This window comes from Gopherus flavomarginatus, chromosome 20 (assembly GCF_025201925.1).
Source record: "Gopherus flavomarginatus isolate rGopFla2 chromosome 20, rGopFla2.mat.asm, whole genome shotgun sequence".
Classification (NCBI taxonomy): domain Eukaryota; kingdom Metazoa; phylum Chordata; order Testudines; family Testudinidae; genus Gopherus; species Gopherus flavomarginatus.
This window is the reverse complement of record NC_066636.1, coordinates 21,842,768-21,984,331: the sequence shown is the minus strand read 5'-3', so window position 1 is coordinate 21,984,331 and position 141,564 is coordinate 21,842,768. Positions and strand designations below refer to the sequence as shown.

At 50.4% G+C, this 141,564-nt stretch overlaps 4 protein-coding genes across 8 annotated transcripts in view; 2 read left to right on the top strand and 2 right to left on the bottom strand.

Annotated features, from left to right (window-relative positions):
- NES (nestin) overlaps window positions 1–6,266 on the bottom strand; it is a 10,358-nt gene extending 4,092 nt beyond the window's left edge. The window contains exon 1 of the mRNA XM_050931001.1: window positions 5,111–6,266. Within this exon, the coding sequence (XP_050786958.1) occupies window positions 5,111–5,914 (804 nt within the window). The 5' untranslated portion in view covers window positions 5,915–6,266. The remainder of the gene's footprint in view (window positions 1–5,110) is intronic.
- Window positions 6,267–27,577: 21,311 nt separating this feature from the next.
- BCAN (brevican) lies at window positions 27,578–86,464 on the top strand. Of its 4 annotated transcripts, none has more exons than XM_050930490.1 (15): window positions 27,578–27,594; window positions 28,353–28,493; window positions 49,650–49,736; window positions 53,911–54,306; window positions 56,508–56,682; window positions 57,635–57,762; window positions 58,571–58,864; window positions 64,512–64,934; window positions 66,336–67,646; window positions 73,942–74,049; window positions 76,783–76,941; window positions 81,237–81,319; window positions 82,810–82,954; window positions 84,595–84,777; window positions 86,233–86,464. In XM_050930490.1, the coding sequence occupies exons 2-15, from the start codon at window positions 28,457–28,459 to the stop codon at window positions 86,247–86,249; spliced, it is 3,546 nt and encodes a 1,181-aa protein (XP_050786447.1). In that variant the 5' UTR covers window positions 27,578–27,594; window positions 28,353–28,456; the 3' UTR covers window positions 86,250–86,464. The 4 variants fall into 4 exon arrangements, with proteins under 4 accessions (XP_050786447.1, XP_050786446.1, XP_050786448.1 ...); XM_050930489.1 differs by lacking the exon at window positions 27,578–27,594 and adding an exon at window positions 27,805–27,909; XM_050930491.1 differs by lacking the exon at window positions 27,578–27,594 and having other exon boundaries at window positions 28,195–28,493; window positions 53,914–54,306.
- A 5,777-nt stretch (window positions 86,465–92,241) lies between these two features.
- Window positions 92,242–102,314, bottom strand: HAPLN2 (hyaluronan and proteoglycan link protein 2). 2 transcript variants are annotated; one of them, XM_050930531.1, is made up of 7 exons: window positions 101,852–102,314; window positions 98,843–98,887; window positions 97,563–97,676; window positions 96,089–96,442; window positions 94,785–94,901; window positions 93,678–93,863; window positions 92,242–93,325 (listed from the first exon to the last, which is right to left on the bottom strand). In XM_050930531.1, exons 3-7 carry the CDS (start codon window positions 97,648–97,650, stop codon window positions 93,042–93,044), a joined length of 1,029 nt encoding a protein of 342 aa, XP_050786488.1. In that variant the 5' UTR covers window positions 97,651–97,676; window positions 98,843–98,887; window positions 101,852–102,314; the 3' UTR covers window positions 92,242–93,041. The 2 variants fall into 2 exon arrangements, with proteins under 2 accessions (XP_050786488.1, XP_050786490.1); XM_050930533.1 differs by having other exon boundaries at window positions 98,843–98,889; window positions 101,877–102,314.
- Window positions 102,315–112,978: 10,664 nt separating this feature from the next.
- Window positions 112,979–133,189, top strand: RHBG (Rh family B glycoprotein). Its single transcript, XM_050930528.1, has 10 exons — window positions 112,979–113,211; window positions 122,047–122,233; window positions 123,344–123,494; window positions 124,047–124,194; window positions 125,383–125,549; window positions 127,406–127,543; window positions 128,685–128,818; window positions 130,825–130,946; window positions 131,543–131,616; window positions 132,395–133,189. The coding sequence occupies exons 1-10, from the start codon at window positions 113,022–113,024 to the stop codon at window positions 132,467–132,469; spliced, it is 1,386 nt and encodes a 461-aa protein (XP_050786485.1). The 5' UTR covers window positions 112,979–113,021; the 3' UTR covers window positions 132,470–133,189.
- Window positions 133,190–141,564: the final 8,375 nt, after the last annotated feature.

Genomic DNA, 141,564 nt, shown 5'->3' with positions numbered 1-141,564 from the left:
AACAAGCTTCTAAGAGGATAAATGTAACGTTAGGAAGCTGCAGTCTTTTGCAAAAGGACTTTGAGGGTGAGAAAACTGCTCTAGCCAGAGGTTGGATCTTGATTTGACAGAAAAGCAGCAGATTTTTCATGAATCACTCGCCTCTGCCTGGAGTGTTCCTCAGGGAAACGGATAACTGCAAATCTTTTTCCTTCTCCTTTGCTTTCCCCCAAACTCATCGTTTTGACCGAGAGACAAGACAATTCCAATGTCGGTTTAGCCTCCAATGTCTTCCCATGCTGATTTCACATCCCTTCCCCCCATGGAGCCTGGCTTTTCCTGTTGACTTACATGCAAATGGTGTTTGATTTGTGTTGGTTTCCCAATGCTTAATCTAGAGTAGAGTCAAGCCCATGCTCCAGGTGTCTCTACACCTCCAACTAGCAGAAGCTGGATCTGGATGACAGGGGATGGATCACTCAAAATTACCCTGTTCTATTCACTTCCTCTGAAGCACCTGGCATTGGCTACTGTCAGAAGACAGGATGCTGGGCTGGATGGACCATTGGTCTGACACAGCATGGCCATTCTGATGTTCTTATGAGAGAACGATCTTCCCTCTTGTCTGGAAAAAAAAAACCCCTCTTTTTCTCCGTGTTTGGCAACAGACTTCAAAGCATAATATCAGTGAGTATTCATAAGTCCTCATACAGCATTAATACCTACATTTCACAAGGATATTCGTGACCAGTGTGTCACCGGCTTTCACTGGATACCTTACAAGACACTTTCTGGATAAACGCTGTGACAGCAATATACTGGGCCTCTGTGTCCCACCAGATCTCCTGGGTCCCAGTCCAATGCACCATCCCCCAGGCCCCGCATTTCAGTGGGACCTAATCTGCTTAGACACATCTGCAAATCTCACAAGGCACCTAAATACCTTAGAACACCCAACCCACTGAGGCGAAGTGACTTACCCCCGGTCACACTCGAAAACTATAGCAGAGCAGGGAGCTGAAACCAGCTTTCCCCAATGGCAGGTTAGGACACCAGCTACTGCACCATCATTTCACCCTGTGCTGGGCTCTCTTCCTTCGATCTGGAGGTTTTCACACTTGGGCTTTCAGGCCTTTCTCTTCCCTGCTATCCGAGGCCTGACTCCCAGTCAGAACAACTGAGGCAGCTGTCCTTATAAAACAAGCCCGTACCTTAGGAAGGTGGAGCTGCTGCTAAGCCAGAGTTTGCAGCAATGCAATATATGCTGGTATCAAGCATGGGGGAGGCTGTGCTGGCAGATTGCAAAGGAGGCTGGTGTCATTATCCCCATCTGTCAGATGGGGAAACTGAGGCACAGAAGGAGGGAGTGACTTGACTGAGGTCAGGTTGGTTAGTGGTAGATCTGGGAATACAGCCCAGGAGTCCTCGCACCCAGTCCTCTGCTGGGATGGGTCCTTTGGAGTACATGATCCTACCACTCCCCTCCCCCTAGTCCATTGACAAGTCACAGGGTCTTACTGGAAAAATGTGTTGGGAGAAGGAATAAATTTTTTTCCATTTTGAAGCCTGCAAAATGGAAACAACTTGAAAGTTTGGACTGGCTCTGGGTTATACACACGGTGTGAGAAACAGTCCCTGCCCCAAAGAGCTCTCAGTGGTCATAGACAAGGGGTGGGGAAACTGAGGCACAGAGCAGTGCAATGATGTAGCAGGCCAGTGACAGTACTGGGTGTAGAATCCAGGTGTCTTGGTGCCAACTGTAGCTGGCTGTCTAGGCCCCAGGGCCCGTAGCTGCCCGAGCCAGCTGCTGTATAGCTCCCATGTAGAATGAGCAGATGTCTCGATTTTATAGGTACAGTCCCAATATTTGGGGCTTTTTCTTACATGGGTGCCTATTTCCATCCCCCCGCGATTTTTCACACTTGCTATCTGGTCACCTACTCCCACGCCCTGAAACGCTGCCAGCGAGCCCTCTCCCCAGCTCGGATCATAGCTCCTCTGTCTCGAATGACACTTTCCCATGTGCCTCTTCGCTTGCTCAGGACCCATCTGTGCAATCTCGGATGTGGTTTGCATGCACGCCGCTGGTCCCCAGCCAAGTTCTCCTATCAGATTTCTCACCGCCCTTTCTCCATTCAGGAAATCATCACTCACTCTTCCTTCCCGAGGGATAAGAATGAGGAGGGATAAGAATGAGGGGATCGTAAGTCATCACTAATGATCTCTTCCTCCCCAATCCAATGGGGTGAGGGAGGGAGGGGAAGAGACATGCTGCCTGGCCTAGTCACGTTCTGCCCAAAATGTGAAACCGACAAGGCTGCTGGAACCCCTGATCCAGTGACACCAACATCTTGCTGAGAGTGATAGCTTCCCCCGTGGACACAGGGCCTGTGGTTTCTGCTCAGAGGCATTAGAAAATACTACGGCAGTAGATTTAGAAGCATCTAAAATAAATTCTTCCATGCATGGATTAGGGTCAGAAGGAAGAGCAGAGAAGAATGAATGAGAAAAAAGCAGAAGAGAAGAATGAGAAAGAAAAAAAGGAAGAGGGGGATGAAGGAGAAAGAGAAAAGAAAGATCCTAAAAAAGAAAAAGGCAGAACATAGAAGAGGAAGTTGAGTGAGAGTGAAAAACCAGGAAGAAAAATGAGAGGCAGAAGAGAAGAGTGAGAAAAGAAAGAACTGGACTGGAGTGCTAGGTTGCTGATGAAGCCAGGCTATGGGGGTTCAGGCGTGTTTTTAGGGAGCCAGCGATCCCAGAGGGGAGGGGAGAGTGAGTAGGGTAGAAATCTGCTACTACAAACCCACCAGAAGGAAGGCTAAAAAAACCAAAACCCTGCACTGTTCTAACCCCATTCCTCAGTCATGAAACAGCCTCCCACCCTGGAGCCTTTTTTTATTCCTCTAACACACCAGGCTGAGGGCTGCGAGGTGGGGGAAATTCCTGGCTGTTCATATCAGCGGCCCTTAGTAAAATTTAGCCCTGAACTTTCACAGCATTCCTTGACCCTCTTCCATGCTGATAAAAACCCAGCAACATCCCTTCTCCATGGAATTATTTTTGCAGCTGTTCCGCTGCACAAAGCCAGGCGAGATTTCTTCCCCTCCTTCGTCCCATTTTCTGACCACAGTTACCTGAACCAAACAGCTGCTATGACAACTGGGACTAGAAGATGATGGGGGCATATGGAGGCCACGGGCAACTCGATCTCTTTTCCAAATGAGGCCTGGTCTCTTTCGACAGGGGTTCATTTTGAAGCATTCTCCATGGCGTTGCAGGAGAGATCAGAGAATCAAAGAGCCGGGTCTGTGAGACTGGCCCAGTCAGCAATTTGTGAGCCAGATTGCGATCTCATGAATCTGGAGGAACTCCATTAAAGTCAATAGGGTTACCCTGGATTTACACCAGTGTATTTGAGATGAAAATCTGACCCTAGTCCCGTTAGTTACTAGTTACTCCAGATTTACTTGGATGTGACCAATATCAGAATCTGGCCCTAACGCCATTAAAGTTAGTAAAATTCCTGCAGATTTAGACAAGTGTATTTGAGATCAGAATTTGGCCCTTGGACTTCCAAACCAGAAATGAATCCACATGAAATCCTTGTGGACCAATCACACCTCTGAATGCTGAGGGTGTTTGGAATCGGCCCCAAGATCTGAATTTTAGAAACAGCCCCAGGAGCTCAGCCAACCTCTTGGACCCCAAACCTGATGTGCTGGGCCCGCTTCTGACCCTAGTTACACTGGTATAAAGGCAATGGCATTACTCCTGCTTTCCAAGCAGCCAGATTCTGGGTTTCCGCTCAAAATTCCCATAAACCTAAGATGCTCACTGCAGCCTGCAGCTGCCTTTGTCCCACAGAGATTTTGTGGTAGGAGGATTTTTTTTTTCTAGATAGCAATTGAAGCATCTCTCATTTCAGAATGCTTGGAAAAACTCTTCCCCCAGAGCTGGCATGCCAGGTCCCTGCTGTTTGTATCCTCTCTCTCGTTCTGAAAGGGGTGAGCTCACTAACTGGGGCAATGGTGGATCCAGAGTGTGAGAACCTAACTTGCATACTGTGGTGATGAGGATGGACGAACTGATCATCTACGACTGTGAACAAAGCAGAAGCTGTGTCCATAAACTCATCAGTTACGCTGATTTGTACAGGAGTTCTAAGGGACTCATTTATGGCCCAGCTCCCTGTGAATGCAGGTGATCCAAGATTTTAAAGCAGGATGCACCTGCTAGTTTAGTAGTTAAGGTGAACACCCACATGTGCTCCATACCCGGAGATTGGCAAAACCAAGGGCTAGGCCGGGGGCTTGCCACACGCTTTTGTTTCTGATTCCAGGAGTTGCTGGGAGTTTCCCCTCATCCCCACACCAGACAGTCCCACGTTCACACACTAAGAAAGCCCCGATTCCAGGCTGCATTAGTTGCTTGTTGTTGATCGCAGAGCTCGACCGAGGTCCAGTTCACGGACTGCGTCCCATTCCCAGCCCCAACAGTGCCGCTCTGTGAACGTTAATTGGACTCTCATGGACCGAGGGAGGTAAGTGTCATCGTCCCACTGTTAGGGAGGGAGAAGCGGAAGCACAGAGAGGCAGTGACCCAGAGGTAGAGCCAGGTGAAGAACCCGGCAGTCTGGGCCTCCAGGCCTGTACCTTAGCCACTGACCCACACACAAGCTGGTGCAAAGCTCTGATCCACAGGGGCCGGTTTTACTGCTGAGGCTCCCAGAGGTGGGGCTAGAACCCAGGAGTCCTGCCTCCCACTTCCTCCTGATGTAGCCATTAAATCACACTCCCTGGCACAGAACCCAGGAGTCCTGGCTCCCAGTCCCTCTCAGGCTGTAACCACTACAGCATATCCCCTTTCCCTACCAGGGATAGGAATAGAACCCAGGAGTCCTGCCTCCCACTGTCCCTGGATCTAACCATTGGAGAACATTCCCACCCAGAGATGGGGATGGGACCCAGGAGTCCTGACCCACAGGCTCCCTGATTCTAACCACTCCAGATCACGCCAGGGGACCTGTGCACAGCAAGCTGTCTGTAGGGAGCGAATGGCTCTGTAAGTGCATGGTGTTCGCTCTCCCTTTTCCCACCCCCCTCGCCCGCCTGCAAGGAGAACCCTGACCCACCTGGAACTTCTCAGCCTCCCCTCTCTGGTCCTGCCACTGCCTGGAAAGACTCTCCTCCAGCATCCCCTTCCGTGCCTTGAGCCCAGCCAGCTCCTTCTCCAGTTGCTGCAGATGCAGCTGGTTCTGCCGGTTGTCTTCCACCGCCTTCCAGAGATTCTCCTTGGCCTGGCAGAAGGAGCTCTCCAGCTGGGAGACCTCACTTTTGTAGGTCTCCACCGCTCCCCTCCAGATCTCGGAGAGCCTCTTGGAATAGTCCTCCACCTCCACGGGTTGGAAAGCCACCGGCACGGCACGGAAGTTCTCCAGGCTCTGGGAGAAGCTCATCATCTCCTGCTCCAGCCCGGCTTTCTCCTCCTCGTGAACTTCCACCAGCACCTCCACTTCCTTCTCCAGCTGGGTGGCTCTTTCCCTCAGCCAGATCTGCGCCCGTCTCTCCTCCTCCAGCTCCTTCTTGCTCATGGCCAGTTGCTTCTTGGCTTCTTCCTGGGCCGCCCGCTCCTTCTGGCAGCGGCTTTTCACATGCTGGATCTCCTCGGAGAGGTTGTCTCTGGTCAGCTCCGCCGCGTGCTTCTCCCTGAAGGCATCATCCAAGGTCGCCCTCAAGGCGCTCAGCTCCTCCTCGTATTTGCACTGCCAGGAGCTCTCCGCCGGTCTGTCCTTCGCATTCTGGATCTCGGCTCTCAGCAGCTCATTCTCCTCTTCCAGGAACTTGACCCGGGCCAAGTAGGCTTCCAGACGCTTGTTGAGGTCCCACATCTGGAGGGATTCCTCCCCTAGGGCTCGGGCTGCCAGGAAGCCCTCCATGCTCTGGTCCACTCCCGGCGCTGCTTGCCAAGAACGTGGTCTGCTGGACGGAGAGGAAACAGAAGGGAGCAAGTGGCTGGGAAAGGAACAGAGCTGAGCTATTCATACTCCCGTGCTGCGGAGTGGGAGGCCCCTGAAAGTCAGTGAGAGCATGAAGTGGGCTTTAACCCTTTGCTGCCTGGGATGGCTTCAGCCCAGGCACATTTCTGAGAAGCAAGTCGGCCAGTGCTGGCTGGGGAGGGTGCAACATCCCTTCAGTGCCCCAGATGCATGACCCCGCTTTGGAGCGAGACACTTTAACCACTGATGGAGAGGCTGAAGCATGCCCCAAGCAGGGGCTCAGCTTAAACTGCCAGGGTGTCCCAGGCAGGAGACACGGCTTGGGAAAGCCGGGGAGGGGTTTAGAAATCAATAGGAAAAGAGGCAGTGCACAAGGCAACGGGCTGGGAATCAGGACGCCTGGGCTCAGCTACCTTCCGCCTGTGTACCTATGTGCAAGTCCCCTCCCCACCCGTTAATTAGAGCAGGGCAAAGCAAGGTGGGAGGAAATTCTAAGACGTTTTCCAAGTTGTTCTCTTTTTTAAAAAAATAATGTTTCAATTAATTCCTAGACGGTGACATATTTTTGAAATTAAAAAAAGATAATTTGCCAAGGGAAAACTTCATCAATGATTTTCCTGATTTTTTTTCCAATTTCTGTCTCATATTTCAACCAGCCCACCCATTAATCCATTCATCTCTCCAGTTCAGCTACTTATCTGGCCCTTGTTGCCATTATGCTTAAGGTGTTTATCCGCACAACATCGCTCTGAGGCAGGGCACTGCTGTTATCCCCATTGCATAGATGGGGAAACTGAGGTGCAGAAAGACTAAATGCCTTGCCCAAGCTCATCCAGGGAGTGCACTAGATCCTAGGGATCTAAGCACAGGATCATCCTTGTTAATTTGGTTCCAATCAATACTCTTAAGGAGTCAGTGCTGCTTAGTGGATAGAGCACTGTTCTGGTTTCAATTCCTGGTTTTGCTACTCGTTTACTGGCCTTTCTGTGCCTCAGTTTCCCCCTCTGTAAAAGGAGGACAGTATATGATGCTAGAAAAGTTCGAGCACATTTGCAAAGCTCTTTGGGAACACAAATCCCTAAGTAGCCTAATTACTTTGCACATTATTTTCCTCCCCAAACTCAGAAAAATCCTTTTAACCAAAAAAAAAAAAAAAAAAAAAAATGTGCCCGGCTTGCAAACCACCCAGGGAATTCATCTCTTAAGTCTGTGAAGCTGGATCCCTTGATACTGTTCTTTAGCACCCTTCCCCTTTGAACTTTGAGTCAGCCCGAGGATCCTCAGCTCTGCACTTCCACATCTCTTCGAGCCACGCCAGTTAGGAACTGCTCCTCTGAGCCTTTCAACCTCTACCCCGCTTGCAGCATTGCCTGCGCGCTCTGAGGCCTCTGGAGTGGACAGCCCCTCCCCTCGTCAGCCCCCCACTTCCCAAGGTGACAGGGGCCTCTTACAACAGGGAATGGGGGCAGATTTCTGAGCCGTCAGGATCCTAGAGGCTTTGCCTGTCTCTGGGCACAAGCAGATCAAAAAGAGTTGCTTGGAAACCGCCCCTGAGAGTGGCAGGGGGAGTTATGGGGGGCCGGGGGGAAGAAAGAAAGGAGAGAGAGAGAAAGTTTCCCCAACAATTGCTGCAGAATCCCCACTCTGCTGTTTGGGGCCAGGCAGGATTAAGGCCGTTCCCAGATTACACCCTGGGCTTACAGAGCCTTCACGCCACGCTCTCCCTCCCAGCTGCCGCCTGCTTCTTCGAACCCTTTCTCCTTGGGTTCCCCCGGGGAAGCAGAGAGTCGTCAAAGCCCCGAGGCTGGGCCTGTGCCATAAAGCCTGGCAGGCTGATCCTGGGAGCACTGGACATTGGCACCAATAGTGCCCAGGCGGATGCTCCAACGGCCCCATGAACTGGGGCGGCCGACCGGACGGCGTTTCCTAGGGAAGGGAGGTGGATGCCACTGGGAAAGCTGCAGGGGGTGGGAGGCATAGATCGGTGCTCTTCATTGCAAGGCCCACAAGCCAGCGGCGGCTCCCATTGGCCCCAAGTGCAGCTCAAGTTCCCTTCCGTGCAGCAGCTATGAAGAGCCTCAGAACAGGGACCTGGAGAGGAGAGAGGTGGGGGTGGGTGGGACCTGGGGAAGGGGAGCAAGTTGGGGTTTGCAGGGCTGCTGTGGGCCTCTCCCCCAACCCTGGAGCCCCCGGGCTGCCTGCCAGCAGGGGGGAGAAAGACACCTCTTTCCCTGGAGCTAGGTGCTGCCAGCAGGGAGTGCTCTGGCCCCAGCCCGGGGGGAGTCCTGCATGCACCCCAAAGCTCTCAGCCCCGGCCCCACCCCAGAGCCCACACCCCAGCCAGAGCCCTCACCCCCACCGCATCCCAACCCTCTGCCTCAGCCTTGAGCCCCCTCATGCACTCCAAACCCCTCATCCACAGCTCCATCCCAGAGCCCTCAGCCCCCCGCACCCCAAACCCCTCATCCCCAGATCTACCCCACAGCCCTCACCCCCAGCCAGAGCCCTCACCCCCCTCAGCATCCCAACCCTCTGCCCCAGCCCTGAGGCCCTCTCATGCACCCCAAACTCCTCATCCCCAGCCAGAGCCCTCACGCCCCCACACTCCAACCCCCTATCCCACCCCTGACCCCCCCCTCACTCCAACCCCCTCCTCCTCAGCTTGCACCCCAGACCCTCACCCCCAGCTGGAGCCCACACCCCTGCACCCCACCTTACCTTGGGACACCTTCCACTCTCTGAACCCCACGGCCCCACCCCGTGTGGCTCTCACATTGAAGGTTTTTTTGCCAAAGTGGCCCCCACTTCAAAAATAGTGAAGAGCCAAGCTGGAGAGCCAAGAGAGCCCCAGGGCAATGGAAAGGGTCAGTGCAAGCCAGGACCCGCAGCGATGTGGCCACCTTCAATCCGCAGCTCTGGTCCATTGTGCAGCTGCGATCAAAATAGTCCCTTGTGTCTTGGACTTGCAACCACTGCAAGCGACTTGTGGGGAGGTCTCTGGGCAGGAAAGAGGAGGGAATCTTGGACCCACACTGTATCATGCAAACCAGGCATGACCAGGGGCCTCCCAGCCAGTGGCCAGCATGGCTCTAGGTTGCAAACGTTGGGTGCCCCTGCAGCAAAAGAGAGAGAGGGCGCATTCCTAGGAAAAGCCTGCCCGCCCCCCCTACTGTGCATCCCAGCAACATCCAGCTGCAAAGTCCTCTCCTTCCAGATGTTCCAATGCTGGTAGCACCAAGACAGAGACTACCAGAGCTGGTCAGGAAATTAAAATGAGTCTATACATCTTTTTGGGTTTCCACTGAAAACCTGGAAGAAATCTTGGTTTTGGGCAGCCTCAAATTGAAAAAAAGTCAGCCTCAAACATTTAGTTTTACTCCAAATTTTCTCAAAATATTTCATTTGCCAAAAACCGAAAGCATTTTTGGTTTTTCAAACGGTTCATTTTGGGAGGGAAATGTCATTTTTTGTTTGCTGAAAACAGAAAAATGTTTAGTGTTGACAACAAAACCTGGAAGATTTCGTTCCAATTTCTCACAGACATTTCCACATGAACCAAACAACCAAAATCCGCTCCCAGATCTAACAGGGCCCATTGAAAATTTCACACCAGTGTATGGCTTTCAGGAGGGGGATTATGTGACCAAAACACTTTGGGAGGTGCATCTCCTACAGTCAGGTGCACCCTGAAACTGCTAATCCCTCAAAGCGACAATCCAAGAACAGAAATTCGCCCATGGAAACAGAAGCTAACTGGGCATTGAATGGCTGCTTTCCCATAGGTAATCAACACTGCCCTCTGCTGGGAATGATAAGGCAGAGCACCGTACAGGAAACCTGGAGGTACCCACCCATCAATTAAAACCCTGTTCCCCTCCCTTAATTACATTTTGTCCCCCTGGACATTGTGTCTCATCAAGGTTGTAGAGGGTTTGCCCCAGCAAAATTAGAGAAAGAAGAGGAAAAACAACAACTCTTGTTTGATCAAGGAGCCCTAGCCCAAGCCCACCCCTTGCCTCCTGGGCTGTTCAAACATCTGGATTTGCGCCATGGGGTCCGATTAGGTCACATCTATAGTCCAGTATTTATTTATGTGCATTACAATTCAACTAGAGGCTGCAGCCGCAATCAGGGCCCCCTTATGCCACATACACATACTGAGAGACAGTCCCTGACCCAAACAGCTAACAGCCTGCGTAGACACAGGGTGGGAGGGGGAACCGAGGCACGGGGAGGGGAAGCAGCAAGCAGAATCAGTGATTTCTTACAGCGTATTGTCCAGTCCAATTTTTAAATGGTCTAAACCCAGGACCCTTTGCCACTCCCCTTGGGAGTTGATAGCTGATACTAAGAGCTAAGGGTGCCTAATGTGAAAAATTCATTCAAAGATCATGAAGCACTGTGAGATCTACTGATGAGCAGTGCCATATAAGAGCGAGGGATTATTAACAACGTTTAGTCATTGGTTAATTTCACCCAACGCTTCTCGTTCTATCCATCCTGTGTCAATCTACCAACCTGGCTCCCTCCTTGGTTTTTGCATCCCGCAGATTCCTGGGGGCTGGCCTCATCCCTCTCTGGTTCCTCCAGCTTTTCTTTTTTTTTTTTTTTTGGTCCTGCTCCTCTGTCCTGTTCCCCCCGCAACTTCACAACAGCCTTCTGTCAAGTTCTCCGAAGACATCGGCCTGGGAAGAGAACGGAAATTCAGGAAACCAGAGAAAAGTTTAACTTTTCCTCCTGGCTTGAAGAGAAGGATGACGTACAGGCATTTAGTGGTATTTCCCAAAAGACTTGTGGTGGGGGGAGAAATAGCAGTCCCATGAGGGACACTGTCCCTTCATGTATGTCAGTCCACTGGGCTTGATTTATTTTCTAGTCTGACCTCCTATATAACAGGCCAGAGAGTGTCCCCGAATTCATTCCTTTTTGAGCCAATGCAGACCTTCCAGAAAAGGCGTCTAATCTTGATTTTAAAATTGCCGGTGAGGGAGAATCCACCGTAGCCCCTTAACCATCTCTGTGTTACACTGAGCAGACGGCGCTCCTTGAGTCTGTCATGGTCAGGCCAAGCTTTTAATCATTCGCGGGGCTCTTCTCTGAGCCCCCTCCCATTTACCTACATCCTTGTCCTGGTTATCGGACGGTGACGTCCCTTTAGGCTGATCAAGGGGCCTTAAAGTGGTTGAAACAATCCCCCCGAGAGTCCCCCCCCCATGCAGGGGTCCTCACTGGCTGGTGCAGAGCCCTGCACCCACCCAGTCCCCAGCGTAGGGGAGATGGGGGTGGGACTGGAATGCACTGCGTTGGGGCTACGCTCTTCCTAGAAGCCATGTCTGAAATGTACGGAGCCAGCCCATGGGGGATTGGGCTCCCTCTTCCCTGGCTCTGGGCCTGCTTGGACAGTGCTGCCTAAAGATTCTCTGCTTTAAATGCAGCCAAGGCTGCTCCCCCCAACCCTCCCTCCACCTCTTTCTTCACTCGATAAGGAGGCTTCTCTGGGCACCCCCTCCTCCCTCACCGTGCTCCTTCCAGCAGCTTGAATTTCCACCAAATCTCCGCCAGACATCCTGTCTGGCTGCCCGGCTCCCCCAGTCTCTGGTTTATTTCAGTGAGTCAGTATTGAAATGCCATTAAGTGATACGGATGGTGCTGAACGGCCCAAAGGGCTTGTAATCCTTCTCCGGCGCTCCAGACGTCGAGAGATGGGTCTGTGCAGAGGAGGAGAAGGCTATCGCTGGGGAAGACGTGGCTGAGGAATTGGGGTCGATAGAGGCAGAAGTGGGGGATGGGACTGTGGAAGCAAAATGAAAGAAGCTAGCATGAACTAAGAGATGAGTTGGTCCAGGTGACGTGCAACCAGGGACTATACCTTTTGCTGCTGGCTCGAGTCCAGCCTGAAACAATCACCACAGTCCCCAGCTCTTCTCCTCCACAGATTTCAAAGCACTTTTCAAAGAAGGGCAAGTTCCATCATCCCCATTTTACAGATGGGCAAACTGAGGCACCAAGTGGGGGCCTGACTCACCTCAAGTCACCCAGCAGCAGAGTTGGAAAGAGAACCCAGATTTCCCAGCTCCCACACCAGTGCGCTATCCCCAGGGCCCAGGGAGTGCACGCTGTGCCGAAAACATGAGACAACAGGTGGATAAATTCAGCATCTCAATGACACCTAGGGGTCATCCCCAGCTAAGGGACAGGGCAGATGAAGTGCCTTGTCCAAGGTCATGCTAGGAGTCTCTTGTGGAATCGGGATTTGAACCTGGCTTTCCTGAGTCCCAGTGGTAGAAGGGGGCGAATAATCCTTCCTTCATCTGTCCTGTCTATTCAGGTGGTAACCTCCTCGGGGCAGGGACGGTCTCTCATGTGGTGTCAGTGACACTGGGACCCTGGCATTAGTCAGGGCTTCCGGGTGCTAGTGTCGTGCAAGTAACAACAGTGCTGGGCCCAACGTCGATCAGAACGGAGTGGCTCCTGTTTACATGAGCTGAGGCTCCAGCTTGCCTTGTTTGGGAGCAGGCAGCGAGCGAGTGTAGAGAAAAAGTCTCGTTTGCTTTATGAAGTATTCAGCAAGGAATGTAACCCAGAGGCCAGCGGCCTCTGCCCCGTCTGGGGCCGACATCATGTGGGTTTATTGGAAAGGCGAGCAAAGCTTTGGATGCTGATCCCGAGGACAGGGGCAAACACAGCCAGGCCTTCTGAGGCAACTGCAGCAATTTATGCAGACAGCTGAAAGAGAGGAGCTGATCGCTGTGGAAACTATGGGCCAGATTGTCCAAGGTATTTAGGCACGTAGCTCCCAGGGGAGTTAGGCATCCAAACACGTTTGAGGATCCAGGCCTAAGCGCCTCGTTTCATATGAGTGATGTCAATAGGGTGATCAGTGTCTCTTAGTAAGACAGGGTCTTACCAAAACCAGGGCCCCATTTTGCTAGCACGCACATTGAAACACAGCAACTCGGCCCTAAAAAGCGTACAGTCTAAGCCAACAAGAAGGGGAAACTGAGTCAAGGAAGGCCAGCAGGGCAGTGGCAGAGCCAAAATGGGAGCCCAGGTCTCAGGCCAGTAAGTGCTCTATCCACACTACTTGTCCCTCCTAGTCAATTAATGACTCAGATGCAAACTCCTGCTGTCAGTTGGAGCTCTGGGGTTTGGAGTCCCCCTGCCCTGCAGCTTGTGCGGTCAGTTACCCATGTGCTAAGCCACTCCCGACCCGGGTCGTGGAAGCCGAGGTGCCTGGCAGGGCCCCAGTTCACAGATGCTGCTGACGTGCCCTTGAGGTTGCTGCCAGAGATGCAATAGGGATGGTGGACTCAGACACACCCTGTCTACCAGACCTCATGCAGAAACTCCAAAGCACTGGTGCTCCGTGATTCCGTTCCCATAGGCGGGGACTTTAGCCATCTTTGCCCTCCCTATATTCTTGGCTGTGCAGGGGCCCTGCCTTGTGAAGGGACTCTGGACCATGTGCTACCAGAGTAGTAGGTTGTTATCCTCCATGGGCCAGCAATGGGGGACCCAGCAGGCTTTGTGAGCATGCTACACGTGTGAGTATTAATCCCGTGCTACTCTTTGCCTCTCTCTAGCAGCAGGGCCGCGTAAGAGGTTCACGAATCTCACCGTATTTTAGTTCTTCAGTGCAAGTGGTACAAGCTTGTGCTCTCCTTGCAGAAGGGCCCGGGGTTCAAATCCTGCAGTGGATCCAAATGCAGGCAGTTCACAAGCAGTTCCCAGAAGGGGCAACGCTTTATATTTAAAGCTGGGATTTGGATGGGGGCAATTTTGGTTTTGACACGAACCAGGCTTGGTGGCTCAGAGACACGCTGCCAGCTCCAGCGGTGTGAGGGGCAGAGTTAAGGTTGCATTGCGAGGATGGGGATACTAAAAACTTGGTTTTCAGAGATTTAAGCAGGTGTTACCTTAATTTTTCATTTCCTGGCTTTCAGCGGGTTCCATATAGACACTTTCCACATTCCAGAAGTTTTGGGGGCAGTTAATTTTTATTGGGGCAGCGTTATTTCTATATACATCTCTACCTCAATATAACACTGTCCTTGGGAGCCAAAATATCTTACCGCATTATTGGTGAAACCATGTTATATTGAACTTGTTTTAATCTGCCAGAGTGTGCAGCCCTGCCCCCCTGGAGCGCTGCTTTACCGCGTTATATCCAAATTCATGTTATATCGGGTGGCGTTATATCGAGGTAGCGGTGTATTTTTTCACATGAATTGGGATAATCAATTCTCCCAGCCCTGGCCAGCTCTGTCTTTACCCAAGTACTTTTCAATTAACCCCCCACCCAACAAATCCCATCTTCCGTCTCTCTAGAAATGATAGCGCCACTCCAGGTGGTGCTTTCAGTTAGCTCACGCCTTGGCAGAGGCTGTACAGAAGCCTGCAGGTGGGCATCTTGGTTAGTATGGAGAAACCAGAGACTAATGATACTACTGAACTGAGTGGAGACTGGCAACACATTTCTCAGCGGCTGTCACAGGGTTGGCCCAGAGGGACATCTGGGCAGAAAGGCCCAGAGCCTCAAAGGTTTTTAGGAGCCTAAATACCTTTGAGGATCCAGAGTCACTAGCAATTGGCCTGTGTGTGTTGTGTTGAGATTGCTCGGGAATGACTGTGCACGTACACACACACACACACACCCCTGATTCAGCGGAGCTTGACACCCTCACATTGAGCTGGCGTAAATCACAGCGCAGGGCAGAAGGCGATGGCGAAATCGGGCCTTAAATATTCCTCTCTGCCACCAGGAGGCCCTAGACTCTCACAGCTGAGTTAGCCGAGCCGCAGCAGGGCTGGCTCCAGCAGGACTGGCTCCAACTTTTTTGCCACCCCGAGCGGCGAAGAAGAAGAAAAGAAAAGAAAAGAAAAGAAAAGAAAAGACAAACCGCCGAAGAGGAAGCGAGGGATTGAAGGACTTGCCGCCGAATTGTCGCTGAAGACTGAAGTGGTGCGATTGAGTTGCCGCCGAACAGGACCAGAGGGACTGAAAGATCCGCCGCCGAATTGCCGCTGCAGACCCAGACGTGCCGCCCTTTTCTATTGGCCGCCCCAGGCACCTGCTTCCTTCGCTGGTGCCTGGAGCTGGCCCTGGTATCCATCTCTGCCTAGGGGCTGGATCACGTCTTTCCAGCCTCTCCCACTCTCCTCCTTCTTTGCCGCTTTCCTAGGTCCTTGCTTCTTGTTTCTCTCGACTTCGCTTTCTGCGATTCCCCTGCGGGAGAACAACCCAGGATCCTGGCGGCTGGAGAGTGAAACTGAGGTTCCAGTCCCCATTTGGGACAGAGGGCAGGAGAGACCAGCTGATTCCAAAATCCTGCCGGTGAAGGAAGACTAACAAATGCCCCACCAGCTGAAAAGGCCCCTGGGCTTTCCCCGCCTGGAGGGTACGTGGGGTCACAGGCTGGGTATGGCAGGGAAGCTGAGAGCAAGGGATACTTCATGGGAGGCCAGGAGCCTGTCTGGTGCCTGATACAGATGCACTGGGGAGAGGACATGCACTTAGATGCTGTGCTTATCATAGAAACCCAGGGCAAGCTCCAGCTCCTGGCACCGGTGGACAATGCCCCAGCTTACCCCTGGGACTGGTTCTCCATCAGCCTGCACCTTGCTTACACCAGTGCAAGGTGGGTGTAATGCTTTTTATACCCACTGTGGGAGCTGGCTTGATTCTCTTACATGCTGCTCTGCAGCATAAAGGGGCCTTAAAGGGGGCCATTTCCACTCACAAGAATCCCCTCCATGCAGAGGGTTTCCCTGGTGGATGAGGAGCTGCCGAAGGGCCCTGTTCCCAGCCCCTGGCGTGAGGCAGATCGGGGGTATGGCTGGAACGCACGGCCCTATGGGTAGTCACTGCTTCTCAAGGGCCAGAAAGAGAAGCACAGCGTGAATCAGAGCAGCCCTGAGGTTTCTTTATCACCACCAACCCAGGAAGGGCCCCATGGAGCTGCAGAATACAGGAGGCCTGGTTCTCAGTTACATCAAGTCTCCTTTACAGGGGTTAATGCCCCAAGTGGGGTAAAAGGATCAGTCCCTTTACATGGCCAGAATGGAGAAACAGGGCATTAGCATACCTGGGGCTCAGGCCCAGGGAGTGCTCAGACGGCTTAAAGCTCCAGTCACTCTCCCCCCGCCCCCCCCGCCCATTCCCATCCCAAGGGCAGGAACAGAGACGCATGACACCCAGCCCAAGATGCAGGGAGAGGGTGACTCAGGCCCCCAGTTCCACCTACCAAGGATTTGATGAGAGGCCGGGAGTCTGGGTTGATCCAGGCTGGGGCTGGGATCTATTTCATCCCAGCCCCCCAGAGCATACTGGGAGCGTGTTCTGCTCTGGGGCTGGGAGGTCTGATTTGCCTCCCCCTCCTGCCCTGCCCCTAAATCAAGCAGACACCTCAGCCGGCAGCAAAGTTAATCAGCCTGCCCGTGTTCCCATCAGACACAGAGCTGCCTCCAGCCCCCTTTGACCACGGCTGTGCACTGATCCAGGCTGCTTATCCTCCTTGGTGAGGCTGGCAGGGCACAGCTCTGCCTTGGGCTCGCTACCCGAACCTGCCCCAGGTAGAAGCTAGTCCACCTCTCTCTCAACTAGCACTTCAGGCTCTTACCTGCCCCCTGGATCAAAGCACCTCGCAGTCATTGCTGAGCTGAGCCAGTGAGGTGGGTCAGAATCCTTACTTCCCCTTTTTCTATGTGGGGAAACTGAGGCACAAAGGCTTCCTGAGCTCACCTAAGGAGCCTGTGGCCAAGCCAGGCATCTGAATCCAGACATTCACTGGCATGAGATCCCCAGCTGGTGCAAATCAACAGTGCTCCTTTGGATTCAATGGGCCAGATCCCCAGGTGGCACAAATTAGCGTTACTGGATGGGCGCCCATGTACCAGATCCCCAGCTGGGGCGAGGGAGTGCCGCACCATTGTGTAGCCAATACAGCTGCTCTGAGTGATGCCAGCTGAGGATCTGACCTAGAGTTTCCAGCAGTGGCGCTTGGCATGGGCGCTGGAAGTGGGTGCTGCCTACGTGGGGCTTAGCAAGGGCCGAATGAACAATGAGGAAGGGCTCCTGAGCCAGGGATGTTGGCGCAGTGGAATGGGGGTGGAGGGCTTTCAGCTGCTCTGTGAAAGCTCCAATTCAGCCAAGAGGGCATGGGACAGACCCTGCCCATCTGCTGCCTTGGCTGGGAAGAGAACAGCTCTGGGGCAGCCCTGGGCAGGGGGATGTGGTTACCAGAAGGGGCTTCTGGTGGCACCGTGTTTCTGCAGTGCCTTTCCCCGCCCCAGGGGCTCTGTACAGCCGAGTCCTGGCCAGGATTGCAGCGGGGTCTGGAGTCACATAGGCCAATGCAGCAGGAGATGTTTGCTTCTCAGAGGAAGCCTCACTGCACAGGGTCAGCTGGGCAGGGCGCCGGGGGCACAGACATGGTGGGAAGCCCAGCAGCTTGGTATCGGGGAGGGAGTGGGTGGGAACAGAGGCAGCTTCCCTGCAACATCTGCTTCAGGACTCCCCTGATGTGAGGCCTCGTCAATATCAAAATGTCTTTGTCCATCTCGGGCACTTCCCAATTCAGGTCTCCAAGCCCTCTGCTGACAAACACACAGCACCTGAGAGAGGGAAACTGAGGCACAGTGTGCATAGAATTACTTTAAAAATAGTCCAAACCCAAGTTACTGCAGAGCTCACACAATTCTCCTCCAGGGGAGAGAAAGCTACAACTGAGGAAGGAAAGTCCCCTGGGGAGAGGAGGGGCAAGAGTATACAGAGGGACTGAACTCAGTGCCGGTGTTATAACTCCACTGGGATTTGAACCTCCTGATTGCAGGGTCAGCAGTGTAAAGCCACAGCCCTCACTGCAGTGGATTCACACCAACACAGAATCACAGAACTGGAAGGGGCCTCGAGAGGTATCGAGTCCAGCCCCCTGCACTCATGGCAGGACTAAGTATCTAGACCATCCCTGACAGGGGTTTGTCTAACTAGGTCTTAAAAATCTCCAATGATGGAGATTCCACAACCTCCCTATGCAATTTATCCCAGTGTTTAACCACCCTGACAGTTAGGGAGTTTTTCCTAATGTACAACCTAAACCTCCCTTGCTGCAACTCAAGCCCATTGCTTCTTGTCTTATCCTCAGAGATTAAGGAGAACAATTTACCTCCCTCCTCCTACGACCTTTTATTACTTGAAAACTGTTACCGTGTTCCCTCTCCATCTTCCCTTCTCCAGACTAAACAAACCCCAGTTTTTTCTCCCGCTGACATAGCGCTGTGTGCACAGCGGGTTAAGATCGGTGTAACTCTGTTGCTCAGGGGGGTGGATTTTTCACAACTTGCGAGCGACACAGTTATACTGACATAGGCCTGCGCTGCAGACCTGGCCTCAGTTGCACTGATCAGCTGCCCTCAGTGGATCATACACGCAGCCCAGGTACACCCCCCACCCCTCAGCTGTGTATCACACCCAGCCCTGAGGTGTTCCCGCCTTGCAAACAGGAGACTGGGGCTGGATTCCCTGATGGGGGCCTGCATTCACCTGGGGGCCTGGTGGATTCTCCATCACTTGCAATGTTTAAATCAAGACTGGACAAATGTTGTTCTAAAAGATCTGCTGTAGGGAGCATTCCCGGGCAGTTCCCTGCCCTGTGCTATCCAAGCGGTTGGACTAGATGGCAAAGCCCTGGCTGGGATGGTTTAGTGGGGTTGGTCCTGCTTTGAGCAGGGGGTTAGACTAGGTGACCTTCTGAGGTCCCTTCCAACCCTGATATTCTAGGATTCTATGATAGGCACAGACATTTATTTTTCCCCAGGGGTGCTCTGCCTCCACCCCGCCCTGAGGCCCCACCCCACTCCACCCCTTCTCCCAAGGCCACACCCTCACCCCACTTTTTCCAGCCCTGCTCCCCCTCCTCCCTGAGGCTCCTGGCCACTCCATCTGCACTCTCCCTCCAGCCACCAAACAGCTGATTGGCAGCTCCTATGCTAGATAATCACAGGGGTTCCTTCTGGACTGGGAATCGCTGAGTCTGTCACCCACAGAGCCAGGCTGACACAGCCGGATACAGGCAGGGCATGACTGAGAGGGAGCTGGAGCAGCGAGAAGTCCAAAGGTGTGAGAGAGACAAAGGACGCAGAGGGACAGAGACGGATGTAACTGATGGCCTGCAAGGTGGAGCCTTCCATCATTGTTTTCCCTCCAGGTCCAATGCTGTCCAGATTCACGGCAGTCCCACAAAGGGGGCTTAAGCCCACCTCCCCTGCGCAGTTCTCGCCCTAAGCACAGAATCAAGAGGAACTGACAATCAGGTCAAAGGGGCCCAGGGCTCTACCGACCCTATGTTAAAAGCCGGGTGAATTCTGTCGACCCAGAACCTCGTGGGCCTTCTCATCGGAGAGGCAGCTGACCATCCTAATGCAGGAGGCCGGGATTTCTCCCCCTGCTTCAGGGCAAGGATCAATAATACCAGGGTCACGAGCTTCCGAGCCTGAGTGGCATAAGATGGGCCCGGATTTCAGAGGCCCGGGAGCTCAGCCTCGGGTCCCTCATTCTGCTCCCACCCCACCGCCACCTCTCTTCAGCTCGATGCATTGATTTCAGCAGTGATGCTTTGGAGCCATGCGCTGCCAGCAGAGAATCGGGCCCGTTGGGCAGCCGGATGGGGCTCCCTCCGCTGGACAGTCTGGCCCTGGTGGAGGCGCTGGATTTGTGCCAGAGGGGGGAGCCCTATCAATCGTGCCAGGGAAGGGGGAGCTGGAGGGCCTTGTAAAGGAGAAACAAAAGAACGAGGCAGGCAGAGCGGGCATGGAGGGGGAGAGACATCTAATAGAACAAGCTAATCGGAAACAGCAGGATGAGATGATCCCGTGATGAGACAGAGGGACGAGCGCCGCAGCCAGGCGGCCGGGATAGAAAGGATGGAGAATTGGATGGGAAAGATGTTAAAGGGCAGAGGAAGATAGAAACAAACAGTCGGGATACAGTGCCAAATCCTGAGCTCCCTACACAGGTTGTGGCTGAGCAAGAGCATCAGGGTTTGGTCTGTGGAAAGGAAGGGGGACAATGGGGCTCAGCAGGGCCTAGTTCCCAGTTACTTCATTCTCCTGCCCAGCGTTATAAGCCCCCTTTGTACTCCTTGGGTTCCAGAGCCGTGCAGGAGCATGGCTGACCACTAGTGTCAGTTAGAGCAGCCTCAGGGCTGCTCTAACTTTACACTCTGCTCCTTATAGGCCCTGGGGAACCAGAAATAGTCACAGCACAACGTGCTTCTAGAACCACACCCCTGATCCACTCACCTGCACCAGGGCCTGGGAGCAGAGCCCTTACTCCAGCTTCACACTAGCCAGGGAGAAAGGGGAATTCTCAAGGGGGCATTGCCACCCACTTTGCTTGACCTTTGAGCTGCTCTTGGCACAGGGGTGAATTTCACCCCTGGAGGAACAGAAAAGCCAGGAGGCAGAGAGCGGCGCACAGGCCAGGCAGGGAACATTTGCTACCAATTATGGTTTAATGTCTCTTGCTGAACATGCAGTTCAGGTTTCCCCTCTTTGAATGTTTTGCCACAAATGTACCGACTCAGGATGTGATCTCATGAGCTGAACAGAAACTGGCTGGGTCAGGGCTTGGATGGGAGACCTGCCGATCATTGCTGATTCAGGAGATGGCAGAGAATTGGTGCAGAATGAATGGGCCATTGTGGAGTTTGAGAGGGGCGGGGAGGCCCTGGATGTCAGGAAAGATGCAAGCCCAAGTCTCTGCCCACTTGTGGTCATGGCACTTGTTGGCATAATGGGACTGTGAGATGTGGAGTCCTGGCTCTGTTGCATTAGAAGAATCACATTCTGCAAACACCCTGTCTGGTTTCAACTGGACACAGTGTTTTCCTCCCTCACTTCCTGTCCTAAAATTTTGTGCACTGTTGCTGTGGGATGTTAAACAGCTACCACTCTCCACTCCAGAGGTGGCTGCGTATCAGTGCTTTTGGAGTGATCCCTGTGCGGTGCTGTGAAACAGCTGCCACATCCCTACACAGGGAGGAGAGAAGTGACCCCCTGTATAGATATATCCCTTTCCTACCTGTCTGGGGTGTTTAATGCTTGTCAAGTGCTTTGAGGTCAGCAGATTCTGCAGGATGCAGGGTACAATTATCATCAGATGAAAATGAAGGCCAACAATTAAGTTATATGGTAGGAAAACCTTTCCAACTCTGGGGGAAAAAGCAGAGCTGCCAAAGGAGCCTGTAGAATTGCTGGCCTAGCAAATATTCCAGGCCGGAATAGACATCCGTCTATTTCAGATGGTTTAGGAAAAAATTAAGTCGCTTTTGCTGTGACTCAGGGCGGGGACGGGATTAGGTTTAAAATGTGCTGGTTTAGCTAGGCTCACACACTGAGCACCCCAACCCCAAAAGAGAGGGGCTGCAGGAGGAAGGGGCTCATTTGTGTCGGGCAAGGAAAGATGGCAGCATCTTCCAGTCCCCAACCACTCCAGGACATAATATTTTCCAGGGCCTCCCCTGCTTGGTACAGGAGAAAAGGTACAGCCACACCGGACATTTCTGAGTGATACAAATCGGGCTCACTGAAGTTTTTGGGGCTGAAATTGTTTTTGGCCTAAAGTACAGATTTGACGACAGAAAAATGATGTTGCAAGTTTGTGTCAGTTTTGCTGAATTGTTCCGGTTAAAAAGAGCCCCCCCATCCATTGGAAAAAATCTAAATGTTTTGTTTGGACATTTTCTGTCCAAAATGTTTCAATTTTTTGGCTCAAAGCAACTTCTTGTTTCAACATTTCCTTTCATCTTATTTTTAAAACCCAAATAAAATAGTTGAAATCAAAACAAGACATTTCATTTGACCTGAAACAGGGTCATGTTGGTTTTTTTTTACTTTTTGAGTAATAAACATTTTTGAAAAAATTTGTTTTCTGTTTGACCTGAAACAATTTTTTTCTGGAATTTGCCAGAGAAGCAAAAAATCCATTATTTGCACAGATCTAGATGCAAACCCTCATGCTTCAGGGCAAAATCCTGGCAGAGGTCAGGAAGATACATCCCCTATGGGCTAACTATTGTCCAGTATGGCAGGTTTTCAGCTTTGCCTCAAAGAAGATTGCACTGGCTACCATTGGAGACAGGACTCCAGACAAGACAGACTATTGGTCTGATCCAATAGATGGAATCCTTGGCCCTTATGCTGCTATTTACTTTGGTCCAAGACACATGTTTGCTGGAAATTGGGCTTCCGTGCAGCTCTGGATGCAAATCACACTCCTGGGCTTCTTTTTAGGGCTGGTTAAAAATGGAATTTCCATCCCATGGGAAATTCCAAGATTTCAAAATCTGTTTGAGCCCCAAATCGGGTTGAAATCTCAGAATTTTTCGCAAAGTGAAATATGCCAAAAATGTGTGTATATGCTACATATAACATCAATGTAAATTCATAATATAGTCCAACATATAATATAAATATGGCAGAAGATGGTGATCTTAAATGTGAGATCCAGCCAAATTGGGGAGCGCTGGAAGAGAGCAGGATAACATCTCCAGGGTCGCGTATGAAAAGTGCACGCTCCTCAGACTAAAAAGCCCAACTATATAGGACAATGGGCCCCCACAACGCTGTACGGCACAGAAACACGGGCGACAGAGAAAGCGAGTTCAACGCCAGCCCGTGTTTGAGAGGAGATGTCTTCACAGCATATGACAAGATACACACAGGAACAGATTTCAAAACGGGAGTATGAGGATGCAAATCAGAGTCCGTGATGTGGCTGACGAAATCCAGCAAGCAGAGCTGGGCCCGTTTGGGGGCCTGGGGAGGATGAATGCAGGGGAGCTGGCGAAGATGGCCTGGTAGTAGAGGGTGGGAGGAGAGAGCGCGAGGAAGACCAAGGAAGCAGTGGCTGGACTGCATCAAAGGTGGTCAGCAGGCAGACCGTAGCGCTGCCTGGGACAGACAAAGGTGCCGGATGCTTGCACAAGGCCCCGGCCCCAGTTGACAGGAAAAGGGGAAGAAGAAAACAACCTATAATATAACCAGAAAGTCCAAACAACAAAGTCAAAACCCAGCGAGTCCTGGAAGGAAGAGATTTTCATTGTTTCCTGCAGAAATGTCAGTGAAATCGACATGTTCCCATGCAGAATTCTGATTTTGTTGAATCAGCATTGTCCAACAGAAAACTTCATAGACTCATAGACTCTAGGACTGGAAGGGACCTCGAGAGGTCATCGAGTCCAGTCCCCTGCCCTCATGGCAGGACCAAATACTGTCTAGACCATTCCTGATAGACATTTATCTAACCTACTCTTAAATATCTCCAGAGATGGAGATTCCACAACTTTCCTAGGCAATTTATTCCAGTGTTTAACTACCCTGACAGTTAGGAACTTTTTCCTAATGTCCAACCTAAATCTCCCTTGCTGCGGTTTAAGCCCATTGCTTCTTGTTCTATCATTGGAGGCTAAGGTGAACAAGTTTTCTCCCTCCTCCTGATGACACCCTTTTAGTTACCTGAAAACTGCTATCATGTCCCCTCTCAGTCTTCTCTTTTCCAAACTAAACAAACCCAATTCCTTCAGCCTTCCTTCATAGGTCATGTTCTCAAGACCTTTAATCATTCTTGTTGCTCTTCTCTGGACCCTCTCCAATTTCTCCACATCTTTCTTGAAATGCGGTGCCCAGAACTGGACACAATACTCCAGTTGAGGCCTAACCAGCGCAGAGTAAAGCGGAAGAATGACTTCTCGTGTCTTGTTTACAACACACCTGTTAATGCATCCCAGAATCACGTTTGCTTTTTTTGCAACAGTATCACACTGTTGACTCATATTAAGCTTGTGGTCCACTATGACCCCTAGATCTCTTTCTGCCGTACTCCTTCCTAGACAGTCTCTTCCCATTCTGTATGTGTGAAACTGATTGTTCCTTCCTAAGTGGAGCACTTTGCATTTATCTTTATTGAACTTCATCCTGTTTACCTCAGACCATTTCTCCAACTTGTCCAGATCATTTTGAATTTTGACCCTGTCCTCCAAAGCAGTTGCAATCCCTCCCAGTTTGGTATCATCCGCAAACTTAATAAGCGTACTTTCTATGCCAACATCTAAATCGTTGATGAAGATATTGAACAGAACCGGTCCCAAAACAGACCCCTGCAGAACCCCACTTGTTATACCTTTCCAGCAGGATTGGGAGCCATTAACAACTACTCTCTGAGTACGGTTATCCAGCCAGTTATGCACCCACCTTATAGTAGCTTCCAACCACCTTAGCTTATTTTACTCTAAGGTTTTTGAACCCAGGCCTCTGATCATGACAGCCGCTGCTGGAACGCTGCTTTGAGTCCAGAGCTGGCTTCTCTGTGCGTTTACACCCTCACACAAGACTTGCTAGCAGACTCTTTCACCTTGGTACCCACAAATCTTTCCAGTGGTGAAGACAAGTCCCTTTGCCTCTCCCCCACCCCACATCCAAGGAAGCAATAGCACCAGGCATTTCATTAAATAAGGTGCCCCAGCCTGTAAATGGGAAAACAAACGAATGAAATTCCAGCATCGGTCAATGACAGCCCAGTTACCTCTTTGGAAATACACCGCTACCTCGATATAATGCCACTCAGTACAACAGGAATTTGGATACAATGCGGAAAAGCAGTGCTTCAGGGGGGCGGGGCTGCACACTCCGGTGGATCAAAACAAGTTCAATATAACACGGATTCACCTATAATGCGGTAAGATTTTTTGGCTCCCAAGGACAGCGTTATATCAAGGTAGAGATGTGTAATATCTAGCTCTTATACACTGAGATCTACGGGGGCAAAAATACCCCAAAGTTCTTTACAAAGAAGATCGGTATCATTATTTCCATTTTACAGACAGGCAAACTGAGGCACAAAGGGATGAAGGACTTGCCTGAGGTCACCAAGCCGGCAGTGCTGATAATAGAATCCAAATCTCCCTAGTCCCAGTGCAGTGTCCTACCCACTAGGTCACACTGCCTCCTGATAGCATTGCCAGGCCTGGGATGGGCATTAGGACATTCTCTCGACTCTGCTAGCGGAACCCAGTATTTTTATTGGTGAAGCAGATTTTTCTTTCTTGTTTATTTTTTACTCTGTAGGGAAATCTCCATCTCCCCTCTCTTTTAGCCTTAAAGCCCGGGCTGCCCTGTTGGGCTGGAGTCTCTCTTCTCCTGTCCGTTTGCAGGCAGTCTCAGCACAGATGGCTTTTTCACAGTCACAGGAGCATCGACAGCCAGCTCTGCTCTCTCTGGAGGGTAATGTTGATTCATGCCCTTTGTGTTTGGATTGGACTCCAGCAAATCACAGGTCCTCCATCAAGTCAAGCTATGGCTGCTTAATGTCCCATCCCGCCTGCTACCCTTCTTAAAACAAGGTCACTTCTCTCCAGGCTCTGTATGCTTCTACCTAGCCAAAGAGTGGTCTGGTGGTTAGCCTGTGGGCTCAGACCCTGCTCCCTACTTCCTTGGTGACCTCGGGCAAGACACTTAGTCTCTTTGCCTCAGTTTCCCCATCTGTAAAATGGTGATGGTGGCACCGTGCTACCTTTCAGAAATCAATCCAAGGTACTGATATGGCCTGCACAGGGGTCACTCACCCAGCACTGAAATGCTGCCACTCTGGGCCAGGATACAACCGCTATTTGACAGAGCACAGCAACACTGCACAGAGATCATTCACCCAGCACCAAAATGCCACCACTTCTGGGATGGAACCTGACAGCTGTTTCACAGTGTTCAGACAGCACCACTAACTAGATCTTAATTCTAGGGATAAGTGATAAATGATTAATTCCAGTCAAGTGCTGCTGCTCTCTATAAATTCAATGGAGCAATTATTCTAGAGGCCCCTCTCCTGCTGCCCTCTGGTAAGGGATATTTGCGAGAGATCTAGTTAGAAAATACAAAGTTCTACTCTGGATCCTACTTGCAGGATATAAGACCTTTCAGAGTAACTTTCATCCTCCAAAGAGAGCCCAAAGCCTTCACAAACTAAGCGCAAGTTTATGTCTGTAGTTACTTCCATGAAATCCAATTAATTTCTAAAGGCGGGGTGGTCCAGTGACTAGGACACTAAATCGGGACAGCTCGGTTCTGTTCCTGGCTCTGCCATTGACCTGCATGTGCACGTACAGCCCCTAGCAAAATGGGTCTTGAGCCCAGCTGGGGCCTGTAGGTGCTACCGTAATCATAGAAGAAGATGCCTTTGTATAAGCAATGGCAGAATTTGGCTCTACCATTGCTGACACGCAGCCAGCTCTGGGGTGGAAGGCTGCAGCCAGTTGGCACAGAGCACCAACATTGTGGCTTAGGAGAGATTCCCGCCAAGCATAATGAAGGCAAAACTCCACACGCCCTGAAATGCTTAATGCCCATGTAGGGCAGACAGACAGGACCTTGATTTTTAAAGTGCTCATTCCGTCAGTGTCCAGCAAACAATTTGTCTGAAATAGATTGATTACTCTGCCTTGCCAGGATTTGAACCTGTGGATACTGGGAGGACAGAGTCTTTGCTCACCAGCGCAACCAAACCACACAGAGTCTAATGGAGCAGCTCCTGATTTACCCTGGAGTCAGTTGAGAATCAGGCTCCACTCAACTGAGCAGATAAACTGACAATGTAGTGCCAATACTTAGCCCCTGCATGGCCTTATCGAGCACTTAAACAGGACCCCTTTGTGATTTGATTAGGCCCTTATTCTCCTCCTCCTTTTCCAGATGGGTAAACTGAGGCACAGAGGGTTCCACTCAAGGCCTGGAAGGAAGCAGGTTCTCATGGGAGGAAAAGACTACTTAGTCTCCTCTGCAACTGAAGACATCCAGGTGACCTCATGGAACGTACTGCACTTGGGAACGGTCAGGCTGACAGATGTTGTTTCATTGTGCTTCCCTGTCGGGCTCGCTGTGCCCATTGGTTTTCTCTTATGCTTCCGGCACATCTACATTTGAGCCGCCAGCTGTGATTCCCAGCTCGTGTGGACGTACCTGCGCTAGCTCTGCTTGCGTATCCACAACAGGATAGGCAGTCCAGGTGTCCAGGTTTTATAGGGACGGTCCCGATCTTTGGGTCTTTTCCTTATATAGGTTCCTATTACCCCCCTCCTCTCCCATCCCAGTTTTTCACATTTGCTGTCTGGTCATCCTCAGGCAGTTGCTCAGACTAGCTGCCCCAAATCCAATCCTGCCTGACCCAGTGGTCCACTGGCCTGAGCCACTATAGAGACATATGGACAGATACATTTATCGGCGCTGGGAATTACAGATGTGCGCTTAGATTGGAACCTCTTTGGGGGAGGGACTGTCTTTCTGTTCTGTGTCTGTACAGCACCGAGCACCCTGGGGTCCTCGGCCATGACTGGGACTCCCAGGCAGTACGGTAACAAGGAGAATAAAGTGAACAGGATTTCCTTCCCCACCCTGCGTGGCTGATGCCAAGTGCCCATCGAAGCTGCCACCTGCTATTAAAGCAGCGGCGTTCAGGAAAAAACAACATCCCAGGTTCTCGATTGTCACTAACTTTGCTGGTGCGAACTTCAGCCAAACGCTCCGCAGTGTCGCTGGAGCCGTGTGGGACCCAGGATATTGGAGAGACGGGGCGGGTGAGGTCATATCTTTTATTGGACCAACTTCTGTTGGGGAGAGAGAGAGAGATGAGTTTTCGAGCCACTCGGATCCATCCGGGCTCCCCCAACGCTCACAAAGACTCCGGGTAATTTACATTACAAAGCAGCAGCCCTCCATCCTGCCCCTTTGTGCCTTCTGCCAAAGGCTGAAAATAACTCAGTCCGGGGTCCAAACTGCGTCCCCACCCCCTAAAAATAGGGCTAGGGCAGGGCTGGTTTGTGCATTTCTGCTTGCAATCTGAAATGATGCATAAAGGTATCGACTAACATCCATGCTGCTAGCTACGGCAGGTAGCCACGCGTGTGTCTATTCAAACCACTGTGTGTGCAATGAGGAGATGATCAGGATAAGAGGACTAGACAGGGAAAAAGAAAACCTGCATTTCTCCAGAGCAGAAGCAGATGCAACTCAGGGGCAGTTTTGGTGCATTGGATTAAAAATCTGCCCTGCTTCAGTTTCCCCCTCTCTTCTTGGGATATTCTGCTGGGCTTTGCCAGTTGCAAAGGGGGAGGGTGGGAGTTTGCCAGCACAGCATTGAATTAGAAATACGTTTGTCAAGCTGTGTAATTTCTTGGCACTCTTTTTTTAAAGGGGGGGGAATAAAAGGAGGAGGGGGGAAGGTTTTGTGTGTGTATCTGTGCATCAGGGAGCTTGTTTCAAACTGGGTCCTGCCTCGCCTTCTGTCTGAGCTCCTGGCTGTAGATGTGAGCTGTGCTCTTTGGAATAACTGCAGTTCACCTCTGCATTGGCCCACTGCAAGATCCAACCCAGCTCCGGAGGAGAAGTTCTCACTCTCCGTCTCCCTTCACAAGATCAGCACCTGCACGTCTCGAGTGAATGTCCACCCCGCCAGCCGGCTGCCTTCTCAGAAGAGGTGAGTGAAGGACTTTGATTTAGCTGCTTCCTTCTTGGGAACAGGGGAGACAGAAAATTTCTGCACTTGGATCAAGGTTGGGCTGTTTGGATTCTTTTGGGGCTGGGTTGTGAATCCTTTCCTAGCATCACCGAGCCGCAGGCAGCTATTCCCATGAGTTTTCCCCTTGATGTAATGGGGCGACAGGGCTCACCCATGTTAATAAAGAACTCACGATTTGGTCCTCGGGTTTGTTTTTCCAAGTGCGAATAGATTTATTGTTCAGTCTCTCTCTTTTTTTGAATGACAGAAAGTCAGAGGAAAGCTGAGACAGGGAATGAGATCTCAGTCTATTGCAGAGTTTGACATGCAGAGCCATTTCCCAGTGCAAACAATTTTTTGTTAAGGGGGGGGTGAGTGTGTTGCAATTGATGCGTGAGAGGACATGCTGTAAATATGCCCCTTGCAACATTCAGCTGTGCGCAGCAGGCAGGGAATCAAGGAAGGACTCTCGTCACTTCAGCCTTGGTCCCTCACGTGGCTACTTCAGGGATTTGTCCTTGGATCTGCGATGTTCCAGGATTTCTCTCTCCGCACTGAACAATTTTATTTGTGGGCGAGCAAGCCTTTCAATAGCCTGCCTCCTCTTTCGCGTTACGTGTGCAAACTCTCTTGTCCTCTCACTCCTTGCCGGCTCCAGCCCTGGAAACGAGTGGAGGAGTTTGAATTCTTTTTATTTTCTTTTTTTTCAAAGTGGCATGTAAGAGAGAATTTACCACTGGCTCGTGCTCCGTCCTGCATTAACAGGCCTGGAGCCTGGCGCTTGCTGTTTGTACCTAGAGGACAAGCACAAGGCATTGGCAGGGCAAGCCTGTGCTAAATTTCTGCTAATGCTCCTCTGAGCTCTGCCCTGGCCAGACTGTCTATAATGGAGCAGGTTCAACGCAACTCGCTCCATGGGCTTTCTGCTGAGATCGCCAATAATTGAGGGGGGAGATGTGCTAAGGGCAGGTGGCTTTCCTAAGAAGGATGGGCTAGTGGCTCCGGCACTGACTTGGGATCCAGGAGACCTGGGTTCTTGCTGTGTGTGACCTTGGACAATCCACTTCAGCCACCTTGTGCCTCAGTTTCCCCCCTATAAAATGGGGGATGGGGCTGCTCTCTTCCCCAGGGATGTGGTGAGGCTAAGTGCATCCATGCTGGAGAGGTGATCGTCTACTGCAGTGAAGAGGCCAGCTAAGCAGCTGGAGAGCTTGCTTGAAATCAGCTCTCAGGTGTTGGGTTTGATGCAGAGGTTCATCTCCCTGAATTATGCATCAGGAGGGAGCATAGCGGCCTGGAAATCTACAAGACATCCTTTGCAGTCCCTCTGTGGTAGAAGCCTAGTACGTTTCCTGGAGGAAGGTTTTGCAGGGAAATGCAGGGGGTGGGGTGGGGGTTACTCAGTTTCATGAGTTTGCAATGATCCAGCACTGCAGATTCCCTAGTGGGTTCCACGGAGAAGCACGGAAGGCCAGCTGCAGCCAACCCCATGTATCTGATCAATTGCAATGACCCCCCAGAAACTCCACCTGCTAGGTCACAACTAACCTGCCCCATGCAAAGCAACTGCACGTTTATTGTCTGTGATACGACGAGCCAGAACCAGTCTGCAAATACACCCTATGCCCTGCGGGCCACATCGCGCAGCCCGTGTGGAGCTAACGCACCCAGCCCCAGGGTGGGTGTGATTTAAATCAAGTTGATTTAAATTATGATTTAAATCACTAGTCAGGAAGACTTGATTTAATTGTGGATTTCTACATAAATGTACATTCTGGAGTACGCTGCTCAAACAGTTTCACTTTTGTTTCTGCTGCCTGTCCCTCCCCTCTCACATTTATCTCCAGACTCAAACTCCTTGTCCAGATCTATTCCACCCCCAGCAATCTTCTATTTAATGAACTTTCTGAAACTTTGTACTTTTAGAGAGAGAGGTAAGGGATTGACTTTGTGAGTACAAATTTGCAGAGGGACAATAGGGTTGAGGTCTGTTATTTCTCACCTCTATATATTTATTTAAAACATTTTTGCTGTTAACAAGCATGTTATCTCTGGAGACACAAATCCACAGTTTGAGAACTGCAAACCTAAGCATCTCTGATGGTATCTTCTAGACTGAGCACTGAGTCCCATTGAGTGATAGAAAGATTAACCTAAATAATCGATACAGAAGCCCCTGGAACCCCATAAGATTGGGTCCCTTGTTTGTGAACTATTGGAACTCATTTACAAAACTTTTCTTAAAATATGACATGAATATATTGTCTCATACTATAGAATTAGAATTTATAATCCTTATTCCATGAGGAGGTATCTTTGGGCTATAATGTATCTATCTTTAGATTTTCCTCAAAAATCCGATTTAAGTGAAAAATGATTTAAAAAAAATATTTTTTTAAACCACCATTGATTTTTATCCACCTTGTCCCGACCCTCAGCCCGTGGAAATCAATGGCAGCTTTTCCAGGGAGCACGGCAGAATCAGGCTCTTTGCTCCAACACCTCAGTATTAGGGTGACCTGTCTCCACTTAAACAGCTGCCCTGCTTCAGTGTAGATGCTCATGCTACCTCCGCCGATGGGAGCGGTTCTCCCGTCAGAGTAGGAAATCTACCTCCTCGAGAGGTGGCAGCCAGAGGGGATAGAAGAATTCTTCTGCCCATCTAACACTATCTGCAGCAGGGGTGCATACCGCTGGAAGTTCCCAGTGGAGACCAGCCCTCAGGTTCCAGACTGGCGAGGGAATTAATTTAGCATTATTATGGTAAGGGCTAGAGGGTCCAACCTAAATCAGCGGGCAAGTGTGCTAGACACACTGGGCCAAATCCTCAAGGGGATTTAGGCACCTAACTCCCACTGGAGCGAAAGGCCTAAATACATGGAGATCTTGGCTACGGTGCTTAAAGTGAGGGCAGTAATTTAAAGTGGAGGGAGGAGGTCAACACCCCCACCTTCCCCGGTCAAAATCTAAACATTGAGTTGGGTCGTGCAATTTAAGCCCTCGTTCTAAAGCTGCTGCTCCCAGTTTAGGATCGAATCCCTCATTTTGTTCAGACCACTTTAAGCACAGCAGCCCCACAGTAAGAGACAGCCCCTGTCGTGCAGTGCTGACAGTCTAAATAGGTGAGGGGAAACTGAGGCACACTGCGACATGACTTGCCCCAGGTCAGCTGCAAAGCCGGGACTAGGACCCACGTGTTCCAACTCCAATCCCGATGACCTAGCCACTAACCACCACTGCCTGGCCTGCTGCAAGGACAATTTGCCCTTCAGGGGAGGCCCACAAGGGAGAGCCTATTTGGATCAGAACTTTCCCCCAGTGTGGGTGGTCCTGGGATCTGGGCTTTGGGTTCTTGTACCGCGCCTGTCACGGCAGTATCAGAGCTCCTTCCAGAATGAATAGCATTAAGTGTAGCCCACGAAAGCTTATGCTCAAATAAATGTGTTAGTCTCTAAGGCCAGGTCCACACTACAGCGTTAAATCGATTTAAACAGCGTTAAATCGATTTAACGCTGTACCTGTCCACACTACAAGGCACTTAAAATCGATTTTAAGGGGTCTTAAAATCGATTTCTGTACTCCAGCTAAACGAAAGGAGTAACCCTAAAATCGATATTACTAAATCGATTTAGGGTTAGTGTGGACGGAAATCGAAGTTATTGGTCCCATTCTTTTACTGAGCTACCCAGAGTGCACCGCTCCGGAAATCGATGGTAGCCTGGGACCATGGACGCACACCATCGAAGTAATGTGCCCTAGTGTGGACGCGTAAAATCAATTTTATAAAATCTGTTTTATAAAATCGATTTTATTAATTTCGATTTTACTCTGTAGTGTGGACGTGGTCTTAGGTGCTACAAGTACTCCTGTTCTTTCAGCTATCCCAGGGGGTTGGATTCGTCTCCCAGCCACCTGCCTAAGAGGATGAGAAGATTGCATCACAACCCTAGATCTTTGACCCTCCGCAACACTTCCCACTGTAAGGACAAGGGGAAAAGCAGTTTTCTAGCCAAGATCTGAATGGAGGTGGCAAGGCTGAGAAACAGACACACACTGGGATGCAGTGGAGAAAGCTCTTGCATCTTCAACGTGCAAGGGGAGGAGGAGGCCACGGCTAGGCAATAGGAGGGGAATACACTGGTGCTGTTAAGGGAAGCTAGACAAAGGGGCTGCTCTTGAGAGCTCACTGCCCGGAGGCTGGTTTTAGCCACAGGTTCCTCCTCCCCCGACATCTCAATTCTCCAGCGCTTTGAAACCTGCCAAGAAACCCCAAGCAAAAAAATCCAAACCTGTCGCTTTTCCTTACTGCTGCCAGAGGGCTCCCTGAATCTTTACGCCAAGCAGCAGGCAGGGCGGGAAACGCTTGTCTTGCTTGCCGCGCTGCCCAAACCAGATGTTTATTTATGGCTGTTTGGTTCTTCAGAAGCACTCCGGAGGCTTCTAAGTGACGTCGCCTTGCTGGCCGCTTCTTAGCGAAATCATAAAGGCAGGTGGCATGGGCTAGACCTTGCCATCCGGGACTGGGAGGCAGGATGCCTGTGTTGTCAGATGGCACCAGTATGGTCCTCTGCACTATTTAATGATGATAACACTCGGCTGTGTGTGTGCTGCCCCGGCTCTGCAGACCCCGACACAGCAGGCCTGAGAAAATCCCCAATGACCACAGACTTCGGTAAGGTACGAAGGCACCTGGCCAGGTTTCTTGTCAAATGAAGCACAGTAATAGTTTCCTGCAGACCCTACAGGTAGGGTGTCCAGAGAGCAAATGTGAAAAATTGGGAGCGAGGTGAGGGGTAATAGAAGCCTATATAAGAAAAAGACCCAAAAATCAGGACTGTCTCTATAAAATCGGGACATCTGGTCACCCTACTTACAGGGCATACTACCAAAATGTGTCCCCGGACAATGGACCGGCTCAGTCAGTGGCGGGATTTACCGCTGCCCCCTAGGCCAGTCAAAGACAACTCCTCAGGGGTGTGTTCTTATACACAGGTACAACCAAGTTACACCTCACTCTTCATGTATTCAGGTTCAACCCCCCTACATAGTAAGGTGCCACCTCTCACCTTATACATGTTGGTTTGAGCAAAACAACTCCATCCATCATATTACCCTTTTGACTCTGTCTTTAGGACAGGTCAACACGTTCATAGAAGATCAGGGTTGGAAGGGACCTCAGGAGGTATCTAGTCCAACCCCCTGCTCAAAGCAGGACCAACACCAATGAAATCATCCCAGCCAGGGCTTTGTCAAGCTGGGTCTTTAAAACCTCTAAGGATGGAGATTCAACCACCTCCCTAGGTAACCCATTCCAGTGCTTCACCACCCTCCTAGTGAAATACTGTTTCCTAACAGCCAACCTAGACCTCCCCCACTGCAACTTGAGACCATTGCTCCTTGTTCTGTCTGCCACCACTGAGAACAGCTGAGCTCCATCCTCTTTGGAACCCCCTTTCAGGTAGTTGAAGGCTGCTATCAAATCCCCCCCTCACTCTTCTCCTCTGCAGACTAAATAACCCCAGTTCCCTCAGCCTCTCCTCGTTAGTCACATGCCCCAGCCCCCTAATCATTTTTGTTGCCTTCCGCTGGACTTTCTCCAATTTGTCCACATCCCTTCTGTAGTGGGGACAATACTCCAGGTGTGGCCTCACCAGTGCCGAATAGAGGGGAATAATCACTTCCCACGATCTGCTGGCAATACTCCCAATAATACAGCCCAATATGCCGTTGACCTTCTTGGCAACGAGGGCACACTGCTGACTCATATCCAGCTTCTGGTCCACTGTAATCCCCACGTCTTTCTCTGCAGAACTGCTGCTTAGTCAGTCGGTCCTCAGCCTTCAGCGGTGCATATTGTTATCTGTGGAATGTGCTAGTATTGGAGTGTTCTGGTGCCATCCTGGCACATCTTTATCTTACTGGTGCTTGGTACCTTTTAGCTGTATGCATAATTGCAACAGCAGCCCTCTTGTCAGCTGCTGTGAGCTTAACTTTGCCTTATGTTAGCAAAGTCTTAACCATTACTTTAGTTTAGGCCTTAAGCCTCATACCGGGCCTCTGATATAAGGGTTTATGTTTCAGGGCCTCATCCTGCCACATTCCCCGACTTTTTGTCTTTTTATGGGGAGGATGTTTACCCATCGTCCAGAAAAGCAGAACGCATGGACTGAAGACACCCAGTGGGCTAAACACTGTTATGTGGTTACCTTATTTTACCATCCATACACTCATGCCTCATCTGTCACTTAGTCTGTACATTCCCTCGTATGACGGGTACACACACTTTATTTTCCAGTTGTTTTCAGTCCCTTATACTGGGCCTGGGAACGTTAGGCCAAATGTTGCCAGCTATGGGAAAATTATGATAACCCATATCACAGACCATGTCCTGAATTCATACCACCTCATTAACCAGAATAGAGCATCGACACAAAGGAGTTCTGGAAGAATTTAGCAATTCTGGAAGAAGAGCTATTCTAGAATAGCATTGTGGTCACAAGGCCTTACACCTAGACATCTCTGTACCAAAAAAAATCATAAATAAAAAAAATTGACCTGGAAAACTGACTTCAGCCAATGCTGATGTTACGCAGAAGACTGGCTGTGTTAAGTCTGTTAGCACTCTAGAGAGCTGGGTTTAATTCTCACTGGTGCTGTAGTCTTACTATGTGATGTAGAGTAAGAGACATTTTCCCTCTGCACTTCAGCTCCCTCCATATGTAGGGGCAATGGTAATGCTTCTTTTGTCCACTTAGGTTGTAAAATCTGTGGGGACAAGGACTGTCTCTTACAAGGGGAGGAACAGTGCCTAGCACTAAGTGTTACTATAATGTAAGCAGCAATGAATGCAGCCTCCTCTGGGCTGAGAAGAGGCAGCTGTTTAACCGCACATGGTCCATCATGATTTGGAGCAGGAAGTGATGAAGAATATTGTACCCTGCTGAAATGGTGGTGGTGGTGGGGATTTTGAGGTGATCTAAGTGACTCACTCCAGAAGTGGCTGCATGTACAGCAATATACCTTACAGTAACACTCGGACTGTGCTGCCAATACCCTAACTCTTATGAAAAACAACCACAGGGTCGTTAGTAATCACAGGTGGTCGCAATGCGGGAGATTCTTGTTGGGCAACACGGAACTCAGAGCTCATAAGCCAACGTTCCACCTTAGCTCAGTTGTTCTCAGTCTTTGCCATGCCACGTCCCACCTTCCATCTGGGTGGGGATTCTCCCTGCCTCTACTCCCTTCTGTTTAGGGATACGGGGAGTGGAGGGTTGTTAATTGGCATTGCAGTAACCCCTAGGAGCTGCAGTCCCAGTGCTGGGTGCCGTACAGCCACAGAATAGGTGACTCCTACCCCCAAGATGAAGCCATGTGAACTCTCCACTGATCTAAGACACTGTAGCCTGGCTTTAATGCCCCCCCCCAACATTGTTCAGCAGGGGAAGAGGCAGCCCCGGGTTAGCCTTTCCACACGTGCTCCACCCCTAAGAAGCTTGTCAAAGAAGAACATAAGAATGGCCGTACTGGGTCAGACCAAAGGTCCATCCAGCCCAGTACCTGTCTTCCGACATTGGCCAATGCCAGGTGCCCCAGAGGGAGTGAACCTAACAGGACATGATCAAGTGATCTCTCTCCTGCCATCCATCTCCACTCTCTGACAGACAGAGACTAGGGACACCATTCCTCACCCATCCTGGCTAATAGCCATTTATGGACTTCACCACCATGAAAATATCCAGTTCTCTTTTGAACGCTGTTATAGTCCTAGCCTTCAGAATCTCCTCAGGCAAGGAGTTCCACAAGCTGACTGTGCGCTGTGTGAAGAAGAACTTCCTTTTATTTGTTTTAAACCTGCTGCCCATTAATTTCATTTGGTGACCCCTAGTTCTTGTATTATGGGAATAAGTAAATAACTTTTCCTTATCTACTTTCTCCACATCACTCACGATTTTATAGACCTGTATCATATCCCCCCCAGTCTCCTCTTTTCCAAGCTGAAAAGTCCTAGCCTCTTTAATCTCTCCTCATATGGGACCCTCTCAAAACCCCTAATCATTTTAGTTGCCCTTCTCTATCATATCCCCCTCTGAGCACCTGCAGTGTATTTATCCTCACAATGGCCCTGTGAGGTGTAGTAAGAGGAGGCCCTGAAACATAAACCATTGTATCAGAGGCCTGGTAGAAGGCCTGAGGCCTGAGCTCAAGTAATGGTCAAGACTTGGTTAACATAAAGCAAAGTTAAGCTGTGAGCCAGAGACAGGCCCTGCTCAGAGTCTGGCCAGGGCAGGGCTGATGGTGCAAACACACATGTAGCTAAAAGATACTGGACACTAGAGATACAAACATGTGCCAGGATGGTACCGGAAACTCCGACACTTGCACATTCCGCACAGATAACAAGGAACAGGCTGACTCATCCTAAAGACAGGGGCAAAAGGGTAATATGATGGATGGGGTACAAGGTGAGAGGCGGCACCTTACTACATAGAGGGGTTGTACCTCAACACGTCAAGAGTGATGTGTAACTTGCTTGTCCCTGTGTATAAGAATGCACCCCTGAGGGGTTGTCTTTGGCCTAAGGGGCAGTGGTAAGTCCTGCCGCTGACTGAGCTGGTCCATTGTCAGGGGGCACATATGTACTAGCAGAACTGTAGACATCTGATCTGGGAAGCTAAAGACTGTTTCATTTGGCAATAAACCTGGCCAGGTGCCTTCATACCTTATTGGAGTCTGTGGTCATTGGGGTTTCTCTTGGGTTCGCTGTGCCAGTGATTCGCACAGAGCCGGGGCAGCACGCAGCGGGAACACACGCATGCCGCTGACCGTTATCAACTTTGAGCAGAGCACCACACCGATGACATCTGATGACATTGCTGACCCTCACTGCTGATCTGGTGAGTAAGCAAGCTGTCCGCTGTAGGAATCGCGAGGACAGAAAGCTGTGAGCTAGTGAACCCCCTTATCCCCTCCCTTCAAATCCCCACAGAGTTTGATAACTTGCGGACGGGCTGGATTGCCAGTAAAGGGGGGTCCATATCAATTTAAATAAGAAAGTGGAGAAACATGGACTGGCATATGTAAAGCAAAGGTAGAAACAGAAGCTTTAAAAATAATAATCAAAGTAAAAATCTAGGATTTTGCAACTAATGTCCATCACAATAAGATGGCTTCAACAACACGCCACCATACTGGCCAGGCAAGTAATGGAGAAAACCAGGGAAGCAGAGAGAGAACTAAAGCCCTGGAAAACCCGAGCTCTTCTAACAGGGCAACAGGCGGTCCACACCCATGGTATGCTCCAACAGATAAAGCAGGAAAACAAAAAATTGGAGACAGTTGTGGAAAGCCTGCAGAAGAAAAAGGTACCGTCCCCTGTTGCTCAACAGACTTGGATGGGGGCATCCTTAGCTAAATTAAAAGATGGAGCATGGGACAACTGGAATGGATGCTGCGTAGGGTGACCAGATAGCAAATGTGAAAAATCGGGACGGGGTGGGGGGTAATAGGAGCTTATATAAGAAAAAGACCCAATAATTGGGACTGTCCCTACAAAATCAGGACATCTGGTCACCCTAATGCTGCGCTGGGGACACGTGGAATGACCCAGCTGGACCATCCTCTCTCGAGCCACAGTTGTGAGAAGCAGTGGGAATTGACATGTTACAGGAACCAGTTCTAGTACAAACCCTGTGGGGACCACTGACTCGTCATATCCTTGGTTTTGATGATGATGCTACGCAAACGGTTAAACGTGTGGCTCAAAAGCATTTTAAGTTATCTCATGGATTAGCCACACTTAAAGGAATTACAGGCATGCCAGGAGAGGCTCCGGCCAAGCTGGCTGACAGAATATAAATGTATGTTGGGCTAACAGCACGGGATACCGGTCTCGAGGATTTGAAGCAACTTGTTTTGGAGGTGATAGAATGGATAGATGCTTGGTGGAGAATGGAGGCAGAGATGTATCTGGGAACGAATGAACTGAAAAAGTGGAGACTGCAGTTAAACGGCAGGAAGGAACTCCTGTCAGCGAGCTGCGAACACATTTAGCACAGTGGAAAACAGAGGGTCCTGGATACCCTCCCCGTGGCTGTGGTTGGAGGGGTCGTGGAATGAACAGAGGTAGAGGAGTGAATAGAGAGAGCGAATGGGTGTTGTCTGAAACGCTGAAACAGGAGATCTCAAAGGAGAGAATGAGAAGCTGCGGGCGCAGCTACAGGCATGTCTGATTGGCAAGGCGTCTCAAAAGTAGGAATAAGAGGCAGTGATGAAGGTGGCCAAGGCGCCTGTTTCGGCGTCTGGATTGAATGATCCGATTGTTAGTAATTCAGTAGCATAGGCCAGGCCTCCCTGCAACTCGGAATGCATTTTCCAGCACCCCATAACAATAGCTATCTGGGGGCACCCCCATTTAAGCATCCGAGTCGGGGACGGACTTGCAGATTTTCTGTTGGACACAGGGGCTGGAATTCCTATAGTAAAAGATGTATTTAATGTACAGGACTCCTAGGTTCTCTTCCCAGCTGTGGGAGGAGAATGTTGTCTAGCGGTTAGAGCAGACTGGTAGTCAGGACTCTATCCTACCTCCGCTGCTGTGTGAGCATGGGCAACTCACGTCCCCAGCAACACCACTCGTTGTGCCTCAGTTTCCCCACTGTCAAATGAGAATTTGTAAAATGCTTTCAGATGAGTAAAAGCAAGAAGATAGGAGTCTAGTTTGAGGGCTCTCCTGAGCTGCTTGGCTGATACCAAGTACCACACACTGTAGGGGGTAAGCTGCACTTTTCCATTCCCAAGGGAGACAGGCATGGGAAGCGCTTTAATATGTTTTTAAACAAGAGTCCGAATATCTGGCCAAGTTCCAGTCTGGGTAATTATGTTCTTCCTGCTTAAATGTCACCAGGGGCTTTAATGGGATGTGGTTTCCTTCTTCACTTCCTACCTTAAACAGTTTAGTTGGTGCTGTTATATGAGGCCACAGTGACCCATCCCAGAGGTGGCTGCATTTCAGCAATCTCTGTTTGCAGATCGCTCGGCCCAGCACCCAGACGCTTGTGAGACCCAACAGTGATGACTGTTGGGATCTCAAGCTTCCTATGTTGCTGCTGGTCTGATGCATTTGCTGCTTTTATCCCAGGATGCCCCAACCTCCCTTCTCCTGAAAATATGTGTGAGAAGAGCTATGCCCTGCACCAAATGCTCCCTCATCTTATTGAGTTAATACAACAAACTCCTGTTGCTCTTTGCCTGAAGTTAGCATCTGGCTCCTGGGTTCTATTCCTGGTTTGGTCACTCTGTGACCACTGGTAAGTCACATTCCCTTCCCGTGCCCCAGTTTCCTCATCTGCAAAATGGAGCTAATACTCCTTCAGCTCTCCGGGGTACTGTGGGGAGGTCCTCACAAGTCCTTGGAAGATACTAAATGCATATTCATGGACTGATGTGGGAGATGGTTTTAATAGGCATTTCCCCCTGGCAGGAAGAAGGCCCATTTCTGCCGTGAGTGGGTAGTGCTCCAGGGTTCTTGGAAGGGGAAGCCAGGGCTAGTGAGCTTTTCAAAATGCTCCCAGCTCTTGAACTAAAGCAGGGATCTCAAACTCAAATCACCACGAGGGCCACATGTGGACTAGGACTTTGGCCCAAGGGCCACATCACTGACACCTTTTCATACAAAGATGCAAAAACCACCCCCCACGTCCCCACACTCCACCCCTTCCATGAGGCCCTGCCTCTTCCCACCCCTTCCCCAAAGTCCCCGCCCCAGCTCCGCCTCCACCCTGCCCCATTCCAACCCCTTCCCCAAATCCCTGTGCCAGCCCCACCTCTTCCCATCTCCGTCCCTGAGCGTGCCTCCTATCCGCTCCTCCTCCTGGAAAGTCCTAAGTGCAGGGAGGTAGGCGGAGGAGCTGGGATGTGGCACACTGGGGGCGAGGAGGAAAGAGAAGGGACCCCTGACCTAAAGGATCAATGCAAAAAGAAAAAGAAAAGAAAAATTGCTCAAAGATTTCTGGAACGAGGTCTAACTTACTGGCTGGGGGGTGGGCAGAAGCCTGGCATAGCAGAATACCTGTACAATAATAATTATCATCCCTAGCTCTTCTAGAGCATTTCTCACTTGTAGATCTCAAAGCCTTTACAAAGGAGGTCAGTATCATTACCTCCACTGTACAGATGGGGAAACTGAGGCACAAGGCGACGACATGACGTGCCTGAGGTCATCCAGCAGGCCAGTGGCAGAGCCAGGATTCGAACCCAGGTCTCCTGGATCTTACCCTGTGTGTACATCTGTACATATGTCTGTATATGTGTGCATCTCCGTGTTCATATGTATCTATGTGTGCCCCTGTATGTCCGTAGATATATACATGTATGTGTATGTGCTTGGTTGTGTGTTTATATGCATATGTAAGCATTTGTATGTGTGAGTGTGCATACTTAAGTGTGTAGGTGCATGCATATAGCTGTACGGGGTGCATGCATATAGCTGTGGGGGGCCATGCTCATGTTTGTACAGGACTGTGTGTATCAGTGTGTACATACATGTGACGGAGGGATCTTCCCACACTGCTGTGAGACGCCACCTTCCCGCAGATTGCGTTCTGACCTTCCCCCCCTTCCCTGGCTCTCCACACAGCCCTCTGCCACGCTGACGCTCTGCCCTTCACCCAGCGCTCCCAGCCGCGCTGACTCAGCCCCGGTGAGAGCCAGTGAGGGGGAAGGCGAGCCCAGGATGCTGCCAGTAGCCTGCCCTCCCTAGCAAATGGACCCTTTCCAGGCTGGAGATCTCACAAATCCCCAGGAAATCTGAACTCTGTTAGGATCGGCAATACGATAGCACCTAGGGGCTCCCAACTGAGATCGGGACTCCGTTGTACCAGGAGCTGTACATGAGCACAAGAGCTGCTGCCCTGAAGGGCTTTCAAGCTAAAGAAGACAGACAGAGGATGGGAGGGGAAACTGAGGCAGAGAAGGAATGGGACTTGCCCAACATCGCCTAGGTGCTAACCACTGGACCACCGCTACTTGCCTGACTCCATTTCGGAATGGAAGACTCATCCGAGGGCCCGCTCCCCGCACCTTCCTCGGATTTATTCCTCTTTCCCAAACTCCACCCCCTGGCTCCAGCTCATTGCACCCGAACTATCAGCCCTACTCTGCAATCTCTGGAGTGGCGGCTGCACTCCATTGCTCTTGCAGACCCTGGCCGGAGCAGCCCGTTCCTCAAGCGAGGAGCCCGACTCCGCAGGCACGACCAGGGGACGAACGGGGGCTGGGGGAGGGGGCAGGGCGTGCAGGCTTTTGGAGGCCACGTGCCTTTGTGAGCACGATGTCTTGCCAAGGCCAAGCCATGTGCTGTCTTTGCAGATCTGGAATCACCGCAAAAACAAAATTTAAATACGAAAGTGTCTTGCTGAGGCCGGAATGAAACCTTTTGATTTTTCCTGTCGAGAGAATCATAGAATATCGGGTTGGAAGGGACCTCAGGAGGTATCTAGTCCAACCCCCTGCTCAAGGCAGGACCAACCCCCACTAAATCATCCCAGCCAGGGCTTTGTCAAGCCTGACCTTAAAAACCTCTACGGAAGGAGATTCCACCACCTCCCTAGGGAACCCATCCCAGTGCTTCACCACGCTCCTAGTGAAATAGTGTTTCCTAACCTCCCCCACTACAACTTGAGACCATTGCTCCTTGTTGTGTCATCTGGTACCACTGAGAACAGTCTAGATCCATCCTCTTTGGAACCCCCCTTTCAGGTAGTTGAAAGCAGCTATCAAATCCCCCCTCACTCTACTCTTCTGCTAAACAGTCCCAGTTCCCTCAGCCTCTCCTCATAAGTCATGTACTCCAGCCCCCTAATCATTTTTGTTGCCCTCCGCTGGACTCTTTCTAATTTTTCCGCATCCTTCCTGTAGTGTGGGACCCAAAATTGGACACAGTATCCAGATGAGGCCTCACCAATGCTGAATAGAGGGGAATGATCCCATCCCTCAATCTGCTGGCAATGCCCCTACTTATACAGCCCAAAATGCCGTTAGCCTTCTTGGCAATAAGGGCACACTGCTGAATCATATCCAGCTTCTCGTCCACTGTAACCCCTACGTCCTTTTCCGCAGAACTGCTGCCTAGCCACTCGGTCCCTAGGACTTGGTTTTTAAAACGGTATTTTACTGCCTATTCTGGGGAGAGGCATGAGGCCAGGGAGTTGTCTCTTGCCAGCCCTGGAGGGTGGCTTTGTATAAAAAAAAAAATAAAAAGCCCACCCCCCACCTTGCCTTGCACAGGGTGGTTTGAATTTGAAGACGGCGGGTAGAGAGAAGGTGGGAGACGTGCTTGGAAAACACCATGGGAGCTGTCCGCTGGCTGTGTGGAAATTATGGGCTGGTCGTTGCAAAGCAGAGCAGTGCTTTTCCTTTGCAAGAGCATTCTGAACAGCTGTCCTGGGAAAGCATGTTCTGGCAAGCGTATGCACATGGGATTGCATGTGTGTGGGTGCATGTGGCGAGCATGTAAGCATTGCTGGTGTGCAGGAAAGCAGATGCATGCCGTTGCATGAGTTTATATGAGGGCGCATGCCTGTGTGCAAGTGTGGGGAGTGTGCACACATGCACAGTTTTGCACATGCATGTAGGGCACGTGTGCACGCAGGTGCAGATGTGGGCAAACACGGGCGTGCCTGGAGATGCAGGACTTCACAGGAAGGATTTCTTCTCTTCTCTTGCTCCTGGGAACCGTGCCAGGGCCGAGGATGTGCTGCTGCTGACTCATCCTGCAGCCAAAAAAGCACTTCTCTGTGTATCTCCTTTGCCTCCTGCCGGCTGACAATGCACCTTGTGATCGGAGATGACTAATCATCACATGGAGTGATGGGCTGGGGGAGCGGATGAGAAGGCCTTGAATGGGGATCACAGCAGGTGACCCTCCAACAAGGAGACAAGCTGCTGGGAAAGGGGAGCTGGCTTGGGGGGCAGGGGAGGGGCCAAGCAAATATGGGTCTCAGAGGAGATGGCAAAGCTGAGGACAGGCCAAGCAGCTGCCAGACTTCTCTGCTTCTGGCCAGGGGCCCTGGCATCTTATCATGGCCTTGACTAGAAGCGCTGGGGAAAGGGGTCTTGGGAACAGGGCTCCCTCAAACTTCCCCACGCGGCTGCTTATACAGCCAGCCCAGCGCATTGCTCCTCACTCAGGGGGTTCCCATGAACCCTATCATCACTGCCTGGGGATGGGATAGGTGGGCCCCCAAGGCTGAAACTCTGGGTCCAATCCTCCAGTGCCAAGGGTGTGCACAAGCATCCTTCTAGGACATTTATCGGGTCCCCCATTCCTGCAACGTACCAGTACCTCAAAAGCGTATCTTTAGAGTCATAGACTCACAGTGTTAGAAGGGACCACAAGGGTCGCCTAGGCCAGTGATTCTCAACTGGGGACCCCCTGAGCAGGAGCACTGGTGCAGGCTGCAAGATGCCGTCTCCCCCGCCCCACCCCCTGCCAGACCAGAGGAGCAAATTTTGAAATTTGTTTTAAGCACACAGCTGGGCTGCAGGTTGAGAACCGCTGCTTGAAATAGTTCCCAAGCCCTCTAGCGGTGCCCCCGGTGGTGCACGGTTTGCCAGGCGGCCACGCCACTCTGGGCTTTGCCCTGGGAAGGATGGCTTAGGGTTGCCAACGGCCCCTTATTACAAGAGACGTCCCTTATTTTTTCTCTGCCTCTGTAAAACAAGATCAGGAATTGCTGAGTGCTGCCAAATGCGGCAAGAAGTGCCCCTGATGAGTGTCGGAGAGCGCTGCTTTGTATTATTCTTAATCATAACGATAATATCAGGAATTGGGGTAGGGCGAGGGTGTTAAGAAAACAGTCTCTTGTTTTCGAAATACAATGCTGGCAACCCTAGATAACGCGCCTGCGTGGAGAGCCACCTGGCCAGCGCTAAGTGTTCAAGAGGTATGAACCTACCCTCCGGATTTAGGCATCTAAAAAAAAATCCTCATGATTTTTAAGCTGATTTGGGGAGATCTTGCATTTGCCGGGCCGGTGGAGGCATGGGGGTCACACGTTGCAAGGTTCTGTTTGCAAATCTGACCCCCAGAATCTTATTCCAAAACACCCAGCTGAGATTCTCCCATAGTCACGTTCTGCCAGGAGCTGGGGCTTTAAGGAAAACACTGATTCTAGCAAGACTCAGAATTGGCAACGCCAATAAGAAGCAAAAGACACAACACTAACGTGGCCCAGCGTGTTGCCACCTACTTGAGATGGGAAAGGGGCCAAACCCCTTGTGGTCCTGATGTGAGGATGGGTGGCGGGAAGACGGGAAAAAGAAAAAAACAAACCCTCAACTCAGCACCAGTGCTTTGTGTCACTCCCTTTCTGGGGCTGAAGCAGTCTTGAGAGCAAATCACTCAAGCTGCCATGGCGCCTTGGGAACGGAAAAAAATAAAAATCAACAAAGGCTTTCTAGTTTCACAGGCTAAAGGCAAACCAGCCCTGGTGGGATTGGACTGATCCCACGAGCGGCCGGCGGCTGGGGTTGAATCCCAGCCATGGCTGCAGAGCCATGGCTTTGTAGTTTTATTCCATCTCTCTCCCGAGTTGTGATCTTGAATTCCAAGTGATCCGGAGAGAACAATAAAAGCCCCCACTTGGCTCCAGCCCTGTTAAGTTTAGAAAGAAGCAGGAAAGCTGGGGAGGGGCGCGTGGTGCTCCGTGATCTCTCCAGGCTCACAAGAAATCTGGTTTGTTCTGTGTGCGCCCAACCGCCTCTGCCTAACGAGAGCCGCACAGTGTGCGGCCCGGTCCCTGTCCGGGGAACCCAACCTTTAAAGGCGGCCTCCAGTATCATCTGTTTGTGTGTGCAGCAGAGTCCTGTGGCACCTTATAGACTAACAGACATATTGGAGCATGAGCTTTCGTGGGTGCGACCAATGAAATCAACATCTACCCGCATTTGCCTATAAAAATCTAACCCTTCCAACCTAACTCAAATGATAAAACCGCATTGAGTTACAGCCATCTGCCCTTGTTCCACCCAACAGACTGGCTTTAGCAAAGGAAACAGAGTCACTTCCAAGTCTAAAGACCTAAAGTGTTTAAATGGTGCAAGCATCCCCAGATGCTAAACTCCCATCAAGGCAAGCATGACAGATAATACCCTGGATAACAAGCCAATGTACTTCTAGGGCAGGGGTAGGCAACCTATGGCGCGGATGCCGAAAGCGACACGCGAGCTGATGTTCAGTGGCACCCACACTGCCTGGGTCCTGGCCACTGGGTCTGGAGGGCTCTGAATTTTAATTTAATTTTAAATGAAGCTTCTTAAACATTTTAAAAACCTCATTTACTTTACATACAACAATAGTTTAATTCTATATTATAGACTAATAGAAAGAGACCTTCTAAAAATGTTGAAATGTATGACTGGCACGGGAAACCTTAAATCGGAGTGAATAAATGAAGACTCAGCACAGCACTTCTGAAAGGCTGCAACCCCTGTTCTAGGGTGACCAGACAGCCAGTGTGAAAAACCAGGACAAGGGTTGGGGGGTGATAGGAGCTTATATAAGAAAAAGACCCAACAATCAGGACTGTCCCCATAAAATTGGGACATCTGGTCACCCTATATACTTCACAGGCAAAGGTGGACTTCTTCCTTTGTAACCGATTGGATGCTAAAAGTAGAAGTGTTGGTGATTTCATGGGGGGCTCTTCCCTTCAGCTCTTAGGGTACGTCTACACTGCAATTAGAAATGCAGCTGCAGCATGTGTAGACGTACCTGAGGTAGCTTTAAGCTAGCTAGTGCCAGGGCCGCCCAGAGGATTCAGGGTGCCTGGGGCAAAGCAGGGGAGCTGCGAGGCTTGTACTCACCCGGCGGCGGTCCGGGTCTTCGGCGGCATTTTGGTGGCGAGGGGCCCTTCAGTCGTTGCGCGTCTTTGGCAGTAGTGAAGGGCCCCCTGCTTCCGAAATGCCACTGAAGACCCGCACTGCCACCGGGCCAGGGCTTGCGAGGCCCCTGCGGGGCTCGGGGCCTGGGGCAAACTGCCCCACTTGCCCCCCCACCCCAGGTGGCCCTAGCTAGCTCACATACCAATATCAGGGCATGGCTGCATGCTTAGGGTTGTTAATAATAATTGGTATTGCAGTAACCCCTAGGAGCTCCAGTCACAGTGCTAGGTGCTGTACAGCCGTAGAATAGGTGACTCCTATCCTCGACATGAAGCCATGTGAACTCTCCACTGATCTAAGACGCTGCAGCTTTAAACTGCCCCAAACATTGTTCAGCGGGGAAGAGGCGGCCCTGGGTTAGCCTTTCAACATGTGCCCCAGCTCTAAGAAACTTCTCTGAGCACCTCACAATCTGCAGTGTATTTATCCTCACAACAGTGCTGTGAGGTAGGGCAGGGCTGTTATTCCCGTTGCACAGCGTGCCTCAGTTTCCTAGGGGAGACTAAGTAACCTACCCAAGGTCACAAAGAGAGTCCATGGCTGAGCAGGGAATGGAATCCAAGGCTAGCGCTCTAACCACTGCACCAGGCTCCCTCTCCCTGCTGGCTGCAGAGAGAGATGCAGCTAGACTCACACTGGCGGTCAGCAGAGAGGGGAAAAAATCACCTGGCACAGCCAGCGTCAGCCCTCGGAAAACTTCTTGGAGATTTATTCATTGGGAGCAGTGGGGGAGATGGGGAAGTCTCTTTGTGCCAAGCAGCATTGAGAAAAGGCTGGGGATATAATAAGCTCTTTGGTCTGCACTCAGCATTCACGGCCTGTCAGCAGTGAACCTCCAGCGTGAGCAGAATTTCAAAGAAAGGCCATCTTGGGCCTCCCACATCACCAAGAAATCCGTTTGCGGCTCCTCCAACTAATCAATGACCTCTCCTGCCCCAGCACCTGCCCCGGTGGATCCAGTAGACCGTCTGGGGCAAACAAGACCTTGCAAAACACACATTATTAACACGCATCTCGGGTTCATAACCACACTGCCGCCCAAATTAACACCCGGCTGCCCCGGTCTCACTACATTAGGGCTTTTCTTCAGCGTCCCATGAAGCCGGGAGCTTTCCGGTTGTCGACAAAGGCCAGGCATCCTGGGGCAGGGGTGCACGAGGCTTGGGCCAGAACCAAATCCATGGATCCAAATGCCCCCCCTGCCATGCCCACCAGCTTCAGGACAGTTTCAGAACTTGGCAAGCGCCAGTGCCAGTTCTACGAAAGCATCGCCAGTTTTATGCGGGGATAAGAATTTCTCCCTTAAGATTTGGTTCATGCCAACAGACCCAGATTCTCATTTGCCCCATGGACCCTTAAACTCCAACTGATGTCCCCTTTAGGCCCCTCTACTTTGCCAGAGTTGGGTAAAGAGGTTCTTGGTGCAAATTAGAACCCATTTATTTCCCTACAAGAACCTTGCTTCATTCAGCCTTCAGGAAGGCCGGTTCTCTGGGAATGAATTGGGGCTGGGTAGCAAAGGAGGCTCTTTGTAACTACAACCCTGAGCAATGCGTTTCTTAGCCACTCTGAGACTCTTTAGACAGATATAGAAGGAAGGTAACCGAACTGAACAGCCTCAGTTCTGCAGAACAATATCACACAAGTAGAGAGAAAGAAAAACCCGACCAACCCTGGGTTTCTTTCAGGGGCGACATTTCTCCCCACCGCAGGTGATTAGCAGAGATGCTGCGGTTACCCCTTGGCAGCTATTGCATGGTACAAAAAAAATACAGAAACTGATTGTGACTCCTCTCCAGGAGCACTGGGCGCTGTTAGTTGGTGTGATGGGATGCAAGTTACTGCCACAAGCAAGGAGGGAGGGGCGTTTGGATATGCGAATGAGGGGCAGAAATCTCTCTCTGCATCTCTTTCCAGACATAAGAGCTATCAGAGAGGGCAGGGGAAGTGTCAAGATGGGATCTAACCAGCTATCTTTCTCTCTCTCCTCCCCTTCATCTGTCTCTAGCAGGCTTGATTTTCCTACCTACACTGGTCTCTGTCCATAGACAGACCCTTATCTATTTAACCTCAATCTATCCATCTTTCTCTGTCCTTGCGGCTGGTATTGTCTCTCGCGCTCATTGCATCCACAATCTCTCTCACTCCTCTTTGTCCTGCGCCGCTAGCACTAAACCCCCATCATGGGTAAATGGAAGTCTTTTCAGGCCCCTTGGGGTTTTTCGAATGGGGGGAGTGGAAGGGTTGGGTTTTCTTTAACCCTACTGCACAACTTTAACTCATCTTTATGGCCTCTTCAGCTTCAGTTTTTAGTTTACTTAATTTCCCCCTGGGAATTTATCAGTGTTTATTACCACCACAATAAAAACAGGGGAAAATCAGTGCAAAAAACGATTAATAATTTTTCTGGGTAAATATCAGGGTTTATTTTGTTGGGTGGAAAGACAGTGGAAAAAAGTATTCAGCAGATTAATGCTTTGAATTCCGTTCATCGATGTGGATTGTTGCAGAACTAACACAGAACTCAGAACACAAGGCCACCGCTGAGTTTAAGAAAACACTCTCTCTCTAATCTGCAAATAAAACTTTTCATCTGAATAAAGAGAGTTTACTGTTGTAGACTCAGAACTATTAGCCTATAAATATTGACATGTAATAATCGGGCCACACCATTTACATACATTCAGTTTCATCTCTTTATTTTTTGTTTTTTCAACTTTCAGATACCTCCTTGTGTTCTGAAATGTATCCCGATACAGAGTTTTGTTTTCTTCCAATTTTAGCACGTCAGCTCTTTAAACTGTTCTCTGCTAACAGCTTGAAATGTGCACGTGGTGAGCGTGAGATTCATCAGTTTGTTCAGATGTGCCCGCACCTCAGAGCTCGTGTGTGTGTCTGTGTTTACTGTGTGTAGCTTCTAGATTAAATACGTGCACCCCTGCTTCATAAACAGGGAGCTTTGCATATCCACACGGACTAATGTATGACCAGAATACAGATATCTCATGCAATGTATTGTATTTTCCTAATAAAACAAGATATTTTTTACATATTTGAATTATACAAAACTAGGGTGAAAATCTGAAAAAAACGGGCTACTACTTTTTGCAAAACCTGGGAATTTTTTGGTACAAATTGGTTTAAACTGAAAACAAAGGGGGTTGCTCATCCTGTATATTTCCTCCCGCCTAGGTGTACCAATGATGAACATGCTGCTGCTGCTCTGGATAGTTGCCCACCTTGCTTTTACAAACGCATTTATCTTTGGGGACGGTGCAGGTAAGTCGGACACGCTCCGAGCCGGTCAACAGGCAGCTTTGCGATGGCTTCAGCCCAGATCCATTCAAAGCTGAGTCGAGTGCATTAGGCACTGGGCTGCCCCTCCAGAGACCCGAGGTTTAGTCCTGGCTCTGCCTCTGACTTTGGGCCAGTAACTTCTCCTGGGTCTGTCTTATCTAGCTGGGTCCAAGGCAGGGACTGTCTTCTGCTATGAGCACATGCAGAATGAAGCCTTGGGCCTCTAGGCCTTATTGTAATGCTATAGTACTGCCTCTTATTAAGGTTGCCCAACACTTTCCATTATAAGGCCCTATTTTCAGTTGCTTTTAAGTTTGCCAAACTTAAACCACTTGGGCTGCAAATTTTCCATGCCAGGTGTTTGTCTTAGGCTGAATTTTTTTGGGGTAGGGTGGGGTGGCGGGAGGGAGGGATTTTTGATGAAATAGATCAACCAGTTCTGAAAGCAAGGCTAGGAATAGAGACGTTCTTTGGCCCATCTTACAGAAGTCAGGTGACCTTTCTTTGACAAGCTTTAACACCCCCCTTGTTCCCACCCCCGCTTTGGAGCAGGGACTTGAAATTTGGTAGTGGGGTGGCCTCTATATCTGGGAACTGCCTTTTGCAGCCCCTGTGAAAATCCACTCAAATTTGACCAAGTCTTTGGTGGGAGAGGAGGGGAAGTTTGCACATGCCACAGAGACTTAGAAAAGATGGTCTGGAAGGGACCTCAAGAGGTCACCAAGCCCAGCCCCCTGCACTGAGGCAGGACCAAATAAGCCCAGACCAGCTCTGACAGGGGTTTGCCCAACCTGTTGTTAAAAACCTCCAGTGAGGGGAGATTCCACAAGCCTGCTCCAGCGCTTACCTCCCTTAGAGTTCGAAAGTTCTTCCTAAGATCTCACCTAAATCTCCCTTGCTACAGATTAAGCCCCTTACTTCTTGTCTGGCCTTCCATGGTCCCAGAGAACAATTGATCCCTGTCCTCTTTCTAACAGCCCTTCATTTATCTGAAGACTTATCCGCCCCACTTCCCAGTCTGCTTTTCTCGAGACTAAACACGCCCAGAGCTTTCTTCAGTCTTTCCTCTTAGGTTTTCTAAACCTTTGATCACTTGGGCTGCTCTCCTCTGGACTCTGTCCACGTCTTTCCTAAGTACACACAGCATGCCCGCTGGGGTCTCACCAGTGCTGAATAGAGCAGGACAGGTACCGCCGCTGCCTTATGGACGACACCCATTCGTACACCCCCCAAAATGATATTTGCCTTTTCCAGGACTCTGTCTCATTGTCCGCTCATTCAGTTAACGATCCGCTAGACTCCTCCGCTCCTTTCCAGCGACATGCCCCGTAGTCCCTTTCGTAGGTGGTCTTCGATTTTAGCATTAAATTCCCTGAAGATTCTGCTGCACCGACGAGACCTTGGAGCTGAGCAGGAATTTTCCTGCCATTACAGCGCTGGGCTGCCACAGCGGGGCAGGCCCCTGAACTGAGAGCAGGCAAGGTTGTGCTCTCGAAGACCTCCCTGCTGGGCCCACGCAAAGCTTGCAAAGTCAAGCCCTCAAGAGTTAGGAAGTGCCAGAAATGTCCCCCTTGGTCATCTTCATTAGGGGACAAATCTTTAATTACATGATCATATACTCCATTATCATATATCATTAGATATATGACAGAACAAGGAGTAATGGTCTCAAGTTGCAGCGAGGGAGGTCTAGGCTGGATATTAGGAAAGACTTTTTCACTAGGAGGGTGGTGAGGCACTGGAATGGGTTACCTAGGGAGGTGGTGGAATTTCCTTCCTCAGAGGTTTTAAGGCCCGGCTTGACAAAGCCCTGGCTGGGATGATTTAGTTGGGGATTGGTCCTGCTTTGAGCAGGGGGTTGGACTAGATACCTCCTGAGGTCCCTTCCAACCCTGATAGTCTATGATTCCCCCCATCCCAGGGCCCCTGCCTCGATAGAGGGTGCTCTGGGGATGTATCAGGGGGTCTGTAGGACCCCTGTTGGTGCAAAGCTGGCTTCAACCAAAGGTCACTAGTTGGTGTTGCTCATTTTCTGGATGCCTGGCTCAAGGCCCTAGGGCGTGACAGGCAGAAGTGCCGGGTGCTCACAGCCACAGCGGGCGTCAGTGGGAGCTAGTCTTGAGCCTATGAAGTGCTACACAATGCTAGGTCACATGAAAAACAAACCACCAGGTGCTGCAAATCGGGCACCCAACATTAGCAGCTGCTGCTGATCTTCATCTCTGTGCGCCTCAGTTCCCCCTCTGTAAAATAGGGATAATCACACTCTGCCCCCACATGGGGGTCTTGTGAAAATAAAGTAATTGAGCCAAGTGTCTGATACCACAGTGATGGAGCACCAGGGAAAAGACCCTGAGGAATGTCACAGGTTCCTTCAGGGCTTGGCAGGCCACCTCTGGGCTGGGCACAGCTCCTCTGTCTCCATCACCTCCCAGTCACTTGGAGTGGTGGGGTCTGTTCCAGCTTGCCACCCAGTCCTCCAACCGGCCAAACCCCAATCCAGGTGAACAGAAGAGTCCAGATACAAACCCTGTGGTTCAATGTCTTATACTGGGTCTTCAGTCTGGATACCGATCCTATACCTACCTCATAGAACTGGATACTGGGTCTTCAGTCTGGATACTGTTCCTATACCTACCTCATAGCACTGGAAGGGACCCTAAGAGGTCATTGAGTCCAGCCCCCTGCCTTCACCAGCAGGACCAAGTACTGATTTTGCTCCAGATCCTGAAGTGGCCCCCTCAGGGATTGAACTCACAACCCTGGGTTTAGCAGGCCAATGCTCAAACCACTGAGCTCTCTCTCTCTCTCTTCCCTCCTGCCCCTTTAGTGCCAAAGCTTTACATGGCCCATCCTACAAGGGGGTGTATGCATGGGGAAGGGTAAAAAGGGAATCCCCTCCCCCCAGGGTGCCAGCCCACAGCCCCTGTAGTAAGCAGCTAGGGTCTGTCATTTCTTACAATCCCTCACCTGGACTGCATCCTACCTTGGCCTGTCTGCAGGCATCACTCCCCCAGCGCTACATTCTCCAAATCTTTCTTTCCTTGGTGCTTCAGGTTTGTGCAATTTCCTCTGTTGCTGAGGAGCTTTCTCAGAATGACACTAGTGTCTCTAGCACCCAGGCTCCACTGCCAGAGCTGCAGCCTTCCCCCCACCGGCAGCTGTGGTTAACAGGCCAGTGAGTACCAGCTGGGGAGGTGACTGGCCCATCTATTAACCCCTTCTGGCTGCCACAGCCTGAGCTCTGTACTCCCAGCACAGGGCAGTTAGTCCTTCTGTCTTCAGAACAGGGCCTGAGCAGCATTCACTAAATTAAGGCCTGGGGCCATGCAGTGAACAAGAAGCAGAAAGCAATGCATTGCCTAGCTGCTGGCTGAGTGAGCCCTGGCATTGAATAAAGCAGGGGTCCTGGTGGGAGGGGTGCTAGACCCATGCCTGAAGTCTGTAGGGTTACCCTCAGGGTGAATTTGCCCCAGAGGGAGGTTTCCTGAGCAGTTCCTGGGCATGTTTTAGTGAGGTCTCTGCGGATACCTCTACTGCAGCCTCTGGTCTTAACATGGGTTAGTTAACTCGGGTTAAAACAGCAGCGGAGACACAACTACTCAGCTCCCAACGTGGGTTTGTACAGCTCCGAGCACATGGCGTCCTGGTCAATGACTATGTGCTAAGGTAACGCAAATAATAATATAAGGGAACCTCAGGTTGAACTTGGAGCTGCTAACCCGACTGTCCATGTTTTCATTGCTAGTTTAACCCTACCTGAGAGCTAACCCAGGGCCCCGCATACACACAGGGCGTTTCGATCAAGGCTGTGGGCTCAGCCCTCTTGTCAGTGTGACTTTAAATGGAGCAAGGTCCAAGCAGACAGAGTCACACTGAAATCCAGATCCGGAGAGGGAATCACAGGCAGTTAAAATGACTGAGGGATCAGAGGGGAGAAAAGACAGCAAAGCAGCAATTGAAGGACAAACGGACTGAAAGTGCCATGCACTGGGTGGTGTAAGTGTGTTTGTGTCCGCGTGCGTGTATGTTACCCATGACTTCTGATGGATGGAATCATTACTGCTCAATTGTGTGTCATGAGCCCTATACTGCACAAAGCTAATAGGGCTTCTCCTGGGCGACTGCTGACTTTTTGTTTCCTCTCTCTCCCTGGCAGATGACCTCAAGGCTCTGAGAGTCTCTATTGCCAAACACACGCCTGTCCGGGCAGTGCTGTCGGGCACCCTCACCATTCCCTGCCACATCACCTACATGCATCCCCTGGCCACCACTACCGCAGGGGGGCGCCGAGCAGTGCTGGGGGCACCTCGGATCAAATGGACCTTCATCTCCGAGGGGAAAGAGGCCGAGATCCTGGTGGCCCGGGGGCAGAAGGTGAAGGTGAGCAAAGGCTACTGCGACCGCGTCTCCTTGCCCTTCTACCTGGCTTTGCCCACCGACGCCACTTTGGTGCTGACCGAGCTCCGGTCCAATGACTCTGGGATCTACCGCTGCAACGTGCAACATGGCATCGAGGATGGGCATGACCAGCTGGAGGTGAAGGTCAAAGGTAACAGCCCCCTAACCCTAGCATCTGTCGCAGGGAGGGGGGTGGGATGGGAGGGATCATAATTGTCTGACGGCATGTATAAGCCACATCCACTGCGTGGGGTTGGCTCCCTCTATCGGTGGCTGGGCCATACAGAAGCTGACAGCCTTGGATCTTTTAACTCAGGGCTGGATGTGTCATGCCACATCCCTGGGTGAACGGTCAGTGGCGGGGACTGAACTGGGGACGTCTGGCTGTGAGTGCACGAGCCTCTAATGCCTGAGCTAAAAGGCCTTTCTGTATTGGCTAATGCTATAATAGTGTTAATATATTGTATTATTATTGTATTACTACATCTTGTTATTCCCCGCCAGTAACACAGCGTGTATCCTGTCGTCCTCTAGCGGCTGATCTCCTAAAGGATAACAGCCTACTACAGCTATCACTTTTTGGAGTTGCTCTTTTTGTTCAACACAGCACTGACAGCTAGCGCTTGCAGAAGGTCCAGCGTTCAATAACGGCTGACGGCTCACACTGCTCATACCGTGGTGTAGCATTAGATGAATGCTTTTATTTATTGCCAGGACTGCAGAGAAGTTGCTATTTATTTCACTGTGATTGATTTCCCTGGCAATCCCAAACAATTTCCTTAATGCACGCTGGATGCTATTTCTCCCAGTTTCAATTAACTTTGCACTCTTCTAATATTTAAGTGTTAATCTCATAAGATTCCCCCTTTCTCCCCCCCGCCCCCCACCTTGCAAAAGTCCAGCTGGCAGCGCACCCTCTCCTCTCCTGCCTTCCTACCTTACTCATTGTTTTCTGCCTTTCTTCAAACCCAGCAAGAAGCCCAAGTTTGCCCATTCATGTAAGAAAAATTTCCGGCTGCTCTGATTCCTCGCTCGACATTGCCAGGCACGCAATTTATACCGGCATGATGGGCCGCCTGGTTTAGAGGATGATTTCCTCTGCAGTTTAGCTGTGGCTCTTTAGTGGCGGGAAAGCATGGTCTTGTGGTTAAAGCTTAGAAGCAGGCATCAGGACTCTTGTGTTCTGTTACTAACTTGCTGTGTGACTCAGAGCAAACCATGTCCCTTCGTCATGCCTCTGTTTCCCTATCTGTAAGGGAGGACGGGACACTAATGATTCTTGTCCAGCTCAGAGAGAAACAGAGTGCTAGTTTACGTCACGATCATTGCACAAAAGTGCAAAACTCTGACTAGGAGTTAGCACTTATATAGCATGTATATATCTCGGACTTCCTGAAGATGAGTATTTTCATCTCCATTTGACAGACAGGGAAACTGAGGCACGTAAAGACAGGAAATAACATGGCCGAGGCCACAAAGGAAGTCGGTGGGCAGAACTGGACGTAGAACCCGCCTCTCCGATTTCTTTGCTCTAACCTCCATCCCACACTGAGTGGATGGTCGTGTTTTCAGAATAGTCAGGACCCAACCGCCGGAAAATGAAGGGATTCAGGCTAGAAATAAGGTGCAAATGTTTATCAGCGAGGGGCAATCAGCCATTGGAACAACTGACCTCCGGGGAGGTGGGCTGTCCATCACTTGAAGTCTTTAAATCAAGACTGGCTAAAAGCCGCACTCTCGTTCAACAAGAAGTTTTGCGCGTGGTGACAGCATCCCAGGACAAAGTTCTCAGGCCTGTGTTATGCAGAAGACCAGACCAGATGATCAAAATGGTCCTTTCTGGCCTTAAGATTTTGCATAAGATCCTATGATGGGTCATAGCAGGCTACTGGTGCATGCAGCAAGTGAATGGACCACCGGGGCTCGAACTCAGGGTGTACAGGGCCGAGGCCAGGGATTCTCAAACTTCATTGCACCACGACCTCCCTTCTGACAACAAAAACTACTACATGAAGCCTGACCTCACCCGAGCTCCACCACTGCGGGCAGGGGGGCCGAAACCAAAAGCCTGAGCCCGGTCATCCAGGGCTGATGCCCTTGGGCTCAGGCTCCATTCCTGGACGCTCGGTCTCAGGCTTTGGCGTCCGCCCTGGGCGGTGGGGCTCGAGCTTCGGCCCTGTGCCCCAGCAAGTCTAACGCCATCCCTGGGGACCCCATTATGTATTGAGACAGCATCATAGCTGGCTGATGGCGAGTGTACCATACTGCACCTCCCCAATACCCCTGCTTAATGGCCCACCAGACCTGCGTTTGCAAGGATATTTAGATGCTGTTTCACACTCTGTTCTCTAGGGGTGGTGTTCCTTTATCGGGAGGGCTCCACGCGCTACGCCTTCACCTTTGCCAAGGCTCGGGAGGCCTGCACCAGGATAGGGGCACAGATCGCCACCCCCGAACAGCTGTACGCCGCCTACTTCAGTGGCTTCGAGCAATGTGACGCGGGCTGGATCGCGGACCAGACGGTCAGGTGGGCAACTCACACAGAGACTAGATTCAGGTGGTTGCGGAACTCGCATGACACATTGTTTACCTGTGGAACTCATCGCCACTGGATGTTAAGGAGATGAATAATGATGAGTTCCAATACAGGGCAGTCCACTTCTCCAGTACCAAAATGGAATTCTTCCTATGCCATTGTGTAGTGATGATGATATGTATTACAAGAGTGCTAGGCACTGCACACGCCCATAACGAAAAGATGGCCCACACGCCAAAGAACTTGTCGTCTAAGACACTGTACATGGCTTTGGTGAACTTTGCTCCAGATTAAACACTAATTAGAGAAATTTTCCACCTGCAACAATTCCAAAGGAGATGATTGCAAACTGTAGCTTTTGGGCACAGTTTGCAATCTCCTTAACGTGGAGACTGCAAGCAAGCACCAGGAGGTCATGATCACCTTGCCCTTCCCACGTAGCTAAATGGGACATCTGGTTGGCTTGGAGAAGACTCCTGGAAAGGGAAACGTTGAAAACCATTGCTCTAGGAGCCTGATTGAAACCCCATGGTTGTCAAAAGAAAGGCTCCCATTGATTTCAGTGAACTTCAGAGCAGAGTTGCTGATCACCTAATCAACGGGCCCTAAATGGGCTAAGATTTCCAGATGTGGCCACTGACTTTGAATGCAGGGGTTTGGGTTGCCTCACCTTGGATTTTAACAAAGTGCTGGCTCCTCACAGTGTCAGCTGGAGCTGCAAGTGCTTCTGGAAATCAGGCCCCCAGGGTGGTCTCGAAGGAGGTGTCCCAAAAAACAGTGGCATCCAAAAATCAGTGGCCACTTGGGTGGTTCCCAGCAGAGGGCTTAGGTGACCCTGGCAAAGTAGCCCTACCCCAAGGGTTTAGCAGCAGCATCTGACCGGCTGGTTCCAGCAGTCCTTTTCTCTCTGTGGAAAATCAATACTTGTGTTTCCTCGTTCCAGGTACCCAATCCACACCCCTCGTGAGGGCTGTTATGGAGACATGGATGGGTTGCCGGGGGTCCGTAACTATGGAGTCGTGGACCCAGAAGACATGTACGATGTCTACTGTTACGTTGAAGATCTGCATGGTAATTATGATGCCCAAGTGCATTGTGTCCTTAGCTGCCTTCATGGCCCATGCTGGATCAGTCCAGTTTCCTGTCATTGACAGCTGCCAGTACAGGTCCAGTAAACCCCATAAAGGGCAACAGAGGAACAAACTACCCACATGGCTTGGCTTTGGCCCCAGTGCAGGGAGGAGTTCAGGTTCCGGCTGGGGGTGCGGGCTCTGGGGTGGGGGTGAGGATGAGAGGTTTAGGGTGCAGGAGGATGCTCTGGGCTGGGATTGAGGAGTTTGGAGAGTGGGAGGGGGATCAGGGCTGGGGCAGAGGGTTGGGGCGTGGGGAGAGGCTCAGGGGGTGCAGGCTCCAAGTGGCGCTTACCTCAAGTGGCGCCTGGAAGCAGTGGTATGTCCCTTCTCCGGCTCCTACACGGAGGCACAGCCAGTCGGCTCTGCACGCTGCCCCATCTGCAGGCACCGTCCCTGCAGCTCCCATTGGAGCACCTGAGGGGGCCATGCCGTGGCTTCTGGGAGCCATGTGGTGCGGCCCTGACCCAGTGCCCTGGCCAGAGGGGGACCGGAGCGGGGCCGTACTGCATGGTGTGGCCCGCAGGACATAGTTTTCCCACCCCTGTCTTAGATAGTGCTCGGAGATCGATGGCAGCTAGTGGATCCACTGGGAGTTTGTTCAGTATTGTAATTAGAAGGGTGGGGTGGGTCATGCAGCAGTAGGAAGCAGTAAGAAAGGGTAGGGGGGAGGCTAAAAGAGCCCTCTCTCCTGGACTGGCTGAGACCCTTGTGGATCTGATTCCTCCCCCCTCCATCTGCGTTTGCAGGAGAACTCTTTTTGAGGACCGCCCCAGACAAATTCACCCTGGAGGAGGCCAAGGCTTACTGTGAGGTGCTGGGAGAGGAGATAGCGACACCAGGCCAGCTGTACGCGGCCTGGAACGAAGGGCTGGACCAGTGCAGCTCGGGCTGGCTGGCTGACGGCAGCGTCCGCTACCCCATTGTAATCCCGCGGGAACGGTGCGGCGGGAGCCAGCCGGGAGTCAAAACCATCTTCCAGTTCCGCAACCAGACTGGATTCCCTGATGCCCAGAGCAGATACGATGTGTACTGCTTTCGAGGTAAAGGACCCGGCTCAGGGGTCGCAGACAGAATTGCCTGCAGGCTGCCGCTAGGAGCCCATGTTGATGCACCATAGGGTGAAATGCTTCCCCATGCTGAGGGGCCAGCGTTAGGCCTTGGTGCAAGAGGGGCCTTGTGCTGTTCCTTGGAGTAGAGGAGAATTTAATCCCATCGTGCAGGCAGCCTGTAGGCTGCCAGTGCTAGATGCCAATGCACCAGGCTAAACTAGGGATGCCCTGCCAGGTACACATGCCCATATCTATTGCTTTTTTTTTTTTTTAAGCAGTCTGCTTGGAAGATGGCTCACGAAGGTACAGATCCTGTGTACGTTGCTAAAAGTATCTGGGCAGACATTTCCTTAGCCACCTGTCACGGAGTCCCCGGGCGATGCTCTGGAACTGCTCCCTACGAAGCCAGTCAGGACTCTGGGGGACCCTCCTCTCTGTGAGCAGACTGTCTGCAGGGCAAGAAGCTCACACGGCTTCCACCTTCCTGGGTCTGACCTTGGAGCATTCAGCATCCTCTGCCTCTCCGTGCGCTTCCCACAGCGAGCCCACCCAGGCGGGGTCCTGGGGAAGCCACAGGGTTCTGCACCCCCACTGCGCAGTCTTAGCCAGCCAGTAAAACAGAGGTTTATTCGATGACAGGAACATGGTCTAAAACAGAGCTTGTAGATACAGAGAACAGGACCCCTCAGCCGGGTCCATTCTGGGGCCCAGCGAGAAAGACAACCCCGTCTGCCCTCACTTCCTGTCCCCAGCCATCTCCAAACTGAAACCCTCTCCAGCCCCTCCTTCTCTGCTGAGTTCCTTTCCCGGGCCAGGAGGTCACCTGACCTCTTTGTTCTCCCACACCTTTAGCATCCCTTTGCAGGGAGGAAGGGCCTGGGCCATTAGTTGTCAGGAGACAGTGTCAGCCAGAAACTGAGGCACCCACACAGTATTCAGAGGAAACATTAAGAACAGTCCCACTTCGTCACACCACCGAGGGCCTGATTTTTCAGAGGTACTGAGCTCTCACAGCTGCCTCTGCCTCCAGCTGAAGTTTTGGGCGCTGAGCACTTCTGCAGATTACAACCTTATGTAAGAACGGCCAGACTAGGTCAGACCAATGGTCCATTTCGCTCAGAATCCTGTCTTCCAGCGCCAGCTGCTTCCGAGGGAATGAACAGAACAGGGCAAATTAGCGAGTGATCCATCCTCTATTGTCCAGTTCCAGCTTCTGATTGAGGTTTAGGGACACCTGGAGCATGGGGTTACATCCCTGACCGACTTGGCTAATAGCCGTTGTTGGACCTTACAGTTACTTTTGTGGGCTTGTAGCCAGATAGCAAACCCTTGGGGTGTAATCCTGGTTCCCGTCAATGGAACCAGGATTTCACCCTTGAAAGAGGAGTGCACAGTGGGCTTTTCCCCAAATAGGCCTCAGTTTTCTCAAATACCCCTTTGTTCTGGGTGTCTCCTGTTCTGACCTGACCAGAGACAGCTGCAGCCTGGTGATCAGCGCTGGGCACCTGCACTGAAATTACAGAAGTGCCGTGCCCCTGAAAACCATCTCAAATCGAGCACCTCCTGTCAGCCAGCCAGATTAAAAATATAGGCCATGTGGCCTGACCCTGATCAGCCGCTGTGGAGGGTGCTGGCATTGACGTGAGCTCACCAGACATCAGGATTGGGTCCCCTGAGTTAGGCAGTGTTTTGGGTGACCTCCCAGCCATGCTGGGGGGAGAAGGGGGGAACTTTTTGTTTAGGTTTGCAAACCTGGGAATGGTTTGTGGCTGGCTCCCTTTTCTGAGAAGCCCCAGAGTGCAAAGGGGCCTGGGTCGTATATGGTTCTGGCTCTGGCCCGTCCCTGCCCTGTTCTTCAAGGGAGCTTGCTGCCCTGCAAAGGAATCCCGATTGCTCATCTGTGTGGTTGCTAGGTTTGATAGAAGAGACATGTCCCTGGCTCTAGACGTGCCACCTGTCCCGGTTTTCCCAGGATCGCCCCTTCTTTGCAGCAGCTGACCCAGGCGCCCTGCAAAGGGGCTCAGTCCCCACTGCGAGCTCTCCAGTTTTACTGGCTCTCTCCGAGTCATCTCTAACCAACGCCGTTCCTGGCTCCCTCCTGCAGGCCTCTCATGGCCACCAAGGCCTTCATCTCCCTCTCCTGCTCAGGGCCACTGATGAACTCTGGTCTCATATCGCCCATCCTGTGTGTGGCCTCTCATGGGCCCCTGATCTCCTTGGAGCTCCTCATGGACCCCCACTTCCAGCTGGAGTCGAGCTGATTTAGTTCCTGCCTTGCTAAAAAGGGGACACTTCTAGTTCAGTTTCAGAACTGATACTCGAAAGCTGACCACAGCCTGCATTGACGGGGGGTGTGGTCTGTCAGTGCGATAAACAGCTTTCCAGATCTATTTTTAGCAATGAAAACCTCTATATAAGCAATAACGACCGATAGTCGGCACTACTGTTCGCCGTTCTTCTGGGAGTAGGGATAAAGACCTGTGAACAGCAGCAATGAACTTTGTATAGTAACAACGACTGAGATCTACTGGTCAGTGCACTAATTCAATGGACATTAGCAGCACAAACACCTTTGTGTGTCGCCACGAATTATTCTGGTACCGCTGCCTAGACAGGAGGGTGAGCTAGGCATTAAAACAGAAACTGAATAGCCAGTTGACCTGGGTTCTAGTTTTTGGTTCCCTCGCTGAGTGGCTATGGGGAAGTCGCTTCCCCTCTCTGGGCCTCAGTTTCTCCATGTTTAAGACAGGGAAGATGATACCAGCCTTGCAGGGCCTTTGGGAGGGGTCATTCATTCAAGTGCTCTGAGAGGGCTGAATGGATAGATGGTACTGGGGCTGCGTCAAAGAGCTTCATAAATCAAGCGAGAAAGGCCGGAAAGCGCAGGGAAAAGACATTTCGGTCACTGCACTGAGACGGTCTCATTTTAACCCTTGCTGAGCTCCTTCTCGCTGAGCTTGCAGCCTTCCCCTTAACAAAACCCCAGCCCACGTCTAAAGAAAAAAAAGGTGAGGGTGGTGGAAAGATTGATTTGAGCTCAGATCTGCTTCCTGAGCTAATCAGACACTTTGCACTAGTGTAACTGACCCACGGGGTGCAGCCCGATGGAGCAATTGTTGCCATTTTTACATCTACTCCCACAGTCTTAAAATGCCAGCTTTCCTGCAAGGATACCATATGATACTTATTTGTACCCCTCGCTGAGCTCAGAGTGCCACTGTGCTGGGTGCTGTACATACACGTAGTCATAGATGGTATCTGCCCCAAAGCACTCACAGTCTAGATGAACATGGGTGGGAGAAACAAAGGGCTATTGCCCTCACTTTACAGGAAAGAAACTGAGGCACAGAGATTGGTTTTTTTTAATGCAAGCCTGTGGGAGAGTTGGGAATCAGACTCTGACTTCTTAGGGTCCAGGTTAGTGCCTTTTCTGCAAACCTAACCTTCCTCAGAGCCACAGAACTGCCGTTGGTCTCCTTTTCCTATTTCATGTCCTTCCTTGTGCTGCATAACAAGGGCTGCGTGACTTTCCTCTGCATGACAGCATAGGACACAACACGGCTTTGTGCGACCGCTGAGACTTAGCCAAGGAGGTTGCCCAAAACGTATCTTGCTGGCTATTTTATGTTGGTTGTTGGGCATGGTGCCGAGGTCTCGGGGAGTGGGCGAGCCTCTGGATTCTGGCAGGCATCCTTCAAGGCAGTGATACTAATCCTGGCTTTTGATATATATATAAATCAGTGTCACTCCTTTGGAATCACAACTGGTGTAAATGGGTATCACTCCACTGAAGCCAATGGGCCAGACCCCCAACTGGCATCATTTGACATAGATGTATTGGCCTCATCGGAGCTAAACTGAAACCCCCAGATAGGGATCTGGCCTGTTTGAATTTTATTAATTATTATTCAAAATAACAACACTGCAAAATGCTGCAGGGTCTTTCCTTGTACTGGCCATGGGGCCGGAGTGACAATATTCTGAGACAAAATAGGCAGGATTGGGAATGGATTTCTCAGGGAATTGGGAATGGGTAGTATGGATCCTTTCCCCTCTTGGCTGCTGGTTCAGCAATTGATTAGCGATGGCCAAAGCTCCTTGTAACACACCGATGGCTCTGAGCCCCCTGCTCTGATAACTCCGAAGTGCTCAGTCCAGATCTGGATTTTTTTCATTCTGGTGACAAATTTTGACCAAAATTAATGTTGTCATTTCCGTTAATATTTTTCTTCCAAAGTTTTTTGGGGGTTAAGAAGTTGTTTTTCATGAAAACTCAAAATGTTTAGTGAAAAACTAAGGTCCCATGAGAATTTCTCTGTCTCTCTCTCTCTCTCTTTTTGACTAAAAAGCCCATTTTGAGTAGGAAAAACGCTTTGAAGAAAGCGTGTTGACCAGCTCCCATCTCAGTCCATGTCCCACTGGAGGAGGAGCTCCCCACATCATAAAAGAGGCCACAGTTTTCAAAAGAAACTACTTCCTTTGGGTGCCCAACAGGAGAGGCCTTCAAAAAGGACCTGGTTTTCATAGGCCTTAAGGGGTCTCAAGGTGGCCCCCTCCCAAATCTGAGAATCTTGGCCCATTCAGCCCCCTCGTTGGCAGTGTTCAGAGAGGCCTCAGTTCCCTTTTGGGGGGGAGATAGAAGAAGCTTTTACCACCTACACACTCTGCTGTGGCTAATTCCAGGGCTTCAGTTTCTGAAGCTACCCATAAAGCCCCTTGTGATGGCCGCCATCTTGGCTGACCCATCGGGGATCGAACCGGTGCCCGGTGGAGCTAAAAGCATATGCTGCTACAGCACTAAGCTGGTGTAGATGGGGCTGTAGCAGACTCATATCCTCTGGATTTCTGCAGAGCTGATTCTATAACATTTCCCTGGTGGGTTACACATTCCCCGTGCTTTTATGTGTGGTTTAGGATCTCACAAATAAAAAGGTGATAAAATAAGCTCAGGGCAGAGAAAAGAAGAGCTAACATGATGCAAGTGTAAAAATCGATGCCAACTGGAGAGTCGTCTCAGCTGCAAGGTTTGGACTGAGAAGTGGAACCGAACTCACTCGAAGTTATGGGGGTGGGGGATGGGTCAGAGGTAGGGAGTTTTGCTTTGGTTTATTGTAAAGCTCGGAGGCCCAGCTTCTCAGTGGGCATGAATGGAGCGAGGCCCAGCTGAGCGTCAGGGCCAAGATTTAGCTTCACTGTTCAGCTCTGGAGCTGGGACTAGATGGCAATTGCCAGGGCGTTCTCTGAGCTGAGTTCAGGCCTTGCTCAGATATAAACTCAAAGGGCCTGATTCTCAGTTACGCTAGGTCCCATCTACACCCTGCTCCAATGGTGTGAAGGGACCCTTAACCTGGATGCCATGACACCCATTTTGAGGTCCTTTTGCCCTGCAAGGAACCTCGGTGTCAATGAGAATCAAGCCCCAAAGCTTAACATGGGCTGGATTTATCCCTGAGGAAACTCCACGGGAGTCACTGGAGTTCACCAGGATGAATCCAGCTCATCTTCTCTGACCCGCCTGAACCTCAGACGAAGAGCGAGGGTGGTCCTGCTTTGGAAGGCTATTGATTGGAAGGTGTCACTGCCTGACGCCCCGGGGACAGGCCGAGGCAGTAATCTCCCGCTTTCTTTTTGCCCACAGAAGAGACAGATGCTTTCACGGAGTCTCCAGAAACATACCGAGCCACTGAGCCCAAGGGGACCAAGGAGATTGTTACAGTGACAGAAAAGCTGGAGGAGCTTCAGCTGTCCAAAGCGGAAGTGGAGAATGAGTCGAGAGGGGCTATATACACCGTCCCTCTTTTTCAGGACATGAGAGACGCTGAGCAGCAAAAGCCAAGCAGTGCCCCCGAAGAGGACAAAATTCCTGTCTCCTGGGAACCCCCTCTAGATAACTCCGTATCCTCAGATCTAGGACTTCACCCGCCATCACGTTCCCCTGAGAGCCCAGCCAGTCCCGAGGCAGGTCTGACTAGCAGTGATGTAAAACCAGGGAGCCCTGCACTTCCAGCTGAGGAAGGAGAAATGGGGAGAATTGGAAATTGCACAGAGACACCCAGGAATGGTAGGTAGAGAATCCTCTTAGTGTCATCAGGGAACGTTTTTAAGGCGATGGCTAGAATGGGGTCACGAACGCAGCTTTGAAGGCATGTCTCCAAAGCTCCAGAGTCCATAGGACTGGTATTTTCAAAGAAGCCAAAGGGATTTAGATGCCCATGTTACAATGGGAGTTGGGCACTTTGACAATTGCAAGCTAATCCAGTCTCTCCTACAGGTGGCTCATGTCAGTTGGCCCCATTGTCAGGATCTCTCCAAATACTTTCACTGGCAATATTTATGGGGAGAGCTGGTTGAAGAACCAGTAAAACAAAACATAGTGAATTATTTTAACTGTTTCTTTGAAACCTTGACAAAAATTTTCAAAATTTTTCTATCCAAGGGATCAAAAAACTGAAAAACATTTGTCAGAAACATTCAGCTTCTTTTTGCCCCAGCTGAAAATCAAAATTTGCAAAAGTCCCATTATCTCAAACTAGTGTTGGGCTTGGTGCTGAAATCCCCTGGAATTCATGGCAACTTCAGAACCTGGATCCAGAACCCAGTTTGGCTGCTGGCTCCTTCCTTCCACTTTTAATAAAAGGGGTGAAAAGAAAGGGGAATACACGTATTTATGGAAAGCAAAACATGCACAGAACCAGTTCATTTTGTATTTCTGGCAACGAAGGACTTGGAACCAGCTCTTTGCCTGGTGTAAATGATCTCACTCAGTTTCGTTTAAATGGGAGTTCACACCAGCTGAGGAATCTGGTTTATAGTTCCCAGACAAAACACTGTTAAAATGGAGTTAAGGTTGATGTTAAGTTTGCAAAACAAGGAGGATGGATAGTCTAGTGGTTAGGGCACTAGCCTGGGATACAGGAGACCTGCATTCAATTCTCTTTTCTGCACAGACTTCCTGTGTAAACTTGGCCAAGTCAGTTAGCCTCTTGTGCCTCAGTTTCCCATCTGTAAACTGGGGATAATAGCATTGCCCTATCTCACAGGGTTGTTGTAAGGATAAATATATTGAAGATTGTGAGGTGCTTAGGATATAATGGTAATAGGGCCATATAAATACCTAAGATAGATATAATATGGATGATCAACTTAAGGGCAAATGTTAGAGAGATGTTGTGAGGATCAATGACAATATTTTTGTTCTGAAATGTTGGTTTGAAATGAAAAATGTAGTTTCATCATGTGGAATCATTTCATTTTGATTGAAAATGCTGAAATATTTAGCTCTGACATTTCCGCTTAGAAACTTTTCGTTTCATGAGAAGTTTCGATATTTCAACTTTTGCGGAACAAGAACTTAATTTGAAAGGTCAGCGTTTTCCCCAGGGAATGAAAACCCCCTTTTCTGAGCAGCTCTGGTTGTTCGTCCTGTAGTTTTATTGCTGTCTTTTTCATTTGAATTTTGCAGAGGAAGAACATGGAACTGACCTGGAACAAACCTTGAGGTCTTCGTTGGAGGGAGAGAACGTGAGGATTACTAAAGAGACGCAGCTACCGGGCAGCAGCCACCAGGGATCAGATGGGGTGCAGAACCCAATTCATCCCACTGAGATGGCTCCAGGAGAGCCCCAAACCATGGTCCCCCATGCAGAGGTAGAAACGACTGATGGAGACATGACCACCAGCCCTACAAATGTGACAGCAGAAATCTCACCGAAACTAGCCGGACCCGGTGATGCAATCAAACCAAACATGTCTCACGTTCCCATCAGTTCCCACCAAGAACATGGAGAGGACCCCACAGCAGAAGGCAGCTCTGCTGATGTCTTAGAGGCAGATTTCATCAATGGTTCCAATCACCTAGAGGTCATTGCCACGAAGAAGGCAGATGCTCAGAACACCAGCTCCAGGGGCATCGAGAAGGACTCTGGGGTGCAAGAGCACTCTCCTTCCATCGCTGCTTCTGCTGCCCCAACTGCGGGGTGGAAGGCAGAAGATCTCAAAGAACCAGGTCGGGTGCTCTCTATGGAACGTGCCCAGACCTATGCCACCCCGCCAAGTGGTCTTGTTTCCGGGTTGAGCAGCACACGCTTCCCTGACCCGGGCAGACACCCGGGTGCTTCTGAAGAGGCAGAGCTATCTGGAGACGGGGCACTTGGCACAGCGTGGCCAGAAGGCACCCCAGCGATTCAGGATATCCTGCTGTCCGTATCCCCTGGTATGGGAAAGTCCAGCCTCCAGGAGAGTGAGGAGCACTCAAGTTCTACCTGGCTTCTGCTGCCTGCTGCCACCCGCTCCCAGGTGGAGGACGTCCACTCTGCCTCCCGACCGGAGGTGACGATGGTTGCCCTCACTGTTTCGAACATGGAAGTAGGCCAGGTCCATACCGTGCTGCCGCCCATTAGAAAATCTCCAGCAGAGAGTGACAGCCAGATGGTGGGACGCAAACGGGTGGGACCGCCTGACTCCGATGCGAGCGGCCGATTGATAGGTGAATCATCTGAGGAGGAGAAGGTCATTGAAGAGCAAACTGTTCTCTCTGCTACCCTGGCACCAGCGGCCATCTCCCCCACGGGTACTCCTGGAGAACCAGAAGTGGACAGATGCTTATCCACCACCAAGCACGGCCTCACCTCCACCACTGCAGACATCTCCAAAGAAGCATCAGGCCCAGCGTTGGAGGGGATCCCTTTCACAGACGCCCCTTTGACCGCCACCCACCCTCTCCCCGTCCTGCCAACAGACAGCGCCAGCCTGGGAGCAGGGGTGAACATTTCAGGTAACCCATACGGCTGTGCTGCCTTGGCCCTCTGGGCAGCCATATACACTGGCCTCTCGCACTAAAAACCTCCCTTTCACACTATGCTTTCCTCTGTCTGTCCATCTGTCTGTCTGTCTTTCTCTTCCCCCTCATTCAGCTGGATCAGGGAAGTTTAACGTTCCGGAGAAGCACATATTTGTCAAACAAATTGGTCTCAACCACGCATGCACTTTAAATCTCTTGCTACTTCTATGAAGTGTTTTTAACGACTGTTTCAATGAAAAAAAAAAGTCCTATGACTAAACACGGTACTAATAAAGGGAATTAAAAGCTTTCTAGAACAAAACCACCTTGGCTAGATCTGTGCTTCCCTTTGTACTTATTGGTCCACTGCCTTGTGTCTTATTGCAATTTTCCTCATATGTGTGTGTGTCTCTCCCACTGATGAACTAATTCTCTTTACACCTGGCCTAAGAACTATGGGCCAGATTATAAACCCCTTCTGTATAGTGGGCCTGATTCTCATTTATCCTGAGGCCCCTTTGCACAGCTCTGCCGGTGTAACGTGTTATTGTTTGCATTGTGATAGTGTCTTGAAAATTTCTGCAAACGGACAAACCAAATCAGCTTGGGTAAATGGAAACTTTTTGAGCATTTTGAAATATTCCATTTGGATTTTGACCATATACCACCCCCTTTTCAACCTTTTTTTTTTAAGTATAAATTAAATTACATTTTGAAACAAAAAATTGTTTGAACTGAAAAAAAAAAAAACCCAAAACACTTTTCATTTAGAAAATGCTGAAACAGAACCTTTCTTTTTCCACTTTTGTTTGGGCCAGGAAATTCACTGAAAGTGACCCTTTCTCATGAACAGTTTCAGTTTTGATGAAAGCAGCATGTTTTGGTGAAAAAAAACATTTAGTCAAAAATTCCTGACTAGTTCTAGCTGCTATTGCTTGGGCTAAGGTTGTCTAGCTGGGGCTGTAACAGATTCATCTCCTCTATGAATTGGCAAAGAGGGGGACCTGGAGCCTATGCTTACCAGAGGGTTTCCGTTGTGTCTGGGAGGCCCCAGTCAGGGATCAGGAACAAACAGAGTGAAAATTTTCATCCAAAACTTTTTTTCGCTGAAGAGTGCAGGTTCAGCAACACCAAAACCCTGGCGAATTCATGTAAAAAAGAAAACCAAAACCAAAATTGCAAAAGTCCCAGTGTTCTGTTTGGAGAGTTTCAAAATGAAATGTTTTGATATTTTGGTTATTTTTTGACTTTTTGTTTAAATTATTTAAATTTTTAAATATATTTCAATTAAAATTTTTTTTTAAAAAAATGCTCAAAATTCAAGCGAGTCATTTTGCTCCAGGTTGAACAAAGTGTTTCATGTGACCCAAAACTAAGTTTTTTCAAACTTTTCAATTTGCCCAACATTTTGAAAAATTTCACGTTCAGTTGAATTTGAAACAACTTTTTCCTCGATTTTTCTGAATTGCCAGAGAACCAAAAAATATCATTCGCCCAACTCTGATCGGGCCTCTGGTGCTAGGAGCTGTACAAACTCACAGAAAAGACACAGTCTCTTACCAGAGAGCTTCCAATCCAACACAGAGGGCAACTCTTAATTAAACCAACAAAAGTCGAGTATATTGAAAATAATGGCCCAAACCATCGTAGTAGTGAATTAAGAACTAAATGTAATTATGATCACCAATCACCATGTCACATTTCATAGGAAAGAGAATGCCTCTGGCCTCACGGCATTCTGGGTCAGTGCTGAATCACAGGGAAGAGCGCCCTTTGCTGTCACAGAAACCCAACCTCCTGCAGCCACGTCAGACGTCTCCCATCTACTCACCGACCTAGCCTGACCCAGCCCAGCTCATACAGCCCAGTTCATTCAGATCGCAGGTGGAGTGAGGGAAATAAGGAGTCAGCACTGTGCTTCTAAGGAGAAGGATTTGTCCTTATCCCTTAGGCGTGCCGATTCTAGGATTGTAGCCGCTGGTGGAGCTGCGGTAGAGTTCTACGGACGATGTAAGCCGTGCAACGCACTCTGTATTGGGGTAGCTGACCTGGGTTTCCAGGGTCCAGTCAATTGTGCATAGGCCCCGGGTGCAGATGCTGCGTACCCCGAGAGAAGGGGATCTTCTGCCGACGTAGGAATACCATCTCCCCGGATGACGTTAGCTCAGGACCAGCTGGAGAGAGGGATTGTTTAGGGTGACTTTAAGGAAGCCTCACCAGGCACAAAGAAAAATTTGGGCTGCAGCTCAAGACATGTTTCCTGTTGCTCAGAGCAGAACAGTCTCTCTAAGGGACGTATCCATCACATGGGGGCATTTTAGGCGGGACCAGGTGTCGCGATTTTATAGGGACAGTCCCAATTTTTGGGTCTTTTTCTTACAGAGGCTCCTAGTGACCCCCACCCGTCCCAATTTGTCACACTTGCTGTCTGGTCACTTTGGGTGGGACCAGACAAAGCACTCTGAGATTAGAATGGGGAAATGATCTTGAGACATGGTCTGTGGTAGAATGGGACCGGATGACCTCCTGGGTCCTTTCCCTCTTTAAGAAGCTCACAGGGGTCCTGATCTCCTCACTCAGAAACTCCCACTAATCCAAAATCTTGCAATGCTCCCAGCAGAAAGCATGGGCTGACTCCGACATGAACCAGTCTGGTCTCCACAAGCCCTGTGTCCGTTCTTGGTCTGATTAAAGCAAACGCTGCTGTGATTCTAAATACTGTATGCACTGCGCGTTCCCCCTTTTAATCCCTAACCCAAGGTCAAAAGCAGAGCACATTGATTTTAGTGGGAGTTAGGCACCAAAATCCCTTGGAGGATCTGAGCCTAAAATCACACATCAAGTCTGCAGCAGAGGATGAAACTCAGGACTCCTGGGTCCCCACCTAGCAGCCTATAACCACGGGGCCGTCGTTCAATACTTCATGCAGCATCGTGGCCCTAGAGGTGCTTCAGAGGAAGACACAAAAGAACTCCGTGCAGTAGCTAGATTCGGGATAGGCAGCCGGCCCTGCCTAGGAGAGACGCTCTTAAGCCTTGAGGAGGTTTTTAGTTACATCTATTGCTAGCCTCTGGGCATTTAGCATTTACTATTCTACGTCTGGCTCTTCTTGTTACCCACATCAACCTCCCAAACCTCTTTGATTCCTGCTCAGTTCTCGGCCTCAATGCCTTCCTGTGGTGCCGTGGTAAGGGCCCTCGCCTATCACTCGGTAGACCTGTCTTCAAGTCCCTGCTCTGCCACAGACTTCCACTGGGAGCTTGGGCATCTCGCTTAGAGGGGGGACTGGGCCCTAGAGAGGCTGTCTCAGGGAGAAAACAGCACTAAGGATAAGTACATTAAAGATTAGCGAGATGCTTGGATGCTATGGGGATGGGAGACAGATAAGTACCTATTTGTATCATGGACCAACACCCTATGGTGCTGGGTGTTGTGCAAACACAGACCAAAAATACAGTCCTGAGACAACAGATGGGGGCGTGGGGGAGCGTATAGGAAGCTGCCAAGAGTTGTCAGCACGACAGGTCTCAGGTTACTTTCAGCCTAACCGAGAGAGAGAATCGTGTCTCGTAATTTAAGCAGATAGCAATAGCTTGGAGATCACAGGGGCATCAGAGTCCCGGCTGGAGAAAAGCTACAGGACAATATGCTGAAGCTAAGTCATCTGCAGGGCAGCTCATCCAGTCGATCTAATTGCAAGCGTCTGGCCGTGCCTGGCGAAGGCAGTTAACAGAGGCCATTCGCTTACCTAGTGTCCAGATTCTTGCTCTGCTGAATGGGTCAGAAGAGGGTGGAAGCATCCAACCGGTTTGCAAAGCCTTAATGGCTGGAACGCTCTTCGGATGCGTTGTCTAAAGGAGGCATTTGCCCTCTAAGACCCAGTGAGCACCAGTAGATCCATTCCCAACGCTGGGAGTGACCTGCAGTAAAAACAAAGTGAGCACAGCTACAAATAAAGAAGTTAAATTAGTGAACTAAGGATGGGCTGAGGGGCAGGAACTATTCGGTTCAACGCTTGCATCTGGCAGGAAGTGTGGTCTAGTGGGTAGAACAAAACTTTAGGCATCAGGACAGCTGAGCGTTGAGGTTCAAATATATTCAAGCTAAAGAATTTCCTGTAGGTAGCAGCAATGGGAGGCAGTTTTGCCTAGTGGATAGTGAGGACATTGCTCAAGCTCCTGTCTCTCTCTTTCCTTCTATGACAGTTTCATCATCCATGAAGCAGGGATGAGGACAGATCTGCAAATGAAAAGCTCAGTACTGGAGCTCAGGAATGTGACTCTGGGACACTGCCGCCTGCTGATGTTCGTTAGGGTGTGAAATTTTCAAAGCCAAATAAAAGATTTGGACGCCCATTTGCCACTCAAATTAAAATCTTAGCCTGCATGTTCAGAATGCTGTGACCACTAATATCACAGGGTCGCCGTGTTAGTCTGTATCCACAAAAAAAAATGAGGAGTCTGGTGACACCTTAAAGACTAACAGATTTCTTTGGGCATAAGCTTTCGTGGGTAAAACACCCACTTCTTCAGATGCCACACTCTAAGTAACCCTCAGAAGACACCCCGGTCAGTAGCCTTGGAGAAACGTGATAATTTTTTAATATATAATATTGATGTTTATTTTTAAGCATTTTTTTCAATTTTTAATCGATTTAAATTTTCACGGTGGCTTAAGCCCCATAATTTTGTGCATTTCCCCCCCCAATTTTTATCAATTTATATTTTCACAGTTGCAGGAAATTATGGGAAGGTCAGGCAATGTGGGGGATGGGGAGAGATCAGGCCACAGAAGTTCAGATTCAGAAAGTTAATGCTTTATAACCATTAGAACACCAATTGTCACCATCACATGCCACAGTATACAATGGGCATATCCATAAACCCAGCTCTAAGAAGTTCTCAAGCCGCAGTTTGCTTCCTTTGTCTACCTGTACATTTCAATTGTAATTGATGGAAGTATTTTTTCATGGGTTTGTGTGTGCATTTGGCGCAACTGACGCTTATCGACATTTGCCAATAAAAATCGCATCCTTCCAAGTCCCTTAGTGAAATCACTGTAATTCTTCCCTGTTTTATAAATGGGGAAACTGACGCACATAATACTTTAATTAATACAAGGCAACAGAGCCTGGGAATGGCAGAGCCAAGAATGGGACTCGGATTGACGGGGGGCGAGTGCTTGGATCGCTAGCCCAGGCCGTCATCCCCTGAGAGTATTTCCCAGCCAACATGATTCTCTGTCCCCGGTTGAGTCTGACTTTTAGCTCAGTCCAATCGAGCAGGAGGGGACCCACCACCAGAATTCATTCCTATTCCTGGGGAGACAGCAATCCCTTCTTGAGATGCACGGCTCCACCCCCGCCCCCTCATGGCTTCTCAGACAATCCTCTGGGTGCAAACAGAATGGGCGGTAGATCCTCTTGCTCTGAAAGAATCCACCACCTCCCTGGAGTCCACTCCATCCCCAGTGCCCGCCAATCCAACGGCCGCCACTGAGCTCACACAAAGACAATGTTTTACGTTTGGTTATAAAATTATTGAATGTCCCTCCTCACCCCCTGCCCAGCACTTACCTTCTCTACGGATCATTTGAAAGGTCAAATGGCCCCCACCACTCAGGTCTGTCCCATTGGGTCTGCAGGATGGAACCAAGTTTGTAACAGTGTCCGAGAGCGCTCGCCATGTTTGGGGAGGGGTTGCTCTACGCGGGTCTCCCAACATGACTGAGGTTCCCGCGCAGATGGAAACTTAAAACACTAGTGCTGCCTCTTTACCCACAGCAGAGCCCCCGACATCGGAGTGTCCAGTCACACCCGGCTCTCCAAGAGGATTGGGGCATTCGGTTCTTCATGATGCCACGAGGCTGGCTCATTGCTCTGCATCTCTTGCGAGCCTTAGGCCTAGACAAAATAGGCCTCCTTCTGGTTTAAGATGTGACACAGAGCCAGAACTTTAGGGGGCATGCTTGGGTCTTGCGGGAGAGTGTGTGTGTGTGGGGGTTGAATCCTGTCCTCTCCCAACACTTGAGAGGGAACGGGGGGGTGGCAGATCAGAGGCTTGGAGTCCACCTCTTTTTACAATGTATTCTGAGCATCCCGTCTCCAAAGATTCGGCATCAGCAGGAGAGAGGCCTGAGACCCCATCGCTGGCTCCTGGAGAAGTCTGGAACAGTTGCAGCCAAGCCCGATCTCTCGGGGTGCTGCTCAGCTCAGATTTGCTCCCAGTATTAATGTCACTTGGGATCCCAGGACTCAGCTGCCTGCTTCACTCTTTGCATGTGCTTTCAGATGACTGCATCCCAAACCCTTGTATGAACGGAGGGACCTGCAGTGAAGGAGGAGAGCGCATCAGCTGTATATGTCTGCCAGGCTATGGAGGAGATACCTGTGAAACAGGTGAGTCTGGGGGTGCACTACAGACATGGCCTGAAATGCTGCTGTGTTTAGAGGAAACAAAACAAACCCACAGCCCACTTGGACTGCTAATTGTGCTGCGTGTCACGGGCAATTTCAGGGTGGCAGCCGGGATAGAACCCAGATCCTTCAGCTCCAACAGCCATCTGAGCGCAAGTGGTAGAGGGGTCCACGATGCAGTTCTGATTCTGTCCAGGAGAGGGCAGTGGCACGCACACACCAGTTCAATAAAAAGTCATCTCTGGTCTTCAAACCAACCTGGTCTTCAAACCGACCATGCTGGTTTTTAATTTCAAGGGAGTTCAGTGCCAGAACTGGTGGACACTAACTCTGCAGTGCATAAAACATAGCCCTTGTATAGCCCCGGAGCTGCAGGAACCCCATGCTAGCAGTGAGAGAGGACCTCCGGTCTACCTGACCCCATCTGTCCATGGCCTCTCTACTAAGATAGCCAAGAAGGGGGCAAATTTAATGCCAACCAAGAAGGTGCTTTTGTTATGTGGACACCTCTTCAACTGGATCATGACCCAACAATTCAATTCACATGAGCCTCCACCCGTCTTGTGGGGCTTCAACTCAAAGATCTAAAGATGCCTGGCTGCATACAGCCCCCTAAGCCCTCCTGCGGACTACAGGGCTTCACTGCTGAATAACACAGCTAGAGAATAATCAGGATAAAAAGTGTTCTGAGCTCACCCCCTGGGACAAATGATTAGTGCTGTGGGACGGACAGAAGTTCCGTTTTGCCAAGGATTCCAAGATTTTGAAATGCGGCTTTGTTCTGAATTGGAGCAAAACCTGAACATTTCAGAAGTCTCCACAACAAAAAAAGTCCAGCATAAATTTTCTTTTGGGTCCACCGAATTCGGATATAACGCAGTAAAGCTGCGCTCCAGGGGGGTGAGGCTGCGCACTCCAGCTGATCAAAGCAAGTTCAATATAGCGCAGTTTCACCTATAACACAGTAAGATTTTTTGGTTCCTGAGGATAGCGTTCTATCGGGGTAGAGGGGTACACACACACACACACACACACACACACACACACACACACACACACACACACACACACACGTATTATAATACTATTACAATATATATAATACAAAGTTTAAAAAATTAAAAAGGAAAAAACTGAAACATTTTGTTCCACAAATGTCTAAATGGGATGTTCTGACAATATCAGAACCTTTTCCCTCCAGTTTTCTTCCTAAACGAAATTCCAGTGAAACAGACCCAGTCTTGCAAAGTGTTGGCCTTGTGACAGAACTGAACAGTTCAGTGATACTGAAATCTTAGCGCTTCAGGACCCAAGTTAGTGATCAACATTAGCCAAAAGAGCCCCAGTCGTGTGAATTCATTGTTTCCATGTACAGATTTTATACACCTATAAAATATTCTCACAGCAAAATGACTGATCAAGTTTATTTTACCAACTACAATTGGTTAATAATGGTAAAAGCATCCTGATTGGTTAATAAATTAAATCACACAATGTTTTATTATCACATGCTGCAATGAGCCACAGGAGACCACTTGAGGCTCGCGAGCGTTAATCTGAGTATCACTGACATCATCCAATGGACTATGGACCCATCAGAGTTTCTCCAGTGAACTCTACATTGGACCCGCATTTCATAACCACAATCCTAGTGACAAACAAAGTGGAGCAGGCCTGTTAAAAGAATGTTAAGGTGTCTATGCCCCAGGGCAAAACTTACCGAGAAATGACAGGATGGAATAGGCTAGTCGAATAATTAAGGCTCGCCAGACCAGTTAAAGATTAAAGAAAAATCCAATAAATAAATCATGAAAGACCCATGGTTGGAAGGAAGCAAGACGGAAAGACAATGAACGAGTAAGCACTATAATGCCCGCATCGCCATTGCTTTCTACCTTGGGCAGTCATTTAAACCAGTGCAATGTGAGTGCAAAACATTCTGACCTGGTGTAAATGACTGAGCTAGGCACAAAGCAATGGAGAATCAGACCTATAAAATGCAATAGAAAAATTGGGCTGCTAGGAGAATTGTTCTGTTCAGAGACGACTCTGGAATTCACGCGCATTTACATTAACATCCCTTTGCCCTGTTCTGGCAGAGAAGTACAGTTGTGCTCACTTTAAATCCTCTTTACGCTGCCCCAGCAGGGTAAAGGACGCATAGTGCAACTGAGAGATCCAGGTCTTTGGACTCGAGGGGAGCTGTAAAATAGCCATTGATGGAGATGGATGATCCACCATACCCTCCTGGGTGTATGTCTGGAGGATCCAGAGTCACACCAGATGCGAATCTGACTCTAACCAAAATATTGGGCCAGATTCTCAGCTGTATAAACTGGCTCCATTGACTTCATCCAGTTTACATCAGCTGAGCATTTGGCCCAGGATTTATAATATGGTAACCAGATAGCAAGGGTGCAAAATCAGGACGGGGGTGGGGAATAATTGGCACCTATATAAGAAAGCCCCAAATATCAGGACTGTCTCTATAAAATTGGGACATCTGGTCACCTTATGCAAAGCCAGTCTCTACCAAAGCATGTTACGGGACGAGGATTTGTGTGGAACACGGTTCTCTCTTGATGTTTCTTTTGAACAGTTGCTGGGAGTAGCTGATCCATCTCTGTGCAGACACGCTTGTTTCTCTCGCTTCTCCAGGCATCTTGTCTTTCTCCCCTCATTGGCTCTCTTGTTTTTCCTCTTTCCTCCCTCCAGATCTGGAGAAGTGCAGGCCAGGCTGGAACAGCTTCCAGGGGTCCTGCTATAAACATTTCGCCATCAGAAGGAGCTGGGAGGATGCAGAAACTCAGTGCCGGCGTTATGGTGGTCACTTGGCCAACATCATGACCCCTGAAGAGCAGAACTTCATCAACAGTAAGCAGCATTGCCTTCAAATATCGGGAGCAAGGCCTCTCTGGAATCATGAGCTGGGGGCTTCAAAATCATGAGAGTTAAAAAAAAAAAAAACCAAAACATTTGAGCTCTTTTTTATTTGCCTTCAGGTTCCAGAGGCTAAGGAATATGCCTACACTGTATTGCAAATGGTTGTCTCCAGCTGTGTGCAGATAGCAGCACATGTTTGTGTTTGTAAGTTTGTTCCTAGGTAGTTTCTGTAGCTTTGGGTCCAGGAACTAGAATTCCCAGGATGCACTGCAGAGAGTGTGAGGGCATTGGGGAAAGGGAGAGAGAGAGAGAGGAAGAGCAGGAGAAATGAGAATATGAGCTGCGTGAAGGAGCGAGGGGAATAAAGCTTACCCTTGCGGTTATCCAGCTTCCCGAGTCTTCCTCACAGCGGTTGAGGTACAAAAATTGGTGACGAGCACTAAAAAACCCCAGTGAAACCGAAATCTGTTTTAGGGTTAACCAAGTACCTCATAATCCTGCTGCTGTTACCTGCTCCCAGGGAAACTGCAGCCTAAAAGCCTGCTGCTGCCGGCAACTGCAGCTTGCCGAGAAGAGAAATTTGAAGGAGCAGTATCTATTTTTCAAAGTGTTCCTTTTCCCCAGCTGGCATGTTCCCCTGCAGTTCTGAGTACCCAGCTGCAGTGCGAACAGAGTTTTACAGGGCCAGTCAGCAATTCTGTGACCAGAAAATCTTCCCGGCTGATTGTTCTCTACCTTTCTTGCTGATGCCTCCAACTTGTTTCCACACTTATTACCATGATGCATGTCCTGCTTCCACTGTTCTTCATGCCTCCCCCAGGAGATCAGCCACTCCCATGGGAACAGTGGAGGTCTTTCTTCAGCAACTATGTGCTTGCTATAGATACTTCTCCATATACTCCAGAAAAGCAGAAAGACTTATTGCTTCATTGCCTTGGTCCCGAAGGACAACGAATCTTCAAACATCGTCCTCCTTGTCCTGACATACTGCAAAATGTGACTCTCTCAGCCCTGGAAGATAATTTTAATCCTTTACTCAATGTTATTGCTGGATGCTTCAAGTTCTGTTCCCATGTATAGATGCCTCCTGAGCCCATTGACCACTACATGGCTGCCTTATGTGAGTGGAGTGCAACCTGTGTATTTGCTATTTTCACAGATGAAATGATGAGGGATCAAATTGTCATGAAGACAGACAGTTCCAAGACTGTCTGAAACTATGCTAAGTAGACCTCATTGAACCAGTTGACTCATCTGAATGGGTTTCTCCTGTCATTCTCGCAGGGAAGCCTAATGGTGCCCTCTGCACGTGTGGACTTGAGAGCTCTAAATTCCAACATGGTTAGAGAATGACAATCCACCACTAACACCAGTGAAAAGTTGCTCATCTTGAAGGAAGCAAAAATTCTTATCACCCTTGATTTATCCTCAGTGTACCACCAGATACTCGTAATGGAAGTATCCCACATGTACACAACTTTCATCACTCCAGGATGCTTGTTCCTATTCAAACAGATGCCATTTGGGTTAGCCTCTGCAGCATCTGTATTCCAGAGAATGATGCATGTGATCTTTAGAGAGATAATGGCGTCCTTTCAAGAGGCCAGTCTGGTGTATGGCAAAGATGATTCTGAACATGATGTCATCCTAACAAGGGTTCTAGAAAAACTCCAACAACATAGACTTACTCTCAGCAAAAAAAAAAAAAAAAAAAAAAAAAAAGGCTAGTCTGTACTGACTCAGTGACATATAGGTCATATTAGCTCTTGGAATGGCATACAACCAAAACCAGACCTAGTGAAAGCCATTTGCGAAGCACCAGTGCTGGACAATAAAGTCAAACTTTGATCCTTCTTGGGCAGGGGGTCACAAGGTTGTTACATGGGAAATCATGAGCTGTTAGCCTCCTTCCCAAACCCTGGTTTTCCTCCAGCATTAGTAATGGTGTTAAATACACAAAAAAGTGTTTTTAATTGATAAGGAGGGGGTCACACTCAGAGGCTTGCTATGTTAAAGGGGTCGTCAGCACAAAAGTTTGAGAAACACTGCACTTGGGACTGTGAGAATACTATTCAACGTTTGTATAGTGGTTTGCTCTGAAAGTAGTTCCTTTGTGCCATCTCCTAAAAAAGGAACGTGCGGCTTGAATGGGATGCAAGAACAGCTTTAACAACATAAAACATGCAATTTCTATCAGCCCGACTCTTAGCTCTTTTGCGTCTGCGATGCAAATGATTGTCACCATAGATGCTTGCGAGTATGGTCTTGGTGCTGTCTTGACTCAGCTAAAAAATGGACAAGAAGTCACTATTGCATGTGCCTTCAGAGCTCTGAGTGCTCCTGAAAAAACTGATTATGTCCTTGAGAAAGGTCTGGTATGTTTCGAAGACACTTCAGAACCTACCTGTGAGTAGGAGATTTATCTTGAGATCGGACCACAAGCCTCTTTCGATTCTATTCACCACGCCCGCTTCTGGTCGACCAACTCTGGTCAAGCATTTGAGCGCTGTGAAGGAGTGAGGGAATAAAACTTATCTTTGCTGTTCTCTAGCTTTCCAAGTCTTCCTCCCAGGGGCTTACGTACAAAATAAACCGACGTCTGTGGGACCTGGGTTTGTACACTCGGTGTTTCCAAGACCATGCTTGGGCGTCCTCACTGCATTGTAAATCTGGGTGTACAATTGCTGGCCCTGGGTCTGACAGCTGGGCTAATGCGTCCACACTGCACTACACCAACCTTCTGACTCAGATCTGTTGCTTGAGCTGCATCCACACTGATAGGCCTTGGCCCTAAGTCACAGTGGGACTCAGGCTCTGACCCACCCCCTAGCAGGATCCTAGGACTCGGGCCCCGAGTGTTTGCTGACCTGAGTCAACTGATTTGTGTGTGGACAGAAGGGGCTGGGTTCAAACCTGAGTCAGAGCCCAGCCTTGGCGTGCAGTGTAGACAGGCCCTACACATTTTTGAGCTTTTCTCTGCAACCACGATAGTTAGAAACTTACTTCTGTTTTTCAGTGAAAGCTGAGGGCTTGTCTAGATGAACAAGTTAGTTCATGATAAAATGGGGTATAAATCTACATCGCGCTTGTCTGCCGCACACCATGTCTGTCTGGATCCTGCTGCTGTGCACTGAAAATTCTCTAGCACACTTTAATCTACTCCTGTTTCAAAGCAGGGAACTCCCTCTGCAGCCTGTGAGCTCTTCTTCCCTTCCCAGGGCAGCATTCCCTGCTTTTTGTTGCAGCTGGGAGCGCAGTTCCCTTGCCTTCCTCCCCTGATGCATTAGCTAAGCCAGGGTGACGGCAGCAACAACCTGCAGATTAGAGAGTGCTGCTGTGTGTGGATGTGCAGCACGTGTGCACACGTGTCTGAGATGTGTACGAACATGCACATGTGTGTATGCACATGTGTGAAAGAGGCTTGTCTCACTGAAAGTGGTGAAAGACACAGAGGTAAATGATCATGGAAAACTCAAGGCTAGCTAAATAGGATGTATGGGGATAGACGGATAGGTAGAAACTAAGGTTTAAAGAAAAGCAATGAGCAATCATGAAAACCCAAGAGGGAAAGAAAGACATACAGTGGGACATGATGAGAAAGGGACAGAGGATCAGAGAGATGCTGTAATGGGGCAAAGAAGCAGTCCAGGGCTGGAGGAAGGGAAGGAGTGAGACAGGGGAGGAGAAAGGGGGTTATGTGCCGAAGGCTGCCGCCCTACCTGGCAGGGCTGTTGCTTGCACAGAGAAGCTGGAGAGTGGCTGCAGCTTGGAGTGCGGGGTGAGAGGATGGGGAAATGGATGGACTCTGCTGCCCTCTCCTGGAAAGACCCAAGAACGAGCCCCGTTTAAATGAAATACCTTGAGCTCGACTCTGGGCCGCCCTTCACTTTGTGCATTTACCTCAATGCACAGTGGTTACCCGACGCTACCAAATCACAACGACCGCCTCGGACCGTAGAGCTGGTCGCAGTTGCTTGGGAGTTTTCCTGTTTCATCTAAATCCCACGGGAAGTCAGTCAGCCTCCCACACGTGTCCCAGGCTAAATATATAACCAGCCGTCTTGGCAGGGAAGTCAGGTCTCCTGCATCAGGGACCAGCCCCTGAAGGATGAGAGTCAGGGGCCCTGTGTCCAGGTAGTTCCCTCATTACCATGGGGGGATTCTTGCCCCTTCCGCTGACGTGAGCCAGGATACTGACCCAGATGGGCCATGGTTCTGATCCAGTCTGGGGATTCCTGTTGGTTTAATTTGCTCTGCACTAACCACAAACCTCCTTTGAATTCCAGATCAGTACAAGGAATATCAGTGGATTGGCCTGAATGATCGAACCATCGAAGGAGATTTTCAGTGGTCTGATGGGAGCCCCGTGGTAAGTCACAAGGGGTCCGTGTGCTACTCTTCAGTGCAAAGGCCCCTTTAAGTCAGCGTGAGAGCTCAGTTAACTAGGCACAGCGTTACCAGCAAACAGACACTGGCTTGGCATGGCCATTTCAAATCAGACACAGTAAAGAGGGGGGGAAAACTCTGTCAGTGGCCCTTTGTTCTTCACAATCACTCGGAAAATATTCTGCAGCTGTGAGAATGAATCAGACACTAAATCATACTTTGCATTGATAGTCTCCTGGGTACGTGGTATCGCTACCCTGGAAGGCAGGCTGTAAACTCGTGCCAAACCACCTTGAGCTTGGACAAGCTAAGCCTGATTTGGCTGGGAGGCCGCTGATGAAAACCTAAGCACTGGTTTCAGTGATTCAGCCATAGGCATTTTTCTACTCTGAGTCAGTGCTGGGCTACTGCCGAGGCACTGGGCTACTTCAGGGATCTTTGCAGGAAGGCCCCCCCCACCCCTTGTTGTTAAGGGCCAGGCCCAGGATATGAATAGGCACTTAGGCATCGCTGCATTCAGAAGTGGAGCACTTCACTGTTTTAGGAACCGACACCTTATGAGCCTTAATCCCACTGACTGTCAAAGTATCTGGGCCTGGACGGTCAAGCGCTCAGCACCCACACTTGGGATCAGATTCAACCTATGGGTGGGGGGAAGGAGAGAGAGAGAGAGAGAGAGAGTGAGTGTGTGTGTGTGTGTGTGTGTGTGTGTGTGTGTTTAGAGATTACTCACTGCTCTCAATGGGAGCTAAGACCAGCTGAAAGCCTGCTCTCAATTACAGGTGCTGAAACCTTGCAAGAATTCTTGGCCTTAAGCCCTCATGGTATTTTTTCCAAAGCAGAGGGAGGGGGGAGCTAATTCAGGTTAAATTCCCTTTTGCTGCACCTTTTTCAGTTCGCTGTGCAGTTTCAGGGGAGGATGTGGTATTCTTCCCTTTCTGTTGCTGTGGGCAGTTAAACCCACCACCCCAGAGGTGATGGCATCTAAGGGGAGGGTGTCGAGACTTTCAGGGTTACTGTCTGACATCCTGAAAGTTTTCCATGGTAATCTTGGGTTGGCCCTGTTATCCCTTCCAGAGCAGGCCTGCAGGTTATCAACCTTTAGAATTGCTACTGATGCTACAACTAGCTAAATCCAACCCAGTGAGCGTGATGGACTTTGGCACAGTGGCTTCTCCATCCCTTGGGGTCTTGAGTTAAAAGACTCGCTGCCTCTTGCTAAACGACACCATTTAGCTCTGTGACAAGTTATGCGTCCAACACAAGATGAAATTCTCTGGCCTGTGCAACATAAGAGGCGAGACTTGATCACAATGGACACTTCTGGCCTTAAAAATAAATAAATCTCTGAATCTCCCCAGGCCCGGTCCAGTCTCCTACATCTAATGGCAGCCAGGTGACTCTTTTGTGTTGGAGCCCTGTATGCAGTGTATTCCTCGCTGTAGAGTTCACTCATGCTCCTTTTCTTGGCAGCTGTATGAGAACTGGTACCACGGGCAGCCCGACAGCTACTTCCTGTCTGGAGAAGATTGCGTGGTCATAGCGTGGCATAACGGGGGGCAGTGGAGCGACGTGCCTTGCAACTACCACCTGTCCTACACCTGTAAAATGGGCCTAGGTAAGCCTCAGTTGTACCACGTCTTCCACCGGCGCCAGCTTCTGCTCTGAGACCTAGACATTAGCATGGGAGCAGGGAAAAGATAGTTGCCATTGAAAAGGTTTTTTTCCCAATGGAAAATGGGCCTCGTGTCCAAAATAGACATTGGAATTGTCCACTTTGGAAAAAACTTTTGAAGTTTTCATCAAAAAACCCTAAATTGATGTTTTGTTGGTTTTTGGTAAATTAAAACCAAAACCACCAAGCATTTTGGCCAGTCGGGCAATCGATTTGATTTTGCCAATCATTTTTGCCCAAATGGCAGGAGGGTTTTGATTTTCGGTTGCCAAAAACTCAGCATTTTTCAAAAAACGTTTGTTGCTGAAAACGAACATTTTCAGATTTAGGTTTTTCAGCATGGCGGGGGGAGGGGAGACCCCAAATGGTGTAAAAACATTTTGACAAAAACAAAACAAAAAAAGTTTTCATGTAACTTTTACACAATACATCCTTAACTGCCTCTCCTAGACATGCCTGCAGCACTATACAAAAGCAACACTACCCAGCTTCTAATTCAGGTGCCTGATTCTCCGTTGCGCTGCACCTTCTTCTGTAGGTATTTCCACCCATACAATGTGTTACGAGTCAGCCTGGGAGCTTTTTACACCTATTTTGCACTGGGGTTGATAATGGCACAAGGTGCAGGGGAGCAGAGAATCAAGCCAGTCTCTTTGGGGTTGGGACCGGCTTTTCGTTCTGTTTGTGCAGCCAGGAGGTCCTAGGCCATGACTGAAGCTGCTAGGCTCTACCGCAACATAAGTCATTAATAATAATAAACATAAGCTGGTCATCTAAATAAATGCTAATAAATAACAGATGTATAAACTGACCATGAATGAATTTAGGCTGGAAACCAGAAGCTTCCTAACCATCTGAGGTGACAGATTCACTGTCCCAAGAGAGCAGTAGTGGGGGCAGACAAGCTAACTAGTTGAAAGATGGAGCTCCATCAGTTTATGAATGGGATGATATGATGGGGTTGCCTGTGATAGCAGGGACTTGACTTGCTGAACCTGCAGGGGGTCCCTTTCTATCTGCTCAGGTGGCGTACAAAGCAAGTTGGCCATAGGGTTTCCCTTTCCGGTTTTTTTGCCCCTTTGAAGGTACGACACTCCCACGCACAGGTCTGAAACATGGACCTTCCACATCCCTTTATGCCCCTTGAGTGACTGCTGGCCGTTACCCTCTCTGTGGACTGACCATGAGAAGAAAGCACGAGACGCATTTTCCCAAGTAGATCACCAAGAGAACTGGGTGGAAATGATGCAAACCCTAAATTAGATTCAAAGATAGAAGGGGATAAGAAAAAATTGCCAAAAATTTAGACTAAAAACCTGCCCCTCCACCTTTTTTTTGGTAGAAATGTTGGTGAAAAGTTTCAGTGAAAATTTGAATTTTGAAAGGTTCCTCCTCCCACCTCTAATGTCTCTGGGTTCCCTGAGGCAATGGAGGGGGGAATTGTCTTGCAGAGGGGCTACTTATCAGGAAGGGGTGGGGGTCATCTTGCTAGGCTGTACTGGTGGAGGTGACATCATGTCTACCATAGCCAAGACAGTGTCACATCCTGCATGACCTTTGTCTCCCTTTCCCTTGTCCCCCAGTGTCTTGTGCCTCTCCGCCTGAGATAACAAACGCCCACCGGTTTGGCAAACCAAAGCAGCGCTATGAGATCAACTCCACTGTCCTGTACCGATGTCTGGATGGCTTCACCCAGCGCCACTCGCCTGTGGTTCGGTGCCAGGACGATGGCCGGTGGGAACGGCCGCAGCTCAGCTGCATTCCGAGTGAGTGCTTGGCAAACGCAGGGCTGAATCCCTAGCTGTGTCACACCTTTGATTTCAATGAAATGATGCTGAGTCACACCAGCAGGGAATCTGGCCCCTTGATGCCAATGGATTTGTGCCCATTTACACAAGTTCAGGATGTGGTCCCTAGTCTCTCAGCTGGCTAAAGAGCAGCCAGGTGACAGTTCTGCAGAGGCTAGAACATGGGCTCCTTTCGCCAGTGCTGGTGGAGGGTGGGTTTTTGCATTGCTCATGCCCCCAAAGGTCAGGTGATTTCAACGGGTGTGCAAGCAATGCAGAATCAGGACAGCTGTTTCCAGATGGGCATGATGAGACTCTAAGAAAGGTCATTAGATGCCATGTTCTACAGCGGGATGTCATTGCCTTCAGGATCAGGAAGGGATTTGCCCCCCATGTGTCATTCAAAGTCAATTAGATGCATTGTGGGAGCTTTTCACCGCCTGATGAAACAGCAGCTATTGTCCTGGGCTGGAGCCCGGACACAGAACTGGGTGTACAGCAAATAATTGATCCCATCCGTGTGTCGTCGAAAATCCTAGCTCATGACAGATAGCCCGAGGAAATGCACTTGAGCTTGATGTGGAATAACGCTGAGCCTTAACAAGCTGCTGGACAAGAAACTCATGAACTCCCAGTGCGATGGGTGGCCAAAAAGGGCAACGCCATCCTTGGATGTGTAAAGGAGACGTGTGAGTAGGAGCAGGAGGGTGTATACAGCATTGGTGAGACCAATCCTGGAATACTGCGCCCAATTCTGTATCCACGATTTTAAAAAAAGTTGAAAAATTGGAAAGGATGCAGAGAATAGCCACAACATTCATCTGAGGGCTGGAAAAGACGTCTTATGGTGGGAGCTTTAAAGAGTTCAATCTGTTTAGTTGGCAAAAAGATGACCAAATGGTGATTTGATTCCAATGTCTAAATAACTTATACCATGTAAAAACACCAGATACAGAAGGGGTCTTTAATCTGGTGGGGAAAGGCAGGACAAGAACCAATGGCTGGAAGTTGAAGCGAGAAAAATTCAAATTAGAAATAAAGTGCATATTTTTAACAGTGAGGGTGGCTGACCACTGGCATAAACTACCAAGGGAAGTGGGCCGCGTCCAATACTACCTGATTGGCACGGAGGATGTCACATGGGCTGCGGCTGTGTGCTGATTGGGCTGCAAGCGGCCCGTGGGTCACAGAGAATCACTTCTCTAGCTCCTGATGTCTTCGCATCCAGACTGGCTGCCTTTCTGGAAGATGCTTGAGTCAAACCCAAGTTATTGGGTTCAGTATCGGGGTAACTGGGTGAAATTCTCTGGGTTGTGTTATACAGGAGGGCAGACTGGATGATTTAACGGTTCCTTTTGGCTTTAAAATCTATGAATCCAACCGTGCTGGCATCTGACTGATGTTTTTGCTCCTTGTATATTTCTCTCTGAAAAGTTGGACCAAACCCTTGATGACTGAGAATGGACCCAAGATGGAAGACATCCCTTCCCAGGGCACTGAGACTAGTTCTGAATGGAAACGGAGCTCGGAATATTTTTTTGTAAAACAGTCTGAAAACCAGCAGGAAAAGCAACGATGCCTTCCTCTCCATCACATTTTTCTATGTATGTATAAAGAAATTCTAATGACTAAATATTCCCTTTAAAAAAAATTGAGCAACATAATATGTAACTTTTCACTTTGTGCAAGGAGTATTTTGTTATTGAAATTGAAACCGAATAGAAATCAACGTGAGAGCCAGAGACCGTGTGACCTTTGACCTATGGGCAGCGCTACATGATGATGTCACTGTGGGTGTGGTGAACCTCTCTCCTACCATTGGCCAGTGGATTCGTACCCTCCATCCACACCTTTGTAGGAGGAAGTTGTTCCTTAACTGTTCTCTGTGTTTGTAATCTTTTGCTTTGCTCTGCTAAATCAAAATGCTTAAATAAATGGGGGCCACCGTGGGAAGAAAAGTAGGGGGAGGTGCCTGGAAAAGGAAATGACATCATGAAACAGTGACATCATGAAACAGTGACCTCATTTCTAGGGTTACCATATTTCAACAATCAAAAAAGAGGATGGGAGGAGCCCTGCCCTAGCCCCGCCCCATCCACTCCCTCCCACTTCCCGCCCCCTGACTGCCCCCCTCAGAATCCCCAATCCCCTCCTGCTCCTTGTCCCCTGACTGCCCCCTCCTGAGACCCCCCCGACCCTAACTGCCCCCCCCAGGACCCTACCCCCTACCTGTCCCCTGACTGCTCCGACCCTTATCCACACCCCTGCCCCCGGACAGATCCCTGGGACTCCCAGGCTTATCCAACCGCTCCCTGCCCCGTGACAGACCCCCCCGAACCTGCGACCCATCCAACCCCCCCCCACTCCCTGTCCCTTGACTGCCCCGACCCCTCTCCACACCCCTGCCCCTGGACAGGCCCCTGGGACTCCCAGGCTTATCCAACTGCTCCCTGCCCCGTGACAGACCCCCCCGAACCCGCGACCCATCCAACCCCCCCCACTCCCTGTCCCTTGACTGCTCCGACCCTTATCCACACCCCTGTCCCCGGACAGACCCCTGGGACTCCCAGGCTTATCCAACCGCTCCCTGCCCCATGACAGACCCCCCCCAAACCCGTGACCCATACAACCCCCCCCCCACTCCCTGTCCCTTGACTGCCCCGACTCCTTTCCACACCCCTGCCCCTGGACAGACCCCTGGGACTCCCAGGCCTATCCAACTGCTCCCTGCCCTGTGACAGACCCCCCCGAACCCGCGACCCATCCAACTCCCCCCCCACTCCCTGTCTCTTGACTGCCCCGACCCCTCTCCACACCCCTGCCCCTGGACAGACCCCTGGGACTCCCAGGCCTATCCAACTGCTCCCTGCCCTGTGACAGACCCCCCGAACTCGCGACCCATCCAACCCCCCCCACTCCCTGTCCCTTGACTGCTCCGACCCTTATCCACACCCCTGCCCCCGGACAGACCCCTGGGACTCCCAGGCTTATCCAACCGCTCCCTGCCCCATGACAGACCCCCCTGAACCTGCGACCCATCCAACCCCCCCCACTCCCTGTCCCTTGACTGCCCCGACCCCTCTCCACACCCCTGCCCCCGGACAGACCCCTGGGACTCCCAGGCCTATCCAACTGCTCCCTGCCCCGTGACAGACTCCTCCGAACCCGCGACCCATCCAACCCCCCCCCAGTCCCTGTCCCTTGACTGCCCCGACCCCTCTCCACACCCCTGCCCCAAACTCCATTGCATGCAGGTTCTGGGTGAACTGATGTGAGGGAGTTTAGAGGGGTGTGTGTGTGAAATATTTGCACAAAGAGGCAAATCTCCTTCAGCTTAGGACCTGACTTTGCCACATTCATCTGAAACCCAGCTCCCTTTTCCAGAGAAGAAGGGGCCTGCTTCCAAATGGAAAGTGGCTTCAAAATTCCAAACCTTCTCAGGTTCCTGCCGCAAAACCCCACAGCCCATTTCATGGGGGAAAAAAAATCTGTATCTAGGAGTAATGACCTGACGTCTCTCCAAAATGCACCCCTTTGTGTATTTTCCCCACCTTGGAAAAGACATTCCCTGGTTTCACCTAACTCTGGGGGTTTGAACTAGGGATGGGCCCCATGTTGGGCTCCAAAATCAGATATGACCCGGGATATGCCTGGAGTTTGAGCGGGTTTGCAATTTGGGTTTCAGCCCCACATGCCATTGTGCTCACCACCGTAGGGTGTGGGCCTTGCATGGATCTTCCTCTCCAGTGCTCTTTGGTGTCGGACATGGGTGTTTCAGATGTCTTCTCCAGCATCCCTCTTGACCACTCCTTTGGCTTTTGATGGCCTGTCTAAGGCTGCGTCTTCCGCGGCCCAGCCCTCTGGTTAGGTCCCCTCTTTCCAGCTCCATCCCCTTCCAGGGTAACAAAAGCCCCAGTACAGAATCCATCCCTATATGCAAAGAAAAGATCCTTCTACCCCTCCCCTGCTAGGCTGGGGTTCCCTGCGCTCCACCCGTGCTCCCAGACCCTGCAGAGTTCCTCCACTGTTCCTTTGGCTCGGCTATGTCCTCGGTCTCGCCCACACTGGGTTCTGGTTTGGTTAGTCGGGAGAAGAGAAGACTGAAGGGGGATATGAGAATGATCTTCAAGTACATAAGAGGTTTTTATAAAGAGGAGGGTGATAAATTGTTCTTAACCACCAAGCACAGGACAAGAAGCAATGGGCTTCAATTGCAGCACAGGAGGTTTAGGCTGGACATTAGGAAAAACGTCTTGTCAGGGTGTTTAAGCACTGGGATAAATTCCCTAGGAAGGTTATGGAATCTCCATCATTGGGGATTTTTAAGAGCAGGTTGTCAGGGATGGTCTAGATAATACTTAGCCTTGCCTCAGCGCAGGGGACTGGACTAGAGACCTCTCGAGGTCCAGGGCCGGCACTTCCATTTAGGTGACCGCGGTCGCCTAGGGCGCTAGGATTTGGGAGGGCGGCATTTTGCCACCCTCAGCGGCAATTCAGCGGCGGGGGGTCCTTCCATGCTCCAGGTCTTCGGCGGCAATTCTGCGGTGGGTCCTTCACTCGCTCTGGGACCCACCCTGAAGTGCCCCGAAGACCGGGAGCGCGGAAGGACCCCCCGCTGCAGAATTGCCGCCGACCAGGAGCATGGGAAGGACTCCCACCTAGGCAGGGCCGGTTCCAACCGGGAACGTGGGAGGGCGGCAGGCGGCTTCGGTGAACCTCCCGCATACATGCCTGCGGAGGGTCCACTGGTCCCGCGGCTCCGGTGGAGCATCTGCAGGCACGCCTGCGGCAGGTCCACCAGAGCCGCAGGACCAGCAGACCCTTCTCAGGAACGCCTGCGACAGGTCCACCAGAGCCGCGGGACCGGCAACTGGTAGAGCTCCCCCCGCGGCATGCCGCCGTGCTTGGGGTGGCGAAATGGCTAGAGCCGGCCCTGCGGCTAGGGCGCCAAACACCCTGGCGCCGCTTCTGTCGAGGTCCCTTCCAGCCCGACATTTCTATGGTTCTTTGACTCCAGGAGCTAGAGCTTTAAGAAAAATCAGAGCAATTCTCATGAGACTCCTGATAAAATTGCCTGAGCTTGGCAATGCTTCCCAGGCCTGGGGCAGGCTCAGAGCGGGGGCGTGAGTCGGACGGGGCCGTGCTTCCCATATTCTTTTCAGCCTCCAGCCTCAGGGCTTCCATTCTGCTTCCCTATGTCCCCTGGGAAGTGCAGTGCAGCCAGAAGTGGATTACAGCTCTGTGGGGCCCTGGGCCAGAGCAAGTGGGGGCCCCCACCCCATCCTCCTGCCAGGGAAATGGGGTCAGAGCAGAGAGTCTTTCCCCGCTCCGCGCACTGGGTGCTCCTGCTGGGGAGCAGGGGACCCAGCCGGTTAGGGCACTGGGGCCCCCCATTGGCCAGGGCCACTGGACATGGGCCCCGTTGGCCCAGTGGCTAACCCGCCCAGCCACATCCCAATCTGCCTCCCGACATGGGAACAGGACAGGTGCAAGGCGCAGGAAGGGCACCTTTTCCACTGCAGCCTTAGCTTAAGTGAGACCTGGCTCCCAAGGGTTTCACCTTCACTTCCTCTTTGCTGGGGACAGAGGAGCAGGACCCTGCCTCTGAAAGGGGTTGTAACGCCCATACCCCAACCGCAGCAGCAGAAAACCTTTCATAGAGCTCGAGAGAGCAAATGCCACTGGGGCAACACACACCGCTCAACGGGGATTATTTTTCCAACGCCGCCTCTTACGTTGCGGCTGATGTGAAACCAAATGACCCAACGGAGGAGACTGCTGCATTTTCGTATTCTTAGCCCTCCTTTGCACCGCGGTAGCGGCTCACACAGGCGCTGACTTTTGTTTTAGCTGGTGGGTGCTCCTCTCCGCCCCCTCCCACCCATGGGGAAGAGGCTGAGCAGGGGTGGGGCCTTGGGGCAGAGCGGGGGCAGGGTCGGGGGGGGGAAGAGGCCAACTATGGGCAAGGCCTCAGGGCACAGCAGTGGGCGGAGTCTCACCGGAAGAGATTCAAGGGGGTGGGACCTTGGGGCAGAGCACAGGTGGAGCGAGGCCGCCGCCCGGGTGCCAGGACCCACAAAGGATTAATCTGGCCCTGCAGATGCTGAACACCCCCTATTTTTTTTCAGTGGGTGTTTGAGCCCCGGAATATCTGGAATGTGAGCCCCGGTGCACACAAAGGACAGAGCCATGGCCTCCATTTCCCCTCACCCTGTGTGATCACAATCACTCTGGGCCTCAGTTTAACCACCTGCAAAATGGGGCTAACCATCCATTCTCTGTGCTCTTCAACTGTGGATGTGAAACGACTCAGCACAGAAGCATGTGCCAGCGCAACGGGGCCCTGATCTCACTTGGCACCACCTGCTGCTCTGGTCTGACACTTACGAAAAGATTCTGAGGCCGGGTCTACACTGCAAACATAAACCAGTGTAACTGTGTCTTTCTGGAGTGTGAAAAATCCAGGCCCCCGAGCGGCGTAGTTATATTGATCTAACCCGTGACGTAGACAGCGCTCTTGTAAACGGCGCTGCCGCCTCTCGGGGAGGTGGATTAACTACACCGACAGGAGCAGGTCTTCACTAAAGCGCTACAGTAGTGCAGCTGCCTGGGGGCAGCTCTGTACATGAAGGCAAGACCTTGGGGGAGTCCGTGGCTGGGACTGGCTGGCTAACAGGCCTGGTGGTAAGGGCTATGCCAGAACCTTTCAGCTGTAGGCTGCTGGCGAAGGATCAAACCCTCCATGACTGACCTCTCAGCAAGTCTTAGTCCAGGCAACCTCTCACACTGCAGGGTAATTTCTCCTAAAAACGTAACAAGGCCTCAGATTGCGTAAGCTGGATATCACAAGGTATCTGCTATCCACAGCATGGGAAAGTCTGTCCTCTTGCTAGTGGTTAGTCCACATACAAAGTCGGTGAGTCTGCTCCAGCTAAGGGCACATAGTGCTTCTGTTGACACATTAGCAGCTTATGCCTTCTAGCTCTGAAAGTCCTTGGCTCGAGGGCTGGATTGTGTCACCCTATGGCTAATATGCAGGGGAAAAAACCCTCCCCAAAGGTGCTATTTTTCAGGTGGGTTTACCATCATTTTATTAATTTAAATGGATAAACTCAATTAGTCAAACTCATTACTTTCCAGCCTTTCACATGTTGGCACTGAATGGCTTCTTCACGGGGGTAGCCTGGCAGGTGTTGGCGTTAAAAAACAGACCTTCACGAGAGCACAGTGTAGTGAGCTGGCTGGGGGCTTGAGTGCACTGCTGCCCTCCGCTGGAATGGAATCAGAATGGCTCGGCTGTGCGTCATAGCCCCTATATTGCCGCTAATTAAGGAAATGCTCCTTAAGCTCAAGTGGCAAGGGAGCTGTGCTTTGCAGAGCAGAGGGATCTGAGTTGTGGCCCTGCTATCACTGTGAATTTCCACAAGCACGAGTAAGCATACAGAGAGTCAGGAAGCTTTCTATCTCCAGGGGCACCCCATCCCCTGTTGGAAATAAGTGAGTAATGGATACAAAATGCCACTTCTTCATTAGCCTTAAACTAAACCAAAAAATCTACAGCTACTTGTTATTCCTCTGAGGGGTCCAGTGATCTCACGGGAGCAGGACACTGGATTCTTACTGAGTCTCATGGATTTTGTCTTCTCCTGATGATCCCCTGCTCCAGATGGCAGCTAACAAACAGCAGGAACCCAAAACCAAGGAGAGCAAAAGCCCTGAGAAGAGAAGTTCTGAGGTTGGGGGCTTTGGTGTTTCCATTCTCACTTGTTCTCTGTGTTGAAAGGGTAGAAGTCACCTCTGGGCAGAGGGTCTGAATCCAGCCTGTGCACCACGTAAGCCCTCAAATCAGTGCTTAAGTAGCACACAGGCCCTCGGCCCAGGGGTTGAATTTTGTGCCAGATTCATGGCTCCAGAGAACAGATTCCTCTGTTCACAGAACAGGGCAAGCAGCCTATCGGCCTCTTCCGGCCAGCGCTCCTGGAGGAGGCACTTCTGGACATGAGACAGCATTCTGGTCTCCATGGCCCATCCAGTCCTTGGTCTCTCTGCTAAGGCTAACGATGAATGGATGGGCCAAGCGAGTGTTGTGTGCTGCTGGAAACCGGCCTGAGACCCACTGGAAAAGAGAAACACACATGGGAGACGGATCTCATGACCCTTGACAGGGGCAGGGTGGCTGGAAACCAGCGAAGAACAGAGCTGCCGTCCCCTACCCGGCGTCCCATCATCACCCCGCGCCATCCCTATTTCACCGTGAAGCAGTAGGTCCCATACGTCCTCTGCTCCTTGTTGGGGAAGCCGAAGCTCCGGATGCCGGGGTCCGGAAGGCCTCCGCAGTGGGTGCGAGGGGTGGTAATGGGGTAGCGGACGCTGCCGTCTGCCAGCCAGCCCCCGTCGCAACGGTCCAGCTGGGAGAACTTCCAGGCGGAGTAGAGCTGCCCGACCTTGGCGATGGTGGCCCCTTGGTTGCGGCAAGCCTGCCCTGCCTCTTTGAAGCTCAGGTGGCCCTGGATGAAATAGACCTGGCCTGGGGAGAGAGAGAGGGGAGGGGAGGGTGTCAAGGTGAAGGTCACACGGGACGCTGAGTGGTGTGGGGACCTGCCACAGAAATACCAAGGGTCCCTTTAGCCTGGCTAGAAAACAGCAGGTCCTGCCTAGCTCATGGGTAATGCCCACTTCATGGAGGTGGCGTGGAGCCATTGCACTGGAAGGAATGACCCAGACGGGGAGCAGGGGATATCACACCAGACGGAACTAGTGAGCTGACCCGGAACAGGAGGGGGTAACCAGCCGAGCCGAGCCGAGCCGAGCCTCTGCTCTGATCTTGTCTCCCTACGCTCTGAGGTCGCATGGAGCCGCTGCATTCCCTCTGGACATACCCCTCACAGCAGAGGTGAAGCAGAATGCGTCAAACCGATCCGTCTGCTTGTCCTTGGCCCCATAGGTCCGAATTCCGGGAAGGAGAAGCCGCCCCCCGCAGGGCTCTCGGAGGTTAATAATAGGATAGTGGACAGTCCCGTCGAGAATCCAGCCTGCGTTACACCAGTCCAGCCCTTCGGTCCACGCTGCGAGTTAGCGGGAGAAAAGGGGATGGGCAAGCGTCAGAACCAAGCTACTGGATACCTTAATAATGGCCCCGATTCTCCGTTTTCCAGCATATCGTGTAGAGCAAAGGGCAGTCTATCCCCAGCTCTGGGAGAGAGAGTGGTCCAGTGCTTAGAGGAATGAGTTCTAATCCCAGCTCTGGGATCATAGAATATCAGGGTTGGAAGGGACCTCAGGAGGTATCTAGTCCCATTCCCTGCTCAAAGCAGGACCAATCCCAACGAAATCATCCAGCCAGGGCTTTGTCAAGCCGGGCCTTAATAACCTCTAAGGAATGAGATTCCACCACCTCCCTGGATAAACCATTCCAGTGCTTCACCACCCTCCTAGTGAAATAGTGTTTCCTAATATCCAGCCTAGACCTCCCCCACTGCAACTTGAGACCATTACTCCTTGTTCTGTCATCTGGTACCACTGAGAACAGTCTAGATCCAGCCTCTTCGGAACCCCCTTTCAGGTAGTTGAAAGCAGCGGGGCGGTGGCATAGCTGTTTGAAGAGAGGGGTTTTGGGGGTCAGGAATCCTGGGTCCTATTCCCAGATCTGATGATCCTGCTCTCTAATGCTTCTCTAAACAAAAGCTGGCTGGTGTAATGATTCTGTAACATCCGATGCAGTGGGCTGTAGCCCACAAAAGCTTATGCCCAAATAAATTTGTTAGTCTCCAAGGTGCCACAAGGACTCATTTTTGCTGATACAGACTAACAGGGCTACCACTCTGAAACCTGATTACCCTTCTGTCTCAGATATTTACATGGCAATGATCTGTAAACCTATTAAACATCCTCAATAAATAAAGAGAGTAGTTTTTTTTTCCTCAAGCATATCTAGAGCAAAGTCTGTGAATTAACCACTAGAGGAGGTGGGTGAAACAGACGGTCACCTCTGTAGAGCTGCTGGTAAGTGGCGAGCCTGGCGTCCTGCTCCTCACAGGCCTTCTTAGCCTCAAAGTAGTTGAATCTGTAGCGCCCCTGGCTGGTCTGGTAGGGGAAGACGACACCTGGGTGATTGTAAAAGAAAGGGAGTGAGCTGGTATTCTGGGGTCAGAGAGCTGATCTGGAATCTCAGTGCAGGGTGCCGGCCTCTGCACCTGCTTAATAATTTTTTGACAGAACTCTTTTCTGTCGGAAAATGCAGTTTTGTCGAAATCAAAATGATTTGCGGGAATTTGTCGACTTTGATGACATTTTCTGTGGGAAATAGTTGACACGATTCGCTTAGCCTACCTTGTTTCGACACAGCGGAAGCATTTGGCTTCGTGGCCACTTTTCTTACATGATGTTATAATAATATAAAAACAGCCAATATTATTGCTACATACTAGTGTATATTTTGTATTCTATTAGCATGTTTCAATGTTCCCAAAATGTTCTGAAGTTTCTGAACTGAAATCCTTCCGAATTTTTGTTCCATGGTGAATTTCAAAATTTTGACTTCTCTTTCTGGATCCGGAAGGAAAACAAAGTTTGAAATGTCGGGATTTCCCATGGGACAGAAATTCTATTTCCCAACCAGATTTGCTGGCACCGTGGAACCCCCATGGTAATATTCTGTTACAGCAGCGCATCAAAGGCTCACGTGAGATCAGAGAGACAGAGCAAGAGAAGGTCCTTGCCTCGGAGAGCTCACAGTCTGAACAAACAGACAGAGGGTGGGAGGGGAAACTGAGGCACAGTGGCTTGCTCAAGGTCACAGAGCAGGGATTTGAGGAGCAGCGGCTGCAGAGACCCCCTGGATTGAGCTTAGGGATGGCTGGAAGGACCCAACTCACCCCTATGCTCAGAAGGAGTTGGGGGTAGAGGGGAAGTGAGCTAAGACTTTTAAAACCACTTCCCTCATGGGCTCCCACCAGGGGATGCAGGTTCGCCCATCTCCCGCCGGGGACCCACTTCCAGGGAACGCAGCTTCCCCTGACCCCTCTTGGGGAACCCTGCCAAAGGACATGGCTCCCTCCGCTTCCCTCCAAGGGACTCCTGCCAGGGGACATGGCTCCTGCCGCTTCTCCCTGGGGGCCCCCTGCCAAGGGACTCAGCTCCCCCCGTTTTTCCTCTGGCCCCCTGCCAGGGGCCATGGCTGCCCCCAAAGCCCAGGGCTCCCATCAGCAGAAGGTCTCTCCCCTGAAGAGGACGGGGCCATTGCTGGCCGGAGGAGGACCGTTCCCAGGCCACCGTGGGAGCTGGGACTTACCGTCCAGCGTCAGTGTCAGCGACAGGCTCTCGTCCTCCAGCCCGTTGACCAGCTGGCAGCGGTAGCGCCCCTCGTCCTCCAGCGCTACCCCGGCGATGGTGAGGGAGGCGTCGTTGCGGTGGCCGCGCCTTAGCCGGACCCGCCCGCCCAGCTGCCCGTAGGTCTTGTGCTGGGCCCCGTTGGTGACCAGGATGATGTTCTCCAGCAGCTCGGCCGGCTCCACCTTGCTCCATTTCACCTTGTAGTGGGGGGGCCGCGCCCGCAGAACGCAGGGCAGGGTGACTGTGGCACCGCGCTGGGCGTGCACCACCTCATAGAGGGGCTCCAGCAGGTACTGCAGACGTGGGGTGGGGGCTGTGAGGAGACACCGGCAGGCGGAGGCGCATCAACCCCCCGGCCTCGCTCAGCCTGCAGCCTCCTGAGACGCTCGAGGATTGCGGCTCCGCGGCTCTCCACGTCCTGCTCTGTTTGCCTGCTGATGCCCTTCAATCCCAAACAGGAACCCCCACCCTGCTATTCCAGCCCTGAGCTCCCCCCAGCACCCCAATGCCCCTCAGTCCCAACTCGCAGCCCCACCCTGCTATTCCAGCCCTGAGCTCCCCCCAGCACCTCCAATGCCCCTCAGTCCCAACTCGCAGCCCCACCCTGCTATTCCAGCCCTGAGCTCCCCCCAGCACCCCCAATGCCCCTCAGTCCCAACCCGCAGCCCCACCCTGCTATTCCAGCCGAACTCCCCCCCAAGTGCCCCCGATGCCCCTCAGTCCCGACCCCCAGCCCCACCCTGCTATTCCAGCCCTGAGCTCCCCCCAGCACCCCCAATGCCCCTCAGTCCCAACCCGCAGCCCCACCCTGCTATTCCAGCCCTGAGCTCCCCCCAGCACCCCCAATGCCCCTCAGTCCCAACCCGCAGCCCCACCCTGCTATTCCAGCCGAGCTCCCCCCCCAGTGCTCCCGATGCCCCTCAGTCCGACCCGCAGCCCCACCCTGCTATTCCAGCCGAGCTCCCCCCCCAGTGCCCCTGATGCCCCTCAGTCCGACTCACAGCCCCACCCTGCTATTCCAGCCGAGCTCCCCCTCCAGTGCCCCCGATGCCCCTCAGTCCAGACCCGCAGCCCCACCCTGCTCTCCCAGTCCAGGGTTTCTCTTCCACATGCACTGCTGCTGCACTGGGGTCCTGATTTGCCTCTTACTGTCCCGGTTCCCTTCCCCTGCACCTCTGCTGAGCCTGTCGCTTCCCTTACTGGTCCAGCCCCGGGTGGGCACCCAACACCCAGCTGTGCTGGTGCACCTCAAACCAGCCTCCTGCTCTTCCCGTCCTCCCCCCATCTGTGACCGGGCACCTCAGCTTTAAACCGGGGCAGGTTGGGGCTCTGAGGTGATGCAGATGGGTTGGGACGAAGGTAAGAGCCAAACTGCCCCATGCTGGACAGGGGAAGGGGGGATTCGCTGGGAGGAAGAGAACATGGTTACCCACCTGGACCCCCAGTTGCCTTCTGGTAAATAGTTAAAGCAGTTGGCAGAGAAGAGAGGCAGAGTGAAGCCAGCAGCAGCAGCTGGTGCATACTTAGATGTGGGGCCAGGAACGTGCCTGAAAAAGGAATGATGTTTTGTTCTAGCAAGGCTCACCAGGTGACGCTCTTCCACATAGTCTCAAGTTATTTTGCTTCCCTTGAGTTTTTGAAGACGTTCCGCATAGTTAGAGTTTTGCCATGAAGCTTCGTTTCGGGGGAGCTGTTGCAAGCAGCAGGAGAGTTTGCTCACAGGGAGTACGTTGGAGAGCAGGGAACTGTATCCAGATCTCTGGCTAGCACCCTAACCACTGGACAATCTGGCTTCTCTCCCCCACTCATATAATCACAGCAATGTAGGACTGGAAGGGAATTCGAAAGGTCATCAAGCCCCCTGCGCTGAGGCAGGACCAAGTAAACCTAGACTGTCCCTGACAGGGGTTTGTCCAACCTGTTCTGAAAAACCTCCAGCGATGTGGATTTCACAACCTCCCTTGGAAGCCTGTTCCAGAGCTTAATGCCCCTGAGAAAGTTTTTCCTAATATCTCACCTAAATCTCCCTTGCGGTGGATTAAGCTCCTTACTTCCTGTCCTATCTTTAGTGGACAAGGAGAACAATTGATCACCATCCTCTTTATAACAGCCCTTAACATATTTGAAGACTATCAGGTACCCATTCAGTCTTCTTTTCTCAAGACTAAACATTCCCCGATTTTTTAACTTTTCCTCACAGGTCGGGTTTTCTAAACCTTTTGTCATTTTTGTTGCTCTCCTCTGGACGTTCTCCAACCTATCTCCATCTTTCTTAAAGCATGAGGCCGAGAATCGGACACAGGACTCCAACTGAGGCCTCACCAGTCAGACAGTTATCTTCTGTGCCTAACATACGACACTCCTGTTAATACACCCCGAAGGACATTAGCCATTTTTTGTTGTTGTTGCAACATTCAATTTGTGATCCACCCAAATCCCTTCCAGCAGTACGGCCGGCTCATGAGTTATTCCCCGTTTTGTGGTCGTGCATTTGAGTTTTCCTTCCAAGTACTTTGCACATGTTTTTACTAAATGTCGGTGCTGCAGGAGAGCAAGGGGACATCACATGTGTTGTGCTGGGTCAAGTAGAATGGATCATAGTTTGACCCTTCGTGTTATTGGCTGGCACAGCACCTAGTGCTGTGGGGCCCTGGGGTCATCGCAATAATAATAATTGTTAGCACCAGAATTCGGGTTTCTCTCTAATACTCACTCGGTCAAGCTCCCAGGGGGTCGCCGGCCACTTCTGACACAGGTGCTGTGGAGGGAAATGGGATTCAGTAAAGCTGGCCCATTGGTTCCCCACCCCCATCCCATTGGCTTTGCCTATGAAGAGCAAGAGGCGGCCAGGGCAGGCTGACCCAGTCGGGGTGAAAGAGGAACCAACTCATACCGCCACCCAAGGCTCAAACCATACCCAGAATGGGCTTCACCATGGTTCCGAATGCCTGAGGTTGGCCCACTGCCCATCAGTGCCAGGTGGCCAGACCAGCCATACAAGGCGTTCATGGTCTGCGTCCACTACCTCCCGGATCCTCAGCTTGCTCTAGGCCGAGCAGAGCTCAGTGGGTTGTTGGATGCTTCCCCGAGCTGTCCGAGATATCTCAGCAGGACCTTGTGAGGAGATTGGTTCCAACTAGAACTGGGGAAAAAAATTCGGCCAAGTTTTTTGCCCTAGAAAATGCAGATTTGGGTCAACCAAACCATTTCATAGACTGGTGTTGAATTCGCTGAATTTGTTTTGGTTGTAAGAATTTTTTTTTCCCTAAATCTGCACAATTTGATTTTTTCAGTCAAAGTATTTTGTGTGGACATTTATTTATTTAAAAAAACATTTGAAAAGGCTCATGGATTAAATGTTTTGTTTGCTCTGAATCAATTCTGATCAGCCCCAGTTTTTCAACGGGGCTGGAGAACTGGAAAAAAAAACCAAAAACAGTTCTTCACACAGCTCTAGTTCCAACACATGGTTCGTGCAGTGTCCCAAGAGATTTCTGAACCTCGCCCCAGATTCTGCCTCTGCTTCCATATCCCTCTCTGCCCCAAATTAATCCCAATGATACGTCTATGGCTGCTTCCACTGATAAGCAAGTGCTTTGTACATCTCTAGCATCTTCCCATGCAAAGATGACAAAGCTCTTTTTAGAAACATAAATAAGTTAAGCCTCGTGGCTTTTCAAAGAGGCCAGAGGTGGGCCAATGCCGCTGACTGCCAGTGGGATTTAGGCACCTCATTTTCTTAGGGTTGTTTGAAAGCCGCCCCTGGTCCCATACTGGGCTATTAGCAGGGCCCATTTTACAGACAGCAAAACTACGGCACAGAGAGACTAAGTGATGGCCTAATTTTACACAAGCAGAGGTCAGCGTTGGGGACTGAATCCTGAAGTCCTGGGGATGAAATCAACAGGGATTTTGCTACTGACGTCAGTGGAGCCAGGATTTCAGTCTGGGCTCTTAGTGCTATATTTTAATTTGCTATCATCATCTGGATGACAGTTGTACGTAGGCGACCCAGTCATGGACTGGAGTCCCATGGTGCAAGGAGCTGTCCTGCTGCCTCCTTCCCCACCCTCCACTTTTTAGTCCCCTCCTCTGACCCATAGCCCCAATTCTCCTACACTTTTCACAGTCATGGAGATCCGTGCAAAAATGAGTGCAAAGCGGGTGCAAACCGCCAGTGGATCGGTGCACACGTCATTTGCACCCCGTACGGAACGGGTGGGAATGACAGCAGAAGGTGCAAGGCAATGGAGGATAAAAACATGGTCTCTATAGAGCATCCCCCTACCCTGCCGCACCTCCAGCTCTACGCTAACTCTTCGAGGTCTGGCTCCCTACAACCCATTGCCCTCTGCAAGATCCACTCAATCTGTTTGTCTAGGTCATTCCTAGACATAAATTGCATTGCCCTGTGGCTTTCACATGTGTTGATTCTCTAGGGGGTTAACGTTCCTGGAATCCAAGGGGCTGGTGGTTGGAGGCTCTGTCTCTTTTGGTTCTCTGTTTGGACAGCATCTAGTGCCAAAGGTTTTTGGTCTGTAGCTAGGGCTCCTAGGTGCCTAGATCTCCCAATGCGCTAATACATAGAGATAGGCCCTGCCCAGAAGAGTTTACAATCTACATAGACAAGAGATGGGATGGAGGGAAGCAGCGAAGGGAAGTAACTGGCCCAAGGAGCCCCCAGCAGGCCAGTGTCCTACCCACTAGACAATACTGCCCTGCCTACTGAATCTTCTGAACCTCCTCTCACGTTGCTCGGGACCCACCCCCACCTTTGGGAATCATGGGTCAGAGACGATGAAGGGAGGCAAAGGAATATTACAGGAAGAGCAGGCGGCATGTGGCTGGGAGGGTGAAGCGAATTCAGCTCAACTCCTGCCCTCTACAGCAAACCAGCCTGGGGACTGGCCAACTCCCTGCCATCCTACAATAACCAGCATTGTCAGGCTGAAGGGCGGGGTCTGGATGTTTTGGCTCAGCTGCCTCTGACTAGTTCCAGCAATGACTAGAGGCTGAAAGTGAGACTGGGGTCCTGTTGCGCTAGGGGCTGTACGGACATGGAAACTGGGGAAACTGAGGCACTCAGCTTTGCTCTAGGTCACACAGCAGGTTAGCTTCAGAGATGAGACTACTCACATCTCCTCACTCCCATTCCAATGCCAGATCCACTAGACCAGGCGTGGCCAAACTTAGTGACCCTCCGAGCCAGACATGAGAATCTTTAGACTTTGGAGAGGCAGGGAGCACCTGCTGCGGTTCAGGGTTTCAGCCCCACTCCTGCTGAAGCCCCAAGCCCCAGCAGATGCATCCCGCTGGGCAGAAACCCTAAGACCCTTCTCCCCACTGGGCAGAATCCTCTACCCCACCATGCTGCTGCAAGGCAGAGGTCCTGAGCTTCCCATCCACCAAGTCTGGGAGGTGGAGAATGGGGGGAGACTTCATGAGCTGCACTCTAATGGTACAAGAATTCCCACCAGCAGAGCCCTGCATGGACACACAAAATTTGGCTCTGCATCTGAACCACATTTGTATCTGACCCACCCTCGACCTTTCATATGCATCTGCCCCAGCCCCCTCTTGCATTGTTAGAACCCTATGCGGACACACAAAATTTGGATCTGCGGCCGATCCCCAAAGGTGGTGAACAATGCACTCGCGTCCAGGGATGCAGGAATCCGTGGGCATAAAGCGGATAGCTGCGGATTTGCAGGGCTCTACATACCAGCTCCGGGTTCGGTCCTGTATCTTCTACGTTCACCAGGAAATCCTCCGCCAACCCACCGCACCCCTCCAAACCAGACCGGGAAACAACAAAGCGATCCTTTGAGAGCTCTCCTCCACCACCTGCTGCTGCACACCCGCCTGGGCCAGACTGCTGGCACAGGGCTGACTCAGCACCCTGTTATGCATCTGGCATGACGCACACTCGCAAAAGCCCGGTCCCGGCTCCGTCACAAACATCCCATTGTTGGGTGGGAGAGGAACGGAAAGACCAAACTTGCTGCTCCAGTGCTGTTGGGTTCATTGGCAGAGGCGGCTTCTGGCTCCTTCCATGGCCAGCGGACACGTCCGCTGGCATCGGGGACTGCGAGAGGCCTGCCTGCTCTGGGAGAGGAAATCCAAGAACCAGAGAATGAGTTTTGCTTGGGGAGATCTAGCCTTTGTGCTCTTTGGACAGCATCAGAATTGTCTGGGTGGTGGCTGTATCTCCTTTTCTCTCTCTCTCAATCCCTCCCTTCGGCCCAGGACCAGTAAACAGTTGGTGTGTCTGTCTTTTCCCCTTTCACAAGCAAGGAAGATGCACAATTTCCCATTGTGAGCATCTTTCCCTGTATTGTTCTGCTCAGCAGAACAGAGCGGCCCCAGTGAACAAGCCCATCTTTATATGCAGCCGCAGAGTTGGGGGAATTCAGAATAGATGTCAACACCATTCAGACCCACATCTCCTCCGAACCAGATCCAAAGCCGGTGGAAAGACTCCCATTCACTTCCAGGGGCTTGGGATCAGGTCCTTCGAATACGCTCTCAACTCACTTTACTCCAGGGAAAGTGGATTTTCCCACAATGCATCAGGCCACAGTCCCTTCCAGCAGCCAAAATCTGATGGCTCCAATTAAAGGAGGAACCTTCCCTATTGCACCAGGTTGACAGTGCAATGTTGTCGCATTGGTTGTTGGAATCCCCTTCCTGATCTCTGTACTGATCAGCTGATCCCCTGAAGCATGAGAGCTGATCATCCCCAAAAGGTCTGCAAATTAACTGGTCTTCTCCCCCCAACTCCCCCATCCTGCCAAACACAGACTGGCAGTGTTTGCTTGAAACTTACCCCACAATCTGCTAGCAAGGGTTGCTCCATAGGGGAAAAGGTTAATGGATTCTGATGATTCTCTGGTGCAGGGGAGTGGTTAACCCGACTGGGTATAAAAGAGGTGGAGTGGGTCTCGGCAATAAGAGGATCTAGGGTGTGGGCTGAGCACAAAACCAGTCCTCCATAACCCCGAAACACTTGTGTAATTTACATGACTAAAGTGCTGGTCAGTGGTACAGGCTTTTCCTCATTCCACCTACTCCAGGATTTTCAAAGGTGACGAGTGATTTGGGTGGCTCCTCTTTTGGGGACGGCCCAAATAAGACGCTGTGAGAGGGGCCTGAGTTTCAGAGAGCGCTGAAGAATCCGTACTCTGAAAACCAGGCCTCTTTCATGTGTCTCAGCTGGGCACTGGAAATCACTAGTGACTTCTGGAACAGGAGGCCAGGGTGTTCTAAAGGCCAAAATCCCTCATTAGCCCAAAAGAGAGATGCTCAGGAATGAGCAGGACTGGGTGAGGGCAATCCGGGGTCCTAGGTCCCCACCACGGCACAGCCCCCAGTAGTGCTGCTGCCTGGTCAGGGTTCCCCAGGATCACCCGTTTTCCAAGGCAGCCGTCCTGGGAAATGTGTCAAGGTGCTCAGTACATGCTGTCACTGCCAGATGTCCGGTTTTACGGGCTCAGGAGCGTCCCGGCTGTTCTGGGTTATTGTACTTTGGAGATACCAATGCTAGACTCTGTAATCTGGTTCTGGCCCGTTACAGCAGCAGCGGCACGCAGCTCCCTGTTCCTCTCCAAAACTGAAGCAGTGGTCCCCCCTCTCCTCTCTGGAGAGATGGGGGTTGTATCTGGGGATCCCCACCGGCTGCGTTCACACCCCTCCACACACTTCGGTAACGTACCTGCCTCATTTTGGCAGGGCCTGACCCTGAGGCCGCTGAAGTCGATGAAAAGGCTCCCCATTCATTTCCCCAGGCTTTGGATCGGGGCCTTGGTCACGACACCGGCCCCCCTGCTCTCCCTCCAGCTAAGGCTGGAGATGATCATCTGTCTCTGAAAGGAGATGCGGAAAAAAAACAACGGGGACACAATGAGGCTGTGTTCTGGGGACGCAGCATGGAACTGGGCCTTTTCATTCAGCACCTCCCTCTGCCCCCCCGCCCCGGTACCCCTGCCCTGAAGATCCATCTCCAGGGAAGAAGGAAATGTATATCTCGGATGAAACACAAGACAAGCAGCAGTTTGTCTCTGGCAGCAAGGGACAAAATGATCTCGGCCTCTCTGTGACACGCACTCAACTGAAAACAGGCTTCCCCGGCGGCCCGGATGAAAACAAGTCTCCGGGCCTCACTCTCATTGCCTCGAACACCGCCCTTTAAACTGACACGCCATTGCATTCACAGTCACGCACACCTTAAGGCCCCTTTGTGCTGCCAGGCTGTACAAAGGAACTGGATGCCAAAAACTAGGGGGAGAAAAATCATTTTTCGGGGACTTTTTTTGAAAAATGTTGGTGAAAATGGAGGTTTCCCTCAGAAATTTCAGTTTCAACAAAACAGTCGTTTTCCTCCAGAAAAATCTAGCTGCTTATCCGGCCCCATGCCACATAACCCCCCACAATATCAGTGAATGTACGTGCTTGGCACGTGTTTGACTTGCTGCTAGTCCCATGTTAGGAGTGGGGTACTGAGGCACGGCGAGATGAAATGACTTGCGCAACTGAAGTCTGTGGCGGATTAAACCCAGATCTCCTGGCTCCTCCTCTTCCGCACGAATTCACTTCTTTGCACACCGGGGTGGTCAGAGTTGGCAATCTGCAGCTAAGCAATGACCCTGATCTTCAGCTGGGATAAACTAGTACGAAGCTAAGGGATCTGTGCTGATTTACATCAGCAGAGGATCTGGCCCCTTGAGACCAAGGCCAAAGTTAGTGGGGGAGGGGTGGAGTCAGAGTCTGGCCATGTGCTGTTCTAAAAGGGATGCGGGGGGGAGGCAGGTAAATGAGTCCCCTGGATCTGTTTGACCCACACCTGAAGAATGTGACAGCACCATTAATGGCACTGGGGACAGGACAAACGTGCTTTTTAGCCGGGGAGGGGAGGGCAAGTCTTGCTGTAACCAGACCGTGGTGAATGGAGCGGCCTCAGATGGTCATGGCTTTGCACCAGAGTGACCCGACTCTTCTGGTTGACCGGAGAGAGGCCTTATTGGTGGGCTGATGTATTGAATATTGATGGATCTCTTAGACTGCAGAGGGTCAGCAAAGGTTCAGTCAGCTGAGGGCTACAGCATCAGGACTATTATGATCAATATCATTACAATGAGAGGCCCTCAGAGCACACAAGAAACAGCTGCAATTTATCACAAGTCCCTTGAGCAACAAAGCCACAAACCAGGCCCCTGGACACTGAGAATGGACACAAATCAGATGTCGAGAATTATAACATTCAAAAACCAGTTGGAGAGCGCTTCAACATCCCTGGACACAATATTACAGACCTAAAAGTCACAATTATTTAACAACAAAAAAACTTCAAAAATAGACTCCAACGAGAAACTGCAGAACTGGAATTAATTCGCAAACTGGACACCATTAAATTAGGCTTGAATAAAGACTGGGAGTGGATGGGTCATTACAAAAACAAAGCTATTTCCCCACGCTAATTTCCCCCCTACTGTTACTCACACCTTCTTGTTAACTGTTTGAAATGGGCCATTTTGATTATCACTACAAAAGTTTTTTGTCTCCTGCTAATAGCTCACCTTATTCGATTAGTCTCTTTAGAGTTGGCATGGCAACACCCATCTGTTCATGTTCTCTGTATCTATCTATCTATCTATCTATCTATCTTCCTACTGTATTTTCCACTCTATGCATCTGATGAAGCGAGCTTTAGCTCGCAAAAGCTTATGCTCGAATAAATTTGTTAGTCTCCAAGGTGCCACAAGTACTCCTCGTTCTTTTTGCTGAAATCCAACAGCAGACATGGAAAGACTGCATGGTGTTTAGCCCTGTGACTAGCATCATTCACATCTCCTGCTGGGGCAACCTGGAGCATCAGTCACTCTCTTCTTCATCATCATCTTCATCATAACGCTAGTGCTTCCCGATGTGTTTTCCACGGGCCGGCCAACATCTTTATCATGAGTTCCGCTAACGCTCAGACCTACCCATAAGTATTCCAACCCTTTTCCCCTTGTCCGGACTTCCTCCCCCCACTAAATTAGTGGTGCCGCCTTTTTCATATGCTCCCTGGTTAGTTCCCTTTTCACTCGTTAACATGGGTGTCACACAGTTGCCATAGCGACGTGTGGCCGAGCTAAAATTCCCCAAGATGTTCTTACCAGTCATCTTGCCATATTAATAGATACATTGCGATAGCTTTTCTAAAACATCAGCAATCAGCACGGCTTGTCCTCTAATCTTGGCAATTTACGGCTACAGGGTGCACTAGTGATCTTGGTGAACTAGCAGCTTGGTGAACCAGTCGTGTCAACCTCGTTCAGGCCTCAGGCCTTGTGTGGCTAAGCCGAGTATCTTACAGGCCTGAGACTCTGCGTTATGACATTAATTTATACGTATGTGTTATATTTCACCTCTATATCCCAAATAGACTTGATATCCTTTATTCTTGGCTACAAGAGAACCTCAGATGAGGCCCACTGAGAGCTTGATGGTTGAAATGAGCTCCTTGCCGCGTAGGGCTTGATTCTAAGCCACTATGGACAAGCTCCCTGAAAGGAATTGAGGCTCCTAACTTGCGTTGATTTCAGCAGAAGTCAGGAACCTAAATACCTTTGAAGCCCCAGCCCCTGTTTTCTACACTTGGGGCAAGGAGAGCCACCTTAAGCCCCCTTTGTGTTCCCCATATTCTGAGGCCATGCAGAGCCCTTCCTGGTGTAACTTAGAGCAGCACTGGGGCTGCCCAAACTTACGCTCTGCTCCTCATGGGCTGCTCTGTCTCCTGAGAAGCACAGCTGTAGTGGAGTGTGATCCACCCCCTACACCAGCATCTGGGAGCAGGGCCCTCTCACTGCCGCCACACCAGCTGGGGAAGCCCCCAGTGCACGGAGGAGTCCTTAAAAAGGTCCCTTTGTGCCCATATTAAGGCTGCTTTGTACTGCCGGAGTGGCCTTTGCATTGCTGAGAACTGGGCACAACTCATCTGCCCAGTGGTTGGGCTACATGGTGATTTGGGTCCAAATATAGGGTCAGATCCTCAGCTGGTGTAAACCAAAATTCAGTGTGATGCAAAGCGGTCAGTGGAGGGACACTGATTTACAGCAGAATCTACCCTCCCCACTTATTTTTTAAGGGGACAAGAGAATTCTTTGCATTGAATTGAGCTCTGGTGAATGGTGCAGCCCAGAAGCTGGACCCTTCTCTTTCCCCAAGAGCAGGTAAAGCAGCGGTTCTCAAACTTTTGTACCGGTGACCCCTTTCACACAGCAAGCCTCTGAGTGCGACCCCCCCCTTAAATATATTTAAAAGTGTTTTTCATTTATAACACTACTATAAATGCTGGAGGCAAAGTATGGTTTGAGGTGGAGGCTGACAGCTCACGACCTCCCATATAATAACTTTGTGACCCCCCTGACGTGTCCCGATCCCCAGTTTGAGAACCCCTGAGGTAAAGCACTTTGCAAGTTCTCCACACCTGCTCCTCCCTACACCCCTATCTTTCCCCTGCAGGGCGTGCCTCGGACGACGGGGTGCACTCTTCACGACCCATTCAACCCTTGGTCTCTCCAGGAGCCTGCCAGCCAGGCAGTTACTTTTGAAATGCAGACACCTCTGCGCTGGGAGCTGGGCTGAGACCCACATGCTCATTTCCTATAGTCCCACCAGCTCAGGGTGACTTTTACCAGCAGGAAATGAACTGAAACCAGCGACCTAGAACTGAAGGACTCCCGGTCCCATCACGAGCCCGTTAAAGCTCTCCAGCCCTGTCCAGTTTCTTTAAGTTCTAGCCAAACACGGGCATGAGAACTAGACAAAACTTGGCTGCTTCCTCCCTGCTCAGACTAAAATAAGCAACCACTTTCACTCCATGGGCCAGATCCTCAGCTGGGATAAATCAGCGCAGCTCCCTCAGCTTTAGCACGACACTGATTTACCCCAGGTGAGGATCTGGCCCGATACGTGAGAAGGCAAACGAAGGAGAGAATTTACACTGGGACCCCTTTACACCACTCTGGCAGCCCAAAATCAGCCTGCAAGGAGTGTAAATGTAATGTATGACCCCTTTATGCCACTGTATAAATGTAAACCAGGGCCAATGTTTGCATTAGATAAGGGCTAGATCTCATTAAAAAGCCCCCTTTGTTGATTGCATAATGTTTTGATTGGCTTAAAAAAAAACAGATGAAGCATGAAGATAAATGGATTGAAATCTTAGGGTTTAATGATTAATTGGGTAATTGCTTTGTTTGAGGTCACTTGAATTTTATCTGTGTCAACTGGCAGGGGTAAGAAGCCAGATTCTCATTAACGCTCGGGCTCAGGGGTGGGCAAACTACAGCCCAGGGGCCACATCCGGCCCTCCAGATGTTTTAATCTGGCCCTTGAGCTCCAGCCGGGGAGCGGAGGCAGGGTCTTGATCCACTCTGCATGGCTACTGGAAGGAGCGGCATGTCTCCCCTCTGGCTCCTACGCATAGGGGCAGCCAGGGGGCTCCGCATGCTGCCCCCACAGCTCCCATTGGCTGGGAACTGCAGCCAATGGGAGCTGTGGAGGCGGTGCCTGCGGACAGGGTACTGCGCAGACCCACCTGGCTGCACCTCCATGTAGAAGCCAGAGAGAGTACATGCTGCTGTTTCTGGGAGCTGCTTGAGAAAAGTGACCCTGGAGCCTGCCACCCTGACTCCCTCCCATGTCCCAAACCGCTGCCCTAACCTTGACACCCCTCCCACCCTCCAAACCCCTCAGTCCCAGCCCGGAGCACCCTCCTGTACCCCCAACCCCTCATCCCTAGCCCTACCCCAGAGCCCACACCCCCAGCCAGAGCCCTCCCGCACCCCAACCCCCAATTTGGTGAGCATTCAGGGCCCACCATACAATTTCCATACCCAGATGTGGCCCTCAGGCCAAAAAGTTTGCCCACCCCTACTTTAACTGGTTCCCCCTTTTTTTTGCACCCCTGAGTATGTCTACACGGCAAAAGAAGATCTGCGGTAGCAAGTTTCAGACCCTGGGTCAGTGTAGATGTTCCCACTCAGGCTGGTGGCTGGTTTTAAAACTCAGCAAGGAAGGATGGGTCTGAGAGCCCAGGCTTTAGCTGGAGTGGGAATATCGAAATTGTTCTTGTTAGCCCCTTTCACGTGAGCCCGAGTCAGCTGATCTAGGCTCTGAGACTCACTGCCGTAGGAGTGGGGGTTCGCCGTGCACACATACCCAATTTAATTTGGTTTGGGGGTGTGTGTGTGCAGGAAATAATACTGGGCCAGACCCTGAGCTGGTACAAACTGATGTTGCTTCAGCCAAGCCATGCTGATTTACAGCAGCTAGGGAGTTGGCCCAGAATTTGGAGCCAACTATGGTCTTGATTCTCCTTTTGCTTGCACTGGGTTAATGCGAGGCTGACATCACGGCTGGTAAAGTCATCTCAGTGGCAGAATTATCACCGTGTCCAGTCCTACGTTTCTATGGTTATTAAGATAGCCTCTAAGGGCCCACCAAGAGCAGGGCCCCAATGTGCTAGGTGCAGTACAAACAGAGTAGATGGTCCCTGCCCCCAGGAGCTAATACCACCGAGCTCCTCTCCGGGGCTTTTGTAAGCAGTACATCTCAAAGCACTTCACAGTATTTATCCTTACAGCACACTTGTAAAGCAAAGCAATTAGCCCCATTGTACAGGTGGTGAAACTATGGCACAGAGAAGCTAAGTGACTTGCCCAGGATCACCCAAAGAGTCTGTAGCAAAGCAGGGAATTGACCCCAGCTCCACCAAGGTCAACGCGATTGCCTCCAACCATTGGGCCATCCTAAGACATACACAGGCTAAGGAAAAATCTACAACACACAAGCAGAGTGACTAATGGGCAGGCAGCAGACGTGTTCATTCCACTTCCTTTTGAGAGACAGATTTCGATCTCTGACACTGCAGAAATCTGGAGTAACTCCCATTACACCAGTGTCATTCCACTGAAGTTAACAGAGATCAGAATCTGACCCAGTGCCTTTAAAATTAACAAAATGTATCCACGTCACTTTCCAAAAGGTTGTTTTAGTTTATTCAGCGTCAGTTCATTTCTCCTCCTCTGCTTTCTCGAGTCTTGGATTTCGCACTGCCTCTGTATGTTACAAACACCTCTCAGCGAATGCAGATGCAGAGAAAAAAAATGAAATCACACTCTCTGTTCCCCACACCCACTGCCTGCCCATACAGATGTGTGAAATAATTTATAAACAGTACCGGCTTTATTAGGAGCATAGAATTTATAAACAGTACATGCTGATGCAGCTTCTCTGCCCCCAGCTGGGAGATGAAACTTTCTCTCCTTTTCAGCTACTGGTCACCATGGAACTGGGCAAAAATTTTCAGTTCAAACTTTTTTTTGGTGAAAATTGTCGATTCTATGACACCAAAATGTTTTGTAAATTCACATCGAATTCACCAAATCATTTGTTTTGAATAAAAAACAAACAAAATTCAGAAAAGATCAAAACATTTTGTTTTGATGACATTTTTGAAAAAGACTGATTTTTTTGGTTTGAGATCAATTTCTGTTAAGAAATTTCATTCAAATTCACTACTCAAAAGCAAAATTTTAAATCTTTTTTTTTAAAAAAAAAAAACAAACCTTTTCAATGCTCTGAAAATTTCAAAAATTTTGTTTTTAGTTTAATCCAAAATATTTTTAGGAAGGATTTTTCAGAATTGCCAGCAAATCAAAACATTCAATTTTCACCTAGCACTGTTCTACAGTCCAATCCATCTAATCTCATATCTACACAAATCCGTTGAATCTAGAGAAAAAAGTACTTTACAACTGAGTTAAGGTTGAGAGTATGTGTTAGTAATTAAAAGCTAAAAGGCATTTCAGATATGTTATAAGTATCCCAAAACCACACACTGTAAATCCAGGAAATTCAGAGTTAAAGATACATTTAAAAGAGATGTACAACAAAGTTACCCAAACAACCTTAACTCTGCCCTGCTGTGACATCATGCAATAAACATATGTTTACAATTAAGACTTTTTAAATACTTTTGGCCCTAAATTAGATACAACTGATTTTTAAATACACATTTACTTTTTCCTATATTTTGTTCCATTGCAACATCATTATGGAACGATGTTAAGACTGAGTGTCCTAACTGAGCATGTCAAGCAACCTACCAATGAGAACTCGACGCAACTGACCAGTCCCATACTAGTGGGTTATTACAATCAATAGAGCTGTTGCATGCAAATTAGCCTTTGAGGCAATGTGGTGATTGGTTGAACTACCTTATCTGACAATGGAACCTCCTTAAGAGTTACCGGACCTGAGCCTGCCTGTAGTCTGTCTAGTCATAAAAATTAGATACAGCAATTCAGATAAATTGCAAACTAATTTATCCAATTCACCCAGTTAATATACTTGAGTGTTTGTGTTATTCTGTTGTTAACAACATTTGGGCCAAAAAAAGGGACAAACAGATACTAAATTTCTTCCAGGATCTAGATTTGGGTCAATTTACACTAATAAACTAACAAATGTATTTATTTGTAAATTCTCAGAAAATTAATTCTATGCTCAAAGAGTAAGAGCTGTAAATTTGCGGACGCGATGGTTTATTTTTCATACAAAATAAAAAGGTTGAAACTCTCCTTTAAGGGCAATAAACAATTCAGCTTTGATTGTGGAGTCATGATCGACACCTCCATAATAATAGAAACCAATTTATCACCTGTGTCTAACCTAATCCATCTAATCTATAATCTAATTCAACTGGTCCATAAATTTATGCATCGAATCTCTTCAATCTTGAATCTCTAGATATTAGCTCACTGTGGACACGAACACAAATAAATACATCCAATACCAAATTTAATCAATCTAATACATAATCTAAAATAATCCATTTAATATATAACCAAATACAATCTAATCCATCTCTTTTCTAGTCTAATTCAATTAATCTACTCTCTAAATCAATGGACAGCAAAAAAGAAGCCCAATTTGGAAAATTGGAGTCTTGGGTCTGCCATTGGCATGCTGAGTGATTTGTCCAAGGTTACTTCGCCTTTCTGTGCCTCAGTTTCCCTGACTATAAAATGAGGATAATGCTACAGACCTCCTTTGTAAAGTACTTTGAGATCTACTGATGAAAAGCACAAGATAACAATACAACCATCCCTTTCTTGTATAATGCTCTTCACCACCAGTAGGTCTTAAATTGCTTCACAATCGCTAATGGATTTATCTTCACAACACTCCTGCGAGGCAGGTACTGTATTATTAATCTAATCCAGTCTATCCATTCTATAACCTAATCTGTCCAGTCTAATCTATTGAATCTACAGTCTAACGGAATCCATTTCTCCCTAGCCCTATTTCAGGGCTAGGACTTGCATTTAAATGGTCACCCACATACAACGGTTGTGCTGAACTCATTTAATTTGTCTCTGAATCATAACAGGCTGACTCAGCTGCTGTCATGATGATGTGATGCAATGGGCCAGATCCTCAGCTGGTGTAAAGCGGTGTAGCTCCTTTGACCGCCATGGAGTTACAACTGATTTACCTCAGCCAGGGATTTGGCCCTAGGAATCCATACCTGGTGTCTCAGTCACTGAGCCATTGGCAAAGCTGGCTCTCCACATTTCTCTGTTCCTGCCTAAACACACAGTTGCTTGCAAACATGCAGCAATTGAGACAGGAGCAAATATTTTCTCACCCTCTGGAGTTGCGCTGTGTTTCAGTGGGAGGGACACAGCTGGCAACTCATTGACTGGTGGGCTGGGCTTTCTACAAGTAATTAACAAAAGTCTTGGCACAAGGGCCCCAGCTTGTTAACTTCCATCTGCTGCTGGTTGGAAGATCAGTTTCATTTTCATCTCTCGCCCCACTTCTTTCTCCTCCACCTCAACAGCATGTCTGGCCACGCAACCAATCTCCGTCTCAAGCTCCCGGCAATATGCTTCCTCCTCCAGCTCTTCACCATCATCCTCTTTGCTGTTTTCGTCCGCTACAATCAAGAGACCAGCGCCAGGCTCTGGCACGAGGAGCTGAGCCACCACAACAAAAGCAACCGGGACAACGATTTTTACTTTCGCTACCCGAGTGAGTACAGCCCGCCCATGCACTCAGCTCCTGCTTCATCAGCCTAGGTCCCACCTGCATCACCCGTCACCACAGTCAGATGCCATCTGTAGGAGGGGACCCCAAGCGTTTATGTGCCCCCAAAATGTTCCATGGCCCTTCTCTGTGACAGAGGAAGTGCGTCCCAAGTGCGCAATACCCATGGTCTCAAACCCCAGATGAGCCCTCATTTATATGACAGTTCTTGGCTGACCTCTGGGATTGAATCAGAGACCTCCAGTCCTAAAACATGAACCTCTACGGCGGAGTGGGGTATCAGACTCACAGCCTATTTGTCTTAGGGGTATAAATCTTCAGCCCATCCTTGTAGTATTGGAGCACTTTCCGTGTAAAATCAACAGCAACAGCAGCATCCTTTGTGGCTCAGGCACTGCCGGAAATGTGTACATTACAGGCCCAGAGAATCTGGGCTATGCTGACTTTCAGGGAGGATTTAAGAACTTAGACATGCCCCAAGCTGGTGCCCGCTGTTGGCACCATCTTGGTTTTTCTTCTTGGTGCAGAAAGATTGCGCAGAGCGTGGGAGAAGCTGGCGCGGCCGGTGCTGGGCGCTGGGGTGAAAAACACTCAGTGTATTATCCTCTTGAGCGGGACACTCACGGGAGTTGGTGGGCAGCACAGCTGCAAGGCAAACGCTGATCCCTTCCCGGGGTCTTGCAATTCAGAGCTGGCCTCTGGGAAGGGCGGGTCTGTGTGCCAGGGCATCCCTTGCCAAGCAGAGGAGTTTGGAGGCTCATTTGGAACCTAAAGCCTGAAAGAGGCGATTGACTTCTGGGGGAGCAGAGGGTGCCCAGCCCCTTGCACCAGGCCGTGCAGTGACATTGCTAAGCAGCTGCTCCATGAGGGCCTGCACTTCAGCTGCAAATGGTAGCCAGGGTTGGTGGATAAAGAGTCAAGGGGCTGGAAAGGAGGAGTCGGGCTGCTCAAGGATTCATTCATTCCTCGGTTCAGATCTGTTCTTATTTCAGCGATCAGAGCCAGCTTAAATGCTGGGAGTTGCGGGGAATCACACACAGGCAATTTGCAGCACCACAGGGGAAGTTCGCTCCACCTGGCCTCATCAAAGAATAAATTGTGGTTCAGGCAGTGGCCTGGCTTGCTAGAGAACAGAGTTCAAACCCCTGCTCTGCCACAGGATCCCATGGGCAAATCCCTTCGGGTTTGCCTATGCTGCAGTCACGGGGTGACTGCAGAGCATAAGCAGGTTCCAATCTCAGCCAGCTTGGGTACCAACAGCAGCGAAGCCATGGCGGCCTGAGTCAGCTTCTGGGGGATTGCACTGCTATCGGTACCCATGCTAGGTACCACCTGCAGTGTAGACATAGCCTCAGTCTCTCTGTGCCTTGGGGTATGTCCACATTGTGATAAAAGACCTGAGGAATGGTTGGCCTGGATCAGCTGATGTGGGCTGGCACGGCTATATAATATTACCATTTGGGCTGAGGCTGGATCCCAGACTCTGAGACCCTGCCTGGGGTGGGTCTCAGAACCAGAGCTCCAGCCCAAGCCCAAACATCTACCCTGCAATGGTTAGCCCCGCAGCCCATGGGCTGGACTGGACTCTGAGGGTGGGTGCTGTGGGCTTTTTAGTGCAGTGACATACGCTTGGTTTCCCTTCTTAAAATGGAGATAATCTCCCTGTGTCTCGTTAGAGAGGAGCGGGCTTTGCTTGGCCAAAAGCTTGACAAGCAACGGTTCAAAGCACTGATGGGTGACTGGCCCATTCCCACAGACCATGCTGTAGAAATACTGGCTCGCCACTGTTGAAACATTAAAAGGAACCCTCAGAAATACCAGGTCACAACTAGAAATAGCAAGGTTCCTACTGAACTTTGGGAAGACTCAAAGTGACTGCACAAATCCTGGGCCGTTCATTTAGAAGCCTTCCAGAGGGGTGTAAATATCCGGGAGAACACTTGCCGCTTGGCCGTGCATCTCTTGCTTCTTGTAATAACCTCACACTGCATGCTGCTCCTTTATCAACATAACTAATGCCTAAGCTAATAAAGGAGATCTTTGTACTGAGCTATGTACGCATTGGATTGATACGTGCTGCTAGGTAGACGGTACGCTTTTCTAGCCCGGGATCTCTACTATAGGGGAGCCTGTAGTTTAGTCTACCAGCAAACTTGTGTCAAAACTACAACCGCCTTGCCCTTGCTAGTTTCCATTGTTGTTTGCAGTATTGTTGTTGCCATATCAGTCCCAGGATATCAGAGAGAAGATACCGGAAGAAGAGCTCTGGGTAGCTCGAAAGCTGGTCTCTATCACCAATGGAAGCTGGCCCAATAAAAGATATTACCTCACCCACCTTGTCTGCGCTAGGATTTTAACGCTTGTTAAGAACACACCTTTTTCCCCCTGCAGCAAAGACATGCTCATAAGGAAATATCTCTTGCTATTTGCACACACAGTCTCTAGCACAATTGGCTTCTAGTCTTGGTTGAGGGCTCTAGTTGGTAGTAATCACTGCTGGTCAGAGCTATAATACAAACTGTGTTGTCACTCATAAATCAATCTTTCCAGTCCCCTAACCATTTTCATCACTCTCTGCAGAACTTTGTTCAATGTTCCCACACGCTGGCTTTCATCATGGACCACTGTGGGATCTACATAGTGAGGGAAAGTAGTTTTATTTCATGGGGGATTTCGATATTTCAAAATCAGGTTTCACTCCTGTTTGGAATGAAAACAAAAACTTTCAAAGTTGTCCATGAAAAGGAGAGGGGCCGGACGCCTGGCCTGCTGCCCGCTAGCCCACTGGAAAATCGGTGAAACCAAACTGCGTCCCTGGAACCTTTCGATTTGACTGAATTGGCGATTCTGATGAAACATTGTTTAGTTGGAATTCTTCCGACCAGCTCTAATTTATACCCCGTGTGGATCGGTCATAAATTTAACCATAGACACAACCACTTTGTGGCTTAGGACCTGGCTTGTGAAAGTCAGAGAGAGACTTTCTGGTGACTTCAACAGGCTTGGATTAGGTTCTGGCTGAGTAAGGCACATGTTTTTCAATCTCCATTGTGATCTGTTAATTATAATTATAATTTAGTGCTATCCTACTACTATTGCTATTTCTTATCTATATTACCGTGGAACCCAGGAGCCTCTCATGGACCAGGACCCCACAGTGCAAGGTGCCGTGTCAATTCAGAACGCAGAGCTTCCAATCAAAATACCATCCAATGCGTCATTTTTCACTGCTGACGCTTCCCTGCTCCAGTACTGACAGCCCCGCACAAGGTTAGAGGTCACTGCTCTGCTGAGAGGCGCTCTTTGGAATGGAGCTCGATTGCAAAACGCAGGCTCGGACCACTCATGGGCATGGAAAGTCCCGTGACTGTTGTCATCAACCAGGGTCATTAATCCTGATGCCCTGGTCAAATTGCTAAGGGCAGCCAGCGAAACCGCCAGGCCTGAAACAGATACGGATCAGACACTTACAGGAATAATGAAAACACCACCCCGTTTTGCATTAGCTAGGAGAGCAGCATGAAATAGACTGAAACTAACACTGCAAAGCAAGTGACAGAGAAATTAGGTTTGCAGTGTTATAGCTGTGTCGGTGCCAGGATATTAGTGAGACAAGGTAGGTGAGATCATATCTTTTACTGGACCAGCGCCTACTGGGGAGAGAGACAAGCATTCGGGTTACACAGAGCTCTGCTGCAGGGCTGTGAAAGGGGCTCAGAGATAATCTACCCTTGAAAGGCTACAGTGGCGTGGCTGTAAACACTATCTTCAGCGTAGACCCTACTTCTGCCAAAGGGAGGGGTTTTCCCCTTGGCATAGGTAATCCACCTCCCTGAGAAGCGGCAGCTAGGTCAACAGAAGAATTTCTTCTAGCTCTGTATACGTGGGGACTTAAGTCAGCTTACTTACGTCCGGTGGGGGGTGGATTTATGAACACATAATTTTCCAGTGTAGACCAGGCCATTGTCTTTATTAAGGCCTGGTCTGCACTAAAAAATTAGCTCAGTGTAACGACGTTGCTCAGGAGCGTGAAAAAAAAAAAACTACACTGCTGAGTGGTGTAGTTAAGCTGACCTAACACTCATTGTAAACAGTGCTACGGAAATGGGAGAATTCTTCCATCAATCTAGCTTTCGTCTCCTGGGGAGGTGGATTATCTACAGTGGTTGACTGCTGCTGTAGCATTTTCAGTGCAGACAAGTACCTGATTTTTAGAGAAATTTGGGCAATTTGGACCAGATCCCTAGCTGGTGTAAATCAACATAGCTCCAGTGACTTCAGAGAGTTGTGACTCAGTGGTTACTTCTGAAAACGTTGGCCTAATGGTTCTGCAATACTGCATAGGGAGGCAGCATTGCCTAGTGTACAGATCACTGGCCTGGGACTCAGGATACATGGGTTTAGCTGCTAGCTTTGCCAACTGACAGACGTGAACTGCTCACCCTGAGCCACGCCTGACTTTCCTCCCCAGTCTGACACGCCTCTGATTGTTCAATTGGATCAAGACTCCTGCAGCCAGACTGGTCATTTTTATGTTGTCTCTCGCCAGGGGAAAGGGAGTTGTGACTGACAGTGCTCCAGGCACAAAACCAAAAGCTCACCGCGAACCCTGCCTCTTAGCAATCTTGGGAACTTCCTGGCTTTCCAGGACTCCCCTTACCATGCAGCTCGGCAAGTTACAGCCCACCATCCACGCCACCTCTTGCATTCATGGAACCCCTGCACAAGAGGAGGGGTAGGTGGGTACAGGGCTGAGAACTGCCCTGCTCTGTGTTGGTGAAGGCAGGGCAACCGCACAGCTGGAGCAAGTCAGGCTAGCAGGGGCGGATGTCCGGCAGGTTCTCCCAGTTCATCTGCCAACTCTTAACTCCACCCAGAGCTGAAAGAGAATTACTCATCCTCCACTCTCCTCCCACACACATTCAACACAGAGAGACATGTACTTCCTATCAGGAAAGAATGCAGCCTAGGGTATGTCTATGCTACCACAGAACTGAAGCTGCGCTGCTGTCGTGTGGCTGCTTCCTGTGTCCAGGGGAGGGGTTTAGATAATCCATCTCTCCGAGAGGCCGTGGTTAGATCGGTGGAAAAATGCTTCCGCCAACTTAGTTGCCTCTACAGCCGGGGTTAAGGAGACCTGCGGGGCACAGAATCTTTCACAGCCCTGAGCCACGGAGCTAGGTCGACCTACGTCTTGGGTGTAGACCAGACCTTAGATAGCCGGAGGTAGACAACTTTTTTTTTTTAATTGGGCACTGGCAGAGTTGTTGCATATTGCTTCCAGGAGTAGCTTGGTATCAGGGCTGAACTTGTCCACATTTAAAAAAAGGGAACTAGACGAGGTTTCTTTATTAATGCAAACCTCCATGTTTTTTGGAGGAGGGTAAAGTCCTTCCCACCCACAGTTCTCTACACCCACATCTGGGCCTTGTTACTATAGTATCTGAGCTCCTCATAATCGTTAGTTTATCTATCCTCACATCAGCCCTGGGAGGCAGGGCAGGGCAGGGCTGCTATCCCCATTGTACAGATGAGGAACTAAGGCAGGGAGAGACTTGCCCCCAGGAAGCCTCTGACAGAGCAGGGGATTGAAATCAATCTCCCAACTCTCAGCCTAGCTCTGATCACTCAGCCTCTCTCATAGGTTCTTCTGTGCCATCCGAGGTCGGATTCGAACCCATGACCATTTACACACACAGGAGGACACTTTCCACCATGCTGCTGAGCTGTGAGACCTGGAGTCTCTGTCTATGTCCACACTACAAGCAAGACCACCCCCCAAAACCAACCCACAACCCAAACCCCTACAGCAGCGAGGTTCAAAGCCTTGGTCAACTGACCCAGGCTCGTGAGGCTCACATGATGGGGTGAAAATAGCCATGTAGATGTTCAAGCTCAGACTGGAGCCTGGGCTCTGAGACCCTTCCCGCTTACTGGCTTTCAGAGCCTCAAGGACCAAATATCCTGCGATTCTTGGCCCCGGAGTATGACTCCGAGTCAGCTGACCCAGGCTCCAAGGCCTGCTGCGTGGGTCTCTCTTTGCAGGGTAGCTGCTCCCTCTTTCTCCACCGACCTGGACCTTGCGCCCGCGGGCATGGTATTTACCCTAATGCCTCTTTATTTTGCTCGGGCAGCGTGAAGGGGGGGCAAGTACCTGTGAGCATGCTGCCAGCGTGTGGTGAAGGGGCCCTGGTATAAATCGGCATCAAGCCCCTGGGGTTTTTATTGGCACGAGAACGAAATAAGTGCAAAATGTTACAAAATCATAACTGGTCATACCAGGCTCTTAGACAGCATTTGTCATTGGTAGATCTCCCAAGTGTTTCGTCATCTTTAATGTATTTATCCTCACAGTGGTAGATGCAGAGTGTCCTTTATACCATGGGTCTCTGACGCTGCTCTGGCAAGGGAAGCAGGCTCTTAATGGGAGTGTAATGAATCTACTTCCTCTTTAAGTCCTGCCAGAGCAGCATAAAGGGTCTTGGCGTAAATGAGGATCAGGCAGGTGCTGTTTCATGCCCATTTCACACCAGAGTAAAGGACTCCCCCAGGGTGCAGGGCAACGCAGGACCAGGTCCTTGCTTTGTTCCTGCATCATGAGCCTAATGCGTGTGCATCTGCAGAGTCTATATTTATTAAGTCACTTTCAGCGCAGAGCACATGGTGGTGCGAAATCCTGTACCTGTGACTGTTGCAAATGTCGAGTGTGAGCTCTGTGCGCTGGCAGTGGCGAGGTGACGAGACGGAGGGGCAGGCGCTGCCCTGGCGTTAATCGGCGTAATCCCATTGACTGCAGTGGAGCGACACCAGTTTACACCCGCTGAGGATCTTGGCACTCAGTGGGCTGTTTTAACTCCTGTGGAAAGAGGGGGTGGTGAAGCACCCGGCAGATCTCTGTGCCTGGGGGCGGCAAAGGGGGAAGAGTTTAAGAGAATGCAGCAGACCCTGTACTCGCGTAGCTCTCCGGTTCGCAGCTATTCCTGCGATAGACCCCAATTTCTGCTGCCCCCCCTCGACACCCCCGCAGGGCATGTAAGTTACAATCATTTCTATACTCTCCCAGTGCCCATGGCTTGAGTCTCGTTTACACAAAGGCCCCTTCATGCCGCTCTAGCCTGTAAAAGAGGCTTTCACGCTGCCAGATCAGTGCAACGGGACCTGAAGAGTGGAAGTGAGAATCAGGCCCATAGTGCATTGCACATGGTTCGCGTCAGTGCGAATGAAAACAGGAGGTGCTGGACAAGGGAGAATAAGACCCTTTTACTCCCAGCTACATTTGGCTCACTGGTTTCAGAGCGATTCCACAAGTGGCTTGGCAGGCCCCCTTTCTGTGCTCATTTACACTGATCTGAACTCCACTGGAGTCAGGGGAGTCGCTCTGGATTTACAGCTGATTTAACTGGACAAACAGCCCACTTGCTGTAATGGTTACAGTAAGGGACTAGGAGCACTGAGATCTTGGTTCCCTTTGCAGCTCTGCCACTAACTTGCTGCGTGACCTTTGGCAAACCTCTTCCCCCCTGCCTCAGTTTCCCCATATGTTAAATGAAGATAATAGCTACAGTGTTGCGAACTCCACATGGGTTAAAAAAAAATCATGGCTCAGGCACCTAATAATGAAATTGGCTTAAAATCATAAGATTAAAAAACAAAACAAAACCAAAACACTCTGGGTTCTATCTTCTGTCTGGTTTCTGAGCCTTCAAGGTGCTCTTGATGCACTTGCTTTTCTCTGCAGACACGAGGGCTAGAAGCAGTTTTGAATTCTGCCCCCCACCACCACTTGAATCCCAGAGCTGGGGCTTTACCAAGAACAGCGAAGATCACGATACTTGTGATAAAATTGCGAGAACTAGCAATGGTCTGTAACTACTCCCCACTTTTGTAAAGGGAGATCTAGGCAGGAGGGGTGCTAACCAGTGGCTAAGAATTATTGTCCATGTTCCCACAGTAACACAGCGTAAGGTTTTGGGTGGAAATGTCACTCTTACAAGTGCAATGTTGTTCATTCTGCTTTTAACCAGGACGTAGGTTTTTGTAGCATAGGTCAGCCCGAGGAATTCCAAAGCGCTTTCCAGAACAGGGATCTTCTGTCCCACACTGAAATGCAGCCACCTCTCAGTCCTGAAAGTGAGGACGTGGGGAGTGCAGGGCAGGGCCTCCAGTTGGAATTTGTCCAGGAGACGCCCCAGAGCTCTTGTGAAAGATGTCATGGGCTCTCTAAGGGTCAGGACCTCGCTTTTTACATCCCGCCCGAACGGCGGCAGAACAAAGTGGTGAGGTACGCTGCCCCAGTGTTTGCACAGCAGCCACTCAGCGAGGTCGTTGTTCCACAGGCCAGGCCCAGAGAAAGGAGCCATGGGGCATGTCCGTGCTTGGGGAATTCTCAAGGTCGCTTGGTTGCTCTCTTGCCCTAGGTGATGGCTTCCTAGAGCCGGCTGGGGGCTGTTCTCTGTTCTGATGAAAGCAGAGGGGAAAGAAACAGTCCTGGGAAACGCTCAGTGTGTTTGTGAAGAGAGGATGATCTTAGCACTGCAGTCTACCTATATCCTCTGGGGTGGATTCTCCAGCCCTGACAGGAAATTTAAACATGTTTTGAAGCTCAAAGGCAGTTTTAAATTCAGACTGAAAAAAAAAAAAGGAAACAAAACTCATTTTTGTGGATTTCTCCCATCCTGGGTTATTTTGCACCAATCCTGGAGCATGTCAAAAATCGGTCGGTCCTTGAGTTGGGTGTGTATGTAAAATAAATATTTCAGAAAATGTGTTGACAAGTTCTCCCTCTCCCATGATCAAATCCACTTGTGATGTTTTCCCCAGGTTTCCAGGATGTCCACACCATGATCTTCATCGGCTTTGGCTTTTTGATGACCTTTCTGAAACGTTACGGGTTTGGCAGCGTAGCCTTCAACTTCCTGATCGCGGCGTTCGCTATCCAGTGGTCTACGCTGATCCAAGGCTTTTTCCACTCTTTTCATGATGGCAAGATTCACATCGGAATAGAGAGGTGAGCGGCCGGAAGCCAGGGGTCAAAGAGGAAGGATGTCAGGTGGCTCATTCCCAGACTCTTTGCATGATGGTGGGTAAGTCTCTGTGCTTCAGCTCCCCGTTGGTAAAACTGGAGGACTAGCCCTGCTCCGGCTCCCAGGGGTTGCAAGGAATAAAGGTTCAGAGGCGCTCAGATAGATGGTAACAGGCGTGAAGTCACACATAGAGCTTTCCTTTCAGGGCCAGGGAGCCGCCCAGATGTTCACGTCAGACACGCTTGTGATCAGAACACCGCTTAGTTGCCTCAGCCTGATTTGCTCATTTATCCAGCAGTCAAAAGCGGATTTGGCAGTTGGCATGGGAGAGCCAAGGCTGAAATCCCGGTTCTGTTGCAGACTCCCCATGTGACCCTGTCTCCCTTGGCCTCGGCTCCCTATCTGTACTGTAGGGATAACAAGAGAGCATTTCTCTCGCCTTTGGGGCAGAGCGCGTCTCTCTCTGTGTGTACGGACAGTACCTAGCACAATGCACTCTGATCTCAGTTGTGGCTACTGTAATACATGGAATAATAGAAGGCCTTTTTTCACTCGTTATATTGAGACTAGATAGGACCAACAGATCATCTGGCCTCCTGCAGATCACAACGCCGGCCGGATAATTTCACAGACGCGAAACCCTCCAGCCAAGTTCTTAGCCCTTTCACCCACTCGTTAGACAAGCCTAGCGTTTCTGTTCCAACGTCTCCAATCATCCCTGCTAACTGATTCTGCCGTTCCTTCTTTGGATGGCTTTTAGGGTGACCAGATGTCCCGATTTTATAGGGACAGTCCCGATTTTTGGGTCTTTTTCTTATATAGGCTCCTATTACCCCCTGCCCCCGTCCCGGTTTTTCACACTTGCTGCCTGGTCACTCTAATGGCTTTTCTCTTGGGGACCCTTGTGAATTTCCCAGACTGTCAAGTGCACAATCTTCTCCATTACCCATTAACCTACCTGAAGGCTGAAATTCACCCTAGTGCAAGGGTCCCTGCACCATTTATATCTAGAGGAAACTGGTCTTGTGTTTGGCACTCTGCCCGGGGTAACAGTCTCCTGTAACCTGTTCTACTTTCTTCACTATTCCTGCTAGCATGATCAACGCCGATTTCTGCTCCGGAGCCGTCCTGATCTCCTTCGGAGCAGTTCTGGGCAAGACAAGCCCCATCCAGCTACTGCTGATGGCCTTATTCGAAGTCACACTCTTTGGTATTAATGAATACATCCTGCTCAGTGTCATTGGGGTAAGTCACACTCCTCATGGCGCTTCCGTTCCCCGGGGGAAGGACTTTTCTAAGATGGGTGACAACATGGTCTTCGAGCTGAGCAAATGCCCGACTTGTCGGTTCAGTGGCTAAATAAAATTTTAAAAAATTGTTTTGGGTCAAACTAAACATTTAGTTTGATTCAAAACGTAATTATTTTCACTCGGTTTTTTGGGTGTTTTTTATCCCGCGCCTTTAAAAAAAAACCCACAACAAAACGAACTCTTCTTTCAAGCATTTTAAAAGGTTTTTAATTAAAAAAAGAAAAAATTCCAGGAAGCTTCCAAATGAAAAATAGTTTTCAAATCAAATGTTCAGCTTTCTAACTATTTTTTAGGGCTCCATCCCTTCCCCCGCTCAGCAAAGCATTCGGCAAAACCGACATGAATTCGCGAAACATTTCATTGTTGTCGAATCCGCATTTCTTTGCTGAGCGCATCTGGGCTGAAAACACACTGCCCAGCAGTGGTACAGACTGAATTACCTCCCGCCCCCTTTTCAGCACCGTCCTTTGCTTCCTGTACTGTCCAGGCAAAGGATGCTGGGGGCTCCATGACCATCCACACCTTTGGGGCTTATTTCGGATTGATGGTTTCGCGGGTCTTGTATCGGCCCCAGCTGGACAAAAGCAGACAGAGGGAAGGCTCCGTGTACCATTCAGATCTCTTTGCTATGATCGGTAAGGACTTGGAACACACGCTGCTTCGCTGAGGCCCTGGATGGGGCCAAAGTAACATCTGACGAATCAGAAAACTATGTCTGTGGTATTTTTAGGGGGGTTTATCTTGAGACTCCCATGCTCAGATGACCCCAAATTTGGACCCGTAACCCTGTCCCAGTGTGACATTACCCAGCTGGACCATTGAACAGCTGCTGGGACCAATCCCCTCTTAGTTCAGTTCTTTGAGAGTTGATGTCATGAGCAGTGGAGGCCTCTGTCTCTCTCTGATACCAACCTCCCCTCTCTGAGGATTACCCCTGACTGGGGTGCAGGTGACAAGTAGCCTCTTGGGGGTGAAGGTTGGACCATCTCTCTGATGACATGTACATTTCTTGTTTACACCTTCATGTTGCTGAAGAATGGCTGCTCAAGCCAGCGACAGTTCTTTAACACCTGGCTGGGGGCGCTAATGCGTCTTTGAAGAACTGGTTTGGATCTGCCTTTCTAGCTCTGGAACATGTTACAGCAATGTTATACAGTAGAAACATATAACTTTCCATACAATGTTGATACACATTTTACCAGGACAATAATGTTCAGCAAGATATGAGTTTTCAAATGATCTCTCACAAGGCATGCTTTGTACAAAATTTATCAGAGTCTTGTAGAAGTGGTGACCATAACACTATAGACCATCACTCCCAGACAATGCACATCAAGTTTCAAAACAATCCAAGCAAGCCTGTGTATTTTAGGGCACTTAGAAAAGTGCTTTGTTAAACAGTAAACAACTCTCTCAACAAACAGCTGGGTAAATAGCTGATTTGTCTGCTCAGCAGCAGTTCCGGGGAGGGAAGGGGGGAAGTTTGTGTCAAACCAAACCTGAAAATCCAATCAGAAGCGTCAAATTTTGAGTCGATTCTAGAGAACTTTTTTGGGGGGAGTGGAGGGAAACTTTTTGTTGAAAAATCAGAAACTGAAAATTTTTGGTAAAAGTATTTTGGGTTTTAAATTTAACCAAAATCCAACACTTAGTCTTTCATTTTCTGTTTTTTTCAATGGAAAAAAACAGGAAAATTTCAACCTGGAAGAAAAACGTGAATGACTATTTTCATTATGGTCAAAGACCCGTTTTTCATCGAAAAAAGTGTTCACAGAACATTCTTCATCAAATCTGCTTTCAACTCCTGATTCCTTCCCCTGCAGGAACAATCTATCTGTGGCTCTTCTGGCCAAGCTTCAACTCTGCCATTACAGCTCACGGCGACGACCAGCAGCGGACGGTCATGAACACCTACTTCTCCCTGGCCGCTAGCACGCTGGCCACCTTTGCCATGTCTGCCCTCATCAATGGGGAAGGCAAACTGGACATGGTGAGTCAACTCAGCGGCTGCTCTGTCTTTTTGCTGATGACCCCTAAGCATGGGCGGTGGGTGAACCCCCGCTTCAGGGAGGCTAGCCCTCAGCCCCACCCCTTCCTCCCAAGGGCACATCTGAACCCCAAGTCCACCACTCCCACGGCTGGCCTGGTCCCTGGGCCACTGTCCCGAGCCACCACTGGCCGCCGGCTGGACCTGAGCCTCTGCTGGCTTCAGGGGAGAGGAAGACTGAGGGAGAGGCCTCAGGGCAGAGCCTGGGTGAGGCCATGGCCTGGGTTAGGGGAAGTTTAGCTTCCCTTGGCCTTCAACACCCACCACCCATGACCCCAAGTCTCCTGCCGGCCACATTTCCCCCTTCCAACGAGAACCTCAGTCTTTTGGCCGGGTGAACTCCGCTACGCACCCCCAAGACTCTGCAGGAGAGGAGCCCTGAGCCTGGCAACCTACAGAGATGCACAAAAGTGGGGCTCCGTTTGTGCAGACCTGCCTCGCCAGGATTGTCCTTCCCAAGATGGTGGACGGAAACGGTGGTGAGCAGGTGGGATTATGGGTGTCACAGTTCAGGATGCCTGTATTTCCCCCGTCATGGTCCGCCAGGGGCTCCCAGTCTAGGCTCCTGGCTCCCCAGCCCTCACATCGCTTGGGGAGAGACCCCTGCCTGAGAGTTTTCCAGGCTGCACTGTTATATTCCCAGCAAGCCAGTCAGGCTGTACAAGCAGCCTCTGGAGAGAAAGCAATGAGCAGCGTGATTGCTCGCAGTTCTGTTACCACCCAGCAAGCGTATTTATCCTTACGGTAACAGCATTACAGGGAAAACATATTTAAAACAATACAAGAACTTACCCTCATGCTGCAACGCTCACTGGAGGCCACGTGAACTCCAGCCTTGGGGTCTGGGTGGTGCTGGGCCTTCAAAACTCCCAATCAGGTTTTCCCCGTGATTACAAGATCACACCTGTCTAGGTTCACAGGCACCATGAACAGTTCAGCCTCTCCTTTATACAGCTTGGGCCTTTCAGCTTGGCCTCACGTACCAGGCGGTCAGCAGGCAGTGACGCGATCTTCGGGGCATGGCTTCAAAAGGCTGGGTTTTGGCATAACCGGAGGTGGGGAATTTGCATTCATCTCCCCCTAGCTATTCCCCAGGAAAACCACTTAGCGTTTTCTGTTCTAAAAGTCCATTCTTGTCTGGCACATTGGTCATTATAGCCATTTCAAGCCCCATTAAAATGTCATATCTCCCCCCATTGAGAGGTTACATATAATCTCAGCCCACAATAACACATAAGCCATTCGTTTAACACAAGGGAGCCTAAAGAGACTCAAAATTAATTCAATAAGGTCTCCCAAGGATATTGCCAGAGGCAGCAAGGAAGGATGGTCCAGTGTTCAGGACATTAGCCCTAGGGCTTGGGAGACCTGGGGGTCTATTCCCTCCTCTGCTACAGACTGACTCTGTGACCTCTGGCAAGTTACTCAGTCTCTGTGCCTCGGTTTCCCTATCTGTACAATGAGATAATAGCACTGCCCTACCTCACAGGGAGATTGTGAAGATAAATACACTAAAGACTAAGAGGTGCTCTGGTACTGTAGTGATGGACCCACATAAATACTATTGGTAGATAACATGGTGATAGTTCCTCACCCTCTGGGCCTTCTAAGAGCTGTGTGAACAGGCTTCCCCTTTCGAGGGGCTGCCGTTTTGAACCACGCCATCCAGACACAACTTTGAAATTCTTCCCAACTTTCTCCCCAACTCTCCTTCCAGCCTTCACCGCACCTGACCAGCGGCGGGTGCGGGAGTCTGCACTGAGCTCCTCTCCCCCGTGCTCTCTCTCTCCCCCCTCCAGGTCCACATTCAGAACGCAGCCTTAGCTGGCGGGGTCATGGTTGGGACATCAGGCGAGATGATGCTGACTCCGTTCGGTGCCATGATTGCCGGGTTTCTCGCTGGGCTCGTTTCTACCCTGGGCTTCAAATTCCTCACGGTAAGTCCCGTCGGCGACGTCGACGCAGCACGGGAGGGTCCGTGGAGCTCCCCGCCGCAGGGAAAAGCAGGCTGTGTTCACACAGTGGTGCGTAGCTTCACCTGCCAGGGAACGGCTCTGGCAGGAGGAGGTGACAGGCTGCGTAGACAGGGAAAGCCCAGCTTGGGTGCGTAGAAAGGTGTACAGGGTCCATACCCACAGAGGCCAGGTGTAGCTTTACTTGCCTGAAAGGGGCCTCGCAGCCTACGCTGCTAGTTATACCCATGCTGGGGGCATGTGCATGTACTCGACCCACGATGGACAGGAGCGTGCTGTGTAGACGGACCTTTAACGTGGGGCCAGATCCTCACTGGCATTAAGGCCCCTTTTCTCCAGAATGCCAGCCAGGGCCCTCAAAGGGGCTGGAGCACCATAACCAGGCTCTAAAACCCCAGCTGGGGCCAGGGGAGGTTTCCTCCAGTGTAGGGATGGTGGAAGACAGACACTCTGCTGCCTCCACCTTGCTACCCCCAGCCTAGGGTGTGCCGTGCAGGCCAGGCCTCAGTAACCACACTGGAGCTGCGGGGGGAGGGGGGGCCTGGACAGCTGGAGCTTAAAACCATGTCTGTATGACACACCATTGGTGGTGGCACGTAGGATACGTGTGGCTACGTGCTGCAGCGAAAAGCAAGCTCCACCCACACTGCAACGTGCAGGGGGCAGCGAACACCTCTGGCAGGGGGGAAGACGGTGGGGACAGGCTCCTCCGGCAGCGGGGATGTGACACTGCACCTTGTGTGTGCAGAGAACCGTGTAGGGTTTGTCTTAGAAACATACCCACAGGGTTCAGGTGCGTCTTTCCTCTGCCTGCCTAAGCCCGGCCTTACCATCTACACTGCTCTTTGTATCCGTGCAAGGGGGAGGGAGGAAGCCATCTCTGGACTTTGCTGTAAGAAGCATCCCGCATAGACAGGCCCCCAGGGATGTCCAAGTTACACTGAGGGGCTTTCCAGCCCCTGGGGGTGGGGCAGGCAGTCCAAGGAGGTGGTTTAAGCTCTCCCATCCCCTTCACCGTGCCTCTTAGACGCACACTGCAAAACCCGGGCCCTGAACGCACCTCTAGCCCTTCATGTCCTCACAGACCCCTCTGTGCTCTCCGCAGCCCATCCTGGACTCCAGACTAAAAATACAGGACACATGCGGGGTTCACAACCTCCATGGGATACCAGGCGTCCTGGGTGCTCTCCTGGGAGCTCTGGTGGCAGCTCTGGCAACGCAAGACGTCTACGGGGACGGGTGAGCACCACTCGGCGCACCAGTGTCACTCACGTGTGTGTGTGTTGGGGGGGGAAGAGACTATCCTTCATTCCAACCCTCCCCTCCAATGGATTCCTTGATTTCAATCGTAAATTGCACCCCACCCAGTGCCAGGGATGGAGTGGGCAGGAGGTGACATCTAGGCAGCTCTATGCAAGCCAGGCATTGATCACCCACGGTTCATTAACACACCAGCCTGTCCTCTGCTCACTAACTCGATACTGCCACTGAGAGGCCACGAATCACTGCTCGGCTATTCCCTGGGAGAAGGTATTTCTACAGCAGCTGTTCTCCATCTTTTCAGTACCAAGAACCCCTACCTGTGTACCAGCACCAGAAGGTCAGCGTGCATTATGGAAAGGACAGGGCACTTGCTATCCTCTCCTCCCAACACTGGTTCACAACCCTACTCGGGGTAGGGGAGGGGAATAACCCATACATCTCGGCCTTTTCAGTGAGACTTAGCAACACGCGACTATTTTTGGATATTGTTTATGGATAACACAGAGGTTTATTTTAAAGCATTTTTTTCCCAGTTCTCTCTTTACATGTTCACACTTGTGGGGAAATTAGGAGCAGTGGGCGGACCACAGAGGCCGTCAGACAGTTATTAGGTAACGAGAGTAGACGCTGAGATACAGGAAATTAAAGCTTTATAACTCGAAGGCGCAAAGAGTCAGCGTCACATGGCAAAATAGACAAGTCAATAACCTGAAATCAAGTTCTTAAGCTGCATTTTTCTTCCTTTGCCTAGCTGTAAATTTCAATCATAGATGGAAATACACTTTTGGGCTGTGTGCGTACGGTGAAATCAACGTTCACCAATATTGACAGATAAAAATCGAATCCTTTCAAGTCCATCAATAGCACCTTCCAAGCCCCGACACTTTACTAACAGTAGTTCTGCCTTACGCAACCCTGGGAGAAGGACATTATTGCATTCATAATAACGGGGAAACCAGAGCATGGAGAGGAGAAGGGAATTGCTGCTCAGTGATGGGACCGGGAATAAAACCGATTTCACAAGCTCCCATCACTTACTCTCTAGGGATGAGTGAACTGTTTTGGGCTTGAACCTCTGTTAGGGTGACCAGATGTCCTGATTTTATAGGGACAATCCCGATTTTTGGGTCTTTTTCTCATATAGGCACCTATTACCCCCCCACCTCCTGTCCCGATTTTTGACACTTGCTATCGGGTCAGCCTAACCTCTGTGCTCACACTTGACGCCTGACAACACAAATCTGTTGGGAGGTTTGTTTTAGAAAATATCTGGCTCGCATCTCCAGTGTTTTCCAACTACCGGCTCCTCTGTCATCTACTGGGACTAACAAGTACAAGATGACGTGATTGGAGCCTCTGCACTTTTTGATCTGTGAATATTTAAGGGCCTTGGGGACTAATGTCTGTGGTACCTAAACACTTTCCCTGCACCAGTCTGGAGCTGTGGAGTTGCTTCTGTAAGGCCTGCTTCTTCTCTGGTACCCCACTGCCGCAGTCAGTAAGCTCCCCCTCCAGCAATAGATGCGTCTGATTCATCCCCCAAAAGCCCCTGTCAGGGGACAAACAGTGAGTTCCAGCAGAGGTGAGCTGCAGAGGTGGAGGACGGTCCACAGCTCCCCAAATCCTCCACACCCCTAGCACTGCACCCTTTCCACTGCCTCTGAACCCTTCTGTATCTAGGCAACCCTGCACGGTTACATCTCTATGACTTCATTAGCTCCACAGCAGCAAAACATCAGTCCTTGGAGCCTAACTGAGCCCCCACAATTTGGCTTTGATGGTGGCCCATCAGCAGTTTGAACAGGTGACCTTCAGTACTAGGAGTAGACGGGCTACAGCTCAAGCTAATGGAGTAGCTCCATTGACTTCCAACAGTAGTAGATTCTTATCCTCTTAAATGACTCAGGCACGCGTTGGGGACAAGGCCCCACCTCAGTCAGTATGAGTTACAGGAGCTCCCAACACATACCTGGCTCTTGCAGGATGGCCGACGTGTTCCCTTTAATCGCTGACGGAAGCCGGACGGCAATTTACCAAGGAATCTGCCAGCTCTTCGCATTACTCATCACCCTGGGGTTCGCTGTTGTCGGAGGAAGCCTCGTAGGTGAGCTTTGTGTCTGTTGATGGGGCATAATTTCACTGTGACCACAGTACCAGAGGCAGAGGGGCAGACTTATTTTTCCCTGGCAATGCTCCACCCCTGCTCCGCATACATACAGGGAACATGAAAAGGTGGGAGTTGCCTTACCAACTCTAAGAGGCTAATTAATTAAGATGAGCCGTTATCAGCAGGAGAAAAAAACACTTTTGTAGCGATAATCAAGATGGCCCGTTTCAGACAATTGACAAGAAGGTGTGAGGATATTTAACACGTAGACCTACGAAATTAGGTCTCTATAAGTGTCTGTTAAATACTATAACCAGTGACTGTCAAACCTCTGTCCAGCCACTAGAGGTCAGCGTAAACCAAGGCGTCGGGAAATCATCATCTGTTCCAGCTCTTTCAAGTTTTCAAAGTTGGGTAGTTGAAGTTAGACATCCAAACTACAAGCAACAAAATAAGTGGGCCTGATTTTCAGGGCTGCTGGGTCCTGGCTGCTCCCCCTGAATACCAGAGGAGCTGCAGGTGATCAGCACCTCTGAAAAGAGAACGCAGAATGGGACAAACTTTCCCCCTCACCCCTCCTTTTATGTTCCCAGGAGCTGCCTTGAAAATCAGGTCGTTGGGGTCCCCTCCAGACACACAGTGCTTCAACGATCAGATCTACTGGGAGGTAAATCCTTGATTTTGTTTTCTTTCGGCCAGGTGCCCCAAGCAGCAGACGCCGTTCCCTGGGGTTAGTTTGAAGAGCTGCAGCAGACGGGGCACCACATATGATGTATTTCACCGTAGCACTTAGCAGTTACTACCAGGATCGGGGCCCCGTGACCCTAGGGGCTGCACGTACACATGGCGAGACCCAGGCCCTGCCCGGATGAGCTTTACCACCTAATTAGGCAAAAAATGATCTGCTCCATTTCACAGATGTGGACTGAGACAGCGAGGGGAAAAGGCCTGGTTTTTCCCAAGCGCTCAGCAGCTGCCTTTGTTTTGTAAAGTTGTTAATGGGAGCGCTTGAAAATGTAGTCCCAGGTGGTTTTCCCAGAGTCGCGGGGGAAATCTGGAGCAGAACTGGGAACTGAGTCCCAGGCCAGAGACTGAAACAAAAAAAAAAAAAAATCAGCTGTGACAGAGATGGTGGCTGGGAACCAGAAACCTTTAAGTGGGTCCCCTCCCAGGACCATAGGGGGCCAGGGATAGGTGCATTTGCCCTGAAACTGTCACCAACAGCCTAACACTCACCTTCTCCATAATAGGAAGAGAGAGTTTCCCAATCCCTGTGTCTAATGCTAACACACGCTCTCAGCTGGTGCCGCTTTCTGTATTGTGGTCACCATCAATGCCTGGGCTCGTGGCTGTCAGCATCTCTTCCGCACAAGGTTTCTGATGATCCCCAATTGGTCTGAGCAGGGAAATACCCCATGTCACCCTGTGTCTCTGGTTTCCTCCAGGTCCCTGAGGATCATCAGGACGGATACATGACGGCTGTGAACTCCGAGGATTGCGAAAGGAATGCAAGTGTCTAATGGGATTTTCCTCTGCGTCGGCACACCTCAGCCTGCTCGCCACGTGGGCCCACCTGATTCAAGCCATCCAGTACAGGGGGAGATTTCCCGAGCACCTGCCGACCGCAAGGGGTCTTAGTCTGAAAGAGCCTCCTTTAGCCTGAGCTGTGGACAGAGGCATAGCAGCTTGTGATGGGAAGCCAGGACATGGTCTCCACCCCATCCCACCTCCTCTTGCAAGAATCCTCTTGGTGCATTGCAGCTACATTCCCATGCGTGTTCTCCCCGTGACAGGACTGGTCCTGCTCATCTGTCCCATGCCTGGAATACGAAGCAAATGGAAGCCAGGATCAACGTTCCCATGGAGCTAATAATTTCTTCACCCCATTCAGTCTCACTTGCTGTCCAGGCTCCTTTCGAGAGAAAAATGATGCATGGCAGTTTAGAGGCTAGACTGTGAGATCTAGGTTCAGTTCCCAGCTCGGTCAGACACCTGGTGTGAGATCAGGCCAGTCCTTTAGGCCTGGTGTACACACCTGCTTCACTGAACTCATGCAAATTGCATGGATTCTCTTATTTCCGTTTAACGGGCTGATCAGTGGCTGATCTTAAACCTGTTCCTCGTTGACTTCAGTTAAACCAAAATAAAGCGCTCCGAGTGAAAAGATCACCTCCATCCAACCTTGGGCACTGGTATAAAAAAAAACCCCACACCTTTGGTTTAACCAGTGCAGCTCTGCATGCAGGCAAGCCCTTAATCCCTCTGGGCCTCAGTTTCCCCTCTCTATATTAAAAACTAAACCTTTCTGAGATGTTTAGATCTTCAGGCAGGGACTGTCTCTCACTATGTGTCTGCACAGTACTCAGTCCAGTGAGGCCCTGATCTCCAGTAGCACCTGGAGATGCTACCATGAAAGTAACTAATCATTCAAGAAGTCTTGAAAGACAGGTCAAAAGCCTTCGAAGCTGGTCCATCAACCCAAGACAGAGGTGCCTAGATGTGTCCATTTGAAGCACTATGGATGCAACAGAATTCTGTTTAACTGCAGCCTTTTTACACACTGTTGTCCCGTTTTCTTGCCTTGACAATGGGATTTAGGCCAGCTCGATGTACAGATTTTTCTACCAGCTCTGCAGAAAATGTCAACTGGGGTGTGGTTTGCTTTAATCAAACAGAGCTATCCCGGAGCCCAGGGGCAGTGGAACGGGGGCAGCAGCACCTGGTGCCTTGAAGTAAAAATAGCAACTGTAGCCCGGTTTCCATCCTAGGCAGGGTTGACTGTTTGGTTCAGTGGCTCTCAGCATCCCCCCTCTACCAATTGTTCTAGTGCCCCTGCCGGTACAAGCCCTACAATGGATACAGGATACTCCTATAATGGGTACCTCATACAAGTAGTTTATATTCCCCTTCCCATACAGGAATAACTAGTCCAGTGGTTCTCAACCAAGGGTCTGGGGCCCCCTGGGTGGCCATGAGCAGGTTTTGGGGGGTCGCCGAGCAGGGCTGGCGTTAGACTGGGGTCCAGGGCAGAAAGCCAAATCCCCACCACATGGGGCTGAAGCCCAGGGTCCCAAGCCCCACCACCTGGGGGCTGAAACTGAAGCCTGAGCAACTCAGCGTCATGACCCCCCTTGTGGCATGGGGGTACCAGGCAATTGCCCTGCTTGCTACCCCCCAATGCCAGCCCTGGCTTTTATATGCAGAAAAACAGTTGTTGGGGCACAAATGGGCAGGGGAGTTTTTATAGCGGGGGGGGGGAGGAGGACTCAGAAAGAAAAAAGGTGAAGAACCCCTGCCATGCAGAGCACCTTCATACCGTTGTAACTGCATCCACACGAGGCTATACTGGTATAACGAGACCAGTTTAGTCAGCGATGTGTCCGGCAGGCCTTCGACTGCACCCCTTGGGGCTCATGGAGTCATAGAGTCATAGACTTTAACGTCAGAAGGGACCATTATGATCATCTAGTCTGACCTCCTGCACAATGCAGGCCACAGAATCTCACCCACTCACTTCTATAACAAACCCCTAACCTATGTCTAAGTTACTGAAGTCCTCAAATTGTGGTTTGAAGACCTCAAGCTGCAGAGAATCCTCCAGCAAGTGACCTGTGCCCCATGCTGCAGAGGAAGGTGAAAATGTACTGGCACCCTGTTACGCGCCATGTATGAGGAGGTTATTAATACATCATTTTGTTTTTAAAACAATGGGGGGGACTGAGATATACCAAACCATGGGGAAATATTTCGTTCTTTGTTCAGGGGGAAACGTGGCCCAATGGACAGGCAATGGAAGTCACTGTCACGAGACCTAGGTTCTATTCTTTGCTCTGCTAGTGGGTGACCTTGGTCAAGTCACGTCTGTGCCTCAGTTTCCCCATAGGTAGTGTGGGGATTGTGATCCCATGCCACCCTTACAAAGTGCTCTGAGATTGATGGATGAAAAGAGTTAAGTGTTGTTATACGGTGTACTAGGGCACACGGCTTTGTCACAGATTGTAAATATTATCTGTACAAAAGTTTTTGAACAAAATTTCCCCCCTCCCCTTCTTAGAATTTTTCAAGGAAACAAATTCAAACCCAAACTCTTGTGCATTTTCTGACTTCCCCTTCCTTTCAGCCTTTTCCAGTGGGGGCTGGGAAAAAGGGGGAAGAAAATCCACACACACCAGAAAAATGTAGCCACACCTCACACACCAGAATTTCAATGAAATGAAACTACATTCCATTTTCAACTTTGCTCCCTTTTGTCAAAGAATTCAGGTGAGAAGGGAAGGTTTCTTGTGAGGAGGGGGATTTTCCATGGCTTCTAGGACGCACCAGGAATGTGTGTTTTATTTCTGAGCCACTGAGCACCAGAGGACGCTGTAGCCCCAGACACATGGAGCACGTCTATAGTGCAACAAAAGGCTTGTGACAGCGAGTCGCAGGGACTGGGTCAACGTCCAGTGTGTGCTGTGGGGCTCAAAGTAGCAGTGTGGGTATTGCTGCTTGGGCTTGTAACCTGGGATTACAAGTGCTGGGCTCCCATGGGAGTTGGGCATCTAAATATCTTTGAGGATTCGGGCCTCAGTGGCACAAGCTAGAGGTGGAGTGTGTGTGTGTGTGTGTGTGTGTGTGTGTGTGTGTGTGTGTGTGTGTGTGTGTGACAAAACAGCCTGTGAACCTAAAGAGGAGTCCCGGAGCAGCCAGTGAGACAGATGTTTCTGCTGCAGTGTCCTGAGTACGTGAGAGAAAGACATTTCCGCAGATCACCAGGAATCGTAACAGAAATCTCACAGGAAAGTAACCCGGAACACCTCTGCCTAGCCCTGGCGGCGAATGACAGCCTTGTGAGACACAGCAACCTCAGCTGAAACACATGGAATCAAACCCCATTCTGGATGGGGCAAACTTGTCCCTAGTGTAACTGGGAGCTGGTCACGTTTCTTCTTCCCCTGGCCCCTCCCCACAGCTGAAAATTGACGTTTTTCATTGAAAAATTGAACCCCCAAAACCTAGAATATTTTTGGCCCCAAACTAAATTTTTTTCCAGATTTTCAATTTTCCAACACACCTGCCGCCACGTTCCCACAGAAAACAGACATGTTTCAGGAAAGTTTTCATTTTGCCCCAAACCCATTTTCCCATAAAAAGCAATTGAATGGAAATGTTTTCACCCAGCCCCCTTGGTTCCCCCTGCTCACTCAACTGGAATCCTAGAATATCAGAGTTGGAAGAGACCTCAGGAGGTATCTAGTCCAACCCCCTGCTCAAAATCCCCGCTCTGTTCTGTCATGTGCCACCACTGAGATCTGCCGAGCTCCATCCCCTGTGGAACCCCCCTTCAGGTAGTTGAAGGCAGCTATCAAATCACCCGTCACTCTTCTCTTCTACAGACTAAATAACCCCAGTTCCCTCAGCCTCTCCTCGTTAGTCATGTGCCCCAGCCCCCTGATCATTTTTGTTGCCCTCTGCTGGACTCTCTCCAATTTGTCCACATCCTTTCTGTAGTGGGGGCCCAAAACTGGACACAGTACCCCAGGTGTGGCCTCACCAGTGCCGAATAGAGGAGAATAATCATCACTTCCCTCGATCTGCTGGCAATGCCCCTACTTATACAACCCAAAATGCTGTTAGCCTTCTTGGCAACGAGGGCACACTACTGACGTATATCCAGCTTCTCATCTACTGTAATCCCCAGGTCCTTTTCTGCAGAATCCGGAGTCGTCTTCCAGCAGAGGGTGCTCCTTGCCCATCAAGGCTGCAGGGAATTGGTGCTGTGGATGGAGCATGGCTATACTGCATTCCCCTCTCTCATCAATGGGGACTTTGTTTCTTGGCAGACTCATTTCCTCCCTCCAGTATGCAGAACTGATGTCTGGCTAGGGACATCCCTACAGCTAAATCGCTGGCTGTTCACCCCGCCGGAGGCAGCTGTTATCTCCAGCTAGAGAGGTGTCAAGCTCTGGTCTAGGTTCTTCCTCCACCTCCGCCCCTGCCACCCAGACCCCCATCTGGCCTCCCTGCAATCTACTTCACACGTTCTCCAGCCTGGCCAAAGGCGTTCTCCCCACCGACCTCTCCCGGCCAAGTCCCTTTAGGAGCCCTGCTCTGGCTCCACATTGCTGTCAAACCTGACAACCTGATGGCCACGGCCCCTATCCGAGTCTCGTCTCTGACGTCCAGTCAGGTCTGCCTCCCACGGTCACCAGCTGGCCCCCTTCTCTTGTTAAGTGTCTGCGTTCCTTGTCCCTGCTGGCCACCATGCCAGAGAGTTCCTCCGATTCTGCTGACCATGCATCCTCCGGCTTGACCTCGCCTCTTGTCCTCTACCAGCCTCTTCAAAATGTGCATCAAATCCAAATGCCGGCTCCAGTGATGCCGCCGAGCAAGAACCCAGCAGACTAGGAATACAAACAACATAGGAAACTGGTGCAGAGTAGCTCAGGAACCCATCTCCAACACTGGCCAGCCCCAGCTGCTTCGGAGGAAGGTGCAAGAACCCCTGCAGTGATGGCATAACCTGCCTTCGGGGATGCTTCCTCCTGACCTCCATCCATTAGAGCTTGATTCAGACCCTGAAGCATGAGGTTTTGAGCCCTTCCTCCAGTGATTTATATTTGATTGTTCGTTCTTTGCTAAGATAGTCCAGATGTTCTCATTAGCCATATACATGAGGCAAGTCTATTTTGCAAAGCCCATTAAGCTTAATGATTTCTTGTGGCAATGAGTTCCACAGGCGAATGTGTGTGTCAAATGAAAAAGTAGCTAGGAAATAATAGCCAGCACAGCTTTTCCTTGCATTTCAAGGGTATCTCCACTTTAGAACCTGAATATCTTTTCTCTTTAAGGGCCCAAATACTGTCAACGGATCCGTATGCAACCTACTGGAGAGGCAGCCTGGTTGGGGTTGCAGAGGCAGAGATCCAAAGAGCTTAGCCTGCCTGGTAGGCGGGGGAGGGAGGGAATTTCCATTTTTGCCAAAAAAAAAAAAAAAAAAAAAAACCAAATTTTTCCTGGGGGAAATTCTGATTTTGCAAAGACAGGGTCTTTTCAGATGCAATCATTCTACCAGAAGATTCCCAACCAGCTGTAATACACTGTAAAAAGGCAGAGAGCGCAATCCCATATCCCGGCTGTGACAGAGTTTTGGGCAGGCACTAATTACACCACATCCAACTGGTCTCATTTACTGCCAATTATACACCAAGAGGTAGAAAGGGCAGCAAGAGGAAAGATCAATGTATTGATGACAGCCAGGGCAGACCTTTTTTCACTCCCCTTCCTGCTCTGGAAAACCAGCTCTGCTTCTCTCTCGCAGGCAACAACGCGAGTGGTAATTAAGGCCTGTGGGTTAATGAGGATGGGCTACAGATGGAGCTGAGAGAGCTGGCTGGGATTGGAAAACCAGTGGACAGGGTTTTGGGGGGGATGCTTGGCACTCACACACCTCAGACCTTGCGGGAGACTAGATGACAAGCAATAGCAGAGCAGGGAAGGTAGAGGGGCGAGGAGGGGGTAGTTCCCTGCTTTTGTCATGCTGCATATCTGAGCCCTTGTCCGAACTGATTTAAATCTTTGCTCTAGGGCTGGTGGAAGAGAAGTGGAACCAACAGAAAAGGGCCAGGTTTCAGGAGGGCCCTTACCGGGCGCAACAAGCCTCTCAGGATGTAGTACCACTGGCCTCTATGTATGCAGGCTGCCAATAAAGCGGTCAGGGCCTTGTTGCGCTTGGAGCTGTACATACACATAGTAGGAGATAGCCCGTCCTGCACAGCTGACAACCGAAATAGACAAGACAGGTAAAGAAAACATCACGAGCCCCATATTACAGATGGGGAACTGAGGCCAGAAAGACTTAGGTGCCTAAATACCTTTGAAGATCTCAACCCAACTCTCATGGGTTTCAACGTGAGTTGAGCACCTAAATATATCCCAAAGGCCCCTCCTGTAATCTGGACCTACGTGACTTGCCCCATTTTCAAAAGGAATATTCCCACAGGTCAGATTGGCAGAGACCTTGGGGTTTTTTTTTTTTTTTTGCTTTCCTCTGCAGTGTAGGGCACGGGTCACTTGCAGGTTTGACTAAATGGTAGATTCTCTGTCACTTGAAGTCTTTAAATCAAGATCTGAGGATGTCAGTAACTCAGCCAGAGGTTACAGGCCTGGGACGGGAGCGGGCGGATGGGGCTCTGTGGCCTGCCACGTGCAGGAGGTCAGAGTGGATGAACATGATGGTCTCTTCTTGGCCTTATAGTCTCAGAGTCTGAGAGATTGTCAATTGTCAAAACCGGAACGACTTTGTCCTTTCTCCCGCGCTGCCTATGATGCTTGGGAGGAGCACCCCATAACCACCCACAAAGCTATTTCCTTCACACCCCTGCTTAAAACTCGCCTCGGCTCGGACACCTTCAAAAATCACAACACCTGCCAAGCAATTGAGACCACTGCTGCTTCCTTGTACTCCCCTGCCTGTCTGCCTGTATCCACCTGCTGTGTCTTCGCTTGTACCTAGCGTGGAAACTCCTTGGGGGCGGTGACTGTCTTTTTGTTCAGTCGGTGCAGTGCTTAGCACCTGGGTCCTGGCCCTGCAATTAGGCCCTTGCAGGCTGTGGCGACCGACGTAATTAATGGCAATGGATACAAATGCTAGAGGTGCCAGTTATGGCCCCAGAGTTAAGGCGGAGTTGAATTTTGCAGCTTAATAACAAGGGTTTAGGACTTGAGAGGAACAAGGGCTGGGAGGAGGAGAAAAGAAATCACAGGAGTTTCGAGAGAGGCTCACATCCCACCTACCTGCTCCATCCAAGCATTCCCCCAGTGCTAGTCATGTTTGTCTTTGGAGCTGCACTCCCGTGGGCCTGATTCTCCCATGGCTCACAAACCGGGCCCGACTCTCCGTTCCCTTATGCCAGTCTTCACTCAGTACGCAAACCATCCACTCCCTTGGCTTGCACAGCCTCGCTCCCGACTCACCGAAGCACAAGGGAGAAAAGAGTCGGGCCCGCAGACTCTACACGGAGCCTGGGGTCCTGATTTGCAAGGCTGCTGCTAGGAACAGGCCTGGGAGGAAGCAAAACACCTGCCTCTGCTGTTAGTCGCTTGCTTCCATGAGCTTTCAATTCACTTGCACATGAAGGCAGAAACCCTTGGCTACAACCGAGGACTAATTGCTAATTAGTGCGGGATCGGCTCCCCCAGCTAAGGGGCCAGGGCTGTGAATTCCTCAGCTGCTGCTTGTAAATTACAGGAGGATCTCGCTAACCAGCCCTGGCTAACACCTGCAGCCGGAGGCTCATCAACGGCTTGATTAAATGGGGCCTCACAGCACAGGCTCTTCCACACGGCTTGGCATATTGCACCTAATGCGGGGGGAAGGCAGACCAGCTGGGCTCCCCACTCACCTCACACTCCTGCCCCAAGAGATTAGCTGGGATACCTTAGCTCAGTACAAATATACTGCCCCGGCCCCCACTAGATGGAACCCAAACACACTCTGGTCCAGGGATCGGCAACCTCTGGCACCCGGTCCGCCGGGGTAGGCACCCTGGCAGGCTAGGTCAGTTTGTTTACCTGCCGCGTCCATGGGTTCGGCCAATTGCGGCTCCCACCCAGGGCTGGCTCCAGGGTTTTTGCCACCCCAAGCAGCGGAAAAAAAAAACCAAGCCGTGATCATGATCGGTAGCAGCTCCTCCATGCTGCTTTCTTCTTTGGTGGCAATTCGGTAGCAGGTCCTTCCCTCCAAGAGGGACCGAGGGAGCCGCCACCAAATTGCTGCCAAAGAGCTGGACGTGCCGCCCCTTCCCGTTGGCCGTCCCAAGCATCTGCTTGCTGAGCTGGTGCCTGGAGCTGGCCCTGCTCCCACCGGCCGCGGTTCGCAGCTCCAGGCCAATGGGGGTGGCTGGAAGCAGTAGTCAGCACATCCCTCGGCCCGCGCTGCTTCCTGACACCCCCATTGGCCTGGAGCGGCAAACCGAGGCCAGCAGTGGGAGCCGCGATCGGCCGAACCTGCGGACACGGCAGGTAAACAAACTGGTCCGGCCCACCAGGGTGCTTTCCTTGGCGAGCCGCATGCCACAGGTTGCCAATCCCTGCTCTGGTCCAATGGCTTTAGGGCATGCCAAGTACAGGTATAAAGTAAGCAGGTGGCCTCCCGCCTTTAGGGCTGATCTCCTGATTTCAGAGACGGCAGGCAAAGATACAGCCTCTCCCGGGCCCAATGTCCGAACATGTGCGTTCCTAGAGTTTAAAGCCAGAAGGGATCAGAAGATCTGACCTCCTGCGTATCACAGGCCATAGAGTTTTATCCAGTTGCTCCTGGAGAGGGCACGCAGATAAAATTTTCTCTCAGGTCAAAAGAGGTGGCTAGTGAGCACCTGCAAACCCCAGTTGAACCAAAATGGAGGGTGCTCAGTGCTGCTCAGGATCAGGCCAATGATTCTGTCAAGGGTTGCGGGGGGGTGGTTGGGGGGGAGTACAGCTTTAAATGGGTAATTATAGCTAGTCAGAAATGGGCCACAGCAGCTGGGATCTGGCTTGGTCAGAGTCCAGCAAAGGGAAAATGGCTGCCTGCAACAGGCAGGTCTGGGTCAGAGTTAGCCACAAGGCCCAAACTCCCATTGATTTCCCCTGG

What these genes read in the sequence shown, in the direction of transcription:
- BCAN (XM_050930490.1), top strand. Translation starts at nt 28,457, where the DNA reads ATGTCCACCCCGCCAGCCGGCTGCCTTCTCAGAAGAG. An exon ending in AGCAGGGGTGAACATTTCAG is followed by an intron (nt 67,647 to 73,941) that starts GTAACCCATACG and finishes ATGTGCTTTCAG; the next exon opens with ATGACTGCATCCCAAACCCT. An exon ending in AGAGCAGAACTTCATCAACA is followed by an intron (nt 76,942 to 81,236) that starts GTAAGCAGCATT and finishes TTTGAATTCCAG; the next exon opens with ATCAGTACAAGGAATATCAG.
- HAPLN2 (XM_050930531.1), bottom strand. Translation starts at nt 97,650, where the DNA reads ATGCACCAGCTGCTGCTGCTGGCTTCACTCTGCCTCTCTTCTCTGCCA. An exon ending in GCTGACACTGACGCTGGACG is followed by an intron (nt 94,902 to 96,088) that starts GTAAGTCCCAGC and finishes ACAATCACCCAG; the next exon opens with GTGTCGTCTTCCCCTACCAG. An exon ending in CTTCACCTCTGCTGTGAGGG is followed by an intron (nt 93,326 to 93,677) that starts GTATGTCCAGAG and finishes CTCTCTCCCCAG; the next exon opens with GCCAGGTCTATTTCATCCAG.
- RHBG (XM_050930528.1), top strand. Translation starts at nt 113,022, where the DNA reads ATGTCTGGCCACGCAACCAATCTCCGTCTCAAGCTCCCGGCAATATGC. An exon ending in TTTTTACTTTCGCTACCCGA is followed by an intron (nt 113,212 to 122,046) that starts GTGAGTACAGCC and finishes TGTTTTCCCCAG; the next exon opens with GTTTCCAGGATGTCCACACC. An exon ending in ACGATCAGATCTACTGGGAG is followed by an intron (nt 131,617 to 132,394) that starts GTAAATCCTTGA and finishes GGTTTCCTCCAG; the next exon opens with GTCCCTGAGGATCATCAGGA.